The sequence below is a fragment of the Pomacea canaliculata genome, linkage group LG11 (assembly GCF_003073045.1).
Source record: "Pomacea canaliculata isolate SZHN2017 linkage group LG11, ASM307304v1, whole genome shotgun sequence".
Taxonomy (NCBI): domain Eukaryota; kingdom Metazoa; phylum Mollusca; class Gastropoda; order Architaenioglossa; family Ampullariidae; genus Pomacea; species Pomacea canaliculata.
The window spans coordinates 8235227-8377097 of NC_037600.1; the positions used below are offsets into that span (position 1 = coordinate 8235227).

At 41.1% G+C, this 141871-nt stretch overlaps 10 protein-coding genes and 2 long non-coding RNA genes across 27 annotated transcripts; 4 read left to right on the forward strand and 8 right to left on the reverse strand.

The window, feature by feature from the left end:
* Positions 1-3653: 3653 nt before the first annotated feature.
* Positions 3654-16913, forward strand: LOC112576201 (protein zer-1 homolog). 2 transcript variants are annotated; one of them, XM_025258485.1, is made up of 17 exons: positions 3654-3760; positions 4464-5460; positions 6248-6430; positions 6633-6753; positions 7103-7246; positions 8567-8625; positions 8912-8974; positions 9793-9847; positions 10131-10184; positions 10582-10743; positions 10858-10948; positions 11205-11275; positions 11580-11627; positions 11861-11928; positions 12118-12306; positions 12896-12993; positions 13474-16913. In XM_025258485.1, the coding sequence occupies exons 2-17, from the start codon at positions 4586-4588 to the stop codon at positions 13833-13835; spliced, it is 2643 nt and encodes an 880-aa protein (XP_025114270.1). In that variant the 5' UTR covers positions 3654-3760; positions 4464-4585; the 3' UTR covers positions 13836-16913. The 2 variants fall into 2 exon arrangements, with proteins under 2 accessions (XP_025114270.1, XP_025114271.1); XM_025258486.1 differs by lacking the exon at positions 3654-3760 and adding an exon at positions 3817-3964.
* Positions 16914-18017: 1104 nt separating this feature from the next.
* Positions 18018-34689, reverse strand: LOC112576206 (xenotropic and polytropic retrovirus receptor 1-like). 4 transcript variants are annotated; one of them, XM_025258498.1, is made up of 17 exons: positions 32273-32404; positions 32016-32145; positions 31207-31358; positions 30899-30950; positions 30005-30106; positions 29357-29667; positions 28995-29096; positions 28296-28376; positions 27341-27419; positions 26210-26397; positions 25087-25266; positions 24349-24496; positions 23877-24071; positions 22998-23173; positions 22012-22145; positions 21103-21285; positions 18018-20672 (listed from the first exon to the last, which is right to left on the reverse strand). In XM_025258498.1, exons 3-17 carry the CDS (start codon positions 31273-31275, stop codon positions 20585-20587), a joined length of 2088 nt encoding a protein of 695 aa, XP_025114283.1. In that variant the 5' UTR covers positions 31276-31358; positions 32016-32145; positions 32273-32404; the 3' UTR covers positions 18018-20584. The 4 variants fall into 4 exon arrangements, with proteins under 4 accessions (XP_025114283.1, XP_025114285.1, XP_025114284.1 ...); XM_025258500.1 differs by lacking the exons at positions 32016-32145; positions 32273-32404 and adding an exon at positions 34284-34689; XM_025258499.1 differs by lacking the exons at positions 32016-32145; positions 32273-32404 and adding an exon at positions 34253-34689.
* On the forward strand, positions 32429-53114 carry LOC112576200. The gene is made up of 9 exons (XM_025258484.1): positions 32429-32560; positions 32980-33751; positions 39208-39364; positions 41465-41656; positions 43348-47759; positions 48261-48495; positions 49413-49772; positions 50107-50336; positions 50758-53114. The coding sequence occupies exons 2-9, from the start codon at positions 32998-33000 to the stop codon at positions 50943-50945; spliced, it is 6528 nt and encodes a 2175-aa protein (XP_025114269.1). The 5' UTR covers positions 32429-32560; positions 32980-32997; the 3' UTR covers positions 50946-53114.
* LOC112576204 lies at positions 52811-58959 on the reverse strand. The gene is made up of 5 exons (XM_025258495.1): positions 57837-58959; positions 56971-57176; positions 55872-56333; positions 55156-55517; positions 52811-54896 (listed from the first exon to the last, which is right to left on the reverse strand). Exons 1-5 carry the CDS (start codon positions 58575-58577, stop codon positions 54538-54540), a joined length of 2130 nt encoding a protein of 709 aa, XP_025114280.1. The 5' UTR covers positions 58578-58959; the 3' UTR covers positions 52811-54537.
* Positions 58960-64342: 5383 nt separating this feature from the next.
* On the reverse strand, positions 64343-70754 carry LOC112576203. Of its 7 annotated transcripts, none has more exons than XM_025258493.1 (6): positions 70618-70754; positions 67508-68270; positions 67108-67292; positions 66432-66893; positions 65909-66270; positions 64343-65683 (listed from the first exon to the last, which is right to left on the reverse strand). In XM_025258493.1, the coding sequence occupies exons 2-6, from the start codon at positions 68246-68248 to the stop codon at positions 65310-65312; spliced, it is 2124 nt and encodes a 707-aa protein (XP_025114278.1). In that variant the 5' UTR covers positions 68249-68270; positions 70618-70754; the 3' UTR covers positions 64343-65309. The 7 variants fall into 7 exon arrangements, with proteins under 7 accessions (XP_025114278.1, XP_025114272.1, XP_025114274.1 ...); XM_025258487.1 differs by having other exon boundaries at positions 67087-67292; XM_025258489.1 differs by lacking the exon at positions 70618-70754 and adding an exon at positions 69553-69681 and having other exon boundaries at positions 67087-67292.
* On the forward strand, positions 70063-73541 carry LOC112576208. The gene is made up of 4 exons (XR_003101782.1): positions 70063-70178; positions 70641-70784; positions 71438-71486; positions 73407-73541. It is a non-coding gene; the product is annotated as an uncharacterized LOC112576208 (long non-coding RNA).
* Positions 70651-78873, reverse strand: LOC112576205. The gene is made up of 8 exons (XM_025258496.1): positions 78032-78873; positions 77145-77233; positions 75576-76337; positions 75139-75344; positions 74431-74892; positions 73906-74267; positions 71572-73648; positions 70651-70782 (listed from the first exon to the last, which is right to left on the reverse strand). Exons 3-7 carry the CDS (start codon positions 76314-76316, stop codon positions 73299-73301), a joined length of 2121 nt encoding a protein of 706 aa, XP_025114281.1. The 5' UTR covers positions 76317-76337; positions 77145-77233; positions 78032-78873; the 3' UTR covers positions 70651-70782; positions 71572-73298.
* Positions 78874-81401: 2528 nt separating this feature from the next.
* On the reverse strand, positions 81402-92186 carry LOC112575900 (fibrinogen-like protein 1). 2 transcript variants are annotated; one of them, XM_025258041.1, is made up of 4 exons: positions 92054-92186; positions 83664-87445; positions 82782-82878; positions 81402-82425 (listed from the first exon to the last, which is right to left on the reverse strand). In XM_025258041.1, exons 2-4 carry the CDS (start codon positions 84018-84020, stop codon positions 81809-81811), a joined length of 1071 nt encoding a protein of 356 aa, XP_025113826.1. In that variant the 5' UTR covers positions 84021-87445; positions 92054-92186; the 3' UTR covers positions 81402-81808. The 2 variants fall into 2 exon arrangements, with proteins under 2 accessions (XP_025113826.1, XP_025113827.1); XM_025258042.1 differs by lacking the exon at positions 92054-92186 and having other exon boundaries at positions 83664-84037; positions 84661-87550.
* Positions 92187-92367: 181 nt separating this feature from the next.
* Positions 92368-97546, forward strand: LOC112575901 (ganglioside GM2 activator-like). Of its 5 annotated transcripts, none has more exons than XM_025258044.1 (5): positions 92368-92525; positions 94070-94197; positions 95236-95403; positions 96431-96601; positions 97043-97546. In XM_025258044.1, the coding sequence occupies exons 2-5, from the start codon at positions 94072-94074 to the stop codon at positions 97178-97180; spliced, it is 603 nt and encodes a 200-aa protein (XP_025113829.1). In that variant the 5' UTR covers positions 92368-92525; positions 94070-94071; the 3' UTR covers positions 97181-97546. The 5 variants fall into 5 exon arrangements, with proteins under 5 accessions (XP_025113829.1, XP_025113831.1, XP_025113830.1 ...); XM_025258046.1 differs by having other exon boundaries at positions 92368-92518; positions 94066-94197; XM_025258045.1 differs by lacking the exon at positions 92368-92525 and adding an exon at positions 93676-93830.
* Positions 97547-98193: 647 nt separating this feature from the next.
* Positions 98194-103521, reverse strand: LOC112575715. The gene is made up of 7 exons (XM_025257708.1): positions 103309-103521; positions 103032-103121; positions 102724-102817; positions 102306-102452; positions 101647-101729; positions 101300-101402; positions 98194-101018 (listed from the first exon to the last, which is right to left on the reverse strand). The coding sequence occupies exons 1-7, from the start codon at positions 103519-103521 to the stop codon at positions 100822-100824; spliced, it is 927 nt and encodes a 308-aa protein (XP_025113493.1). The 3' UTR covers positions 98194-100821.
* Positions 103522-103557: 36 nt separating this feature from the next.
* On the reverse strand, positions 103558-105154 carry LOC112575080. The gene is made up of 3 exons (XR_003101558.1): positions 105097-105154; positions 103817-104581; positions 103558-103718 (listed from the first exon to the last, which is right to left on the reverse strand). It is a non-coding gene; the product is annotated as an uncharacterized LOC112575080 (long non-coding RNA).
* A 1928-nt stretch (positions 105155-107082) lies between these two features.
* LOC112575079 (actin, adductor muscle) lies at positions 107083-111256 on the reverse strand. The gene is made up of 2 exons (XM_025256639.1): positions 111032-111256; positions 107083-108799 (listed from the first exon to the last, which is right to left on the reverse strand). The coding sequence occupies exons 1-2, from the start codon at positions 111155-111157 to the stop codon at positions 107795-107797; spliced, it is 1131 nt and encodes a 376-aa protein (XP_025112424.1). The 5' UTR covers positions 111158-111256; the 3' UTR covers positions 107083-107794.
* Positions 111257-141871: the final 30615 nt, after the last annotated feature.

Sequence of the window (141871 nt, forward strand, 5' to 3'; positions counted from 1 at the left end):
CTTCCTTCCACACAAAAGCAATAGCAAACTTATCCACTCAGGATTTTTTACAAGTGCTCTCCCACCTACAGACCCCACCACCTGACTATGACCTGATAAAAACTATCTGACTGTAAAGGTTCTATTTGAGTAATGGACTAGTCGGCGGAAACTTGTTCTATAACTTTTAGCATCTGGACCACCTAAGTGCTGTGCCGAGCTTTCTAGTGCTACCTGTCCACCTTCCCCTCCTGCATTCCATCCTCCCTCCCACAAAGACAGCCACACGGACAACGGACGTCCTGCCTCTGTGCTGCTGAGCAGTGGAGCTCTCTTCCTCATCACATTCGTAATAATAAATTTTCTTATTATTGATTCCATGTCTGTTGGTAGACAGTCTGCAGCAGTTTGTATGGCACTGTGTACATATTATGGGCAGCACAGCCAATTCCTGATAGTTGACACTGTATACTGTATACCATACTACACAGTGTGAGAGCTCTCGACAGAAAGATGGATAGTTTTCAGGGAAATTGATTCTGAGTTCTTTCTGCAGCAAACAAAATCATATAAACATTCTCCTTGCATTTATATATATATACACACACGTGCACTTTCGTCCATTGTAAATAAACACATCAAACGCAATAAGACATTGAATAATTTCATTAATTTTTTTCGATTTTATTGTTTTCATCGAACAATTCACACGATCCACACAGCTATATGCCACTGATTATAAACTTCAGGTAACCATTCAACAAGACTGAGTTCCAGAAGACTAATTCCCATACACAGACACTAATCAAAGGTATCACCATGGTAATGAGGGTAAAGGTCTGAAATTATGCACACCTTTGTTTGTTTGTAGACACTAATGGCGGTAAACAAAACATTCAAATATTCCATAATTAAGCCACCTGAAGTGCATGTGTTCATGCTTTTCAATCTCCTTCTATATTAATGTTAAATTCGTGCAAGGCCAACAGGCTGGACAGATATAAAACTTAATTTCAGTGGCTCGTGACGTGGGTGCATGTCCTGGGCACGTGACCACCCACGTGACCCACCCACCCTGCCTTGCAGCCGTGGTGGTGCTCTTGCCCGGTGGTAAAGCTAGGCCGACCCACCCACCTTGCCTTTCAGCCGATTCGCTGCGTGTACAGGTCTAGGCTGTCAAGAGCGGGAGTCGTTAGCGGTGCGTGTTCTGCTTTTGTGTATTACAAGTGAAAACCAGTGTTTGCTGTGAAGGTCATCCCTTGCACAATCATTGCGAATGATCGATTAGATATCGAATAGAGAAAAAAAAAATGATTAAAGTCATCATTGTATCTGGTGTAAACGCTACTACGCCGACTCCCCACACCGCCTTTTGTAAATTTCGGTCTGTTAAGCAAACCTGTAAATAAGCTGCATCCATTAATTTTTTTTAAATCTCTACTTTATTCACAAATAAACCACACTGGTTTATAAGCCTCAATTGTATCCATATTTTTCAATGGCCAGGTCAGCTGTCCTCGTACGCATTTTGTCTCGTTTTCGGCATGATGAGGGTGTGTGGTTGAGCAAATTATCTGAATTATTTAAGTAATGCAGCCTTGATTTAAAAATGTAAGCAGTTAACACCGTAATAACGTGAATATGCCGGGGCTCATCGAAAAGTTAATACGATTCGGCGAAATCTTCATTGTTGTTTTAAACCGCAGGGCTCAAAGTCGGCTTACAAACCGAAATTTATGGTATTATATTTTTTATCTGTATTATCTCTCTATGTTTTAATTAGTGTATTATCTGTTTATTAATGTTTCTGGTGTATGTGCATTACGAAAAAATTAAAATAAAAGTTTTTCACTTATAAAACAAAAACATAGGGAAGTGTAGATAAACAATTAAACAAAAAAAACCTGTCAAGGCATCAGATCAAATTTGTCCACAATTGGTGCTATTAATTTAAGCCGCCTCCTCCCCCCTTCCACGTCCGTCTTCACTGAAAGTCTCTTACAATGTCACATTGTCTAGTGCACAAAACTCTGTTGAAACTATTAAACACGAGTGACTATAATTACATAAGTGTGCGCCCCTGGGCAGTGACAGAGATAAAACATTGTAACTAACAATCCATGAAGAAAATCGGTTTTGCAGGTACCGCCTGCTCCCTGGAGATGACTGAACAAAACACGCCAAGTGTCTGGGGTTCACAGTAATATCTGGCAGGAGGTGGAACCCGTCAAGACCAACGGCCAAATTCCACACCATCCGAATCTTTGGTCATAAAGTTTCGCCCCAAAAGCGCGTGCACGAGGATGAAGCTTGCCAGTAGCACGCGCGGTCGTAAACGCCTCGACAGATCAGGCTTGATATTTTATTGAAGCTGTCTGTTGGCTTATCGTCTTTAGTGATAGCCATCTCGATCCTGTCCAAGTGAGACAGCCTATACCCTTCAACTGATGGGTAGTCGTTTTTGCGAACACGATGGTCCCAAGCCGTGACCGGTATTTTCACCGTGGAAAACCTTCTCCCAGTTTAGCTGTATGTAGTTCCTAACCCTAACCTTCTTCAAAGATTACTTAAATTACAAGGCAGTAGTATTACTAATCCGTGAGCGTCTAAGTCCACTCAATCATAAGGACACGCGGATTCGAACCTCCCTCCCCACTGAGGACGTACGTTGAGTACGCTCAGTTGAAGAAGAAGCTACAGATCACCAGTCGTTGGGGCACACAATCGGTACAAACAGCGGCATGTGAAAGCAATCACCGTGCAACAAAAAGAGGCTCTTTTTATTGGTTAATGACAAATGTATGGATCAACATGTCATTCCAAATCACAAAACAGCGCATAACATCTTTAAACATCTGATAACCTTCGCACGAGGTCACGGATCGAGCGTCCGGTAGTGTTGTGGTTAAAACAATTTAATTCTTTGTTACTACCGCAGTGAGTGGTCCTGGTTCAGATCTCATCTAGAGACACTCTCTGTAGGTGACACCTGTTTTGCGGGTATTTTTTTTTTTTTCCAAAGGACTTCAGTTTCCTCCCTCCTTCCTTTCCCCCGATTAGTGCGAAATCACTTCTTGGTGTAAGTATACTTTATTTCTCATCAAACCAACCACCAACCAACCACCCAACTAACCACGCGATTTCACAAGGAGCAAGCTGTCTGGCTAGTTTTCTGCTGACAAATGTTTTTCAGCACCTGGACGAGCATTTGTGAAACAATTTAAAATGATGACATTGTTCAGAGTTCTGTACTGAAGGTGAACAAATAAGTCAACTTTTACATGTCTACGCTTATAGCCGCATGTGCTTCAAAGACTGCATGCATGCTCGACATAAAGTTTAGCCATGGAGATCACGATCCTCAAAGACGTCTTTCAGCCATTAAAGTCTATCATTCTCTCCTTTCATAGTCTGCATTTTCTCTGCGTGATAAACCGTCTCTAACGCTTTCGTTGCTGTGTCGAGAGTGCACGCTGGCTAGCCGAGACCTCGTTCGCTGTCGGCTTCATATATCGATCTCGCATTTTATGACAGATAATAAAGTAATTTTTCTGTCACTTCAGTCTGACTTTAAAAATAAAACAAAGAGCATTTTTAAATGCTGAATTTTGTTTTAAAATAGTTTTAAGTTTAAAAAATTATATCGACGTTGCTTAGTCCGTTCGCAGCTTCTCTAAGGAAAGCTTCCGGTGCGTAGATGGGGTCACAGAAAATTTTTATGCCTTGGAAGAGTGTAAGAAGAAACGAACAACATTTGCGAAGATTTTCAGTTTCATTTCTTGTAAGCATACGAAATATGCAAGAAAATATTTCTTGCATAATTAAGCTTATGGTATATAAAAGTGATTATTTTCTGTAGCAATATATATTTTTGTAGTTGTTTACATTCCCCTGGTAAACCGTTTCTACGTGCTTTACCTCAAAATACGGTAAAAACTTGCAGGATTGAATACTCATGTTTTCCACTTTAGCCCTGGAATTTCAGGTTAGTAATGCATGCACCTAGTCAATAACTGGAATTTTGTTTCCTCGATAAAAGTGAAACTTAAAACAGATTTCAGTTTTATTTCTTTGCCAAGAGCCGATATGTACTTATAAACCAAATGTAGCAATTAACCAAAGCTCTAGCACGGACGTAGGACTTTAACGTCCGTGACTTAAGGAATTAAAGATAAAAGAAATAAAAGATGCATATAATTCCTGCACTTTTCAGACTGATATGAACATCGAAACGAAATCATTTTCAAAATCCTTCTCATCTTCTCCCTGTCAACAATCGCTTTCGCTTTTTATCTCTGTCACCTCGCACCCCTGTCCAATTTTCTTGCATCAGGCATATACAAGCATTCACATATTTGTGCAGAAACTGTCCTGTATATTGCATACATCAGTTCCATATCAAGTTTATAAATATACCGGTCACTTTCTCTGTAATATAGTAGATAATATATAAAAGTCATAACAGATTTTATTTCTGTTGGCAGGTTCCAACATGTGAACAACTGATTAAAAAGTCTGTTCATTAAAGAAAATCATCTGGAAAGAAAAGAAGGAGAGAGGAAAGTGAAGAAAGAGCACTTGTCAGTGCTTTTCATTTCTGTCCGAAATGGAGAATACATGGCCACCGAATGTACCAGATACTCTCCTGGAAGTTTGTATTCGTTATTGTGTAAAAAATCTAGATCTTATTGCAACACGAGAAAAGTTATACCAATGTCCTAAATTAGGTACCATGGATGTTGAAGATACAGACTGTTTAAATGTGGATCATGATTTGTTGTATGGAAAGTATGAAATAAGACCAGGTGTTTTTTTAACTAAAAACATGTGTGATCGCATGGTGGACATCCTCACTGAGGAACATGGCCCCCTGACGGATGATATTTTGGCCATGTTCTCCAACAGTCAAGCTGCGCAGCTGAGCTGCATTGATCTTCGACACTCAGATGTCACATGTGAAGGTTTGCAGGCACTCAGGTGCCAACCACTTACAGAGCTTTCCATGCATTGTCAGTGGAGCTGTTTTCCTGTTATAAAAGCTCTCCACAGAACGCTTCGATCTCTACGCCTGGACAAAATGGCAGCTGTGGTGGATCCTATACACCTGAGACCTCTGGGTCTGTACGATCGGGGAATATCAGGAGTGATAAGTGCAGGATTGGAACAATCAAGGGAGTCTAGTCCAATATCTGTATTTGATGAGGATAGCCAGTTTTTTGCACTTACTTGCCCCAATCTCCGCAAACTTGTGCTCCAAGACCTGAAGCTTGTAGGCTCACCTTTAGCAGAGAGCTTTGTGAAGATCATGCTGAGCCCTCTGGGGCGGCTGACACATCTAAGTCTGGCAGGAACGTCGGTTCAGCTTGAACAGCTTGACTGCTTTGGAACTTTAACTGGACTAGTCTCCCTTAATATCTCCAACATTCCCATTTCTGACTTCCCAACTGTTCTACAGAACCTGTCGTGCCTGTCCAACCTGAGGTAAGGTGAACAAAACTTATATAAATAAAGTGTTATAATAACCATTTAAATGTTTGATTTATGCTATATTATACTATTAACCAACATATGCTATAATATGTACTACAAAGGACTGTTAACACTAGATTAGCAGCATGCATCATTTGATGCAAGTTGTATTGTTGAAGCTTACTGTGGAATTGAAAATGCAGGCAAAACCCAACAATTATTTTGATGTCTGTATGATACAGCTGCTGAAACCTAGAACAGTTGCAAGCATTAATTGACATAGCATGAAATGATAGTGCTCTATACACAGCTGTATACTAAAGGACCATAGTCACAGTTCACAATGCAATCTCACTCTTGAGTGTTCTTTAACATTTTATTTGCAAATTTTGGTCAAGCATATACAACGAGCAAGAGGTGTTTGCACACATCACACATAGTAGCAGTTTGGTTACAATGGCAAGCAGTTTTCTACTCCAGATATCATATTTTGGGGGATGGCTGAATGGCTGCTGAAATATTGGCTGATATAGCTACAGAACTATAAAAATTTAAATTGCTCCATCTATAATCCCAGCCATAGAGTGTCAGTTGACACATGTAGGGTATACCAAAATAACCCCCAGTTCAGTTTAATTTTAAATATTTTGTCATTTGAAGTTCGAGTGAAGTAAAAGTCATCACAGGAGTGTCATTGAGCATTGTCTCCAAAACAGGTTTACAAGTTTCATTTATGGTGAAAAAAAAATTTCCAGCTTGTAAAGTAATCACTTTCTTTTGATTTTTTTCTTTCTCTAAGGCATCTTGACCTGTCCCAGGGAGATGAGGATATTATTCCAGTCATCTACAATGACTCTGACAACTACCTTAAAGACATCATGAGCACTTTTCCAGCTCTTGTGTCTCTGGACTTGTCGGGCACCAACCTTGCAGGATTTGAATCACCAGATTATGTCAGCCATCGTATGGAAGCTACCAAAAAGTATAGATTTTAATTTAAACTTTATTTTGTTGTTGTTTTCATTACTTTATCTATAGTAACTGATCATGAATCAGACAAAATATGCTATCTTGTACAACTATCTCTGGTTTGCAATGTTTTATTTATATGATATAATCTAGGTCAAAACAGAAATGACCTGAAAACCCTATGATCACAATTATTAAAGGTGTGTTTGTTACAGAGAGAAAAAGAAAGAAGAGAGAAGCTCTATACCTGGTCTAGAAGGTCGACATCTGGAATTTCTTGGACTACTGGGCTGTGCATATGCAGCTTGCTCTCGCAGCAACATTCCGGCCTCAAGGGTATTTTTCATTAACTTATTTGTGATGTCATTTGAGAAATAAATTTCCCCATGTCTAACTTTATGGAAAATTTATTCCATTGCTGAATGCAGCAGTTCCTTTGCAATGACAATATTTTCCAAGTAGAGCATTTTCAAAATACCTGCAAGTGCAGCATTTAGTCAATAGCTAATGCTCATCTTGGCATTTCAGTACCTCATGATTGAGTGAAAATAGCATATACAAGATGGATCTGAGATTTGCAACTAGTCTTTTAATAAGAAAGCACAGTGTAGGTCAGATGAATTGTGAAATGTTATGCTTACTTCATTTGTTCCTAATTCCTCTGATTGGGTCAAACTTGTTGCAGGTGACTGGTGATGCTAATGCCAGCCAGGTATTGCTGGCTGTTCATGTGTACATAGATAACCATTGGCTGCTCATCAAGTCTCTCAATGATCTTTTTAATCTTTTCCGTTTCTCGACAGTGCCAAATCATCGCATTGCACTTGAGGTGAGTGTTGATTTAATTTTTTTTTTCACTGTCCCTCTTCTCTTTGATTCTGTCTCTGTGGACATATATCTAAATGTCTGTTTTATTTAAAGCCACTTTAAAGAGAAAGTACAATAAAAATCTCCTCCTTAAGTTTGTGCTCTATTATAACTTTTTTTGGCAGATGTCACATGATGATAAAAATTAAGTACAACTCTTTTTAAATACTGCTTCTGGTTGACCATTTACTGTATATTACTACTTTCTGGAAAAACATAAAATAAATTAGTACATTTTGAAAGATACTGCTTGTTTATTGTTGTCTCTTTGTTTAGCTGTGCACATCAATCAGAAGTCAGATGTTTATAAAAATAAGATTCTTATGACTGTCTATGCTTTGTTGTAACTCTTTGCAAAAACCACTTTTAAAAAATTCTCCCCTCCTCAATTGCCATACATGACTACACAGAGACACACTCTGTCACTCACTTACCCACAGAAGTGTTAGTCCAGTATTGATTTTACAAGAGTTTTAGTTTTATCGATGCCCAACTGCTTGTTTGCATAAAAGGCCTGCCTGCCAACAAAGTCTTTTTGTCGCAGCGCGAGCATTACGTCATTTAACCATATCATCCTTTACCCTTAGTAACACAGTGCACTTTCTTATTTTTAATTTTTTATGTGTACTTCATGAAGTATGTAATTTTATGTAAACTTATTACTACACTACTGTCACAAAAGTACATTTAGTTTTTAATTGTAATGAACAGAATGTGGCAATTTAAATTTGAAATTCACGGTAAAGAGTGATTTGAGGCCTTGGTGGTCTGCCGTATTTTTACTTTAGTAAAGTTTTCTGCAGTCCAAAATACTTTGAGAACCACTGCTATAGAATGTTTACTGCAATGCAAATATTTTTTAAAAGGCTTCTTCAAGGCTTCTTCACCTTCTCACTTTTCTGTAGCATACATCAATATATCTGTTTTGTCTAGTAATATGTCTAGGTCATGTCTTGCATTGTTGGAACATACCCTTGCGTGGATGCCTGTACTTACCTGTAGTCATAAACACTTCATCAAACTTCAGTCACAGTTGAATCAGTGGCGATAAGTTAGGCATTTGTTACTCCATCCAAACTCAATTTTGTTCTAAGAACAGTCATTTTATGTCTTACATGGCCATAACATTTCCTGTTTGACTGTGCCTGCTAACAGCTCCCTATAAATCAGATTCCAGATAAAGTCATCAGTGACATATTAACTTCTAAAAACCAGTACCCTTGGGTTTCAAGTAGTTTGATATTATCTTCACATAAACATGATGTCTTTATCACACTCTTAGGCCATCCTGGCAGCTATGAAAAACTACCCTGCAGACAGTAGTATACAGATTGCTGGCAGGTGAGCTTTCATCTCTCATGAGTGAATATTTATGAACATTTTTATCTATCATTCCTACAAAACTCTAGAGTTATCTATTTTATTTTAATTTGAGGACAACTCTTCGTGTTTGAATTTGCATTCCATTGTTCTCCTTACACGTAGAGATTGATATAGATGCTGAATAGACATTGCCAGGTATAGATATCTGGTTTACCAGTTCCTCCTGAAAACCAGGGTCACAGTCATTAAAAAATTAACTGCTGCTTTGAAGAAGTGGCTAACATATATGATCTCTGTCTTGCAGTGCCTCCTTGTTCTATATAGCCAAAGGTGACCAGAAGAAGTGCATTACTTACAAACATAAAAGGTTAGTTATTACAATAGTTTGTGAACATGTGGTGAAGGAGGCGTGATTACAGAAAAACAAAGAAAAAAAGTCGGATAAGAAATAGCTAGAAAAAGCAATAATAGCAAATATTAAAAAAAAGCACTGGATTGAATAAAGTTATCTTGTATTGCACAACACAGTGAACAGAAAAAAGGATTGGGATGATTGTTAAAGACCATAATACTAATTTTGTTGTCATTTGTCAAGGTTACTGATCATCAGTACCCTCTTCTGTTAATTTTCCCCACCCTTCCAGCATTGTTGTAGTACATACTAATAAGGAGAAAATACTTTATTATGAAGATTGGTTCAAAAGTAGGGAAGCTTTCTCACCTGTTTTTAAAATTTCAGTACAATATCATGTTTCTTTTGATGTTAATGGGGTCTAAAGTTAGCTTTATTTTGAAAACGTCCATAGTGATTTGTGGGGTAACATACAGTTCAAGAGGCAGAAATTTATACCTGCTTGATAATCCCTATAAGAGGGACGGAAAGGATATAACACTGATTGACACTGACCTATACAGTAATGTAGATGGCTAGCACACTATGTTAGAATGTAGGAAAGATTTCAGAACCAAACGTTTTGAAATGTTCATTCTCTTCAGTTATCCTTCTAATACTTTCTACTCCTACTATACATGAAAATTCTCAATATTAATATTAGTATCTTACAAAATGTGTGAAACGTCAAATTCTGCCATACTGAAGCATTGTGCTTGTTCAGTTAAGTACATTTAAGCATCTGCATTAAATCTGTATCTGTTTCTTATTTATTTCTTATTATTTATTTTTAGAGCCATGATATCTCTCCTCATAAAGGCCATGAGAGAACATCAACCAGAACAAACAGTATGCACATTTTAAATTTCTTGCTAACACAGTAGTGTGTGTATGCAATGGATGAGGTGGATGGCTGTTTGTATGTGGCTGGTTGAAGTTTTCCTGAACTCAGCACAGTTCACTTGAACAGTTGCGGTCAAAAAATCACATTTACTGAATGGTTGAGTAGCAAACACTGGGAAAAAGTTAATGGCAAATAGCTTATTTTTCTGGTTTTTTTCAGTTTTCTGTTCTTAACATAATGATTTCAGTTTTAGTTGATAGATACAAAGATAAGCACCTTTTGTTTCAGATGATGAGGAATGCCTGCTTGACACTTTGCCATCTAAATTTGCCTGATGCTGTGGTGAGTTTGGTTACCTGGAGAGGTTAGGAAGGTGGGTGGAGGGGAGGATATTTTGTAAGGACAGTCAGGAACAGAAGATTGCTCTGCAACAGTTATGCTTTGCCTTAAGAACTGGGAAGATCAGAGTTAGTTTATTCATTTTGTTTTAGTATTTTCAGTGTACAATTGCATTCCTGCTGTTTGGTCAGATTTAAGCTTTATCAAACATTTTGATGACCAGGAGTTTCTGTGCACCTGAAATGTCTTTGTATGAGAGTATTCGCATCATGATGAACTGTCTTTCTCTGAGTGTTCACATCATAATGAACTATGTGTGAAAGTGTTCACATCGTAATGAAATGTCTTTGTTGAGAAATGTGTGCTTGTTAATTATTATGACCACTTTGCTATCTTGCAGATGTTTTGCTATGAGCGGTTAGTGGATGTCTTGCTCTCCATGCTGCGTCATGACTACCGCGATGAGTTTATCCACCGCCTGGGGATCTTCCTGTTGAATTGCCTGGCATGCCAAGTTGATGGAAAAGAAAAGGAGCTGGTTGGCAACATGGGCGCTGTTGATGTGAGTCACTTTAGTAATGTTTGTTTATTTTATTTGTTTTGTAGTGTTTTGGGGTTTTTTTTTGTTTTTTGGTTTAGTTTTTTTTTTTACATTGTGTCATTTTGGTTTATGCAGACAATGCTCAGCATCATTGAACGCAAGCTGAAGGGAGGTGACTGCGATGATGTGCTGGAAGTAGCATGGAGCACATTATGGAATGTGACAGGTGAGCCTAGTGAGATCGCAGCCTTTTGGCTCAACACTATGGGATACAGTGGACTACCTTATGTATTTTATGTTCTCATGAGTTTTATATTTATGATACTCATATTTTATGAGTGTTGTGATATATTGATTTCTTTGTCATTAACAGTGTGTGAGATTGTTGTTAGAAATGTATCAAAATGTTCATGCTTTAGACATTTTCTGGTGGTTTTTGTGTGTGGCATGTGAATGCTTTAAAATATAATGTTTCTGTGCAGATGAGACACCTTCCAACTGTCATAAGTTTATGATAAAGGGAGGAATGGAGCTGTTTTTGCAGTGTCTTCAGGTATGTCACCATCAGCATCATGCAGCAAGAAATAAGCAAAATACACTAGGATGAATTTGACTATTCTCTTCAGTTTGTTGATTTCTAGTATTGATTGGTTTATTATAACCCTATCCAGGTTTCGTTTTTTTGGTCACTATGAAAGCATTTGCCTTTTATAATTGTCTTATATTGGATGGGCTTTGTCTGGCATATTTAGTTGAAAATTAGCCTAAGTTTGTATGTTTTCTTAGAGCATGCAAGATTTTTTTATTAATTTTATATTTCATATTAATTTCATGATTTTTTTTTATTGTCTCAACAGAAATTTAATGACAAGCCAGAACTATTACGAAACATGATGGGACTAATGGTAAGAAATTGTTTTTAAATAATTAGATATTTTTTCATATAATGTGTAATGTGAGCTATTTTTGACAAGCAAATGTTTGTCAACTTAAAATCTTGAAGGTAAAATCTTCAGTTTTATAGCAAATGAGCTTTGATGCCATTTTACTTCATGTGTACATATCATTGATATTTTAGCTGAGTAGGAAGAACTAAAGTTGTAGTTTTTTTTTTTTTTTCCCCTTATAATATTTTCAGGGCAATATTGCTGAAGTGGACTGGCTGAGGCCCAAACTGATGTGCGAAGAATATGTCAATGTCTTTAGGTCAGTCTGCTGGAGTATTTCCGTTTTGAGTTTCAACTTTTTAAATGGTGAAGCACTTAAACATAAACTTTTTTCCTGTGTAAACTGTAATGATGTTATTTCCCTTTAGCTCAAGTATGAGTATGTGCATCTGAATCTCACAAATATCTTCATATTCAAGTGCAGACATTTTTACTTGTTATTGTTAAGTGAGCTGTTGGAGTCGACAAGTGATGGCATTGAGGTCAGCTACAACGCATGTGGCGTACTGTCACATCTCTGTTTTGATGGACCTCAAGCCTGGATGATACCAAGGCCCTCTCGCTCTGAGGTGCTGGCTAGAATGGAGCAAGCCATCAACCGGTGGCCAATAAATTCAAAACGAAATATTAATTACAGGTAGCTAGCTGTGATCATGGCTTATTTTACTAACACTAAATGAACCACAGTATATAGGGGTGGTTGTGCATGTGGGGGTGTGGGAGGATGTATGTATGGAGGGGGGGTGCATTTTCCCCTTTTCATCATTCCTAAATAATAATAAAGTATTTATATAACACATCTCTCCCAACTTTTCAGTGATGCTACATTTTAGAAAATTATTAAAAATCTTTCTCACATGTACACAGAAGGAAGAGTAGGGGTGGTGGGCAAGAAAGTAAATTGTAGTGGAACACAAAGACAACTGTGACGTTATTATCAGTTGATGAATTAAGCAGGAGATGATTAAAGTTGTCCATTCCTACAGGATTCTTTAAACTACTCACAAATTTAGAGTTACAATTTAGCCTGAAATTAGTGAGGTATTTGGTTTAACCACCTGGGAATTATAGCTGTAGAACACTCATGACAGTCTTTGTAATTTAATGTTTATAAATATGCAGTTGCTTTTCCTTCGTTAATCTTTTATCAACATGGCTGAATACAGGTACTAAGAAAACTGAGGGGTCTTTTTATTTTGTTTGTTTTGTTTTCACCTTTTTCACAGATCTTTTGAACCAATCCTCCGGCTGGTGGCATATTTTGAGACACCACAAGTTCAGCACTGGGCAGTGTGGGCCCTATGTAATCTTACAGCAGTCTCCCGTGAGTGGTGTTAACTGTCAGCATACTACAAGATCTTTTTTCTGATTGAGATTGAGGCCTCGTTCATTTTGGGGTAATGAAAAATAATCGGTGTGAGGCCCCCACTAAAATAGTGACCATTAGGAGAGCAATCATCAAAAACAGTTTGAAGACTAAATGAGTTTCTTCCCTTTTAAATGCCTATACATGTTTTTTCTTTGCTGCTTTTTTCTGGTGAAAATATGGCCAGTCTGCTCTGTAGTAAGCAGCATATTTTCAAGAGTTCTGTGAAAAGTATTGGTGGGGGGGGTGGGGGTTGCAAGCCAAATAGATTTCACACTATATTCAACCTGACCTGTATAGTTATTGGAACATTGACTGGCATTATCTTTAAATCTGAGAGATTTATATATAGAGAGAGATTCAGATATATGTATATCTGCAAATATATGTAACGAAACTAGCAGAAGAAATTATGAAATGTGTTTCTTATGCATGTAGCGGAAAAGTACTGCCGCCTACTGGAGCGTGAAGGCGGGCGAGAGGCCCTCACCAGGGTGGTCAGCTCTCAGTCCTACCGACGCATCCGAGAACTGGCGCAGCGCACCTTGAACCAGCTGGACATTAAAGACCTCAGCTGCAGTAGCAGCAGCGGTCAGGAGGAGAGCAGCGAGCATGTGGCACATGCCAATGAGGGGATGGAAGCAGAGGAGGATGAGGAGGTAGAAGAGAGGATGTCTGAAGAGGAGGAAGAGGAGGAGGATGGGAGGGAGGAGGAGGACGACTTCTTGGAGGACGAGGACCAGAGACCAGATGGTGGTGAGCTGGATGGGGACTTGGACAATGGGTTTGTGATTCTGTGATTGTGGCTTGTAGGTTTCACTGAGTTGATTCTCTTGACATTTAATACTGTCTTCTTCTCCCCACTTCCTTACCCTTTCCTCCTTAATCCTATTCTGATTCCAGAAATTTATGTACACAAGGAAAACGTTTCTGAGTGATCATTGCTATGTTTTTTTATTGTTTTTTTTTTTTCTGAAGTAATGTTTTTGGAAGGTGTGGTACTGGATAGGCAGAGTTCACTTATTTTGTTGCACGAGTGCAGTTATGTTATTTATAAACACGCTTTACTGCTGCACTCTCAGTTGATCTTATTTGTTTAAACTGACTGGCACTAAGCTTCTTGTTCTATCACTTACTTAAAGGATGAGATTTTACTGTGCATGTGTTTGTTTCTTTTTTGTTGGGGTAGTGGAGGGAGGAGGGATGGGGTCTACTGCTAGAATAAATGAGTGACTTTAAACTGTAGTCAGAATTGTGGAAGTCAAAAATGGAAGTAGCTGTCAGAGTGAATCTCTTTTTTTTTTTTTTTCCTCACCTTTCCATCTCAGTCATGCTCTTGTCACTTATCTTGAAATAGCAGACCAAAAAAAACCTATAAAATCTTCAACAAAATATTAGTGACTGTCATATTCTTTTGTTATATTTCCTTCAGTTTTCTTTATTGTATTTTGCGTAATTTTCCTTCTCTTGACTCCTTGTGTCTCTTTGCAGATCTGACTTCCTTCAATCATTTTTTTTCCTTACTTTACTTTCCATTTGATTTCACAAGACACAAACATTTGTTTCTTTCAGTTTTTTCCCCATGTCACCAGTTATTTAAAAAAAAATATGCTTGTATATTTTTGTTGCATTTGAGGATCTGTTACATTGTTGCACAGTTCTTTTAGTCTTATTTTCATCTCGTCTCAAACATTTCTTGTCATTTAGTTTTATTTGCAATGTACAATTCTTGTTTCTGAATCTGTAAAAATCATTGCAAGAAAGGTTTTCTTCGTTTTTGTGTACACCATCTCCAAAGGTTTGTTTTTTGGTTTTTTTTATTTTGTTTCTCTTTTTAATATGTGTAATGTTTGTCCTGACAGGAATTTTTCTGTCTAGTTTGCATCTACTGGTCTTGTGGCATTTTGGGGGGTTGTGTGATAAATGAACTCAGGAAAACAAGTGTTAGACGCTGTTTATCTCTGCTGTTGGTCGGTTAAGAGAGGTCATTTAACGGTGGGGAAGGGCCTCAGTATGACCTGAACACCCTGTTGAACTGCTTTAACTCAATGGACACTGATAGTTTACAGCATAACTCTGACTGTCAATGCATTAACGTGGTGTTACCAAAGGTCACATTATGTCTATAGTTACACTCAAGATCCAGTGTGTTAGCATTTTCTGGCTTGACCTTGTACATAGCTTTTGTTTTGAGACTGGACTGTAAACAAGAGAGGTGGGAGATGATAAAAACAAAAGGTTGAGTAAATAATGAGGTGATAAGAGATTTTCAAATTGTACAATTAAAAAGCTAATTCTTTGTTAAACACTTGATGTGGAAACAGTGGTGGGCTGTTAATGGCAGACTTTTTTGCAGCATTGTAAATGAATACTGATGTTCTGTTGGAACAGTTATTGAAGGGCCAGAAATGCATGCTGTTTACTAGATTTATTGTTGGTGTTATTGTTTCTTTTGGGCCTTGATCTTGTTTAAAGATTCTCATCAGGTATGTTCTTGTGGGGACAGTTTGTTTTTGTAGGGTTCAGAATCAAGCTGAAGCACAAGATGTATTTTAAGGTAATAGTTTTCTTTGTGTGTGTTTGTGTGTGAAGTGCAGGTAGAAAATTATTTCAACATTTTAGCAGTTGATGAAAGTTCGTTTCACCTTTTCTTCCCCCCCGCCACCCTTTTCTCCATCATCTTTGTTAAAATTGACTATGGTGGAAAGTTCTTGGGAGAGTGTACTGAGTTATATGTCCTAGTGTTTTTTGGGAGGAGGGAGGGGTTGTTGAACAGTTTTTATCATGTGACTTACAAAGGAGTGACTGTTACTTTTGGAACGAGTTATAAATATTCAGTTTGAATAATTTGTGAAGGGCATTGACAGGGTATGAATGTGATTCTCTTATCACTATGGGAGATTATTGCTTTTTCTGTGCATTGTTGTGTGATAGCTGTTGTTTTAGTTAAATATTTAACTATAGAATTCATTCTTTTCAGTATTGCAGTTTTGCAAGCATTCTGAATCCAAATGGACATGCATATTTACTGCACACAGATATACAAGCACACATTCAAGTGGCAGTACCTGTTTGTGTAGTGACAGTCACAAACACACTATTAATATCACATGGAAAACAGGTTTATCCAACTTTCATCAGACTTTCTAAATGATTTGAGAAACTCATAGTATATCACATATGTTGTTGACATCACATGGGTTGTGTTTATGTATTTTGATACGTAAACAGTTTGTATGAAGATAGTTTTAGGTAGAAACTTTCACCTGTAATTCATTTTTTTTTTTTTTTTGTTTGTTTGTTGGGGATTTGAAGGAGAGATCTAGCTTAAAATGTTTGAAATGGTGGGTTTAGAACCTTAGCAATGTTTTCACTAGCCTTTATCTGATATATGTGGAAAATTTTGTTTCCTACAAGTATTTAAATCTTTTGATAAGCCTGATTTGTTGCCCAAGGCTGGCATAAAGTCTCTTTTTTTATCCTACAAACAGTTTATTTGGTCACAAGTTGTTTCTTCCAGCTGATCAATTGCTTCTATGATCTACAGAAGTTTTTATTAGCTGCGCAATAGCTTCCTTCTACCTGTGGCTCACGCTGTATATCATGGCAACCCTCCTGTGAACTGACTTTGTAGTGCAGCTTATAAGCAAATTGTGAATAGAGCCACCATTGTTCCCAATGAATAGAAATTATTTATATGACAAGGGTTTGGTTAGTGTTGTTAGTGTTGCACAAACTGTAACTGCATGTTTTCTTGACTTTGCTTAATGAAGGTTGACCTTATATATCCGGCTACATATAAAGCTTTACCATCTGTCAGATTTGTGCATGGAAGAGCTGAAACAAAATGGTTTTCTTAAATAATAAGTAATAATAGCAGAATTTGTAAAATGAAATTTTGCATGTAATTATCTGTCTTGATATCTACCAGACGACCTGACTATCAGGAGTTGTTGCCCTTAAGCTCCTAATAGTCGAGTTGTCTGGTAAAGTTAAAGAAGAAACAATTCCCCCAAGTGGATGTGAACTTGATTGCAAATTTATTTCAGCATTATATGTGTGATGTGACAACTTTGGGTTCAGTTCACAATAAAATTACAGTGATACCTCGGTTCTCGAACGCCTTGACTTTCGACCAAATCGGTATTCGACCAGGAAATTCGAGAAAATTTTGTCTTGGAATCCGAACAAATATTTGGAACTCGAACATCCGAACGTCCGAGATGAGCCGAGTTGAGCCGAATGGCGTTCATTCGGCCCAGCGCGCCTTGCTTGCGTCATCAGTGTGAGTGCAGAGAGAGAGAGAGTCACGTTTTTGTGGAGAGTCATGAAATGTGTGCAAAATGGGCAGAAATCGCAAATTTTGTTGAACAACATCACCCTGATAAAGTGGTAGCAAATAGAGCAGTTAACATTTTTAATGACAATGTTATGTCCACTTTCCGCAAAATTTTGCAAAGGAGAAAAAAAAACCAGCAAACAATTGACAAATTCTTCCGTAAAGAAATCAGACAAGCAAGTTCAGAGCAAGATTCTGATTCTCCTCAGCAAAAGATACAGAGAACAGAAACACCCGAAGAGCAGTTACCCTCTGTTTTTATTGAAGAGGACTCCCCTTCAAAACAATAACCATCCCCCTTCCCTCCTCCCTCCACATTCATTCCCTCCTGTCATAAAGTTTGGTACAGGTACAGTAAATGAAACACAATTTACTGTACTGTACTGTACGGTACATTTTATTATTTTTTTTTGTTTGTTTTAATAAATACACTTTTATTTCTTATTTCTTGTTGAGACTCATGTTTTTCTACATATTATATACAAATTAGGCAAGTAAATAGGCATTTTCTGGGGCTTGGAACGAATTAATCCAGTTTCCATTATTTCCTATGGGTTTCATTGCTTCGGTTCTCGAACAATTTGGTTCTCGACCGTCCTCCCGGAACGAATTATGTTCGAGAACCGAGGTATCACTGTATTAAACTCTGGACTTTGGGCAGAAAAGTACAAAAATGAGGACACTATTCTGTGGGCATTTCTCTGTAAAGCTGAACATGAAAATTTGTATTTCCTAGTGTTATCAAGAGTTACACAATAACAAGCATCTCCCATGTCTGAGCACATGAAATCATGTTTCAGATCTTCTTATAATATCACTAACACAATTTCCATAGTAATATCAGTAACAGTCATGAAATGCAAAATATGTTCTTTCACACATTCTGGGTAACCCAAAAATAGCTTTCCACACACAGCTATTCTAAAACGCCCTGGGCTATTGGAAATGTATCATATAAAAAACAATTTACACTTTTCGCCAATAGGTAAATGTTTTAAAAGAAACCTTTATCAATGCCCATCTGACAATTAAGTTCCCACGAGGAAACAACCCTTGTGAGAACAGCAATGCAACCCCCTCCTACAAGTGATGCCTACCAGTACCATCTTGACTAGGAAGAATCCCTAAAACTAATGAACAGCAGGCTATGAGAAACCTCTTAGGAATTGTTATATTATATCATGTTTCCTGTGGTAGTCAAGTTTTAACACTTTTGGGTGTGCTCATGCACCTAGTGTACCAAAATTTTTTTTAAATTAAGAACAAAAATATTTTAAAACTGTTTTCCAGTTAAGTAGCTTTTCAACTCATGAATATAAGCATCACACAATGAAAAATATGCACAACAATACTGTAGAATGATTATTTTTCTTTGCCATAGGGTTAGGACAATTTAGCTTAGTCCTTGCTACTCCTTGGGGGAGCATAGGGCTACAATAATACCTTGCAAGCAGACCTGGTTTTGGGCAGTCCTCCTCAGTTGGGCCCATTTGGTTCCAGCATCCTTTGCCTCACACTCTACTGTTCTTTTCCAAGTCTGCTTTTGCCTCTTCTCCTGAGGGTTCCATTCAAGTGCCTGTCGGGCAATGGTTTCCACCCCTACTTGCGCTTCTTGGTGTCTTAGTGGGATTTTGGTTGGTTTTTTCCAACAGGCTAATCTTGTAGATCTGTTCAGGCCATCTAATTCCCAGGAAAAGGCATAGGCATAGGTTGTTAAAGGTCTTGAGCTTGTTGTTGATGGTGTTTGTCACTCTCCAAGTTTCAGAACCATTCAGTAGGACAATTTATTGGCAGGGATTTTTTAATAATATTTTTATGCAACAATATGATCACATTTTGAGACCAATCACCCTGCATAAAAACATCCTTGTACCCATTACTGTTGAAATCCACAACAAAAGTTCAAGAAATTGAACATTTTGTAATATGTGGTCTACCTAGGAAATGTCAAGGACAAAGAACAGCAAAACATCTGTGTAAACAATTGAAAAAAATATACATCTCCAAATAAATAATAGCACAGATCAGAATTATTTCAAAGCATTAATGAGGTAACAAAAAGTAAAAGAATGAAGGTTTTAGGAATCTATCAACCCTTAAGTATAGGGGTGTGATGACCAACAAGTGCTAACATGGCAGAATGCACTTGCATGACATCTAAAGACAAAATGTTACAATGATGGTTTGATCATTATTTGATCACAAAAGGATGGGGGAGGGAGATGGGGGGCAATGGATGTTTGAAGAGGAACGAAATTGATGAATATGCACCTGGCACAAAAAAGTTCTTGCAGATGATAGAAACACCATTCACTCAAAATACACTTTGTTTACACAAAAATGTTTGATTCACACATCCTTGGATGTCATCTCTGACAACAATTTGCTATATCACAATATGTAACTGCTAATTATGCTAAGTTTGCACGACTGGTCGAGGGAATGATGATTTGAACACGGTCCCTTAACACTAGCGCAGTCTCATCAAATGTCTCAAGAATAATAACATATGCATTAAATAAAAATTATCATGTACAATAAGTTACCAATAACTGCTTTGTGCAACATTTGGTGTTGGTACATCTGTACCCATTTCACAATACACAACATGGATGATGGAAAATATTTCATCAAAAGTTGTAACTCTCAAATGAGATAAGCCTCTATAACTAAAGAAATAATGTATCAACAAGAGGCCCCTTGCACACACAGAATGTATGCATCCATGCACGCACCACTGGGGACATGCACAAACCATATCCAAATTTCAACTTAAAATAAGTGTTTGACTAGTCTGTGACATGAATAATATAAAACTCAGTTTTGAAAAAATAAAACTATTTTCTCTATTTGTCTTGAATTATTTACATGGATTACATCTGTGATATTAAGATCACTGTCATCATGATTAAGGTGGAGGCCATTCTATCAAGAAAATTATAAAGACAATAAATTATTAAAGACTTGATGTGAGACAAGTTATGAGGCACAGTCATTTCACCAACATTTCACCAAAACAATAGTTTTTGAGGTCTGTATATATATCAATATATATATAGAGAGAGTAATCATGTCTAATAATGGTCATCTTCATTCTAAAACTTGCACATTTATTTACCCAATGCCATAAACACCCCTTAAATATAAACATACACACGCGCAAGCACATAGCAATCATGGATCATGTGTTGACGTTGGAATAGTTTCTCATCAAGCCCTCTTTATGCGCTTGTCTCCATTTACTAATGGAATCTTTTCCTCTTCCTCATCCACCCAGAGCCGCAATTCCTTCTTGGACCTGAAGAAAATAAAGTACAAGATACAGAAGTAATTTTCTTTAATCTCTGTAAATAGTATGCTGAGGTTAATTGTGATATGTTGCATAATACAAAGCAAACAATGTTATTTATATGAAAATAAATCTGCCAGAACAAACAAATTTACTAAATTACTATTATGTGCTTTAAACTTCAATACATTTTGCCTTTGCTACCTCTGTGAATATTCTAACCACCATCAGGGACCAGAATAGGTGGTTGCTACTTGGATAGATAGTAGTATTATGTAATTGTCCCACTAATGGAAGGCATGAGAAAATATATAGAAGAAACTGATTTTTAAAGAATTATATTTTGTGAAAAAATAGTTTTAAATAAAAATCATAGTGAATTCATTTTCCTATGACTTATAACATCAATTCAAATATCAAAATGCCTTAAGGGACCTACTTCAGATTGAGATGTTTGTCCACACGTCGCGTATCAGCACCATCCTCATTGTCCATGATGTCAATCAGTTGTTGTTCATTATTGGAATCAATGGGTCCGATAGAGATATCACGCACTGCTCGAAACATACCACAGTTGTTCAGGTGCTCATTTTCCAGTCGAAAGAAGTTCCAAACAAACCGTCTGCATTTTTTTTTTAACAAAACAAAAACAAACAACGTCAAATTAAAAGATAAACAGTTTTACATACAAGGGGCAATCAAAAGAAACCTTTTATTTGACTTACCCTTGTACTTTATATCAAAGTCAATGTAAATGTCTGCAAATAATGTTACTTATTATTCTTTAGATATTCATATTCATCCTACACTATTCATCAGCAGCAAATGCAGGAACCCACCCAACCATAATGAAGATGACGGTGTATTTTATAGTATACAGGACAATTATATCAATAAAATACACATAAATTATAAGGTAAAAGATCCTTTAGCCTGAAGGGGTAGGTTTACTGTGTCTTAAGGTACACCTTGGTTAACTCTCTCATGCTTTGCTCATGTGATCTGGCATGACGCCTTGTCAAAGATTGTCCTTCAAGATACATAGGAAGGTAGTCAATGCCATGCTGGCCAAAGAAGAGCTGGCTTACAAACTGGTTGTCCTATGCAGGAAATGCTCACAATCGTCCAAGACTGGCATAGATGGCAAAACTTGTCATTTGCTGCATCTATCCATGTGCTCCCCTCAAGATCAAGAACCAGTCAAAGGACAAATAATTGACTGACTCACCACAGTACCATGACTGGATCTAGATCAGGTGTTTGGGTATCTTGCTTGTCACAGTTCCATTACACTTGCTGAAAGCAAGGGATGCTTAAAAATTATATGCTTTTCCCGAAAGTTTCTTACCTAAAAACTTCAAGCAATGCCAATATTGTGGCCAAGATTTCAGCATGGAGGAAGTGGCCATCTGCTAATGTTACAGTCAGAACCCATATGAACCTCAGAATGACATCTTCCACTATAGCAAAGTAGTAGTATGCCTGGAAACAGTCATAATCATCATCAAGTGCAAAAAAATCACTGTTATATCTGAACTAAATACATATAACAATGCTACAGTAACTAATCAGTGACAAAAGAATCAAACACAATAGCAATATAAATAATCAGATCCCTCAAAAAAAAATTGCATAGACAATGCACTAACAGACAAAACATACCCTCAAAATAATGAAAAACACTAGAATGTTATTAGAAGTAATTCTGTAGGTAAAAGGGAAACAAGATTTTTCCATCTTTCTCTTTTTCATTCATCGTACATGCCTTCTACCTGAATGTGTTAGTATTTGATTTTCAAGTTATTTTTAAATTCAAAGTCTTAAATTGATTCTTTTACATGCCCCATTCTTTGTCATGGAACTAGGCTCAAAACTAGATGAGAAAGGGTCAGACACAGTCGATTATGTTTCTGTGCCTTGAGCTCTTCAAACCGTGCTTAAAATGTGTTTAACTGTGTCTAGGTTGCTTGCTTGATAGAGCAGGAAGTCCTAGCTGTAAAAGTTAAACCTAACTTAAATTTTTAGAATGTTGAGGCAGAATAAAAGTGCACAGGCAATGGAATCTCAATAGTGGGACCTCCTCCCTTGTGGTCAGTACCAGGCCAGGGATTAACAACTACAGATTCATAACAATGGACCCCACATCTGCACTAGGATAAAATAAGAGTGCATGAAGCTCTGAGATCCACTGGGTCCATTACACCCATGATAGAAAAACCACTGCAATACAAAACAGAGTTTGTTGCCTTGGCTGGCCTGTAAGTGGGGTACAAGCTCAACATGAAAATTCGGCGCCAGTTTTAAACACAATTATGCTAATGTAATCAGACTCACCTTAAATGCATAGACAGTTTCTTCTCTGAGAAATCTGTTCTCGCCTGCATTTTTATCAAACAGTCCCCAATCCATCTTTATATCCCAGGTATATGTGTAACATGAACTTATGATGTATGCAACGATATACAAATAGAAGAATACGCTGTTTTGTCGAAACTCGTTCCCATAAACCTCTGTTGAAAAAGAAGAGACAGAAAACATAATGCATTACTTATCCAAAGAAACTAAAATCCCTGATTGTCATCCATGCTTTTATCCAGCCTCATTCCCGCTAATTTCATCTGTCTTTTGTAAAGCGCACTGAGCTTTACTCTCTACAATCTACATGTATCAAAGCAAAGTATTAGCAGACTAGCAATTACATGGATTTTACCCATAAATCTCATGGATGGTTATTAAATACCTGTAACTGACTCTGAGAATGATATTTATCATAAAGTTTTCAAATAAATGGACAAGATATGAATTCTTTCAATCTGGAAGATACAGGATTTCAAACACTGACACGCACTGAAGATGTCAAATCCATGCAATTGTGTTAGACAAGGGATCATGTATGCTGCTGTAGTGGCTACAGCCTATCAGATCTTGAAGTGTACAGTAATTTGGTGTGTCACATTAACTCTAATGTGTCACATAACCTTTTGATTATTTAACCACCGTCTGCACCCAGGTAAAAATGTCGTCGGATATCATTGTTTAAAAGTTTATGTCTCCTAAAAAGAGTGGGTGATATTTTCTGAGATATTGTGGAATTAGATTCTTTAAATAAACTGAACACAATCATTTTCTTCGAAAAATAAAAGTTTTACTCTGGTGCTCTTAAGTATGCTAAAGTATGCTGTTAATATATCAGAAGAAACAAGGGTTACAGACCTACATGCACCTTGTACAGAGCAGCAAATAGCTGAACAAAGAAGGTGGTGGAATATTTTCCTGCATTAACAACATGAGGAAAGACGAGTTTAGTATCTCGGTAACGGCGAAGGCACTGGGCAAAACGGAACCAAGCAGGCAGGCATGCCACAACGGCCCGAACTCCATATATATTTTTGGTGCATACTTGCTCTCCTAGGAGACAAAAAAAAAATATGCAACTGATTTTAAATCCTTGGTAACATTTCACAAACAAATAGTTTTTACAAGGTGCTAGGTTATGTTCATTTTTTTTCTCAAATTGTCTAGCATAAACAGAGCCGATATAAAAGTGACAAATTTGTACCATAGTTGCACTTGCAAATATTGAAATGACCTTTGAGGTTTGCAGGCACAACCCACAACAATTAAATACTTATTAAATAGATGTAAGACTTTCAAGAACTGTTTCTCAAAAGAAAGCAATACTTACGGTCTGGACCTAGCCATTTCACCTCAAAAGCATAGTAGCACACAAGGAACTCAAGGTCAAGCATGACTGTGACGAGACTGTTCAGCTGGTCAGCAAGCCAGAAGTCCGCAAAACCCACATGATGGAAAGGTGCTGTTAGTATTCGAAACTGCAGCAAAGAGATACAAAACAGACAATATTTAGCACTTCATCTTGTTTGTTTCTTAAACTCTGTTAAATTGTGGGTTTATCATTTTGAATATACAGCTAGTTGTCTGAAATATCGACATTAATGTAAAATGTCTTTACAGCAAGGTTACAGCATAAGAATAATTAATGATGGAAATAAATTTGACAATGATTATCCTGATAAAAGTGTAATGATGATCCATGAAAATAATTATTACATGTTGTTTGACATAATTTGCAACTATGCAATAACACAAGACTGGCTTTGATAAAGCAAAGCAAATCATCGCCATTTGTACCATTTTGTCACTTTTATCATTAACACAGCAGTGGAAGTCATCATCATTAACTATCATCGCCACCGACCGCCAACAACAGTGACACTTTTGTCCTCCAGCAGCCAATACACTACACAACCACCAATCACAACCAATCAATTACATTGGCATTACAACCAGTCAACAAAAAACGCAGCGGAATTCCCATCAGTCAACCAATCAAATGCACTGACATTATAGTGGCACAAGAGAAGGGTATGATGGGGAGAATGGCTTAAAAGGGACACAATACCAGCACACGGAGAAGCCACATGCGAGCTCGATAGTAGAAGATCTTGACTGGGTTGATCAGGAGCAGAATCAGCAGCACAGCTATGCCCAAGGGGATGGCCATTGGGGGTATGTTTGTGAAGCCGCTGTACAGGTAGCCCAACACACTCACTGCCCACAGCACGCCCAGAAATGAGGCCACCTGTAATATAAACGGGAAAAGTAAAAGGCTCTCATAAACTAGAGGCTGTAGAGTTTTAAAAAAAAATTAACTGGTTCATTGTGTCCAGACAAGGCACATGAAATCCAGAGCTCAAACCTTCTCCTGATATAATTACTTAAATTGATCATTCAGGCACTCATTTCTGATGGAAAACTGCTGGCTGGACTAAAGGAGCTTTCCAGCCAAAGGCTCAAAAAGACCTCAAAAGCACCTTCTGCTCCATGGTCTACTGCATTAACCAACAGGCTTGAAACCTTCATTTTAAGGTGTCACACTTATCCCCCTTTGTTAGTGACATCCTGCTTTGTTACCTATGTACTTCAATACTTCATCACTTGTATTTCAAGTCTAGTGTAGAAATTATAAGAATCTTAGCTTGTGCAATATTTATTAATAATCTTGTCTGCATCTACTAGTGCAGATATTAGTAATCCTGTCTGCATCTAGTAGTAACAACCTAGTGCAAACAGATGGATGACCAGAGCACCAGCTCTGTTGGTCCCTTGCTTCTTTTATCACTGATGCTGAGTGGAACAAAAATATGTGGATTTGACAATACTACAATTTCAATATTATACCAGTCTAGATAAACTGAGCTGATAAAGACTGCCTGGAAAAATATAAAATATATTCACAAGGGAAATGAGATCTCATACATACTCACATTTTCTTACTCATTCTTATTGGTAAGTTACTTAAAGCTGCATGCAGACTCTGTTTAAAATCAGAATGGTGATGGAAATTATACAAAATAAACTGTAAATGTTCCCCTATTAAGGAGTAGCATACATAATATTTTTGTTTGCTTTTTTGCTTGTTTACTTTCTCTGGACATGTACAACACACATGGTGAAAGATCCCAAAGCAACAGTAAAGTCAAAAGTAGTAAATGCAGACAAATAAAAAAATTAAAACAGCAAACCTCCATCAGCTGCGTGTGGGACAGGTGGTTTCTAGGGTCAATCTCAAATATAAGTACATGATTCACTCCTGAAGACCTCCACCCATAGGTGTTCATTCCCAACAGAAACAGAAAAAAAATGATGATAAACATTCCTCTATACATGCGCAGAGCTGGCTCCCAATCGTCTGAGTGATCGATGAAGTTAGCTGAAAAAGAAACATCAATAAAGTAATAGCACATTAAGCAAAATTAATCTAAACATGAACCTGTTTCTTGTTGAACAGAAGTTAAGTTGCAACAAAGTAAGTCACATAGCTTATCCACAGGAAATCACGAAGTTAAAACAAGAAAGGAAATCCATGGACCACACCAGACAGGATTTTAGCTTGAGTGAATACAACTTGTATTTCTTGGCTTTGAGTGAAAACAAAAATTTAATTTAAAAATTTAAAATAGGAAGATCAGTCCACAGAGAGGCAGAGGCAGCTGGCATGACATGGTCTCAACTAGAAAGGGATGCCCAGGACCGGGTCCGATGGCGGCGTGTGGTTGCGGCCCTATGCTCCACTGGGGGCGAATAGGAACGAAGAAGAAGAAGATGATGTAACAATAGTGAAAACATGAGCTTACAAAGAGGAGTTTATCATTGTTGTGTGTGCAGTGTTTATTGCACAAAATTGATCAGTGCCTACTGATAAGTTGGTGCTTGTGCAAGTTCATACATACAAGTGGCTTGAGTCCACCTTTGTTGGTGGGATGAGGCGCTCTGTTTAAACACATTAATATTATGTGGACTTCAAGTCCAATGCTTAAAATGAAATATGTGGTCCTACACAAGACAGGCATAAAATCAGATCTGTGGTACCACACAGGGCAAAGCCCAACAAAGGTATAAGAAGGACTATATACAGAGCTATGTTTGAAAATGACAAACTGCACTATGGAGGAAACTGGGAAAAATTTCAGGGTGACAAGATATGTATGTTCATGGTGTGAAACATAACAGAATTATTCAGGGCTGCTTCTTTGTACATGCAAAAAAAGATATTTTCCTCGCATTTATCACAACTTAAATGAGAAAAATCACATGGCCTAGTTTTTAATTTCTACAAATATGAAAAAAGCTTTCAATAAACAAATCAATTTTACCTGACAAAATGATGACCACAACCAGAACTATGAACATGCCTAGACAAACCCCAGTTTTGAAACTGGTCCATGGATGTTGCTATAACAAAAAATAAAATATATTTATACACACACATTTTATTTAGTTGCCATCAATGGACAGCATGCTGATTTTAAACAAACAATGCTAGAAAACGTCATATTTCGAATGTCCAAAAATCCTCTAAACTCTCTTTACTTGGCTCTTCAAAGGCTGCAGTGGTTAGATAGAAAGCTGAAAGTGAATGCATGAGGAAGAAGGCTAAAACTTGATTAAGATCCTTTTCCCTCAGCGCCTACTACACAATGCATGCTGCAGATCTTCATGTCAAAAACTAAAATGAGGAGAAGAGGAGGTAAAGGGGACGAAAAATAAGAAAATACATCAACATTCACTACTGCTGGCTCAGTCTGCTAGTCCAGGGAGATAAGGAGATTGTTAGGTGAGGGGGCAGGGGGAGAGGAAACAGGACAAAAAATATGTAATCTATGTAGTGAGCTAACAATATCTACAAAAGACATCAAGTGTAGGGTGAAAGGGAGTGAAACACACAGTGACTTACCAAATCCTGGATAGCAAGGACAGGTCATTATCATCATCATCATCAGAATCATAACCATCTTTCTTTCATTCGTTCATTCACTCTTATCTTGGTGTGGTGTGGAGGGCAGTAAAACAGTTCTCTCCTTTCTGCCCGTCTTTGGTCAGCTTTATTAACTTGCCCCATGTCTGGTTCCCTGCCTTCATCTTTGTCTTGATAGTTTGGCACCGCCTCCCTCCCCTCCCCTTTCTGAACTCTGGCATCCAGAAATGTGTTGTTTTTATGATGAAGCTCATCTTTTCTCTTAGCACATGACTTGTAAGGTCCCACTCTCATTGCAGACAATATATATATATTTTGTGTCCACACACACAGATATATAGAATGCTCCTTACCTGATCACCAAGAGGTGGCACTCTCAGCCTCTTCATGGCTTTTGATCTGTTACCTCCCTCTAGTTCTGTTGTTACACTTTGCTGAATACAAAGAAATTGTTACTTTTGATGTAACGCATAAAACACAATTGTTTTGCTGAACATTTTGTGGAAAGGTATTATTATCAGAATATGGACACTCCTAAAAGTGGAGATATCAACAAGTTCCTGCATTTTCTTATTCCAAGTAAAATACAATTTAAAGTGCAAGTCACTTGATCCCATCACTTACAGCATTGATACAGAACTAAAGATTAAGAAGCAATCTTGAAATTGATATCTGCTGCATGAATCAAGGTGAGAACATACTCGAGCGCGTGCACACACACACATACACACGTGCACAGAGAAACACCATGCCTGCAGAATCACAACAAATATAAGTATCACCTCAATCATTTCTAAAATTTAGCAAAGTGCAAAGTGTGAATCAATCAATGTATACATTGTTGCATGTGTGAAGTAATTATTATTGCTTGTAGGAAAGGTTGCTGCTTGCCCTATGAAAAAGCTTTGTATTGCTTACACACAGGCACCTTCTGTGATCAAAGGAACTTGCATACAATTCTTGTAGATCTAGCTCCAAGAACTGCAATTCATTCAAGTTGACATCATGTCATGTCACGATATCCCACAAATACTGTAAGATGAGAAACACACCTCAACATCTTTGATGAGGTGATCCACTTCCTTGTTGGTGTAGAAAGGAGCTGACTCCACTTGAGCTTGTCTCCATTCTGCACCATGGTTGGTCTGCATCAACTGCGAATAGGAAAAAAATTCCACCTTTCTGCTACCTTCTGCTTTCCTTAATAAATTATGTACCCATCGCTGCAGGTTAGTGGATGTTAGTTTTCCATCACCAACTTGGCAGAGTCAAGATGCCCTGTTCCAAACCCAATCTATTATCTCTTAACTAGCTATCTTTAAACACAAATCATGAAGGTCTGACATTTTCTAACAAAAATATGCTTCTTTACGAGGATTGCCCTTCGAAAGCCTATGACATACTTCTAACTGACCTTGTCATGTTTTTTGAGGATTTTGCGGAAGCCAGTAAAGTTGAGAGTCTGGTAGTTCTGCAGTAGGATGAGGCTGAGATAGAACTCACTAAAAGCCAATTTTAGATCATGCAGCTTGCGCGTGCTGGCCACAGCATTTGACTCTTTTTCCTTTTCCTTGTCTTTAAAAATGCCATAGACACTCTGTCTGCGGCGCATTCCTGGATGCGATGTCATGCTGTGACGGCGAGCATGCTGAGAGTCATGAGTCACAAAACTCTGTAACTCCGCTTTCAAACTGGCATATTTTCTATTGGCTTCAGACAGTTTTTCTGAAACGTCACAAATGTTAAATGAAAAAATGCAGTGCTGTATTCTCTTTTGCCTAATGTGTTTACATATTAAAGCATTAACAGGAAATGAGTTTTTTCTTTTTACTTACCATTTTTCATTACAAAATGCAGACTGTCTCTAAATAATTAATGTCAGTTAAGCTCAATGAATTTAAGTTAATTTTCTACTTCATGTAATATGATCATAACATCATATCCAAGAAAACACTGAGTCTGGACATCAGTAATGACAAAGAGAAAAATTAGCTCTCCCAATTTAATTGTTTTTTTTTTGAAACATAAATTAACAAAACTCTCTTGACTTTGAAAATCTTACCAAGGAAAAATGTGTTAATCTTCACAAGTTCTTTGTCACAAAACTGGAAGAACTTTTCATCAAATCTGGCAAAGTAGCGTTGAATTGTGCTAGGGTCAGTCACTTCAAAAGAAAACATTAAGGTTAGATCATTAAATGCAAATTCACACTATGCCTTTTTTTCTGCCTTTCCCCTCCAATCTCTCTCTCTCTCTTGTCCTTGTTACAATCACAAAAATACAAAATTCCACTCTTAACGCTATATCCCTTCGATGCCCCTGATGAAAAGCAGATCTCAAAGGTGAAATACACTTTCTACTTGTGTGCACATGACTGAATGAGATAAGGTTAAAATGTTTTACCTGAAAATATAGAAAATCTTGCCACAATGTACTTAATAATCATTTTTGACTGATAATCATTATTTGCAAAATGCTGCCAGACACATATACTACAGATTAAAATGACAAAAGAAATAGTGAACAGTGATGTACATATAACTGAATTTGAGTCTTGAACCATTCTTTCTCTCTTTTTCTCTCACACACACCTACACAAACACGCATTAATGTATGTCAGTGTATACATGCTTGCATTTGCATGTCCATCACAAAAACAAAAGAAACCAGTAGGAAAATGTGACTGAAAACGACCCTGGCTATTACACTTTTCCTTTATTTTGTTGGTATTCAAAACAAAGGTTAAAATGATAGCCATGTTCTAGGGATGTCTCAACTGATTTAATCCTTCTCATAGAAAAAGAATAGTTTCCTGATGCTGTCAAGAAGCATATGGTCTTTGATATTCTTCACTCACATCCCAGCACCAGAGCAATTTAGCTAATGTCACTTCTAACTGTACTGAAGTGCAGAGAATCTGTCAGATCAAATGTTAGTAATTCACCATTGCCCTCACCTTCAGGAGATGGTGCTTGCTCCTGTGCTTCATAAAGCATCTCCTTCATGATCTGTAATAGGAATAAAGTACCTTTTTAACTTTAAATTAACTTTTTTATGAAATCACATTTGATAAATTAATTTGCAACTGAATAGCAAAGAAGCACTTTATAATGATAGAGACAGGATCCACATCTCTCTTGTTCTCTTTCTCTCTCACAAACACATATGCATGCACATACACCTATTTTTTTTCCCGTTCATATATATTTCAGCCTATTCCATAATTATTAACAGAAGAGCTTTGTGTAACAATTATGTACTAACCTCATACTGAATATACTGCTTTCTCCATTCTGGTGTGATATGTGCACCAAGATGCTCTGCAAACTTCATCTTGGATGGAAATGTAACTGTACTGTCACTTTTTTCCTTCTATTCTCTTTTCCTGTTAATGTGAAGGCTTTCTTGACCAAAGTCTAAAATAACAGAAATAAAAGAATGCTGGAACAATTCATAAGACTAATGATATGCCAACTGACTCTTCACATATTAACATTCATTATACATGATCAGTCTACAAAATTTGTTCAAACCTCTCTTTCTCTCTCTGAGATATTGTATGTGCATGCATGAGAAAGAGAGAGAGAAAGATTGTGTGCATGGACACATGTTAAAAAGAGAAAATGAGAGAGAAAGATACTCCCCACTCCCTCCATAAAATTTTTTGTTCACAAATTAAAACTTAATGAAAGACAACTTTTGTTCTAACCCTAACGACAAACAAGCAGAAAATCTTTGTATTCTACTTAATCTTGATTGATGACAACTGCAAATAAGATTTATTTTAAACTTCTTATTAATGCACTTCCATATATTTTACATGCAAAATGCTCCTTGCGAATGGATATTCAAGTCTACATATTAAATTGTTTGATTACTCACTGAAACAAACTTTTTGACACACAAGCATTCAGCAAAAGGTCACACGAGACAAAGAGAGCTAAAATAAATGAATGCCCCAATTTCTGGAATTCAAAAACATTGCCAGATGTAGAATCAAAGGTCTCTGCTCAAAATAGCCATCTGAAAAAGTCGTCCTGGGACGACAAAGGCAAAACCACATTTATACTTACAGAAAAGGGTATCCAGCTACACGAGCTTTTTAAACATGAAAAATGTGTTGCTTTAAAATTTCGCGTAATGGATTGATGAGTTTCATCTAACCGTAGTGAAAGGCTGTTTCAGTGGGAGCTGTGTATCTCCCTGTAACAAGAAAACGAAAAGCGTCTGCTGTCATAAGACTAATACTGGAACTACATGGCGACCACATGAGTTTCTACAGCACTGAACGACCCCAGTAAGCCAGAAGTAATACATCAGCACAGCAAACCTTCGACTATTCTGAAGACTAAGAAATCCACCAGAACTGGATCATGCTTTACAAAATGGACTATAAACAATGGCTCATCTCGGCTCCGTTTCCTTGAAAAATGAGGACAGCTGCGTACTACGTCATCAGAAGCGTGCACTTGTGTGACGACACACGTTACTACTCAAAGCTGGATGCTTCCTGCCGAGTGTAGTGAGGACAGTAAATATTTACTATCTTTGTAGCTGGTCAGCTCGCTTTGCACTAAATAAGAAGTCTGCATCCAACCGACAGCGGGAAGTCGCAAAGGTGAGATGCATTTTTTATTCAAATATTTTTTCTTAAAGTGGAATCAGCTGGTCGTGAGCAGCATTCGGGATGCTTCAAAATATTATTGAACACGTGATCAGCGATTGCTTGAGAAATTGAATAAGTACAAAGGGATCAGGTTGACAGTTTACTTTCGATATCTAGCCCTGCTTCTACTGGTTAATCCTTCCGCTTAGCACTAATTGTTCTTTTAAATGTTTGAATGATGAAACTTTAATAAACAATAATGATGTCGAGCTATATAAAATGTACAATTTTTAGGATACAGTGTAAAACATGAAATGAATTTATCAGAAAAAACTTGAATTAAAATTCATTAATGGTATTAATAATCAAAATGTTGAAAATGTAATACTAAGATTAATACAAATATAAATATTTGTCATTTATTTTTATAGGGACAATTTAAATATATCATGAAGAGCATGGTCTACAGTGGACAGTTAGGTCCTATTTTCACCATCCAGAAAGAAGGAAGCTGTGTCTACCCACAAACTTCAATGGGACTAGAAAGTATCTATCTCAGATACCCTCAAGTTTTTAGTAGGCTGCATGCTCGTCAGTCACATACTGTCGATAAGCATACACCTTCCAAAACTTTCTTTAACTTCAATGAGATCAGATTCAAGACAGACCAACTTGACCACTTTGCTCCTTATTCTCATAAACTTGACAAAGATGTGGACAACTTTTTGCCAGGTTATCAGGATGGATATGTGAGAGACAGTTTGGGTTGTCAAGAGAATCATGGAATTCTTGGTCTAACAAATATTGCAGGTAGTACAGCTGAATGCAAATACTGCTACCAGGGATTCAGGATGTGCAGTCCATCAAATGTCTGCAGCTGCAGTCCTTACTTGACTCTTAGTATCAAAAATAATGAAGACATCTTGTGCAGTAACAGCAAACTGTACTGTCAGCCATTTGTCAGCTGTGACAAACAGTGCAGACCACAAGACACATTATCCATGCTGAGAGACCAAGGGATACAGGAGACACAGGATAATGAGAATGTGTGCACCACCGGCAAAGACCATGATACTGTGATGCTCAAAATATTGGACACTGCAGACTATTGTTGGTGCAACACTGCTGCAGCAGAATACTGTTGGAAAGATGGAGTTTTTACAAGCCACATGGAGCTTGAACCACCAGAAAAACCCCAGACAAGTAAGTGGCCTTACTAAAATGACAAATTGTTCTCCCTGTTGACATATATAATAGTTTAATTTTACTTCTGCCTTTTTCCTTAGTGTGAATTTGATAAAACCTTGTTGCTTGACTGGTTGTTTTATTTTAGTGTAGTGCAAAAATACGGAAATATGTAATATATACTGAAACTGAACATATCATATATACATAGGCCAAAATATATCAGTGAATATGCAGACACACCAATGCAGCATTAAAGTATAGAAAGTATATTCACTTCTCAAAGTGAAGGTGAGGTGGAGAATTTTACAATCAGTCAAAGAAAGGTAAAGAATCTCACAGTCAAGGTGAGATGAAGAAAGGTTCATTTGAGTATTTGATTTGAAGCTGTGTTTTGAATTACTTATAGAAAATGCATTTTATGTCCTTCTTTTGTGTATATCATATACTGTTGTGTTTCTACTGATATTTGCCAAACATCATCTCAAACAGCAAATGAAGGAAAGGAAGGGCTCTTACATTTACATACTTTACATGGCGGAAGTCATACCTGAAGTTCTTTGTCCTTCCGTAAAGCCAAGCGTCTGAAGTCGAATACTAACTGTAAGGATAAGACAACCATAAGGATAATACAGGCTTCAGTTTACCGGCACCTTGCACGACCGATCGGCAGGGTGACTTTGACCTTTGCGCAGTTCTTGCAAGATAATAGGTCCTAGCAGTCTCTAACAACTCAACTGTCTCGGACTGTACAACTTCATCAGGCATAACAGAGGCTTAAGGCGTGCTTGTAGACCTTAACTCTTTATCCATGCAAACAAGGACTAAAAGTACTTCAACCAGGAGTGGAACAAGTGACAGTCACGTAGCAAGCTAGCATGATAAACTTGTTTTCTAGAGAGAAGAAAGGCTTCTTCTTCTTCCCCTCTCCACCACCATCATGGCCTTATCTGTCACAAGCTAGATTCGCCCCGCCTCCAAAGCACGTCATGCGACCAATGTCGTCTCAGCATGCTTACGTCATTAGCTTGATTCTTCTTTGATTTGCGTCACACACGCGCGCGTGTCTTACTTCTGACATGGCGGCCAGATTTCACTTGTTTTATCGAATCAGTACTTTGTGAATTTCTTTGTGTGTGTGTGTGGAGGGGAATGTTTATATCGTTTTGTGTGTGTGGAAGGGAATGTTTATATCGTTTTATTATTTTTTTAAAGGTTTTGTTTCGTGCTTGGTTTTTCTTGCTTTCTCGTTGATTTCCGATCATGCCAAATGGATCAAAATTCAGTAAAGTTAAATTATCTTTTGGTGATGTGTGTGTTGTCTGCCTTTTACCCCAAAAAGTAGTTTTGATCAAGGCAGAATGCTTGATGATGACCTGTTCCCATCACCGCTACAGTCGTTGTTGCATGCATCTTCGGCCACAGTAGCGACAACTTAATAATTTACGGCAGGAACGCGTGCGTGCCTAAGCACGTGCTTGGCTTCGCCTCCAGCATCCCATCAGGCTGCGGACGTAGTCTCTGCAATAAACACTAGAGTGGAAGGTGTGGCGCTCTGCACGAGCTGCTCGATGACGTCATCCACCCACAGCTGTTGAAGTCTCGGAGACGAGCAAGACGGCCGTTTGTATGTTTACATATGTTTGTTTTGCAAAAGTGGCAGGTCACGAAGCCCTGTTTTGTTTACTCTCCTACTTTCCCAGCCCTTGATCGATGAAGGGATTATTTTCCTTGCATTCTAAAATTTTTGTTTATTCCATTGACCAGATTGGTTTTTCCCTTTAAATACGGTACAAGACCAGCGGCTACTTTTCCAATACGTTTTCATTCCACGCTAGCATTTCTAAATCCGTCGATGGACTGGGTTTGGTTTCCGAATGCAGCGCTACCTGCAGGACAGTGAGAACACGGGGAGAATGGAAAAGTGGAACCACTGAGTTGGTGGAACAACACGACGGAATGGCTTTCAGAAGCTTCGAGAAGCTTTGTGCCAAACAATGCCGGTGTGATAGGATTCAGCGAAGTTTGTCGTCAGGTGAACAACCGATTTGTGCGCACCTTGCCGTGGTAAGCTTTCAAATCGCATCACATCCCAGGTAAGCATCTATAACTAACTTGTGCAATACCACAGACAAATTCATTAAACTATATTATGATCGACACAAACACTTTATTTAGAAACCAGTAATAAGTTTGCAAATAAATTATAATCAACTGCAACACCATTATGTCCGTGATGAACAACTGAATTTGCGCAATGTCCGAGATAATGAATGACAGCCGCCGAATTCTTCAGATATGTGAGGGTGTTGTTGCCATGCTGGGTGCTGTTACATCTCATGTCATCCCATGGACCTCCTCTTCCCCATTAACGGTTAGCATAAGTGCATAAATTATTTTCTGGTGACTGGACCTACAAGATTTAAAGTCAAGGTGAAAAACTCTATTCCTTTTCAAGAGGCACAAGACCGAACATTTCAGTTCTCATCTGCGTTTAAGAAAGCTGACAAGACCTCATTTCACGCCTCGTTTGAAAAGTAGACTCGCTGTCATGGCAACGCTTCGGTATAAAGCTTAAGTTTCTAACGCTTTCGAAGCTCTTGCGCTAACTACAGTCGGACCTCGACAAGTCGAACTCAAAGTGACCCGAAAAAAAATTTGACTAATGGAGTTTTGGAGTTAGGGAAAATGGCGTAATAGGCGCAGGTTAATCAAGGACAATGTTTTTCCGGCTTAATTACTGTATTATAACCGTTTATTATAATTATTATCGTTTTACACGGATGCATGTAGTACAGTACTGTACTATACAACAGTACAATCAAACGGCTTATCTTCAGAGAAAAAAGTCAGTTAACTTCGGTTGGCGTCGATGTGACGACGCATCTTGCAAACATAGTTGGAACAGTTTGAGACATAGTTGCGTCTGGTTGGTGAGGACTCAAAATTCAAAACGGAGGTTGGAAGCCACAAAATTTTTGAATTAAGGAGATCTAAAATACATTGGTCTTATGGAATTTAGCCGAGAACTAACGATTAATTCGATATAGGGAGGTTTTCTGCTTAGGGAAGGTCGACTTATCGAGGTCCGACTGTAGCTTATCGTGCTTGTTAACCGGACAAATATGGGCAAATGTTGGAGTAAGTTTGGCAAGGTTTTGTGATTTATTTGCCGTTCAGAAACGTTTCCAAACTTGGTCAAATATACGTCTATATTTGTCTCATTGAACAGGGAATATAGACCGTTAAACGATAGAAAGAAATGCATCCCCTCACGTGTGCTGCCATCCTTCCGTTGTGTGTATGTGAGACTGACAGACAGACAGACAGACAGACAGACAGACAGACAGACAGACAGACGGACGGACGGACAGACGGACGTACAGACAGACGCAGTGTTGTTTAAGTCTATCTTGAACTTTGAGCTTAATTTCATGTTTCTGCCTTTAAAGCTGATAATGATGAATGGCAAGTTTTGTGTACTGTGATTAAGAAGATACATTTACCTACTTTCGTAAGAAGATTCACTAAGTTTATTCAGCTCTGTACTTACACCGCGTGATATCTCGTAATCTTTACTATCCACTCATAGGACATAGGTGTGTACTACCAGTGAGAGGATTCAGCTCTGTAATTCCATAGAGGGGATGTATCTCTGTACTTCCACTGAGAGGAGACAGCTGTATACTTTCACTGAGAGAATCCTGTCCAGCTGACGATAGACTGTCCGATAAAATCAAAAGACTCACTTTTGTTTGAAAACAAATGTTGTTGACATTCATCGCTAATTATTCGATTAGTGGTTCGTCGCCTTCAGCGTAAAAACAAAGTTATCTGTGTGTGTGAGAGAGAGATAGATAGAGAGAGAGGAAGAAAGAGAGAATCTCCCATCACCTTCATTTCTCCCACCTCACCCACCCTTCATCTCTCTCACCCCTCACCACCTTGGTTGTTTACTGTTGATATCTGACAAGAAAGTGGCCTGTTGGGGAAGCGCGTGTTAATCATATCTACTCTTTAACCAGCGTGCCTTGGCGCGTGACTGATAGTACACCGCTGCCTGACGTCACAGACCTTTTTACTGTTTGTCGAACAGTGTTGTTAAAATTTTATCACGGCCACGTGACCGCGTCTCACGCCACTTCAACCCACCATAAATAATTCGTTCGCAACAGTACGGTTTTGTGGAGGTGGGGTGCGGAATAGATGTCGTAAACAATGCCAGAAACTAAGGCTATAGCACGGCAAAGCAACTGACCCTTCAATAGGTCATAGACCGAGAAAAAAAATGTGCCCGAAACGAGATGTGAACCCAGGACAGCCAATGCTCACTGTGTTTGCGACAATTTCGCAGCATCACTGCTACGAGTGTCTTAATAAAGCACCTTCATTTCTAGGTCTACTGCAGTCTAACACTTTCTTTCTAATGACTGGAGACAGCTCAGTCCAAGATACTAATTCACTAAATGTGGGTAACTAAATACCTTTTCGAGACACACGACTACAACTGCCTCCATGCAGAGGTTGAGCTCAGCAACACTGACGTCAGGGTTGTACATGGATACAGCTATGTTGTCAAGGCAATGGGAAAGCTGGAACCATATGTTAATTGGGTGTTTCTGTGTACAAAAGTGACTTCTTTCTATGCATGACGATATATAAAAATTATTTATTATTGTTGTTTGAAATTGCTCGAATTTAGTATTATTTACATTATGTTTTTATTATTTTAAAATAAGGTTCATGAAAATGATGGAAGCTTTCTGTTCATATGAGTGAAATCGAAGCTTCGTTATGTTTTCATGCTCAGAGTTAAGAGGTTAGAAAAACTTAGAATTAATGTTGTCTGGAGGACGAATCGATATATTATATGCTTGCGTAGCATGATTGAAAAGACCTTATGATAATTAGTGAAGATTTAATTGATTGAAGAGGATGCAGCTCTGGACAGAACATGTTCAATCAATTAAGGGGAAGGGGAGGATCGTTTGATAATTCTGCCCATGCTGTACCGACATAGTTACTATCTTTCTCGGGTTTTAAACACACACAAACACAAAAACACACCCACATACGTATATCAAATCTCACTTTCTCAGTTTTCCTTTGCTTAATTTCATGTGGCTTATTTTCCTTTATTTTTCGACTGTGATTGATGCTAATAAGGATTATTTTGGTATATGCTGTGATGTGTAAAGCGCATATAGACCGCGCTGTGTAAGTTATTATTATTATTATTATCATTATTGTTATTATTATCTCACTTTTCACTCTTTCTCTCTCCCTCTCTCTCCCATCTCGAAGATGATGGCGCATGAGTATTCGTCTGTTCTATTTCCCACGAGTGTCGCTTGTCAATAATAATCCTCTGTACGCACGCAAACACTCATCAAAACACCTTAAGATGACCACTTAACTCTAAAAATCTTGTTCCGTTTCACATATGTGTCATGTTGTCTTCCTCTTGCAATCAGCTTTGCACCCGGAGTGTGACGGCACACGAGGAGGGGACGTGCAGGTAACCACGACCGTCACCATGCTGGACGGCGACCACCGGTGCCTCCCTCCCGGCTTCGCTGATCGAAGAGCAGGATGGCTGTCACAGGTGGACGCTACTGTCAGTCCCTTCAGGTGATTAATCACGTGACACTTGCCTGTCGGTGCCGTCATCAATCAGTTCGTCGCTCGTGATGGATCCTCGCCGACCTGCGCTCGTACGCCGACAGGGGTACCTGTCTAGCACACCCTCCTCTCGTAGCGATCGAGAGAATCTGTTGGACCTCTTGGCCTCTGTAGCCTGACATTATTTTATAGTCAACCCATTCCTATTCGCAAACACCAAAGAAAAATGTTAACTAATAAAAAACTGCAGCATATTTGATCATATCGTGTTATATACTGATAACATCATACATCATGCAATACTGCATTTTCTTCTCGGCAATTAACTCTCTATCGGGAGATTTTGACTTTCAGAAAAGTTCCACGGTAGTTTATCGTTTTAAAGTAATGAGAGAAGGTGTTCCATCTAGTCAGTGAAACTAAGTAATGAATGAGTCAGGATTTCTAATAACATTAATCTCGGTTTTTGAGTTGAAACTGCAAACCCTGAAGACTTGTGTCAGTCAAGTGAAGTTTCTCAGTATCTGGACACTAACGCCGCCTCTGTGCGATCTGTCGATGATACCTATTTTCGCTAATACTCTCATTTCAAATGGTTGAATTTTTCACAGACTTGCCTGGGTGATCTATTTTAAGCATTCGCAGTAAAATCACTGATTTTTTTAAACTTTGTATATATAGTCCTGAATTTACCGAAAATATTTAACTGCTAATACTTTTTTCGTTGCCTTTTATTTTGTCTTATTCATCATCATCATCATCATCATCATCATCATCATCATCATCATCATCATCACTGATCAGAATTTAGTAGAATATTATAGCGAATTTCTCCACTGTAGAATACGGGAAACACAACTGAGAACAGAATACACGATTGCCAATTCCTGTCACCAAGGTAACATAAACATCGTCCTGTAAACTACTGAATTTAAGGCTTCTTTAGGTGAAGATGTGTTTACTCGGGCGCTCGTGCGTGTTAGTGTATATATATATATGTATAAGGCCTTCCCTGCGTCCTTGTTTAGCAGAAACCCACCCAAGAATGTGTCCTTGAATCAATAAGTCTGTTTTTGCTGGGTGGCTGTTCCCCTCCCTGTCTACATTCTCTTGTGTCGGTATAACGGAAGCCATAAATGCTGCCAGTTCCATTTATCAGAAGCCGCTCATTCTCCCAGATTGGTTGACTACAAACCGTAACGGAACGCAGCTTTCATCTGCTGTGAGCGTTTTCATTAACACACACACGCGCGCGCGTGCGCTAGGGAAATAATTAGCGGAGTGCTGTGTGTCGTCACTTGAAAATGCACAAAGGATGCGAAGGTCGGGTGGCATTACGCTCCGACCTACAAATCCAGGCTGAAGAGAGGTTTGATGACGACCATTAGGTTGCCTCCAGGGAGGAGTAACAAAAACATCGCCATTTCATGGCGCAGGCTAGTTCTTGGGGGCAGCAACAGTTCGACCTGTCGAGCCACGAACTCACGCGCATTGATTTAAAATATACATAGAGTTTATTTGTTGAAGCCTTAATATAATCAGGCTCATTATATTTTTGCATTGGTATACATATATAATTAATAAACCTCTGAAATTTTACTTTACAGCGACTGCCAACCCCTTATCCTCCCGTAAACCAGATTTGACTCGAGCTTTGCCCTGTCAGTCAATCATTCTAGCTGCACTAGAACCTGTGTGTGTGTTTTTGTTTACGCGCGTGTGGCCGCACCATGACAAAACACACCAGCCAGCACGTGTCAGCTGCCTTGTCGCCGCCATCCACTTCATCATCTTTCACCACAAGCGCTTCCTCTTAGGTCCCCGCACACCCACCTCCATCCTCAACCCCTGCTACCACTTCCCCAACCCTCCTCTCAGTCATGTTCGCTTCCACCCAGCAATTGACCTTTGCCCCCGACTCGTTCAAGCTCAGTTCTTCGTTCCTTTACGCACCTCCCTAGTCGTTTGTCGTCAGTTACTCATACACATGGAAAGCAACTCTTGTTTTTGTTTTTTTTTTAATATATATTATTGTTATTTTAGACATGCTCGTGGTCTATTATTGTGGTAATGTTTCGCTTGTTGTGACGTCATCTTCATCGTGTGCAGTGGCGCCATCAGGTGGATGTACGCCCCCCTTGGGTCATCATCAGGGTCAGCGAGCCAGCGTGCACATGAAGAGAGTCAGCGCGCGTGTCCGTGCGTGGAGTGCCAGCGCCGACCTCTTTACCCCTTGGACGGTCACGTGAGGTCACTTCCTCCCGACCGCACAGTCCAGCAGGTGCCCAGAACCACAGACAGGTGAGAATATTGTGACTATGCCCTCACCTGATTAGGACATTGAGGTGTAGCATTGGGCGATTTTCCACGATGGAAAAGAAAAAAAGAGCAAAGTATGGATTTTATTTGTTTTGCGCTTTTTATTCCTCTTTCCTAATTACCCCATCCTTGAATGGGTTGGTTTTAAAAGCTGGATTCAATGGCGGAGAACGGAGAGTTGATGGCTATGTGCTCCTGCGGCAACTCAGATTGAGGGGGCTGACGATGTTCACGACGATGATGATGAAATACAAGACTTTCGTTGTGATTGCAAATTTAAGGAAGAAGTTGAAGTAAATCGGCAAGGCTTATCTAGATAAGTATTGTCTGTTTCAAAATTCAAAATTTCGTATCATTAGTCATCATGCAAGGGTACAGCAGTCGGGTCAGTCCAGCAGAAACCAGTTCAGAATATATGCGTGGCATTCGGCGAAATATCATCTTGTAGTCGCGCGAGCGCGTGCGTACGTGTGTGTGTACAGGTGGGTGTGACGTGTGTATGTGGGGAAAATAACTACTTATACATTTGTTTGTATATTGTGCATGCATTTATGCAACAAAAATGAGTTTCTTAAAATGAAGTAAAAGCTACGTGCTTGGTGAAAACTCCGCGATGTACACATTACAAGACTAACCAGTCAGTCGTTGAATTTTATTGTCATGACCTGTAAATCACACATAAAGTAAAATAATGGCAGACTTTTCAATAATTTTAGACAATATAATTACCATCTATAATTATTATAATACTGACGTTCGGAATGGCCCAAAAAGTTTGGTTTCAAACGAACTGTGGACTTAACAATCGTGTCTAAAACAGAGAGGCGTTTATCTTGTTGGAAGCCGCCATATTTCGTCTATGTGTCACGAGGGAAAACAAACTTGTTTGTGACGAGAGGAATCACTTGACAACCCCTTACCAAAAAAAAAAAACAGCAACGAAAAGCCAACAAAAGACTAAGAAACGAACAATATGAAGAAAGAAAGCAGTCTCCGACACCCTCGTTTTATCCGCTTTGGGTTCGAAATTGTGAAGCATGGTCTTTGTAAAGCAAAGATCTCCGAGGGCAGCGTTTCGATGACCGCAGGTTGAGAATGGACATCAACGCAGGCAACAGATGATTTCGATGACGCAACTCGACAACAAAACATGGCGACCTTCTTGCACCATCAGAAAAACCACCGACGTGTATAAGTGGACTGCTGTCTGTCTGCCGAGACCAACGCTTAGTTTCTTGCGAAGTTCTCCGCTGTTAGTCTCGGTGAGCCTAAACAATGAATGTGACTAAACCGGAAGCTTTGTACACACCAGCCTCGTTTTAGTAGTTAACTGAAAAAATCTCTGCAAGCAGTCCAGTAATACAAGTTCGTGGAAAAACTGTGTCAGATGCGATTAAGCCTTTGCAGTCTGAAAATTTGAATGTTGGTAAGCCGCTGCTATTTCACTTGACTTTTCCTTTAAGATCAATATCATTATGAACTGCCTTGCGCTAATGATGGTACATCCTTTCCAAATGATCCCACTTGGATGCACTTACCTTGTTAAAATTTCAGGCAGTCATATTTATTGGGGTAAAGACGATGCATTTGTTTTTAAAATAGCCAGGTAGTATTAATAGTTTTGTTTACTTCTCAGACAGCAGTTAACTTTGCGTTAAAAATAATTTATGCAGAGTGACCAGGGAGGTGATTACGAAGCGGTCAAGACCTCGGACACAAACAGCCGGACGACACGTGGCTGCTGTCAACCATCCACATCTGTGTGACCTCGAGGACGACACTGACCCATCACGCGGCTACGCTTCAGAGGTCATAAGGAGGGGTCAGGAGTCTGGGCCCCGCAAGAAGCGTGTTTACCTCATTAAGCGGCCCCGGTGCTCTCCCCGTTTCGGCTCCGTCACTCTTCTGGTGCGCAAGCCCTCTCAAACAGCTGCAGGAGGCAAGGGGGACTGTCCTCAGACAAAAGCTGCCCTCACTGGTTCAGCAGAGGGAAGAAAGTCAAGCAGTCTTATACACTTTGCTGAAAACGAAGACGGTGTGGTAGGTGCTGTGCAGGGAGGAGAATGCCCAGAGAACGATATTCTTCTGTCGTGCGTCAGTACTCGGGACAGATTGCAGAATGAGCAGGACGATGGATCAGGTGACTCAGAGAAATTCCCAGCTACAGCAACAGTAGCAGCAGCAGAGGAGGGGGCGGCGGTAGCGGTAGAGGCAGAAAAAGATTTGCTGCACAAACAGCCAGCTGCTTGTGAAGGTTGCGGTGTCCAGGTGTCCGGTGACGTAGCTCTTCGCGAGGTCTGTGAGGCAGGAAACGTCACCAGACATCAGCTAGAAACCAAACAACAGCAGCTGGAAACTTCTCAGCTCCTCGACAGGGACGTGAATGATGTAAGAGCTGCGTCTTCAGAGCCGGAAGGTGACGTGCAAATTTCCGGGAGATACGTACCAGTTTTAGGAAGTAGCGAACTAGTTCCCGGAAGTGACGAACTATTTCAAGGTAATGAATCAGTTCAAGAAAGGGACAACTCAATTCCTAGAAGTAACTCCCTTCACAAAAGTGACAAACTAGTCCATGAAAGTGACGAAATAGTTCCTGGGAGTGAATTAGTTCACGGTAGTGACATATCTGTTCCAGGAAACGAGCAGCAAACACCAGGAGCAGAAGGGGAGCTGGACAGGACATTCTGCGAGTTCGCGAACACTGCACTTTGCTTTTCCACACCTCTGTCACGTTGGGACCTGGAAGCAAACTACTCGCCTTCTCTTTGCGAACAAACGTCCGTCTGGTCGATTCCAGTGTCGCCTGACGCAGTTGCCTGCAACGGTGAGAGAGACCGGACTGGTGACTTGCGACAGGAGAAGCAGGATCGTTGCCACGGGTGGAATTTTGTTGAATCCCAGCGCATTCTTTCCACGGAAGACACGCCTACACATGAGCACCACTTTGGTGAACTTAAACTTTCACCTACTTCGGGAAGTACTTTCTCGGACTCTGTGAATTCTGAAGGTGAAGAAGCAAACTCTATTCTGTCATGCGATTCTTTGGCTACTTTTAGTGTAAAGAACAAAGGTAAATCAACTCAGTTTTGTTCAGGGGAGGAATCAAAGCATTCGTCGGATGAAAACCATGACAAGCAGTCTCCTTTATTAGGCGATTTTTCTGGTCCTACCTCTGACCTTACTCCTGAGGAAGGTGCGAAAAAGACATTGGCAACAATGTTCGGGTCGAAAAAAGGCAAATACATCTTCGGGTTAATAAAGTCGCCCTTGACAGAAGACTCAGATCCAGCAAAGGAAGACACGAGCTCTTCGCCCTGCACTCTGATACCACGGAATCCCAACAGCGGATCATCCACTTGTGCTCGACAGAAAAGTTCACTCAATGGGCGGCCAGCGAGCGTTGATAAAGGGCGAGGTAAAGTGCAGAACAAAGAAATGTACAGCAGGTTTTTCTTGGATTCAGAAGCCGGCAACCATACGAATCCGCCTAGAACGCCACGTGGTGGAAGTTTACAGGTGGATGAAAGCGCACAAAAAAACAGATCCAAAACTGTTCAGAGAATACGGTCGGTTGATGGCTCGTGTGTTTCCAGAACACCGACGCCACTCTTCGCCGCTTCTTGCGTGACTAGTGACAGCGTCTCCGGTGCCTGCACAGGACCAACCTCGTCCGGGTCTCGACAAAACGTCTCTAACAGCTCTTTTTCCGAAAGGGAGACTACCGAACAAGAGATGTGTTTACTTTCACAAGATCTGGAAAAGAGTCCAAAGATTGGTAAGCGGAGGGACAAATATGGCGGCATGAAGGCAGTCAAAGGAAGGCTCGCAAAAAAGACTAAGAAAATTATTCACGCTATGAAAAGTTACGACTTATGTTCGGAGGGAGGAACTGGTGCACGTCACTTCCAAAGTTCGGGCCTCCCGTACGAGCCGGACTCCGAGTCGGACAGCACCGACAGCACAACCAGCGACGACGAATATCCGGCAGGCTTTAAGTGCAAAGGAGACAATTCCAAGAGCACTGACGGAAAACGTCGCTCACCAATAAGTCAACGAGACCCGAGGTCGAAAGGCCATCAGGTGTCAAGCGTCGAAGAAGTGCTACGCTCCGACCACAGCGCCAAAACGACGACAGCTGTTTCCACAACATCCCCACCAACAGCACAGCCAATCGTGGACAAAAAGATGTTGGAGTTGCAAAGTTTGCAAAGAAAAAAGGAACTCTCTTACTCGGTCGATTTCATTTGTGGGGATTCACAAGAAAGTGTCTCAAAGGGACAAAGGGTAGAAACAACAGATGCAGCTGCACACGCAATAAAACCGAATAGAGGGTGGCAGCAGATCCTTTCTGACAGGTACGCAGCGCTAGATCACATGACTGCAGAAAAGGAGTGGAGACGAGAACTCGTGACAGCCACATCTGAGACTACTAAAGACATCACGGCACCTGACAAAGGTTTGACTGCACAAAGTGGGAAAAAGGATCGTCAAGAAACGTCCCAAATTTTACTGGCGGACGCAGCGGTCGTAAAGAAGGAAGAAGAGGATGACCTTACACCCATCTCCGCCAAAAGAGCCTCAGTGTCCGTCATATCGTACAACTTCGTAGAACCGGTCAAACGCCCTGATGCTGGCGCGAGCGTGGACGAGAGCAGTGCTACTGGAGAGAGCTTGCTTCCAAGAAGCAGAGAAGCAGGCAGTTCGCCTTCATCAGCCGGAATCTTTAGCGGTTCTAGTGGTCCTAATGATGCTCCTGTGGTAGCAGCTAGGAGTCCTTACGAGACGGCGCTTGCTCAGGTTCATAGGGAAGGTGAGGACAGCCAGCTGACAGTGGTGACCCCCCTAGCCGAGCCGCTTCAGGTGTCAACCTCTACGCCCTCATCGGACGAGGTCACGGTCACGGAGTCCGAGTCAGAAGCTTCCCTTTCGCCGCTCGCCTCCGCCGTCGGTGACTTTAAGGAGTCGGCGATTTACGTCTTCCCCCGCAACGTGCTGTCTAAGCCAGACTACGAGTTTATCTTTTCAGACAGACCCCAGCTGGCCCGGTTTGGGCGAGCCCAGTCCGCCCCCGGTAAGCCTCCTTGCACCATAATGGAGAGCCGCACACTTTCCGCTCCCAGTAGGAGCATGTCGCTGCATGCTGCCAGCAGCGCGACTCTGAAAATGCCCAGTTCCAGGATTTACGACGTGCCGCCGCGCCGCCTGCCGTTGAAGTTCCCGGTGGAGTCCAACAGGCCCGGCTCCGTCCTGTTCCACGACCTCGCTAGGGCAACGGCTACCGATCGCCCCATCTCCTTCTCCTTCTCCTCCGTCTGTAAGCAGCAGCAGCCACAGCATCTTCACCAGTCGATCCCTGACAACGAGAACCCATACGTCAACGACGCGGACGACGTCTCGCAGCCGACAGTAGGACGCAGCAGCGTGTGGGACGAGTCGCAGAAGAATGCAGAGACCCGAAGATCACGGTTACAGAGGACATACAACACCTGTAGCCTAGCCGAGGGCCAGAAGACGGACTCGCAGTCCAGCAGCAGGGAGTTATCGCGTCATCCTTTTGATGTTGAGGCTGTCGTCACGAAGGACCATAGAGTCATGGAAGGAATGGTTGAAGAAGCCGTATACGCTAACTCCGTCGCTGTCTATTTTCCCCAGAAGGCAACGCAGAATTCAAGGACAACACTGTCAACAGCCTCCCAGAAAGACATTTTTAACGAGACCTCAGCCAATGTGTCTGGCAATTCGGATCACCGAGCACAGACGAGAGGCCAAACAGCTAAAAAAGGGATAACGCAAGAGAGTTCTCGTGAGTCTGATCAGAGAAAAAAAGAAAAAGGAAAAAGAGAGTCAAAAAAACCTTGCTTAGGAAGAGAGGCTTCGAAGGAGCCCTCCGTGGAAGATGGCTGGGTCAACAGAGGTGAGGAAGCTGGACATGGAGAAAGGATGATGCGCAAACCTGTTCGGGCCGGTCAGATGTTGGACCAGGACACCTCAGAAGCGGCAACAGTGATGGATGTGGCGTCGCCTGACGTCAGGAATAGAAGAGTAGAGAGGAGAGACAGCAAAGACGGTTGGAGTGAACAGGATGGTAAATCTTTCTCTTTCTTTTCTTTATTACTGCTGTCTCTTTGTGCTGTTTTTTGCCTTTCTGTCTCTCTCATGTGTTTCCATTTCATTCTTCCTCCCATACACTTCTGCTGTCTGAGCTCTGTTTCTAATTGACATTTCTCTGTTGCCGCTTCTGTTTTTCTTTTTGATAACCATCTAGTGTCTCTTCTACTTTGTCCTTTTAATGATTATCATCTCCACTCTTTCTGATTACCATCTGTCTGTTGCACCTTCTATTTTGTCTATCTCTGTCAGGTGTGTGTGGGGGTGCACAGAGGTATGTGATGATGTAAGAATGCCCTGGCCTAGGGTAAAGTTAGATTAACCAATGTTTTTGGGGTGTGGGGGTCCTGCACACAACTTCACGACATTGAAGACAAGACACTCCCCTTTGGAGCAACCTTTCACCTCACTTTGTACTCCAGCGCCAGGCATACACTTACATTTACTCCATAATCCGTATTTTTTAAAACTTTGGTAGAGACGTTGAAGCTGAACCCAGAACCCAGCCTGCCAGTGGAGGTGACTGTGAGGAGCAAGACATCCACCCACACCCACCAGTATCACTCAGTTTCAGGAAAAGACACAGATTATGAAGATGTTCATGTTGGTGGTCAGTGGACTACAAACAACCCAGTAGCACCAGCTCCGATAGTGCATGCGAGGCTTGCAGATGCTGAGAGTTCCCCAGTTCCAGAAACAAGTTATGTCACAAAGTAGGTGATTTGAGTGTCTTGTGCTTGTAGGTATGTCTATGTAGGGGTGGGTGGGTTGGTCAGTGTGTGTGCATGCACTTGTGGAAGAGAATGAGTAGTTAATGAGACTGAAAAGAGAGTTTGTGTGTGTGTGTGTGTGTTCTTGCATCTACTTTACATACAAAACTGCACTTTATCATGTTTCATGATTGTTTAGTCTTGTATGTTCATACTTTGATGCCATTATACATGTTCACAAAGGAAGATGCACATGTCATACCTGCTTCTTGTCAGCGAAATGGATTGTTTTCTTGTGTTTTGAACAAAACTGCATTAAAGCAAAGGCTAAATCCCAAATATAGCTTTCTCTTCAGTAGAAATATAAAAAATAGAGTTAGTTCAGTGGCCTTAAGGTCATAAGGGAGTGAGGTGGAAAGTGAGGGGTTAAGAGCCCTCCCTTCTCAGGGCTAAGTCTTTTGAGATTGGTGCCTACCCCACATACCTCACCTTTACCCAGATATTTACTCCAAAGTTGTGTCCACTGGGAGAAGTATTTTGATACTATCTGTATCAAGCCAGCTTATGTGCCAGTCACCTGCTTATTAAGCTACCTGCTCTCCATGAAAGAAATATGGTTTTAAGTTTGCCTGTTATGGACAAATATTTGTGCTGTCAGGAGCAGTAGAAGTATTGTATGCAGATCAAGTCCTTTATGCACCATTTTCTGGTATGCAAAGGATGACAACATTTTGCAGTAACCACTATTAGTTGTTTCAGTTTAAACATTGTTACAAATGATTTTGATTCTTCTTTTCTTTCCATATTTTTCTACAGTGCCTAAAGTTTTTGCTCTCAAAGCACTACGACTTTTTATGCTATGGGTTTATTTCTTCCCATTAAACATTCTTGGAATTAAAAAAGTGTTTTTTGCTTTTCAGGCAAACGAAATATAATGAGTACAGCAATATCATCAGGATTGACAGCAATAGACTGAAGGCAGCTCATGCCAAGAGTTTATCCACAGCTGCCTTATTCACTGCGACCAATCGCAGTAGTACACTAAGTGCTGGCAGAAGCCCATTGCGCAATGCTATCAGCCTAGAAGATGGACTTATTTCTGTGGAAAGGAAAAAGAAAAAGAAAAAGACTCGCAGGAAGCCAGACAAAGATGGAAGTCCAAGAAAATATAGAAGGCATTTTTCATTTCAAAAACTGCTCAATATGTTCAGGAAAAAGAAAAAGAAAAAAAGGACCGAAAAGATACCAGAGGCACAGGAGGAGACAACAGAAGTGGCAGAGTAGTTATTTTTTTTTAATTACCTAAATAAAATTTACTGTGTATGTTACACAAGAACTTATTCTTGATTTTCTAAAAAAAACTGAAGATAACAAAAAGTGTGTCATAGTGTCATCCTCTTGTTAACTGTAGATCACTGTGTATTTGTGTGCAGATTTGTGTGGAGAGGTATGTGTCTGAGTGCCTGCATGTTAGTGTGTGTGAGAAAGAGAGACAGGAGAGGGGAGAGAGACAGAATGACTGTTAAATTTCTCAGGTGATAAAAGAAAGTTTCCACTCGTCCATTTAATAATAATTAACTTTTTTTTTCTTTGACACATATCTTTGACATTCAGAGTACGGACTTCCAACAAATTCTTTAACATGAGGAAAATTCTGAAAATGATGAAAAAACCCAAAGCTGAACAGACAGTTGTTGTGAGCTCAAGTCAGGACATAAACTGTATCCGACCCATTGGACGGCTCCTGCAGCTGAATGCCGACGGCACACAGCTTGTGGAATTGATACGACCACAAGATGAAAACCTTGGAATTGTACTCACCACAGGCTCTGATGAGGAAAACGGTGAGAAAAGCTTCCTTGGGTAGTTGACTTCAAACGTCTGTTTGTGGAAATTAAAAATTTAAATGAAGAGGCAGGAGTAGGGGAACCTTTTTTCTGGCAAAGGCCATTACATATTTATAACATCATTCTCGGGCCATACATAATTATCAACTCAAAAATTAGCCTGCTATATTTGATCAAACAACAATTTTGCCAGTGTTAAAACTTTTGTAACATATATACTCCCAGCCTGCCTGATAGAAACTGTCTTCTGAATGCAACCACAATCCTAATCTCTCTCTCTCTCTCAATCTCAAATATACACACACGAGTATGTGGAAGCGCATAACCATTTCTTTATGTAGATATTGTATGATATTCGCACACACACATAAGAATTGTGTACAAACATTTACATTTCCTTTTACTGGTATATTTCCAGGTATTTTTGTGTCAGGCTTCACAGACAACAGCCTAGAAAAGCATCTTGCTGGAGTCCTAAGTGTTGGGGATCAGATTATCAAGGTCAATGAGCGCTTCATAAGGGCTACTTCCCTTGACTGCATTCACAACATGATCATGGGTCAGCAGAGAATCAAACTTCTGACATTTCCAATGCAGGGAAAATAGTGTCTGGCCACCTGCTTGGCTTTCCAATTTTGCTGGACAGATACACTTAATGTCTCATTTTTTGTTGTGCCTCCAAGTCAGATGACCTCACTGAACTTGTACCTTCTTGGTATTAATTGCAGGTCTGTGGTCAGTTTCTGATATCTCAAAGTTCTTATTTCCGTTAAATTAGTTGGCACCGCTGTGACGTATCAGCATGATGCAAGGGCACTTACCACATTAAGATAAAGGGGCACAAATATTTCTATTTTTTGTAATTATTGGTTCTTTGTATTTTCTAGTTAGCAATGACAGCTAATATTGTCATTGCACAGACTTGCATCTTGTGTTCAGCTGTCAAGAGTATATTATATGTTGCTTTTTTGAAAGAATAGTACTAAGTACAGTATTGAGTGAAAGAGGGTCGGCGCTAGCTAGGATAAACTCAGTGAACATTACTTGCACTAATAACACAATATTTTTTTGTAAGAAAGAAATAGCTCATTTCTGATGCATAGTGTCAGTTCAATCATTCGAAATCCTCTACCTCGGTGCATCCAGAATATGTCCAGTGATAGTCACAAGCTGTTTAATGAGATCTTAGAAGGCTTTAGTGAGAAACAAATTTTTGGAACGGACACGGTGTTTGGTACTACAGAGTTTACCTACTGAAGCTAGAACTTTATTTATTTACATGATATTTCCAATATTGAAAGTTTAAGAGTAGTATTTGGAAATAAGGATACATGACCAATTTTAGTCATGAATGTCTTTGTGGGGACTTAAAATATACCTTGTTCTGTTCACAAATATGAAATGTTTAAGTCCTATAAATCATATTCTAATGGTTAACTGTGGAGTTATGTATTTTCACATGTGGTGTACATGTCTGGTTTCAACATAAGAGTGCTAAGTAACTGCCATTCATTTAGTGTTATCTTGCCATTATGATAATTTATCTTCATCGTTTTGCATGGATGTGCATGTGTATGGGAATGTGAATGTGAATGTGTGTGTGTCAACATATCAGGCATGCATGTGTGTCATGCATGCATGCACATAAGTATAAGACATATGCACAATAAGCAAGAGGTAGAGAGAAATAGACAAATATATCCTGGCTTGAGGTATTTACATTGTTATTTACTTTTGTATGCAGTTTCGCAAGGAAGTAGAAGGGTATGTCACCACCATTGTGTCCTCCATGACTCTGTCATACACGCGTTGGTTAGGTCTACTGTCTGTCACTACAACTGAATACTGTAAGGTTGTGTTGCTACAGCTGTAAACAATAAGATATTTCACTGTAGCTGAGTCCTGTGGCTGTAAGACTGGCATATTGTGTCTCTTCATCTATACACTATAATATTGTGTCACTAAAGCTGTGTGCTTTGTAATTGTCAATCACATTCTCCATATTTTAGACTTATTTGTAATGCATTTAGGTTTGCATAGCTTGTGTTTTCATGCACACAGTTCACTTCCGAATACATAAAACATGCATCATGTTTGTTCAGTTATTATAATTCTCTCTGATATGTTTGCATTTCTTTGTATCATTTTGTTTAGTCTCCCTGTTATTCATGCTTGTAATACATGTACTTTACCTAATGTTATTCTTGATTCACTTCAGCTTTCTCTTCTTTTCCATGGCATCTTCATTGTTCTTCCTTAACAATTATTTTTGTTAATCATAATTCACTACTGACATATGACAGATAACTTTACCAAGAAAATTTAAGAGATAAACACTGTCATTGAATTCAGTTGTTATTGCTGTAAGCTTTATAATATATCGTCATTATACTGAAACATTCATGTTCAGTCATCTTTCATTTTGTTGGTCTCTGCCTCTCTCTCTCTCTAGGTAGAAACATAACTGTTTGTACAGTTTCATATTTACTAGCATAAGCTGGCATAATATCATAATTTGTATTCTTTTGTCCACCTAAAACAAATATATAAGGTCATCTAGAAAAATACAATGAGTAGAGTTGCTCACTAACAAAAGCTGTCTTTATCATGCTTACTAAATAAATCTCAGTTTACATCCACTTCGAAAGGATCCTTCTTCACATCCGGAAGGAAAATGAGCCAATCAAAATGTAATGAAAATTTATATGCTGATGCTGTTCTCAACCATTTAATCCGGTGGATTCATAGTGCTAATAAAAATATTTATTAATAAAATCATGTACATCGAAAGTACCTGGTGATATCTTTTACCCTACCTCAAACCCTCTCAGTCAATCTCATACAGCGTCGTGTTTGTTCATTTATAATCTTCCGATATATATTTGTATTTCTTTGTACCATTTATCAGCCATTTATCAGCCATTTGCGGCAATAAGGAGCATTTCCTGTTCAGGACGACCAGTCCTTTCCATTATGTTTGTTATTCAGTTCTTCCACAAGCCAATTTGAAGTCGACCTCCCTACAAGGCGCTTTGCAAAACAATCCAACAGAATGTCATGCCGGGTCACGATCATAAGACGACCAGCTTACACTGATTGATTATTTAATAGAAGTTCCTGGTGTCCTACTAGCGTGGTGACCATGATTCGTACAAATCCAAAGTACATACATACATACAAAGTCATTGGTTTTATGTTCCGTGTGTGACATCTGGAATTCTCCTCTTAGTATCGGTACGAAGTGTCCACCTTTAACATTTGTAAATCAGCATCGGCACTATGTACAAAGGGCTCGTACAGCTTGTACTTAGTAGCAAACCTGATGTTATGGCTGATGGTTGTGGTGGGCTTCGCGCGTGATATTCACCAAAAATATGTTGTACGACACTAGTGGTTGGGCCCACCCTTGATGGACGCCTACTGTCGAGTGAAAGAAAGCTCCCATTCGGATAGCCAGCAATGCTAAATTATTATACAACGCTTGGGGGACTTGGACAAGACCCTCTTTGCTGATGGATTTTCGCGTCACATGTCACAGCCTTTCGTGACAGACTCTGTCAAAAACCTTTTTGAAGTCTTTGACGTTGTAATACAAATCCCTGTCATGTCACATCTGGAATGAAACGAAGATAAGTGTCCACGACTTCTTCTAGGGTGTTCATGTTACATGAGTACTCGTGCAACTCACAGAATTATCTCTTTGACCGCCACCACAACTATACTGAAAGATCAACGTGTACAAAGTATGGACTTTTTCAGGGTATCATTGTTCACATCACATCTGCACTCTGTCTGTCATGCTATCGTGTGCACAATATTCTTACACGCAGTCGGATTGGGATTTACGACATTCACTGCAGCACGGGCGTCTGGTGGATGTCACAAGTTCAACAACCACAATCACACGTCCTCCATACTTTCTGCTCACTAATCCCTGAGAGTTATCCTCCCTGCTATAGACGCTCAGCGCTCAGATATATCGACAATGCTATTCCTTGATTGAAGCCCGCTCTTGACCCATGCTGTTCTGTGGCCCACTGCAAGTCTGGTTCCTAAGCATTCAAACGACCGGACATTCTAAAACTAAGTGCACGGTTTACGGGTAATAAGATGGCGCCTATACGGGCTCAAACAGAGCCAGACAGATGTTGTAAGAAAGCAAGAAACAAATTAAGACAAGCAGAGGGACTATAGTGTGTTAGTTCAGGCTTAAGTTAGAGGAGACTATCACAAGCTGTGAAGTACACCGGGACATATTGAGAAGTCGGACAGACCCACCATCACTCTCTAGACATACAACGACTTTTCTCTCCAGACCACGAACACGACCTCCACCCGCCGCCCACACTACGTCACTGCGGGCCATGGCCACGTCTTCCGTGTCATTATCCGTCATCACCTGAACTGGAATACCCGCCGCTATCAGCCCCATCACCATACCCGAGTCGTCAAGAAGGTCTTCACGAGTCAACACCAGCACATCTCTCCACTGCACGACGGGTGGGGATGCATCGCCGCTGCTTGGAATGACGGTCGCGGATGATGTCTGGGCCTTCACTGACAACATTCGTTTCAATGTTCTTTTGTTACTTATCAAAAACAAAACAACATTAATAAGCAAAATTCATAAAACAATTGACGTTATTCATTTTGACATATTCATTAAATATGCTGAAACATTATTAACGTCTTTTATTTGTCGTTTTTTGTGTCAATGGTAATGGCTTTCCTGTATTTTTATATTTACTTTCTTATTATTTTGCAAGTGACACTCATTTTAAAATTGTATCCAACAGGCGACAGGACCTTCACCTACCCGGAGCACCAATACACAGACTGTGTAGAAAGCTGCCCACCTCACGACCACAAGCGACACATTCGTTTGGCGATTCACCTGAGTGACCATCACCTTTGTGATACAGTCGCTTGACTGGCGGGCCGTCTGTGTGGTCGGGCACACCCCGCTCACTGTACTCGTGGACAGTGCGGTCCCCGGTGATTTCGTTGTCCTGCTCCACCTCCCTGACGACAGCCGGCGGAAAGCGGAGAGGTCTGGTCAAGTATTCCACTTGCCAGCCGGAGGGAATATTTGAATGGTAACAATTTGCTGCCCAAAGATGAAGACCAGGGAGCTTTCCAAAATTCTGCTCGAAGACCGGAGGGAAGACTATCATTGTGCTGTCACAGACAGGAGTGTTCAGAAAGAGACACAAAGTCAACAAAGTAATGTCTTTACTGAGCTGTCTTTATCTGGTCGCAATAGATGGCTTTACCTTTCTTTCTTACTTTCGCGTTTCCCGGATCATTAGCAGGCATGACTTCAAGGTTTTGTATAGTTACGAAAAGGGCAATGGCATCTTCGAAGTATGACCTAAACGTATTGTTCGATTGGTATCACGCGCTGAAAAGTGTTTGTAAGACATAATAACAGATCCATCGGATGTCACACTGAATTCCTTTGACACACATATCAGAGATCATAAAATAAAATTTGCCATCTACCTGTTTACCAAAACAGTCTGTAAGACTTACCTTCCCTTATAGCCAGCTTCATCAGCGAGGATGTACAATGATCCTTCTTTAACTGCCTGTAACATGTCACTCACAGCCTGCAACACATCGTCCTCACGTGTAAAATCATACTGCAAGAGCCAAAGCTGACCAGGTGTCACCTCCTCTGTCTTCAGCAGATGATACAGCATGCAGCATGCTGCACGACTCCACCAGCCTGTACTCACAATCAAGACCACGTGGCCACATCTCAGCCATTGTCTCCCCTTCAGCAGCAGCAGCACACTTTTGCCGGTGCCCGGTGGTCCGGACAGAAACAGTCTGGGAGGACCCGTGTTCAGCAGGTCAACTTGTTCCGGGAAGAGTGTTATTAGTGTACTGTAGCACTCACCCGTCAACGACACGGCCTGGTGTAGAGTCTTGAGACTGAGACGGGGTGGACTTGTGCATGGAACAGTCACTGATGTCGCCGGACCACAGAACCTACAACAATCGGTTTCATCACCAAATAATACTCCGGTAATAAAGGATGCTGTGATCAACGATCGTGTGTGTTTACTTACTGCTGGCAAGCAAATATTTGTTTAAGAAATTAAAATGTTTTAACGCTGTGCGTTTTGTATACATCTTTCATCTACAAATACAAATAACAGCCTACGCCCCATCTGGAACTCCCGAGCACTATCACTCCTTGTTGTGATCGTACGCTCCACCGTCCTTGTTGACGAAGCTCATCCTTATATGAAGCGGTCTGTTTCCAGGATGTCTCTACTTGAAGATGTATTGGGAGTTCCTGCTTGTTCATTCTCATCACTACAGTCTTTCTGTTGACTTTTAGCCCAGTCTTCTCAGCTTTCTCGATAAGCCTACTCAGTTCAATTTGTAGTTTTTGTTCAAAACAGATAAAAGATAACACGTTGTAGCAGAAAATAGGCATAATAATATCAGAATAATGGATTTTCTTCTTTTCCACTTTCTCTCCATCTACAATTTAAATGTTGTTTTCAATAAAACATTTCAGAAGCGAGAATAATAAGTATAACAATACACTCAATTTTCACTTCACGAATATTTCTGATTTTCAAAGTATAATAACTAAACACTTCCTTTTATCACTTGCCTGGCTACTAATGTCTTGTACAAGGCACTAGTCATGTGACTGTCAGCCCCAACCCCAGCCACACGGCGCTGCCACCAGCTCCCGAGTTCCTTCAGCACGTGACTACTAACGTCCCAAGGTGTCTTGGGGTCAGAGAGGGGATCAGAGCAGAGACACAGACCAGTGACATCGGCGAGATTTTTTGTTCCCAGACACTGACACAGGGCCTATAGAAAATCACATGATATAACGATACGAATCCAACACGCTGATCCGAACAAGCACCTGACAGTTCTAGAAACAAGTAAATTTGAAGAAATAATATGCAATCTCCTTTGTAGAGTCACATTTCGATCCTTTATAGTGATTTTCTAGCAATATTATAATAACAAGAACGATAACTACAATAGACTTTTATCTATAGCACAAGAAATTCATCCTACACACTACATGAAATACTAAATTGGATAAATTATTATAATTTTTATTTTAAACTAACATGCAATCATAAGTGAGTAAATTTAAACCATTTACAAATTTTATTTGGACTTTCAAATTTAACAGTAAACACTTTTAACTTTTGGCTTTTCTGACTTTGATGATGATGTCGTTTTTGTACATTTATGTCAATCTATCATGTATGATAGCACTGGTTGTCAAAGACATCATGAAATTTACGATAGCAAACCGTGGTTGGATAGTCTGAAGAGTGCTCATCTTGGGTAATATTCAGAGACAATCTCAGCTTAAATATTCTTCTAGTTATCGTGAGTCCACAATCTGTTTAGTTCGAAATGAGAAAATACTGATCTCTTCATTATATTTTGTTCGTCGTTAGTTTTCGTAAATACATTTGTTTCATCTGAAAACACTATTTAGAGCTTTACCTGAGTCAGGTGGGTGTCGCCACTGACAGCTTGTTGCAGCTGATGAGCTGTGAGGTTTGGAAATGCAAAGGTTCTGGTGATTCGCAAACCGGGAGCTATGTCGGACACAAGGTGTGACAACATGGCCTTTGCCTTGTTTAGTTGTTCTACGGCCTGTTTTAGCTTCTTTCTTATTATTTTGTCTACATCGTGCTTTGACATGTTGAGGGCCTTAACATTGTCACCACAAGCCTTCACCTCACAGATGACAAGGCCATATTGTCGGTGAATCAGAAGCACATCAAAGTCTCCACGTTTCCAGTTCCGTGGTAGAGCAGGTGGTAAGTTGGCGGGTAGGGGGAGCTGTGCAGCCGCAGCAGCGTAACAAGGTTCCCCCAGGTACTGTCCGAACTGAAGCTGGGTCATTCCGACTAAAACTTCTCCGTTCTGTTCCGCCATTTTCTGTACACAGACGAGCACCCGCTGCATGGCTGCATCGTCTCTGGTGTCACTGTTATAAACGGGAGGAGGTTGAGGAATGGATGGACGACTTACAGCGGTTGGAACCACACGGTAGAGGATAGGTTGACCAGCTTGTCCACTTGCTGACTGTAAAATGAAAACGTGCTGACCAGCAATCGGTTGACTGATCATGGGCACGCGGTTGAAGTAGACAGGAGGCAGGAAGTAGGCGCGAGTGTCGAGATCAGGGAAGGCGTCCTCAACCCATTGTATCCAGAATGCCTGAGCTTGGGCCGTCATGGTTGCATGTTTTTCGAGACACCTTCACAGATGAGATAGTGCTAGATTGCGATTAATTTTAGTATTCTGCTGCTACTGATTTTGACATTGGTGATGTGGAACTCGAGCGAATTAGTGCAAGAAATGTCAGCAAATGTCTTTTCTACACGAAAATGCTGAAAAGCCAGTTATAGCCATCCCATACCTACTTGATAGCATTCGGTGAAGTGAGTTGATAATAACTGAGATAGTCTATTGATAGAACAAAAATCACAAGTGGACTGAGGTTCGAAGAACGACGGCCTTTCATAGCACATTGAGGACACCGTGACGTCACGATCCAGGGCTTCTCGGCGGCGGGAAGGAAACAGGGGGGTAGGGGCTACATGTAAGGCTAGCATAACGTCCTTCCCCCAATACGTATCATAGTACTTTAATAACAGAGTTAAGTCTAGCATCACACTTAACAATGCTTATTAGAATTTAATAACAGAGGAAGCCTAATATCATGTGCTACGACACAATACTTAACTGGTACTTATATCACTGAATTAATAACATCAGTAGCAGAAAAATACTAAACATTAATAGCAGTCTGGTATATAAACTGTAAAAGTAATGCAAAATCTCTATAGTAAAAAAATGTATACTTGCTAGTGAGAGATCCAGTATATATTTGGACTAGATTGTGAAAAAAATGTGTTTTCTACTGTATTGCATCGTCTTGTATAATTATCTTGGCGTGATGGTGTACATGGGTACAACATTCACAAGATTGATTTTGTCACAGCTAAGTCGTATATAAAGCGTGAGAAAATTCCGTAAAACCAACAACATTCAGTAACTACACTATGTGTCGAGAAGACAATGTATCAATGTGGCAAGCAAATAAAATCTTTAGTTCTCTTTCTCTCTCCCTCCCTCTCTGATATTCATGACAAGACATTAATACACATACTGAAGACTAGTGGGGCATATCATACCCACCGCAAGAAGTGAGAGCGAGAGATGAAAGCATTTAAAGCCGCCCCTGAGCTCAACTAATATGTGCGATCCCACTTCTGCTTCTACTCGTCTTTGAGAGTTGTCCTTCCTGCTCTTTGAGAGTTGTCCTTCCCGCTCTTTGAGAGTTGTCCTTCCTGCTGTTCGCCCAGAATACTCTCAGGTATGTCAATATGAGTGACACTGATAACGGCCTGTTTTAGTCTGGACCCTGAGGTCTCCAAAGAATCTCGACTCTTTAGACAGTGTCACCACTGTGTTGCAATCGACTACATGTGCAGCAATTTCCTGTTCTCTTCAGAGCACTCTTCCGGTTTCTAAGCCTTCGTGATATATCTCTCCCTGTGTTTGCATGTGATTGTGGGTGTGGATGTAGGTGTGGGTGTGGGTGTGGGTGTGTGAGTTGATATGCTAGTGAGTGAGTGGGAAGTTTCAGTCTCTAATACTCTGCTGTGCTTACGTCCTACTGTTCAGTAAAGTGCTGAGCTGAAACTATTACTACTGAGCAGCTATGATCACACAGTTTAATTGCCACTATACAGGGTTTTACAGAGCACTATCTTTAATTTATTATTAGAACATTACTCTAAGATTGCGCCATCTTCTTTCTAGGAATTTAAGAGTAGGCGGTCTTACATATAGTTTAGCAAATTAAAATAAATCATATAAGGAAGTCTTCTCAAGATTTAACATGCATAAAACATTGATGTTTCTTATTAAGGTATGGATTGTCTTATCATAATGTTAGTCATCTGGCTGACCTTTATGTATTTCTTATTATTTTGCGTATTTGTAGTTTTTTTTTTTTCTATGCACAACTCATCAAATTTGAAAGACATGCTACTGACAGCAGCAGAGTCTGATATAAGACTTGCTGACATGTCACTGCAATATAGGTAGAGGCTAGGTTTTGGTGTGTGGACTTGAAAACCTCAGGACACAGATTCACGCCAAACAAAGGAATAATTGTGTGCAACATCTTGACAGCAGCAGCTGCAGCACATGCATCGGCAAAACGATGGCCGTGTCACGGAGAACTTGAGCTCTGACTGAGCTCTTGGTAACCGCCAACATTTCTTTAAACACTGCTTTCCTATCATTGTCAGATACTGTCACCTAAATCTCAATAAACTCTCTAGACACAAACACAGAGTCTGGAATTGATGAAGTGTTTGCTGTGGTTGGGTAGAAAGAAGCTGGCAACTCCCAGATACTCTGTAACTGCATTACACTTTGTCTTGCAGTCCTGTTTCTATTCCTTCACAGCTGACCGAGCCAAAAAATGAGAGATGACATAAGACTGTTGCACATCTCTGTCCATCCCTTTCTGTGTAGCCAAGAACTGTAACTCTTTTATTTCCTGTTTTCCTCCTAGACCTGCAACATTTTCCTTTTCTGCTAAAACCAAAAATTAATAATTAAGACCTTCATATCTCATACTAAACTGTTTTGCTCTGCGTGCGATTGTCGTATTTTAAAAACTGTCTTGAAGCTGAAAGCGTTCGGTAGACGCATTTTTTCTGTGTGGATAGGGCTACGATCTATTCCCCCCCCACACACACACACACTTTTTTTTTTCTGAACCGTGCGACATATTCCACGTCTTGATGCGATTAGTGTGTGTTGCCTTTTTAAATCTTTGGTTGTTATTCACGTTTTTATTTGCATATTATATATTGTTCTGCTCAGCTTGTCTTTTCCTATTTTGTTTTTGTTTTGTTTTTTTCACATTGATTTGTTCTTGTTTAGGTTTCAAGTTCTAGATTGACTTATTCTTGTTTTCTGATCAGATATTTTTAGATATTCAGCCAGCTTATTTGCATACTAATCATCATCATCTGCAACAGAAGCATCTTAAGAACACTGAGCTTTGAATATTTCTATTGTTGTATGATACTTTTAATGGTTTGTTTTGTGACTATTTTTTATTACACAGATGTATAGAATGCACACATGTAGTACATTATATACGTACATACGCACAACATATATTGGATTAAATTGGTACGGTCATTTAACAGTATATGCCTCAGCAAAACAGGACAGTCATGGTAATGTACGCAAGGTCCTTTTCTTTCCTAGATCCCCTCCCATGCACATACACACATGTATATATGTTTAAGCTCCCCCCCCCAAAAAAAAACAACCATGTACATACATGTAATAAAGCTTAACAAAATTCTTGCTTCCAGTGTTTGCTTTAGCATGTGTTAGCCTTGCAGGCCATCTTTTGCCCTTGTAACACACTATACAATAGGTTATATTAGATATGATTTGCTTAGTAGCAGCCAGCTGAACAAATTTTCTGCTAATGAGTATACAAATAAATCACAACAACATCAAGTCTTAAAGTATGTAACCATTCTAATTTTGCAAGTAGCTAACACAAAAATTAAAATGATATCGAAGGCAAAGAATCATTTTGCTCAAGTAAACAGTAATGTTCAGCAATGAAAATCTTTTAATTTGATATTTCTTGTTTTTTTGACAAGTACAATACCTTTTCAATTGCAAGTATATGTATAAGTGTCTATATATAAGAATTTGAAAAAAATTCTGACTTTGATTAGTGGGTCAAAGGTTCACAAGCTGGAATGTAATGTTGCTGTTTACTTGCAACATTTTCTTGTTGACTAGGACAAGCCATAACTGAGAAAGATTAGATATCTAAGATCATGTCTCAAGATTTTCATATAAAAGCTGTAGATGATATATGTGAACTGAATTATTAGTGAGCTGGGAGAAAAAAAATTATCAGTATTTGGAAAGATTACTGTGATTAAATCAGAGAAAGAATTGTTTTTTCTTTCTGTGGGGAGGAAAACATAACAGAATCAAGAAATCAGTAGTCTGTAAACCTTTCAAGGATGAAGAGCTTATAATGTGTGACATTTAATCCTTTCTATCAACAATGATGCTCAGCTGCTTAAAAAAAAATTGACCAAGACAACACCACAGCAAATATTCTCTCAACTATTTATCATATACTTTAAAACATCAGAAAGTTTTAGGACAAGTATGCCAATTTTATTATGCAAAGAGTTCAGAATCTTTATGGGGAAGATGTGTCTAAGCACTATAAAAATTTATCTAATAAGTGTCTTTCAAAAACTTCTAAAGAGTTTGTGCGAATTATATACACTACAATAGGAATATAACCAGAGATCGGAGAGTTGCTTATGTCAAAGAATGTGTTAATGAGAATATTATGCAAGTAAAAGACCTTATGAGTGAAACAGGAGATCTTATATTCTTTCAAGAGTTTCAAAGAAAACATCCGCATGTGAAGGGAATAAACTTTCGACTATATGAGGGCATAAATACATGCCTTCAGACAATATAAAAAAAATTAGGATGTTTACTGACTAGAAAGGAACAAACTCCTAATGGTATTATAAGGCCATTCATTGTCAAAGGCAACCAAGCTGTAACATTATTACTCTTACAAAACTCATCCCAGCCCACAGCAGCTTCTATGTAGAATCTTAAATTTTATTATCTAGATTGGAAAACAGTTTTTATGTTGTGCTATAAAACTACCTTAACCCACAGTTAAGATGGTTCCAAATGAGATAATTGCACTTCGGGCAATAGCCGAGTTGTTAGTGTACTGGCGTTTGAGCCCAGGGTGGTTCAATACCCGTGTGGCGCAGCAAGCTATTCTCCCCAACCCCCCAAGTTGACCCGGCTGTCGGGCTTAGATACCTGACTCTACAGAGGATTGGGGAAGCAAGTGAGGGACGTACAACTGGCCCCGAGAAAAGTAACCAACACTCTTGTCTGTGCATTTGTTTTATCCAGATTTGATTACTACAGCTCCTTGCTTGCTGACTGCCCTGTATACCTTCTTCACAAACTCCAGAAAGTACAGACCTCTGCTGTACGTCTGGTGCTTAGAGCTAGGAAACGGGACCACGCCACCCTTCTCTTTCGTTTTCTACCCTGGCTTCCCATCCGTTCTGACATCCAGTACAAACTGTCCGTGCTGTGTTTTAATTTCTTTGCTGGCTCCTGCCCTGATTATTTCTCTGAACTTCTTTCCTTACATCCCAGCTAGACAACTCCGCTCGTCATATGATCGTCTCCTTACTCTTCCTGTCACCAACACAACAATATATGGCCACAGGATGTTTAGTTATTGTGCAGCCAAACAATGAAACTCTCTCCCTTTCCATTTCCGCCACCTACCCGCTATTGAATCATTTGAACATGCACTGAAAACACATCTTCCGTAAACATTACTCCTAACAAGCTTTCCCATAATGCTAGTCCATTTTCACACCCTTCTTTTTGCAATATCTTGTTATTGTCAGCTCTTGTTCTTGCTATTTGGTTCCTCTTTGTGTTTTCTGTATTTGATTTTATTCTTCGTTACTACTGATGTTTATTCTTTTATAGTTCATATGTTATTTGTTTTCCTGTCCCTCGTATGCTGTTCATCTTTCGTTCTTGTTCTTAAGCGCTAAGAGCATGCTCCTTAGGAGTGTGAGTATGCGCTTTACAAATTTTGCACATATTATTATTAACTGTTTCTTCGTGTATACAAAGTTTATAAACGTTTATGTGTTGCGTATTTGTCTGGTATGAACAAAGGAGTATCAGGTATCTGCTATCTATTTAGCGCTATTTTGACAATATTATCCTTTATCTACATCTATTTACATCTATGTGTTTCTGTGTGTTTGTTTGTGCACAGGTGTGTGTGAGCGAAAATGCATGCATGTGCAGAAGTCTATAAGATATATCAGCAGTGAGTGAAAGAAAGAGAGAAACAGACACACATATTTTGGCTTTGAGGTATTTACATTGTTATTTATTTTTACACGCAGTTTTACAAGGCAGCAGAAGAGTACAGTGTACAACTGTCGATAATGAGCAGATCCTGCACAGGACGACCAGTCCCTTCCTTTATGTTCTTTATTCAGTTTTTCCTCTAGCTAACTCAGTCGACCACCCTCCAAGGCACTTTGCAGGACAGTCCGACAGAATGTCATTCCAGGTCACGACCAGAAGCAGACCAGCTTACACTGATAGACTGTTTCAAATAGAAGTTCCTGGTGTCCTGCGAGGGTAGTGACCATAATTCGTACACAGTCAAAGCTCATGAAAAGTCATTGGTTTTATGTTCCTTGTGTGAGACCTCGAGCAGCCTCCTCCGACGCTTGCTTCTGAATGCCGGAATTCTCCTCTTAGTATAAGTAAGAACATCCGGTTATTTCAATACAAAGGGCTCGTACAGCTTGTACTAAGTAGTAACCCTGATGTTATGGCTGATGGCTGTGGAGGGTTTCACACGTGATATACTCCATAAAAGATGTACGACACTATTAGTAGGGAACATCCGTGATGGACGCCTACTGTCGAGTGACAGAAAGCTCCATTTGCTTAGCCAGCAATTCTGCTATCTTTCATCTATTATACGGCGCTTCCATAACTTGTTCAATAACTTCGATAACTTTTTTGATAGTCTAGCACGAGAGGCTATATCATGTGATGCGGAACCAACATTGAAGAGGGATTTGTTCATGTTGAAGTTTTGCATCACGTGATCTGCCCCTCTTGCCAGACTCTGTCAAAAACCTTTTTAAAGTCTTTGACGCTGTAATATATGAATCCTGCATCATATCTACGCTGTGATATTACAGAGGTAATGAAGCAAAGCTGAGTACGATGTCATTATCTTCCTAGGATGTTCATGTTACATGAGTACAATTTTGTCTCTTTCACCGTCATCACTACTGTCCTGAAAAATCAACGTGTGCAGACAGCAGAACTAGTGCCGTTAGGGAAGACAATCACAAGCTGTGACGTACACCGGGACATATTGAGAAGTCGGACAGACCCACCACCAGTCTGTAAACACACAACGACTTTTCTCTCAAGACCACGAACACGATCTCCACCCGCCGCCCACACTACGTCACTGCGGGCCATGGCCACGTCTTCCGTGTCATCATCCGTCATCACCTGAACTGGAATACCCGCTGATATCAGCCCCGTCACCATACCCGAGTAGGCAGAAGGGTCGTCAAGCGACAACACCAGCACATCTCTCCACTGCAAGCCGGGTGGGGTTGCATCGCCGCCGTTTGGAATGACGGTCGTGGATGATGTCTGGGCCTTCACTGTCAACATTCGTTTGAGTGTTCTTTTGTTATATATCAAAGACAAACTAGCAGTTAAATAAATGTGCTAAAACATTATTAACGTCTTTAATCTGTTATTTTGTGTGTGTGTGTGTCTGTCAATAGTAATGGCTTGCTTGGTATTTTCATTTTTACTTAGTTGTTATTTTGCAAGTGACACTCGTTTTAAAATTGTATCTCACAGGTGACAAGACCTTCACCTACCAGGAACACCAATACACAGACTGTGTAGAAAGCTGCCCACCTCACGACCACAAGCGACACATTCGTTTGGCGATTCACCTGAGTGACCATCACCTTCGTGATACAGTCGCTTGACTGGCGGGCCGTCTGTGTGGTCGGGCACACCCCGCTCACTGTACTCGTGGACAGTGCGGTCCCCGGTGATTTCGTTGTCCTGCTCCACCTCCCTGACGACAGCCGGCGGAAAGCGGAGAGGTCTGGTCAAGTATTCCACTTGCCAGCCGGGGGGAATATTTTTATGATAACAATTTGCTGCCCAAAGATGGAGACGAGGGACCTGTCCCAGCTTCGCTTCGAAGACGGCAGGGAAGACTTTCTCTGAGCTGTCACACACAGAAGTGTTAAAGAATATAGACACGAGTTGAACAGAGTACTGTCTTTATCTGATGGCAAAAGAAGGCGCCACCTTTCTTGACAAACATGTCAGGGATTATTAAGAAAAACTGCCATCTACATGTTTATCAAAACAGTCTGTAATACTTACCTTCCCTTATAGCCAGCTTCATCAGCGATGATGTACAATGATCCTTCTTTAACTGCCTGTAACAAGTCACTCACAGCCTGCAACACATCGTCCTCACGTGTAAAATCATACTGCAAGAGCCAAAGCTGACCAGGTGTCACCTCCTCTGTCTTCAGCAGATGATACAGCATGCAGCATACTGCACGACTCCACCTGCCTGTACTCACAATCATGACCACGTGGCCACATCTCAGCCATTGTCTCCCCTTCAGCAGCAGCAGCACACTTTTGCCGGTGCCCGGTGGTCCGGACAGAAACAGTCTGGGAGGACCCGTGTTGAGCAGGTCAACTTGTTCCGGGAAGAGTGTTATTAGTGTACTGTAGCACTCACCCGTCAACGACACGGCCTGGTGTAGAGTCTTGAGACTGAGACGGGGTGGACTTGTGCATGGAACAGTCACTGATGTCGCCGGACCACAGAACCTGCAACAATCGGTTTCATCATTAAGTAATTATTAAAGGATGCTGTGAATAAGTACCAGAAGTGTTTACTTACTGCTGACACCACGCCACAGCTGGCGTTGCCTTATCTCCAGAAATTATTCAAAAACTGTATAAAACATTAACATTTTAAAATAAAACAACTAAAGGACGCCATAGCCTTCATATTGCTCGCCTGGCTACTAATGTTCTGTACAAGGCACTGGTCATTAGAATGTCAGCCCCATCCCCAGCCACACGGCGCTGCCACCAGTTCCCGAGTTCCATCAGCACGTGACTGCTAACGTCCCAAGGTGTCTTGGAGTCAGACAGGTGATCAGAGAAGAGACACAGATCAGTGATGTCGGCAGGATCTGCTGTTCCCAGACACCGACACAGGGCCTGTATGATATAAGGTGATATAAGGAAACGATCCGAACAGGTACCTGACAGTTTTAGAAACATGTGAATGAGAAGAAATAATATCTTTTGTCTCAGTTTACTTAAGAGTGTTCCGAAATAGAAGACAAATAATCGCTTCACTATGTTTTGTTCGTCGCTGCAACGTTGAATACATTAAAAAAAAATTTATCAGAAAATATTGTTTACGGCCTTACCTGAGTCAGGTGGGTGTCGCCACTGACAGCTTGCTGCAGCTGATGAGCTGTGAGGTTCGGAAATGCAAAGGTTCTGGTGATTCGCAGACCGGAAGCGATGTCGGACACAAGGTGTGACAACATGGCCTCTGCCTTGTCCAGCTGTGTAACGGCCTGTTTTACTTTCTTTCTGATAGTTTCATTCGTAACTTCCTGTGACATGTTGAGGGCCTTAACATTGTCACCACAAGCCTTGACCTCACACACTACCAGTCCGTACTGTCGGTGAATCAGAAGCACATCAAAGTCTCCACGTTTCCAGTTCCGTGGTAGAGCAGGTGGTAAGTTGGCGGGTAGGGGTAGCTGTGCAGCCGCAGCAGCGTAACAAGGTTCCCCCAGGTACTGTCCGAACTGAAGCTGGGTCATTCCGACTAAAACTTCTCCGTTCTGTTCCGCCATTTTCTGTACACAAACCAGCACCCGCTGCATGGCTGCATCGTCTCTGATGTCACTGTCATGAATTAGAGGAAGCTGAGGAATTGATGGACGACCGGAAGCGGATGGATTCACCTTATGGCGGTTGATTTGACCAGCTTGTCCAATTGCTGACTGAAAAACAAAAATGTTCTGACCAGCAGTCGGGTGTCTAGTCATTGGCACGCGGTTGAAGTAGACAGGAGGCAGGAAGTAGGCGCGAGAGTCGAGTTCAGGGAAGGCGTCCTCAACCCACTGCAACCAGAATGCCTGGGCTTCTGCGGTCATGGTTGTCTGTTCTTTGAGACACCTTCACAGATGAGATAGAGCTAGATTTTGATCGATGTTATCATTCTATTGCTACTGATTTTGTTGCTAATTGTGTTACTTTTTCCTCACTAGATGATATTTATCACTTAACTCTATCAGTGGAACTAAATCGAATCCATTTAAGAAATGCCAGCAAAATGTCTTCCACACGGAATTTGCGAAAAGCATATCAGTCTATGTCAGCTCATTCCTACCTAAGAGTATTCAGTGAAGTGAGTTAAAATCCGTGAGATGGTATTTTGAGGAAACGAAAATCACAAGTGGACTGAGGTTTGAAGTGGATCATATCACCATGACACCATCCAGAGCTTCTCGGCGGCGGGAAGGAAACAGGGTGACTAAGTGTAAGGCCAGCATCACACGCTTAGACGCACTACGTGTCATAGAACTTATTTCTCAGAAATAATAATATCATTATCAGAAGAGTATTAACATTAAATAGTCGGGTATATAAACTTCGAAAATCGCTATGGTACAAAAAATGGATATTAGCAAGACATTTAGTATATTTGTGCTAGAGTCTGAAAAAAAAATTGTTTTCCACAGCGTTACATTGTATTGCATAATTATCTTGAAAGTGTAATTAGTGCCATACATAGTTTTACATAAATGCAACATTCCCGTAAAACCAAAAGCATTCAGAAACTACACCAGGGGTCGAAAAGTAATTCGGTAATTACAAAAGTAACACCTATATATATATATCTCAGTAAACTGGCATATACGTGTTTAGAAATGAAACAGACATCGTGTAGTCGTCAATGTCACATCATGATGCTATGTCATGACAGCCAACAAGAAAGAATGGAACTTAAGTTGGGTGCTGGTGTACAGGAGACAGTCGCAAGACTACAGTGGGTGTCCGGGGTGCGGAGGAGCCACTTGTCCGGGCAGATAGTCGTCACGGGAGACAATCACGTTAGGTCGGAGACAGGGACGTGAGATGGAGCCGAAGGGAGGTAGCGGTGTTGTTACTACATTTAGAATTATACAGGTTCACACACCCGACGACGTACGTTACATTTCTCTCCATGCCACTCACACGAGGACCACCCGCCACTCACACCACATCGCTATTATTAGCACGATACGTGTTGATATTATCGAATGGACGATGCCAGCTGACACAAAGGCATTGAAATTACTGATTACCGCTAGATGTTGTGATGATAACCTGCGAGTTGTGACCTGTTGTTCAGATGATCATTGGATCCAGACGATATCAATTCACTTGGGTGCCAAAAGAAGCTGTCAAAACTAACCTCTACTGTTTGCCAACTTCATCCACGGTGGCGTGTACTGCTCCTGATTTTATCGCCTGCAACATGTCACTCCGGCCTGTGTGCAAAATCGTAGAGCTAGCTGGTCAGCTGTCATCCCATCTGTCTGCAGCCAGCGATACATCTGTCGCATGCTGCATGACTAGCAGCCCTAACTCACAATGGTGGCCGCATCTCAGCCATTCTCTTCCCTACAGCACCAGTTTCTACATGTGTCTACCTGTTTTAGAGTTTCTACCTGTGTCTGGTGGTTAGGATAAAAATAGAGTCTAGGAGGCACCGGCTGAGCAGGTCGACTTGTTCTGGGAACAGTGCTAATAGTGTTGTAGAACCACGGATGTGTACAGGTGGACTGCTGTCTGTTTGCCGAGACCAACGCTTAGCCGCTTGCCTCTTCTCTGCTGTTAGTCTCGGCGAGCCTAAGCAATAAATGTGACTAAACCTGAAGCTTTGTTCACACCTGCCTCGTTTTAGTAGTTAACTTGGGGGGGGGGGAGAGAAAAATCATCTGCCAGCAGTCCAGTAATATAAGTTCGTGGTAGAACAGGAGTGGGCAAAGTACAGCCAGCGGACCTCTTTGGACCGGCCCGTCTGCCAAAATGTGAACTGTACTTGTTTTCATTTTGTTCAGCCTATGTTAATTTGATTAAAATTTTATTTACCAAATACAACAGCGTTAGAAATCGGCAGTCCATAACATTCTAACACAGGCAAGGTTCAAAACTAACAAATAACACGGCATGTCATGACTGATATGGAGTCGTTTGTGTCATTCTTTTTTTAAGTCCGGTATGAAATGCATCTCATTAACATGTCCACACGGAAACAGTGAGACACAAGAGCAGTCGAGAGTTCCTTTTGTTAAAGTGTATGAATTTGATCTAGGACAGTCATTATTAAGACAAAGTTTTTTCCAAAGTATTTTTTAAATGTTATAATGAATTCAAGTCTTCGTTATAAAATAACAAGACACTATATCCGAGTGTAATGATGCAAAATACATCACATAGTAGCTGAGGTAAAACTGACAAACAAAAACTAGCTAACCTGCTACTAATGTCTTGTACAAGGCACTGGTCATGTGACTGTCAGCCCCAGCCACACGGCGCTGCCACCAGTTCCAGAGTTCTTGGGGTCAGACAGGGGATCAGAGAAGAGACACAGACCAGTGATGTCGGCAGGATCTGTTGTTCCCAGACACCGACACAGGGCCTGTAAGATAACCACGTAAGCTGTTAAATTAGCAGTGAAATTAATTACTAAATTTCTATTTTGACATATAATAATTTTTTTTTGCATTTTGGCTTGTTTATATAGAAAGATGAAGAGAGTGAATTTTAACATAAAGTTTACTGAAGAAATGTTTTAGCACACACTCTGTTTATTCCTTCCTTTTTTTCTTTTTTTTTTAAGCTCTTTGCTTGGAAGGACACATTTGTTTTTAGTAGGTCAGAAAGCTTATTATTTGAACATAACTTTTGAACTTCAAGATCGTTTTTTTTTTTTTAGTTATCAGACACTGATTATTTGTTGTTGTTGTTGTTGTTGTTGTTGTTGTTGTTGTTGTTGATCTAGTTATCCACTATCACTGACTCATTGCTTATATTGTTTTCCGATTAGATATTTTTAGATGTTCAGTGAACATACTTGCATAGTATTATTAATATTGTATGATACAAGCAGGAGAATCCTCCTCCTCCTCCTCCTCCTCCTCATCATCATCATCATCATCATCATCATCATCATCAAACAGCAGCTAAATCTTATTATTAAGAGCACTTAACGCTGAATATTTCTTCTGTCATACACTGCTTCTAATGGCTTTAATTAGTTTTGTGACTATTTATTATTATTGTTTATTCGACAGTATCCTGAAATAAATCAAGACGTGGATTCATCAGAAATCAAAAGAGCAAGTAGGTAAATCTCTTGACAGCGTCTCCTCCAACTAACAACAAAATCAAAAGCGATCACAAATATCACTACTGACAAACAACTTACCTTTCAGCACCTATAAGAGTCAAGCATCACCTGGCATTAGCTGACACAGAGCAACAGCGGCTTCCCTGTGGCAGCAGGAAAATCCGTCGTGGCGAGGACGAACCACGGGTCTGTCGTAACAGCCGGCTGACGAAGACAGTTTCATCTTTCGAACTTTTTCCGCATCACGTGGCCTCAGTGTACTGTGTCTCCCTCTCTGAAACTGGGAATGACGGGTAGATAGGTTGGCGTGACATATTCCGGTGGTATTTTACGGCAAAGAGGCAAGAGAGATTTTATAGATCCAAACCCGGACGCCATTTTTTCTTTGAACGGACTTTTGCGACGCATGCGCACAACGACTTTTAATTTGGCTTTCATGATGTCAACAAAAACACAATGCCTCAGATAGTTTAACTGGTAAATGTGATCGTCGAAGTTGATATAGCGAGTTGGTTTTCAGTGCAAGCGTTCATTATTTGACCTGTATTCTAGTTTTTCTAAATTTTTCTTTCATTTACACTGCATTCTGGGGTATTTGTGCGTGTATACTTTAATGTGCTAGGTTAATATAACAGCTGACCGACTTGCTTGTATGTGCGCTCGCATACCTGTATGCACACACATCTTATAGACTGGCACACGCAAACACACACCCTGAACGAATTAACAAGGCTTCAGGTCTACAGAAAGCCGTTGGATTTTCTAAGAAAAGTGAATTTTTTTATGTTTTCTTTCCAACAGCTTCCTCTTCTGAAAAGTCTGTCAGGAAAACTTCGTGCTAGCATTTCATGACTGAGAGAACACCTGTTGTCTCCCCTTTATAACCACGATGTACATGATGTTAGATGTACAGGTTTTTAGCACACACACACACACACACACACACATGCGTGTATACAAGCCTGTTTTGCTACACATTTATTAATAAAATCGTGTACATCGAAAGTACTTGGTGACATCTGCTCTCTGATATCGGTACAAAGAATCCACCTCTAACATTCTTAAAGCACAATCGGTACTATATACAAAAGGCTTTATTAAACTTGTATTTAGAAGCAGACCTGATATTGTAACTGATGGCTGTGGAGGGTTTCGCGCGTGATATTCTCCAAAAGGATGTTGTACGACACTAGTGGTAGGGCCCACCCTTGATGGATACTTACTGTCAAAGAAAAGTCCTATTTAGTCAGCCAGCAATGCTGAACTATTATACAACGCTTCGGTGACTTGGACAAGACCCTCTTTGATTACGAATTTCCGCATCACATGCCACAGCCTTTCGTGATAGACTTTATCAAAAACCTTTTTGAAGTCTTTGATGTTGTAAATTATGTGCACAATTATATTACACGCAGTCGGGTTGTGATTCACAGCATTCTCAGCAGCCAGTGCGTTTGGTGGATGTCCCAGGTTCAACAACCACACACACACACGTTCTCGGCACTTCCTGCTCATTATTCTCTGACAGTCATCTACCCTGCTATAGATGCTCAACGCTCAGATATGTCGACGATGCCATTCCTTGATTGAATCCCGCTGCTGAACATCTTGATTCTCGCTGTTCTGTGGCCAATTACATATCAGGTTCATACGCATTTTAATTACAGAGCATTCTAAAACTGTGTCGCTTTACGAGTGGTAAGATGGCGCCTAGACGGGTTCAAACAGAGCCAGACAGATGTTGGTTTAAGAAAGCAAGAAACAAATTAGAACAAGCAACATGACTAGTGTGTTAGTTCAGGCTTCTAGTTGTTAGGGAAGACAATCACAAGCTGTGACGTACACCGGGACATATTGAGAAGTCGGACAGACCCACCACCAGTCTGTAAACACACAACGACTTTTCTCTCCAGACCACGAACACGATCTCCACCCGCCGCCCACACCACGTCACTGCGGGCCATGGCCACGTTTTCCATGTCATCATCCGTCATCACCTGAACTGGAATACCCGCTGCTATCAGCCCCGTCACCATACCCGAGTCGGCAGTTGGGTCGTCAAGAGACAACACCAGCACATCTCTCCACTGCAAGCCGGGTGGGGTTGCATTGTCACCGCTTGGAATGACGGTAGTGGATGATGTCGTGGACTTCACTGTCAACATTCGTTTGAGTGTTCTTTTGTCATATATCAAAGACAAAACAGCACGAAGAAAGCAAAATTTATAAAACAAATTAAGTCCATCATTTTGACAGATTAAATATGCTGAGACAGTCTTAACGTCTTTTATTTATGTTGTTTGTATGTGTGTCAATGGTAATGGCTTGCCTGGTATTTTCATTTTTACTTAGTTGTTATTTTGCAAATAACTCTAGTTTAAACATTTTACAGGCGACTGGACCTTCACCTACCAGGAACACCAATACACAGACTGTGTAGGAAGCTGCCCACCTCACGACCACAAGCGACACATTCGTTTGGCGAGGCACCTGAGTGACCATCACCCTTGTGATACAGTCGCTTGACTGGCGGGCCGTCTGTGTGGTCGGGCACACCCCGCTCACTGTACTCGTGGACAGTGCGGTCACCGGTGATTTCGTTGTCCTGCTCCACCTCCCTGACGACAGCCGGCGGAAAGCGGAGAGGTCTGGTCAAGTATTCCACTTGCCAGCCGGGAGGAATATTTTTATGATAACAATTTGCTGCCCAAAGATGGAGACGAGGGACCTGTCCCAGCTTCGCTTCGAAGACGGCAGGGAAGACTTTTTCTGGGCTGCCACAGACAGGAGTGTTAAAGAATATAGACACGAGTTCAACACAATACTGTCTTTATCTAATAGCAATAGAAGGCGCCACCTTTCTTGGCAAACATGTCAGGGATTATTAAAAAAAAAACTGCCATCTACATGTTTATCAAAACAGTCGTTAAGACTTACCTTCCCTTATAGCCAGCTTCATCAGCGAGGATGTACAATGATCCTTCTTTAACTGCCTGTAACATGTCATTCATGGCCTGCAACACATCGTCCTCACGTGTAAAATCATACTGCAAGAGCCAAAGCTGACCAGGTGTCACCTCGTCTGTCTTCAGCAGATGATACAGCATGCAGCATGCTGCACGACTCCACCTGCCTGTACTCACAATCATGACCACGTGGCCACATCTCAGCCATTGTCTCCCCTTCAGCAGCAGCAGCACACTTTTGCCGGTGCCCGGTGGTCCGGACAGGAACAGTCTGGGAGGACCCGTGTTCAGCAGGTCAACTTGTTCCGGGAAGAGTGTTATTAGTGTACTGTAGCACTCCCCCGTCAACGACACGGCCTGGTGTAGAGTCTTGAGACTGAGACGGGGTGGACTGGTGCATGGAACTGTCACAGATGTCGCCGGACCACAGAACCTACAACAATCAGTTTCATCATTAAGTAATTATTAAAGGATGCTGTGAATAAGTACCAGAAGTGTTCACCTACTGCTGACATGTGACATTTCGTTTGGGAATTCAAATGCTTTGACCCACACGTCATTCACAAATATTAATGATGTTCTCTTCTCTCTCTGGTTCGTGACAAATTCACTAAAATTTCTCTTCACAAATATTTCTGACCTTCCAAAGTATAAACACTGCACCCTTCATTTCACTCGCCTAGCTACTAATGTCTTGTACAAGGAACTGGTCAGGAGACTATCAGCCCCAGCCCCAGCCACACGGCGCTGCCACCAGTTCCCGAGTTCCCTCAGCACGTGACTGCTAACGTCCCAAGGTGTCTTGGGGTCAGAGAGGTTATCAGAGCACAGACACAGACCAGTAACATCGGCGAGATCGGTTGTTCCCAGACATTGACAGAGATCCTGTAGAAAATCACATGATATCAAGATACGAATCGAACCCACCGATCCGAACAAGCACCTGAAGTAAATAAAAGAAAATAACATGCAATGTCTTTTGTAAAGTCGCTGCTGATCAATCTCAATTCACTTAAGAGTGTTCAAAATGAGAAAACAATATAATTTGTGTCTCGTTGCGTTACATTAGGTACATCAAAATTTGTTTGTATCAGAAATTAGTGTTTATGGCCTTACCTGAGTCAGGTGGGTGTCGCCACTGACAGCTTGCTGCAGCTGATGAGCTGTGATGTTCGGAAATGCAAAGGTTCTGGTGATTCGCAGACCGGGAGCGATGTCGGACACAAGGTGTGACAACATGGCCTTTGCCTTGTTTAGTTGTTCTACGGCCTGTTTTAGCTTCTTTCTTATTATTTTGTCTACATCATGCTGTGACATGTTGAGTGCCTTCACGTTGTCACCAAAAGCCTTCACCTCACAGGTGACAAGGCCATACTGTCGGTGAATCAGAAGCACATCAAAGTCTCCACGTTTCCATTTCCGCGGTAGAGCAGGTGGTAAGTTGGCGGGTAGGGGGAGCTGTGCAGCTGCAGCAGCGTAACAAGGTTCCCCCAGGTACTGTCCAAACTGAAGCTGGGTCATCCCGACTAAAACTTCTCCGTTCTGTTCCGCCATTTTCTGTACACAAACCAGCACCCGCTGCATGGCAGCATCGTCTCTGATGTCACTGTCATAAACGAGACGAGGTTGAGGAATGGATGGGCCAACGGAAGCGGGTGGATTCACTACATGGCAGTTATATTGTCCAGCCTGTTCAAGTGCTGACTGAAAAACAAAAATGTTCTGACCAGCAGTCGGGTGTCTGGTCATCGGCACGCGGTTGAAGTAGACAGGAGGCAGGAAGTAGGCGCGAGAGTCGAGTTCAGGGAAGGCGGCCTCAACCCACTGCAACCAGAATGTCTGGGCTTGTGCGGTCATGTTACCTGTACCTCTAGAAACCTTCACAGGTGAGATAAAGACTAGATTGTTATCGATGTTATCATTCTGTTGCTACTTATTTTGAGAGATGAGACAGAAACTAAATAGTAATTAATGTTACTACTGAGTATGTTGCTAATTGCGTTAAATTGTGACTAAATGATATTTATCACTTAACTACATCTGGGGAACTAAATCGAATCAGTACAAGAAATGCCAGCAAAATGTCTGTTCCACACGAAATACCCGAAAAGCACGTCAGTATATGCCACTCCATATACCTACCTAAGAGCATTCATAAACTGAGTTTATCATCATTCAGTTGCGTATTATTATTACGCAAAATGCACCTTCACAATCCTATTATTATTATTAAAGACACGTGTGCTGAGGTCACCATGATGTGAATGTACTTGCTTAGTTGATAGTGAGGCAAAGATTTAAACCTTAGTGTCAATGAGACCTGATCTCGCTCTGTTCTCGCTGGCATCTCGTGCAAGGTCGATACACTAGTGACTCAGAACATGCGTACCCATGTCAGTGCTTCTACACAACTGTCAAGATTCACGATGATACCACACGTTTAAAAAAACAGAGAATTTTTAGTCCTAAATAAAAATCATGGGGATGAAATCAAGTGGTAACAGGACAGTTCCAGGATGTTAATAAACTGTTGTTCATACAATGACGGTACAAATATCCATAATTCTACATTTTTATTTTCTGTTTCGTTCGTGGCTTGCAATATTTTCATTTCCTCCTAAATTTCTAAACAATTAAGACCTAAAAATTAATTGCAAATGTGGCACAAAAGTTTGGGGAGCTCACCTGCTTTGGAACCTACGATCGTCTGGCCAGCGCAGATTGTAGCCAGGAACTGTATCTCCGCCAATGTTATTTCCTTTTTCCTCCAAAACCTGTAATATTTTTATTTCTTCCCAAAATTAAAAAAAAAATCATTAAGACCTACATACTCCTTACTCAATTGTTTCGCTGTTCGTGCGACTGTCATATTTCGACAATGTTTTAAAGCTGAAATCACTTGGTCCACGCATTTTACCTGAATGTATCCAAGTGCTACATGTTTATTTTCTTTTTACATACAACATATTCCTTGTCTTGATGACCTTATCATGCTTTTCCTTCATACATCTCTTGTTATTTTTTGCATATTATAGTATATTGTTCTGCTCAACTGGTCTTTTCTTTCAACCTGTCTTTTCTTATTTTGTTTAGCTATAGGACATAGATTTTTGTGTTTAGATATTAAGTTTTCCATTTATTTATTATTGTTGTTTTCTGAATAGATCTTTTTAGATGTTCAGTGAGCATATTTGCATCCTAAGTGTGATATTGTGTGATAAGGCAGCCACATCTTCCTAATCATCTTCGACCTAATATATACATCGTCATCGTCGCCATCATCATTAACCGTAGACAGTAACTCAATCTTTATTTCTGTTTAAGATCACTAAACATTGAATATTTCTTTTGCTGCATAAAAGTAGTAATGATATATTTTCTGACTATTATAATTATTATTAGTTCCTTGGTACTTTGGTATGAATAATGAAAGGGATTTACCAAAAGGCAAATAGATATAATTATTTGACAGCTCTAACCTCATCAAAACCAACAACAATATAAACAACTATCCCTGATATTAACACTTACGAATAATTTACTTTTCAGTATGTATAACAGTCAAGCATCACCTGACATTAGGTGACAGCTCAACGGCTTGAGAGAGCAAGCTCCTGGCAGCAGGAAAATCCGTCCTGGCGAAGACGAACCTCAGGTCTGTCGTTACAGCCGGGTAACAAAAACAGTTTAATCTCTCGAAATTTTTCCGCATCACGTGGTTTCAGTAAATTGTGCCTCCTACCCTGAGACTGGGAATGATGGGGTTGGTAGGGTGGCGTTGGAGATGGACACCACCCTCACATAAAGATGGCCACACGAAAAGGGAGATTTCACACACCCCACAATCATTAAAACAAAAGTTTAAGGGAGAACCTTTACCTATTGTGTTCAACATCTTTAGTCATCACACCGACTGCTGACCAACGCTACTGGTAGAGGGGACATCGCGCCGTCAGCCAATCAGGTAGACATCTCAGCAAACACATATAATCGAGCGACAACAAGATCAGTTGATCAGCCTGTATTTTTGCTCGGTGACTTCAACCGCTGTGATGTCAGTAAGCTGCTCCCCTGTCTCCATCAATACGTCACGTGTCCCACCCGCCTCGACAGAACGCTAGACAGGTGTTTCGGTAATGTGCCGGGTGCTTATGTTTCAAAGTGCCGGCCGCCGCTGGGCAGATCGGACCACAACATTGTTCATCTGCTACCCACATACAGACAGCTCATTAAACGTGAAAAGCCAACAACAATATGTATTAGGACCTGGACAACTGAAGCAACTGAGCTGCTGATCAGAGACTGCCTAGAGGCCACTGACTGGGATTTGTTCTTCACTAGCTGTTGAGCCAACCTGGACTGTCTGGCAGACACAATCACCTCTAACATCACCTTCTGTGAAGAGTATGTCATCCCTACCCTAGCAGATCTGCAGCTATCCGAATAACAAACCATGGCTGGGTAAAGAACTAAAACACTGTCTCAATGAAAAGAAGATAGCTTTTATGGAGGGAGACAAAGAGAAAGTGACAGAAAAGGAGGAGTTCAGAGCAAAGGCTAAAACATCGAGAGTGGAATACAAAAAGAAGGTAGAAAAGTGAGGGAACGCAAGGGAAGCATGGAGGGGCCTGAGCACCATCTCCTCTCTCCCCACTTATACAAATCAAGGGACAGCAGGTGCAGAGGGCTGCTGTGTTCAGGTACCTTGGTACAGTGATCGACGGGTAGCTCTCCTTTAGTGATCACGTGAACCAAGTGTACAAAAAGGCCCAGCAACGGCTGTACCTTCTGAGGAGACTCTGCAGCTTCAGTGTCAGCTCTGGGGTGCTGGAGACTGTGTACAGGTCTCTTGTTGAGAGCATCCTCTCATTCAACATCGCTGCCTGGTATGGTCACCTCCACAGCTGCCACTTTCTGACTTGCACCTTCATGCAGTCAGAAAGATGGCACATAACATCATTTCGGACCTAACGCACCCTCTCCATCCCAACCTCCAGCTGTTGACCTCAGGCAGGCGCTATAAAGTGCCACGTGTACGAAAAGCTGCCTACCAGAGGTCCTTTTGTGCCAGCAGCCATCACCATACGAAACAAAGGCACAAGGACTCATGAGGAATCCAACACAGTCTGAAGAGAAGAGGGTGCTGCATCCATTATCAGCCATCACCTTGTTGAATGAGCGCTCCCTTTCGGACAAACAATAATGTATCTTTACTCCTAACTGTGTGTGTTAAATGTCTGTATGAGTATGTATTCCTGCCCTTGTGAGCAAAAGAAAAATTTCATATGGGCCAGATGGCCTCCTAGAAACTGAATAAAATTTATTTATTAATCAAAAAATTATTTATTTATTATTAATCAAGCACTCATGCCCTCAGACGTGCGTATGTATACAAGCCTGTTCTTCTATTTTCCTCTCTCCCTGTTTTGATGTTTTTTTCCCCTCTTTTGTTGTCCGTCTCGTTCTCTTTCTTGCCTGTCTGTCACTCTCGCACTTTCTTTGAGTGTAATTTTTTTCGTGGCTAATGTGAGTGTTGCCAACTAATGTGATCTTGTAAGTACTGTAAGGTTACTCAACTTGACAACAATATTCAAAACAATAACAAGTTGAGCAGAAAAGATGTATTAACATTTGTTGATGCTCAGCAATATCGTGCTGTATTCCATTAAACATGAAAGTACGCTACACATCACAATGACAACAAAAAACAAAAAGTCCATTTCTTGTGAGTTGCTCCTAAAGATACGAGACAGTCACTGTTTAAGAGGGTCGACAAAATCCTGACATTAACTATTTCTATTTAGCACGTGCACAAAGAAAAAAGTAAAGTATATGCAGAATCACATGATACTGTGCCAGTGTTAAAAGCTGCCTTTAGACACTCAAATTAACCTATTTGACAGTTGTATAAAACCTATCTTGTTGTATGGAAGTGAAATTTGGGCTTTTGAATCTCTTGATATTTGTGATAGGATGCAACTGAGATATTTGAAAATGTTATTAAATGTGACAACTAGCACGCCAACATGTATGGTGTTGGGTGAACTGGACACTTTTCCTGTGTCAATTTTTGCAAAATGTAGGTTACTGTGTTTTTGGTATAGATTATACATGGAACATAACTCTGGAACCCCTAAACTATCTGTTCTCTTGTTTCATCTGTGCAATTCTCTAGCTGATAGCCCACTATGTAAACCTTCCTGGGTTAGCTATGTACGTTCACTATTAGATTCCTTAGGTTTTTCCACTTTTTGGAAATTTGGCTGTAGTTTTTCTCCCTGTAATTTTAAAAACATTGTAATGCAACGTCTAAAGGATCAATTTATTCAAAAATGGAAACAAGTAATATATACAAATGAGATTTGTACCGCCTACAGCATGTTTAAAGAATATTTCAGTTTTGAGAACTATTTAATAGACCTGCCACCAGCTCTTACATCAAACTTAATAAAATTTAGTTTAAGCTATCATAAACTCCCTATTCAGCAATTAAGATATAGCGGTATACCGAGATATTTAAGAACATGTCCATTGTGTAATCTAGATGAGGTAGGCGATGAATTTCATTATTTGTTTGTGTACCCACCCTTTTTTAACTGCTTCACGGAAAGCGCTACTTCCGGTATATTTTGTAAATCATCTAAATGAATTTAAATTTCAGCAGCTAATGAATGTTAAATCCAAGCGTATACTTATTAACTTAAGCATATTTATTCAAACGGTATTTTCATTGTTTAAATAATCTATATATATTTATATACATTCATAGTGCCATGTATCTATTTACATATATTTGCTATATTGTCACCACCTGTTGTGAGCTTGTTACCGAGGTAAAATTGTGATTATGTTTTTTATAACTGTGAGGTTATGGCTAAAAATGCCCCTGGGCTTATAGCCATTAAATAAAATGTAAAAAAAAAAAAAAAATGAAGGCGATATGCGTGCATTTTTTAAAGGGGGGAGAGGAGGAGTCGAAGCTTAGTGCAAGGCAATATTTCTTAGAATATTTACATACATAATCATACACAGAAAAATGTCGACAACACACACGCACGAACATCATGATTGTACGTGTATAAGTTTATGTCGTCAACTCGAACTCAGTGCGAGAGCTGGAACCAGATACTAATTAGAAACATTTGTTACAAACGTGAGGTCACAGATTTGACCTCTGTCTGTGCATGGTAAGTAATATTTCAGAGTGTTTTCTCCGGAACGAAAATAAAGGACCTGCATATTGTTCAGTCAGATCTGGGGCAATATTATCTTGTCCAGAATTTTACCCAGCCGTTATTAAAAAAAAAATTGCAAACCATTATATCTTTAAAACAATTCCTGGTATTCGGCTATAGGCGCATCATGTAATATTTAATCTTGTTTATGGTGACGTCACCAGCGGGCACGGTCCAGGTGGGGCTGCTAGCAAAGGGGCTGTAACCTTTGCACTCTGCCCCGTACCAGCCAGGCTGCCCTCTCGCACTTGCGCAACTGTCCGGGGCCTCGTGGTCCGACGTGTAGAAGCGCACGGTTCCCGTTCCGAACCCGTTGTTGGCGTCGACCCCTGACCTGCTGGTGAAGCTGTCGTAGGTCAGAGCGTAGCTGCCGGCCTCTCCGCTGATCCGGAAGCCGTTGTAGTAGGCGCTGGCGGTGCTGTTGTACTGGTTGTACTCGTGCAGCGCGTGCAGCTGATACGACCTTTGTGACGTCATGTAAGCCAGGAGGTCAAGGCCGCTGAAGAACTCGATCTGACCGTTACACTTCTTGTCGTCCAGCCCGAAGCCTGTCTTGTACTCGCCCCACCCTCGGCTAAAATCAACACAGGGAGGGTCGCGAGCAAGGACGATCGTGAGGTTGTACCAGAACTCGCACATCACGTGGTAGGCTCGAGGAGCGCCCACCGGCTGAACGAGAAATACGCCATCTTGAGGGCGACTAGCCGCGTACTCTACCGCCTCCTGACAGTCTGCAATAGATAAATGTGTATGCGTATACGTGCTACATAAAATACTTCCTTAAAATAAAAATAACAAAGGCTTACAGCTACAAAAGAAAAAAAGCGAGAGCAAAAAATTCTCACAATCAAAAAGTTAAAACTGAAAAACAATCTTAATTACAATGGACAGAAAAGAAAAAAAACTGAGTAGGCCTACTTTCTCGCAAATTATCAAATTCTTGAAAAAAATACTATTAATTTTTTCTTCTTCATTTTTAATTTTTTTTTTTTCGAAAAAGTCTTCGCGTTCCGAAACCAAGTAGTTTCACCAGTTATGACAAGAAAACACGAGAAATGTATGTCAGCAAGGAAGTAAGGCTGTATACCTATGATGTATCGGTCACAACGGTCCCCAGCGTACCCAGCCACACAAAGACATCTGCTGCCACACCGAGTACCTCCATTCTGGCACCGACGGTCATTCTGCCGAATAAAGTAAAGAAAATGTTCAGCTCCTGGACCTGGAAACAAACGCTTAGTCTTTTTTTTTTTTTTTTTTTTTTTTCGGTTAGTTCTTTTAAATGTATCGACGTTTGAAGAAATAATATCGAAGTTCAAAGTCCGGGGTTTACACATTTTGGAGTGATGAAGATAAAGAAAAAGGAAAGCGGAGAAGAAAAAGAAGTAAAACGAATATAAGGTAGTAAATAAGAGAAGGAAAAAAAAAAAAAAGAAAAGGAAGAAAAAGACAAGGGATAAAGAAAGGGAAAAAAGAAGAAAAGGATGGAAAGGCGTCAGAAGGAAGAAAGAATGGAGGAAAGAAAGAAGAAGAAATGGATTGGGAGCAAGAATAAAAAATAAGAAGAAAGGAGACTATACAAGAAGAGTAATAGCGAAGATAGGGAAGATAAAAATAAAAAAGGAATAGGAAGAAATTAAAAGAAAAAAGTAGTAAAATACAAAGAGAAATGAAAAGAAAAATTAAGAAAAAAGTAAGAAAGTATAAAAAATAAAATAAATAAAACAAAAGAAGGAAAAAGAAAAAAAGGAAAATATAGAAAAGGAAAGAAAGAAGGATGGAAAAGTAACAATAAAATAAAAACGGAATGTATGTGAAATGATGAAAAATTATTATTATTTACGCATTCTTAAATCTCACAATTCCCATTCCCAGGCGGAAAAACTACTTATTATTATTTACGCTCTCTGAGTTTACAAGAAAAATATATCTAAACCGACTACTCTATTCATAACGACGGACAGCTTACCCTCTCCAAGTAAAAGCAATGTTCTTCTGAAGATCGAGTGTCCGGCCTGAGCCCTTGGCAGTCTTCACCGGCGATGTCCACGAGCATGGTACACTGAACACTCGTCACCACCCCATCCGTCGCCGTAGGACAGACGTTGAGTGAGTTGCACTCGGGGTGCAGGCTGCAAGACGATGCACACTTGAGGAAGGACACTTCCCAGGCTGTAAACAGAGTGGTGCCGTTGTGCACCTGGCCATCCGGGCACCTGGAGAACATGGCGAACTGAACATTGGCGGCGGCTGCTGCAGACAGCCAGGTGTGTCCCCAGCAGATGCACGTCAACAGCGGCAGTAAAACGGAAGTAGCTGCTCTCATGATGCAGTCAGATAAGTCTGAAAAAATTCCGGAACTATTCTCAGACTTTAAAATTGATCATCTTAATAGTTTATGTTGGGAACAACTACTCTTAACGATCATTTCCCATTGCACGCATAAAAAGACACTTTCTTCCATTTCAAATGTCTCAAGCTCTATTTTAGCTGTTCTTTAAGTTTATCTTTCATGTCTGAGTCACATTCCACGGCGCTTTATAGGGGTGACACGGATGAACTTAATGGTTAGTTACGAAACTGTGTGCCTCTAAACAAATTGTTTACAAATATGACAGTTGTTACGACAGGTGTATATTTTGTTACGAGGCGTAACGGACCTACAGCCTAATTCAAGTTTAACATTGTCGACATCGAAAGTGACCGACCAGGGGGCTACATTTGTTACTATTAAACCAACAATTAACTACTGTCGGGACCCAACACCATCAAAAGCCAAGCGTTGGCCAATCTTCACATTTTAGGTTCAGGTGGTTTCTGCTGCTTAAAGCCGTCACAACAAAAACCAGATCAGGTACATTGTACTATATTATATTAATTTTTTTTAAATCATCTTGCACTTTGCAGTGCTGAGTTGTACTAAAATATGTTAAACTGCCTTGCACTTCGGTATTTGCATGACTTACGTGCAGCAAGTTCAGTGAGGCGCCTTCAAGATGTTGTCGGGTGCAGGTTCAAGACCCGTGGGCCCGTGTTTGCCCGTCTGCCGCAGCAGCTGGAAAAAAATGTCGGGAGCCAGCAGCAAGTCGTGTCTTTAAAACAAACTCGCTTCCTGGGAATCGATGCAAATCAAATTTCCTTCCTTCACCCACTGACACTTGGCGGTTCCCACGTGAGGCTTGTCTTTAGTTCGAGTACACAAGTGTGTGTGTGTTATAAATAAATGGTCATACCACTGGTACTAACTTCTTGGTTTGATTGATCGATCGATTGATTGATTGATTGATTGATTGATTGATTGATTGATAGAATGTTTTAAAGTTTGCTCATAAGTCATGGAGGAAGAAGGTAAAAAAATAATAAAAGAAGAATTCATTGACTCTTGTAGTCCACCTGTATGGCACATGCCAATAATAGGATGCATTACAAACCATTACTATGATGTCAAGCATTACAAAGCATCTGCATTTGTAATTTATGTCTACTGATCTCTCATCTTGAAAATCTGGTAAATTTTATTTTGTATAAGTGACCGTCTTCTGACAATTCATTAGAATTGTAATATCAGACCAGAAAACCATTGATGCTTTGTGCATCTTGTGTTCTGTGTAAACAATGGAGCTAATCTGACCACACCACATCTTTCCACCAAGGCCAAGATCATATCATCATGCCAAACAGCAACTAAAAAATGGAGCAAGTTTGTAAAATTAATTAAAAAAATAAAGCTCATCATACATTACTGAAGAAGGCGAAGCTGGTTTTACAATTCGTATTTAAATATAAGAAACAGGACAGACGAGTTTTTAATATTTGCCTGAAGCAAAGCAGCTGAGCTGAAGGTAAAAACACTTATAAAAACTGTTTTACACGATCATAATATATTACAACTGTCCAGAGATTATACTCACAATCTTAACATCTCTAAGCAATTGTCATACAGCTTCTAAAAATGAAGCTGTCAATTTAATTTCATTGTTTCACTTAGCTAAATCATAAAAACTTTGTGTCATCAAGGGGTGTGTTTCAACATGTAAACAGAAATAGATAAAGATAAAAAAATGAAAAGAGCTGAGAAGCAAGAAAATATATATAAAAAAAAAAAAAAAAAAGCTTGAGACATTATATATAAGGGTACATGAAACTGAAGGAAAGACAATCAATTAAATGCAATGTAAATTGTGGAGTCCAGTAAAAGGACAAAGTGACAGCAAACACAGAAACTGACAGTCAGGATGTCTGCTTATCTTCTTCTTGCAATTTATGGTTCGGGTTGCGTGACATCAGTTTAAATTTTCAAAATCTTCATAAGTACATCGCACTGAACCTTGAGTACATTGGTCCTCCTGTAAGCCCTCACACATAACGGCTGATAATGATGTTTATTCAAGGGTCTCTCTCACACACTCTCTTTTTCTCTTCTAAATTTTTAATTCGGAATTTAAAAAAAATGGTTTGATTTCTTTCAGTTGGTGTTTTCCTATGAACGTCTGATCTTTATTGTCTTTATAGATTCTTGCCTCCGTACCTGTGGTTGCTAAGGTAACTGCGTAAATATGCCACAGTTTATAGTTACTTTCCGCTCCTGCAGCTTCCCAGCTGATCTTTGACCTGATCATTTTATTTCCCAGTTGATTTTCTTTTTTAATTCTCTTTCATTGGACAGACTGTAGCCACGACCTCGAGTTCATCGCGAATGGACAGGTGGCTTGTACCCAAAGTCGAGCTAGAATATAGCATATATACGCGATATTGGAAAATACTAGACTTTGGAGGGATAGGAGATATCTGGAGAGAAAACCCGCTTCTGCAGATGGCGAATGGGAACTGATGCCCACTCGCCTTCGTTCAAAAGGTACCCAAACACAGGTACCCGTATGTCTGTCACCAGTGGGAATGAAAAATAAAATAAAATAAAAATAAGCGAGAGGAATAAAAACCAAGTTTAAAAATTCCATTGCCATTGTTTCTGTCATTTGGGTTGTTTAACTTTGTCTCCTTTCTTGTTCTCTCTCTCTCTCTTCTCACAAGGGAGAACACACAAACAAAACCACGGATGCTGAGCTGGTCCTAACCCTTTTGATTGTACAAGTCTTCTCCCCGTCCAGTTCTCAGTTTTGTCGACTCAGAAGACGCAAGCACCGATGGCCTCCACCCGGCATCATTGTCGGGTTAGATAAGAGAAGAAAAGACCGTGGGGGCACTATGTTGCAGCCGTGTACTTTAGGTCAGTCATCAGGAGGGAATGAACTGAAAATGTTAAATATTATTATCCCCTCCAATGAGTAGAGAAAGATAAAGAGATGAAAGCAATAAACATCAACTGTTTTTAAATTCAGTTATCTGTCTGGTTGTGTCATTTCTGCTGTTCATCCTTCTCATTTTTCTTTTTCTTTATTTATTTCATGGAAAATACATTCATTCATCAGTCCTAACCACGACAGTTTGTTCACATAGAAACCGTTTCGCCTCACCTTTCGCAGACCTCACAGCAAGTACTTGTCGGGTGAGAAAGATGTTTTATTGTTAGCCCTAACAGTCGGCAGTGTTTGTGTACTTCTGTCGATGTAACAACTGGGGGCATAAGTGACCCCTAGCTGTCTGACCCCGTGTACTTCTTCCTACCCCCGGATGAAACCATTTTAAAACGCCCACAAGAAGGTCAGACCATATCTGAAGTAACGGTTTCTTGTGCCGTTCGTCGCATGATGTTGTCGACTGCCACTGCCATATTTTCTCCACTTCCATCACCTGCAGATTCGACAATTTCTCATCTTGGACACTGGCCTCATGGCGACTTCTAATACCACCTACAAACACTTGTCTCTAGAGTTATGTGTGTGGGGAAAGCATGTGTGCATTTAAATGTGTGTATGTGTGTGTGTGTGAGAGAGAGAGACAGCGCGTTTGTGTGTGTGTTTTGCATGCTTGTCGGATTGCTATCACTCTTGTAAAGCGCGTTGAGCCTACATGGGAATAGTGCTATATAAACACAATAATATTATTACAATGAAGCATGCAGTTAAAATGTAACTACATACATGTATTGTCCTACAGGTCAATTTTTTTTAAGGCCAGAGGAAGTTTCTTGCATGACGTCAGCTCACTCATTTAAAAAAAAACATGCAAAAAACAAAACAAAAAACATGCAAAAAACAACAAAAAAACAACAAAAAACAAGCCTGTGTGTTTGTGTGTGTTGGCTTCTGCGTGTATCTGATCTCATCCTTAGGTAGCTTTCTTTGAAGTCCTGTAACATGAGAGGCGCTCTGTGCAAGTCTTATGCATGTTCCCAGCAGTTTTAGACACTGTTTCCCATCGTAGTCGCAGCGGTCCGGTGGCGCAACGCTTAACGCCTGTCGCCAATACAGTGAAGGTTGGCTGCCCAGAGTTCATTTCTCGTCTCGGGCACCCTGTTCTTTCTCTGCACGTGGCATCTGTTTGCAGGGCTGGCTGCTTGCCGTAATATAGCCTTAGTTGCTGACACGGCGTAAAACACCAATTCCTCCCTCCCATCGTAGTCCGTGCCCTAGCTCAGGGGTCGACTTGAAGTCGTGCACGTGCCCCTCGGTTAGCGCTAAGTGGTGCATCTACCCTCGGAACTAAAATTATGCTTCACGTGGCCTCCGGTACGAGAACTGAGTATTAAAATTATGCAAGTTCTTGGTGACCTTTGGAAGCATGTAAAAACTGTGTGTATGTGCCTAATTAACTTTTTATTTGCTTACCAACGAGCCTTTCAGGACAGATGTCCATAGGATAAAAAAAATATTGGAATATAATTAACCAGTCCTGAACTAATGACAAGAATAAAAGTATAATATAAACGCAAAGTTCACGCTGACATGCCATCAGGCCTCGAAGAATGTCGGCCACCCAAAATGAGAAAAATCAGTCACGAGGTGGGTCATAAATAAATCTGTTTACTTTTGTTTCTCCTTCTGATCTTAACTTTCGTCACCTATATATCTCCTTGTCGCTGCATTCTTATATTGGCGATATGGCAATAAAAGAAATCTGTGAGTGTGTGTGTGTGCTGGTAATGATTTGCTACACTATTCTTTATTGTTAGAATAATAATTGTTATAACTAATAATTGTAATTATAACAACAAGAAGAATCAATGAATTTTTAAAAACTCCGCTCAGTCAGGCTCCTACGAAATGTTACAAAATCTCCCGACACTCTAACAAATTGAAAGAATATCAGGTGCATCTCCATCTCCTCCCTCCACTACAGACTCATGCCTAATGTCGAAGAAAATAATCTTCAAAGACTATCCCCACAGAGGCACAGTAAGTACATAAATTAATCCTCATTGACACGCCCTACACACACAGTATAAATGAGTGACCGAATCACAACCTGATGAGAGGGACGGAGAGAGAAAAACAAGGCAAGGTCTACATACAAACTTTGTATATATGCAAACACTAGTTATTTACTTTTTAAAGATTATGCTAGTATCGTATTACCACCAGAGGAGGGGTTAGGAATACGCGGGGCCTGGGGCCGACCATCCGCGCGGGGTCGGGGTAATGGAGTATGTGTATCAATATCCCTATTGATATGATGCCGGAAGCACTGATTTATATACACTTAGATAGGCTGGATCAATTGCCCGAAATAACTCACCCCCAGACGCCGCCGCTGATTACAACAGACATATGACTCAATAAGTGTTTAAACTGACCATGCGTATCACTCACATAATCTATACATATTAGCAGTGTTGTCCATAGGAATGGGAATCCCATGGGAAACGTCCCATGGGATGGGATGGGACGGGACAGCACACACTTGTATTTCCCATGGTAGTCGATACTTGATATTGCAAAATAAATTTACTGTTATTTCATTCATCAAGGATTTAAATCTTTCCTCTGAATCATCTATTGTATGTGAAGTAGCAGGAATTATAGAACAAAAGCCGAAAAGTGGTTTTCAGTGTTGTCCATAGGATTGTTAATACCATGGGAATCCCATGGGAAACATCCCGTGGGATGGGACGGGATGGGACAGGCATAAATTGCCATGGGACGGGATAGAAAAATATGTCCCATGGACAACCCTGCATATTAGTAAAAACTCAATAACACAATCGATGAGCTGCTCGATACACATATTCCAGGATTGAAGCAGCGTTTGTCATCAACCTTTTAGTAGCACAACCGACAGCTGCCTGCTACACCACCTTCTGTCAATCCCTTCCCGCTACCTCCTTGTACTGAGCTTTCCAGCTTTGTTCTATACCTCCATACCTCCATCCCAGTGACGCAGGCAGATGCTCGGTTTGGAGGGAACTTAATTCAAGCTGACAGCGAACGATCTTCACAATCTTGCCTCAGAATCTTTTTTTGATGGGGCGACTGTATGTAGCTGAGCTTTATCAAGGGCTCTTATACTTGTGTTTTATGTCTCCGTTCGCGTTCCGTGTTCTCTCTTTTCTTTCCTATTTATTCGTTTATCTTTCTAAAAAAAAATTAAAAAAATTCTATGTATACATCTCCCTTTTCTCCGTCTCTCGTTCCCTCCTCTCTCTCACACACACAGGTGCACAATTTACGCAATATTAAGTGTATAAATCATACTGAATTAAGGTGCATCGCACTCCCTGCCCTATAACCGTAGGGAATGTTGCCTAGTTTTCGACACCTGTTAAAAGGATATGTAGGGCACTTATCGATCTAGGCTGTTGAGGTTATTATTATTATTATTGTCACAGCTGTGTTATAAACAGAGGTGTGATTCATTTTTCTCTCACCTTCTCTCATATACACACTGAGTCGGCTGTTGTTGGCGATAAACTTGACAAGATATTGCCCTACTCCTCCTCCTCCTGGAAACAATGCACAACGATGTTGAGACCACGTGACAGTCTGTGTGAGGAGGTAGGGTGGTATAGGGGTGAGAGAGGAATGGGGTATCTGCAACACAATGACCGTCTACCCACTGACTCTGACACAGAGGCAACAGAGATGCCGAGAGCAACGCGCCATCCGACTGATATCTCGCTCAGATAACAACGGGATTATGATTATCTAAAGAGGACGATAGTCATCATTTACATAATTATTGTTCAGTTAATTACCTGTGCGGGGTTGTTGACCTATGCTGAGCGCAGATAACCTTTTAATACGTTTATTTTTATTTCTGTTTATGGCATCTCAGGCGTTAGAGGATATGGGGTGGGGGGTAGGGTGTTATGGTTGCTGGCCGATATAACCGTTTGTTGATCCGACCACAGACTGTGAGGTGATTTCGAAATATGGGTAAAGGAAGAGGGGAGGAGGAAACCAGAACAGAAACCGGAGAAACCCGGCCCCGACGTCCAGCCCTGCGAACAGGTGTCGCATACAGAGGCCGTCCCGAGACAAGATCTGAACCCCAAACCTCTCACTGCAGACAAGTGAGTGTTTTAACAATAGTCAATACACTACCGTGGGCCCCACTAACAAGACAAGATAACGACTTCTACTTTTTAACCTGTCTCCCTGGGTGTTTGTGCTGGTCACAGACCGCCATCGGGTGCTACCTGTGTCACATTCAACTGAGTAGTTGTTCGTGCACGAGTGCAGTTTGGTCGAGACTGAATTCCTTTGAGGAGGAACGAACAGGCGACTTGCCAAACACCTTTGCGATATACACACTGACCAAAACACTCGCTGGCCAGCCTGCAAGAACTCATGGGAAGAGAGTAGAGCCCCTTGCGGGTTTTGGAAGAGGAGCCCCAATGGATCCTGCTGGGAATTCCCTGAGTACCCATCATTTCCCACGAAAGCCCCAATAACAAACCCACCAATCACTTATGTGCAATTGTCGTTTCCAGCGAAACCACCATCAACTTCCTCCAGCTTGCTGCATCCCTCACCCTATCTCACACTTTTACTCACACTGGCACACCATAAAGAAAACATTCAACAGCTTTTTCAAAATCTCTTCGCTTCCTCACTACGCACAACTAGTAGGCAAGAGATATGATTAAACAATTTTATTATTGACAACTAAAACTATTTTAACAGTTTACATTACTTAAAGCATTAAAGTTGTTTATGAACATACAAGCATTCATCCAATTATTTACATAAAAATTACAGTCAAAAATTTTTTTACCGCATGAAAGTTATTTTTGAAATAATTATTTATAACATAAAGTCAAACAATTTATTTATATAAAAGATAATCAGAAAAATATGACCATCAGACCTGCCGGTTACAACATTAAGTTAACATTTCACAAATAGCTCTACAATAGCTATACATGATCATAAATTATTCATGACTATCCACTGTTATAAAGTACAGTTGTTTTAATGGCATCTTTCACTCAACACGAAAGACTTATTTATTAAGACTTACTTCACTTGGAGATGGACGTACAGTACGCTGGTCAAAGGCGAAGACTGAACCCTGACCCTGAACCTTGACTTTTCGCACCTACACGCTGGGAGGAAAACAGAGGGGGAGGGTGCGATCACGTGTCCCTGCGAAGTCGAGCGTGGCTGTGGAGAAGAAGCTCGACGTATCATCACCGCCCAGAGGTCATGACCTGTATCAACTTTGGTCAGTGTAGGGTGGAAGTACACGCCTCACTTCCCTAAGGGGGCCTTGAACTGCCCACCTCTCTGGCAGGCTGGGTGGCTGCTTGACTGACACCCCGTACTCGCTCTCAACCCTTGTCAAAAGATAGCAGTGATCACGTGACTCAGTCACGCTACTACACTCACATAGGTCTCGTCTCCTACCAGACCCCGCTGTCCTACACTCAGGAGACACAAACCACCGAAGCTCGCCGACCTGACACACACACCACGCTGCAGTGCTACACCAGGTAGGCAGGCTCTCATGTGTTGATTATAGTTTGTGTCCCTGGCTTGTCTGTTTGAACGAAGGAAGGAATAAATACAAGCCGTTTTCATTTCCCCCAACTCGTCTGCCCTTGTCAACTTTTTTTCATTCAAAAGTTTACTTCGAAAGTCAGGTTGTAGCAAGGGCGTAAACAAGGCAGGCATGTACACTCGGTTCGTTTAGCTGTTACACAATGGCTTTTGTGGGGATCGAGCAGCGCGGGTGACACCTTACAGGTGTTGCCCCAACGACTGAGGTTGTCGCAAAGGTGTTTGTTCCTCCTCAAAGGAATTCAGTCTCGACCTAACCGTACTCATGCACGAACAACCACTCAGTTGAATGTGGTGAATCTCAGCCTGCTGACACAGGTAGCACCCGATGGCGGTCTGTGACCAACACAAACACCCAGGGAGACAGGTTAGAAAGTAGAAGTCGTTACCTTATCTTGTTAGTGGGGCCCACGGTAGTGTACTGTTAAAACACTCACTTGTCACCACTGCAGTGAGAGGTTTGGGGTTCAGATCTCGTCTCGGGACGGTCTCTGTATGTTACACCTGTTCGCAGGGCTGGACGTCGGGGGTTTTTCCGGTTTCTGTTCTGGTTTCCTCCTCCCCTCTTCCTTTACCCATATTTCGAAATCACCTCATAGTCTGTGGTCGAATCAACAAACGGTTATATCGGCCAGCAACCTCCCCTACCCCATATCCTCTAACGCCTGAGATGCCATAAGCAGGAATAGAAATAAACGTACTAAAAGGTTATCTGCGCTCAGCATAGGTCAACAACCCCGCACATGTAATTAACTGAACAATAATTATGTAAATGATGACTATCGTCCTCTTTAGATAATCATAATCCCGTTGTTATCTGAGCGAGATATCAGTCGGATGGCGCGTTGCTCTCAGCATCTCTGTTGCCTCTGTGTCAGAGTCAGTGGGTAGACGGTCATTGTGTTGCAGATACCCCACTCCTCTCTCACCCCTATACTACCCTACCTCCTCACACAGATTGTCACGTGGTCTCAACATCGTTGTGCATTGTTTCCAGGAGGAGGAGGAGTAGGGCAATATCTTGTCAAGTTTATCGCCAACAACAGACCGTTTGTGATTAATTTTGAATTGTTTCCCGTTTTATCCCCGTGATAGGTGGAGATTGCATATATACACACACATATATATATGTGAGCACAGTGGTCATTTGTCATTGTGCCATAAACAGGAGTTGTCGTTGTGAGGGACGGGTGTCTTTAACGGAATCGTTATTGTTGGCTTCTGTGTCGTAGGTCTTGGTGCGCTTTGCTATCAACAGTTACAAATTATACGAGTTCCACATTGTTCAGTGTTTGTTCATAATCTTTGATTTTTTTTTATTGGTACTTAACGTGTATACTGACATTGTTGATGATTACAGAGTAAGACGACGACGGAGATGATGATGATGATGATAGTGGTGGTGATGGTGATGGTGATGATTGATGGTGATGATGATTTATTGATTTATTGATGATGATGATGATTTATTCAACAGCCATGAAGCTTATCCTGTTTCTGCTCTTCACCACGGTTGTGGCCAGAGAATTCGTGGCCAGAATGGAGATGCCCTCACCGAGTGTTGAGCGCTCGTTGTTCGACCTCTTAATGAAAGAACGAGCAAAGGTAAGCAATAGAGTATTGTATCTGCTGAGCTACACGGAATACATACATGTGTGTGTGTGTGTGTGAGTACGCAAAAATTTACTTTTGCGAAAAAAAAAAAAAAAACAAAGTCGGCTCGGATGATAATATGACTGACTGGCTGACATCATCCAGAGCGCTGTAACGCAGAATTCAAAAAGCACGGTTACCCAGTAGGTTAGTGTGCCCAGGTTTGGGTAAGACGGACCGGGTGGCGGCGAAGTAAGTGTATTTCCTGCTCATCACATTTAAGTAAAGGGTATATTCTACATTCTGGGTTGTTATAAGTGTTCTCCATATCACCATGAGTCAGCTCATACCACGTGCTGTAACTGTAACAAAAAAGAAAATAAGTTTCTCAAATATTGACTCAGATTCCTGATTATTGACTCCTGGCCTCCGCTAATGATTCTCACCGAGACTCTTGTGTCAACTCGGAGGGCTTCTTGCAGAACAAGTCTGCTTGGTAGTTGCTATAGTAACGGCATGGTGATTCTCTCTCTCTCTCTCACACACACACATACACAGAGTGAGTCGTTTATTCTTTCTTTCTCTCTCATACACACAGTGAGTCGTTTATTCTCTCTCTCTCACACACAGAACCAGTCATTTATTCTCTCTCTCTCTCTCTCTCACACACACACACACACAGAACCAGTCATTTATTTTCTCTCTCTCACACACACAGAACCAGTCGTTTATTAGTTGTAATGATAATAAAGTTTGGAGTTGTGGGAAGAGGTGATGGTTTTGTAGGTGGCGCAAGAGATTCACGAACTTGCAAATATTGGACGACTGCTAGACAGAGTGTTCCTCTACAGTTTTACAAAAATGTCTCCACACCAATTTTCTGTAATTATTGTTAAATTTCAGGCTTAAAATAAGAAGGTCTAAAGTTAGTAATCGAAGTAGGACCTGGTACTGACATTGCCCTTCACTACTAACATCATTCTCTTCTTGCTGTGTTTAACTGTTTGATCTTCTCTGTCTGTAAATGGTATTTATCCTCATTTGTAACAGAAGCCAACTCGTGTGGAAGAGTTTGTTTTCACGAACTGCGGCAATCCAGCCACGGAACTGTTCTTGGTGAATCAGCTCAACATTTCTCCAGACCCGATCCCCAGTGCAGGGGCCATAACCGTCAATTTTGAAGGCAGTGCCAGACAGCAAATCGTCTCCCCTGTTAAGGTCAGGAAAATGATTTATTCGACCTTACAACAAATATTTAAAAGTGGAAAAAAATGGAAGTTGATGATGGGTTGAAATATGGCCAAAAAAACTCTAGAAAAGCAAGACTAAAGCATAATTTTTCTCACCTTGAAAGTATAAAATGTTTCCACCTTTTTTCTCGGGATCAATCGTGTCACGTGTTCGAATCCCTTCTCGGGCACTTTTATTTTCTCTGCCCCTGTTTACAAGGGTTTATCTCCTATCTTTAGCTGGTGACTCGGTATAAAATACCATCCACGTGCCTAATCACAACCTGCTAATTACTCTTTTACTGTTATCTATAGTTTCCGATCTCGATGTCATACTTTTATGTGTTAATACCGAGAGGTCCATACACATTTAGCAGTTAAACAGTTACAAAATTTGTTCTCCATTACAGACGGCAAAACTATGAAAGCATCAGACTTACGGCAGTATTTTTATTTGTTTTATTTCCAACATTACATCATGACAGAAGACTCGTCCTTTTACACGAATTTACATGACTGCAGCAGTGTCGGATCGATTCCCCGCGATGCTTTCCCTCAGATAAAAGATAAGGCAGGAATACAAAAATGAGACCCACCTGCTCCCGTTGCATGCGTGCGTATGTGCGTTTCTGCTGTGTTTCGTGTTTGCTGTTGTTGTATGTCTGGTGTGTTGTGTGTTTTTTATGTGTTGTGTGTATGCACGCGCGCGCGTGTGTGTGTGCTCTGCCTACATGCTAACCCTAATCACATTTCCCTATTTCCAATGTTTGAAATGCTCGACAAACTTCAAACATTCAGGAGCAGGCAGCTTCATGTTGGGGCCGGCAGAACTTCACCTGATGTCAAACATTTCTGAGTAAACATCGAGCGCGTCAGTGCAAGCTCCCTTTCATCAACAGATAAAATCGATGAAAACATTGTACTGTAATTTCCTCTTGATCCCTTACAATACATCATGGTGGTGATGATGATGATGATGATGATGATGATGATGATGATGATCTGGAACATTGCAGGCAGAGCTGACAATAAAAAAGAATGTCTTTAATATCTGGATCACCATCCCCTGCATCGACAACTTCGGATCCTGCACCTACGACGACTTCTGCCAAATGTTGGCCCGGATCGGGACCTGCCCTCAGCCCTTTATTGAGCACAATGTGCCCTGTCACTGCCCCATACCTGTGGTAAGTGCAGCACCCAGCCCTCTGATTGGCTGTAGCACTGACAATACAAATTACAATTAGATATATAGATATTGAAGTCTGATGTTTGAGTTAGAGAGTCTGTCACTTATTCACTTGATGTCTCAATCAAGACTGTGTTCTGTTCGTTTTTCGGTCTGTCGCAAAATAAATAAAAAATTTCACTCCTTTAGTAAACTAATTGCCTCGTTTGCATACTTACCTGTCTACAATGCACTCATAATCACAGCAATTGAAAATACCCGTAGCTATTCATAACAACCTACTTACCTACCTCTTGCACTCACCTGCTGATATGCATAGCTGCCCACCTGAACAGAATATAAACTCGCACTAAAATAACTAAAATGGCCTGAACATTTCAATTGATGTTTGCCAGGACAGAATTATTGTAAAGGATTCTGTCTTCTATTGTTTCTTCAGGGAAACTACTCGCTACCCGGGGTATCCATGGACATCAGCCTGGGCGCCCTGCCCTCTGGAGACTACGAGGCTACGGTTGACTTGACCTCAGCGGCAGGAAGTGTCGGCTGCTACGGCCTCAAGTTTACTCTTGCTTGATTAAAAAAAAAAAAATTATTTCATCAGCAGTATGATGTGAGATTGTGCGTGAATCGTTCTTTTCGATTTTTTTTTAAAAATTTACTGACATTCCTGGAAGTTGGTGCGTTAGGGCAACCACTAGATGTTCTTTCAATCTAACAACGAATATTATAATATAAAATACAGACAATCCTCGCCATAAGACATTGTAAAGATTTCATTTTCGTCGAATTCTCCGTCTGCTCTGCAACACCACCCAGCACGACCCTATGGCGCTCCTGGTGCATGGCGGACGAGGCTGACAATGACTCATGTCTCGATAAAAAATTGAGGGGTAATCACAGTTTTTGTTACCTGGTAAATAAAGTGATATCCAAATGTAAAGGAACTTGTTTGTTTGTGTGTGCGAGAGAGAGATAGAGAGTGCGTTGTGGGGAGGAGTATAGCCTTGCAAACAATAATAAATAAGAGTATTCTATTGTCACCTTTCTAAACACATCCAGCATGAAACAAGAACGACTACCGTGCCAAGTCCCACAACTCGTGCCAATAACACAAAGTTCACACCGCTTGTCAGCACACGTTTATCTCCTCCTCCCCTTGTACAGTGATGATTAATGTCAACTAATCTGTTTTTCTTTAGTCTGGATTATTTGTTTGTGTGCATGTTTATTTTTTGTGCAGTTTGTTTGTGAAGAAACCAACAGAGACGAATCTATTGACTTGGACAGTAACTCGTCTAGTCGGGAAGATCAAGTTCTTTGATCCTAGTTCTTGCTCCTGAACACTTTCCTGTGTTTCGCTCTTCTAACACTAAATTCCTACCGACAAACAACACATGCCACTAGCTACAGTCTAGTACAAAATGGTCCGAAAAAATATATATATGATAGGTTTCAGAATTTGTGGCCATTATATTTTTCAGAAATAATACTCCACAAAAAAACTGGATGGGAAGAGAAATTATCCATCAGATACAAAGATGCACATGCATACACACACATTGGATGATAACACTTCATATACTTAGTGTTTTCTTTTTTTATTTGCTGGTTCAATATTCAACAAAAAATGAATTTTTATCATATTGTGCCCTGTAAACTAGTGATCAGACTACAGTGAAGAAATAAGAAAAATTAAATACTTCAGATAACGAAGATTGTCAAAAATAAACTTAAAGAATTGTGCTCTTGGATAATTAAGAGAGGAAGACCATAAAATTAACAACAGTATGAAGGAAAGGAGAGAGCCATAATTAATCGAGAAAAGTTGTTTGATGACTGATGATTAAGACTAAAAATGATGTGGGACAACTGATGCATGTTGATGACTGCTGACAATGTTGATCTACAGTATCTTGGTGTGAACAAAGTGGATAAACGACATCAGGCTCTGCCAAAATCCATTGCTTTTCAGCATGAAAGTCTTTACATGTAATTTGTAACAACTTGTCTTCACTTCATCACAATGAAAAATAGTGGAGTATAAAAATAAAAATTAAATTCAAGTATGTATGCCAATCCTTGTATTATAAGCATCAGTGAGGTAGCATAATTATTGCAATCTTTTCATAAAAACAAAACTCTACTTAGCTCTTAACAGTCATTTTTGTCATAGTCTGTTGCAGACAGGGCAACTTTGTTATTCATCAGTCCTTATGTACAGGAAGCCCCAATTGGACTATCATCACAATAGTGCATGTAAATTTTGATACAGGGGCCCTTTTTGCAGCACCATGTCATACAATAGCTAGCTTTTGGGGGTCCTTGCATCCTAATTTTCATCTGCTATCGTGAAAATAGTCCAGTTGGGGTTTCATGCATACAAAAGTTCTGGTGTATAGAAAATGCACACTATATTCATGAACTTCAAGGTAGTAAATACATATGCATAAAGGAATTGTTCACACACTGATTTAACTTCATTTTGTATGTATATTTTGTATGTGAGTCTGCATGCCAAGGTGTAGTTACACTCTTTTATTCAAGAGACTGGTGAAAAATATTGTACGATGCAGAGGGTGTAAGGAATACATTATATATTCAACTAAAAATAAAATGGTGAGACATGGGTGCCTGCCACTACAGGCTGGCAAGGAGTGGAGTTAGTATAAACATAGCACATACAACAAGAAATCCAATTATTGCAATCTTAAGGATAGCAATATAAATAAACAGCAGAAATTAAACTATAAATCTCTGATAGAAACTGAACAGTACAAGAAGTGGAAAAGACGCAGACTGCAAAAGGAGAAAAGCTGTGAAGCTGCAGACTTCATTTTCTTAAAGTATGCAAATTGTGCAATTCAGAAAAAAATAAGTAAAGAGCCAGAACACAGAATAAAAATATGATTTGGGGAAAGACAGTAAATCATACCATAAAAAAACCACTTTCCAGTTGTCAATATTTCCTGATGGTGCAGATGCTAACTTCTCCCCACCAGGATGTCAATGCTACTTTGACTAGAATTTTAAAAGACACCGTATCTCTACTTTAACATTTTCAAGGATTCTTTAAAAGAAATTTTATACAGCATAAAAATTATCATAAACACTGCTCCTAAATCAAAACTTTTCCTTTTGAAACAGTTTATCTCAAGTTGTAATCTGGAAAATACAAAAAACTTCATGTAACATCATCTGAGGTGAAAGAAGATCCAAAAGCATGTCCAGGTAGTGAAACGTTCTACTGGAATTGCTCTTTTTGAAGCACATGACTGAACGTATGCTACAGCAGCATCCAACTGTGTGTTGCCTCACTGCAGATCACACAGGTGCATGTAAAGATTATAAGCACGGGACTTTTTCCAGGGTACCAGGAAAAATGAAATTTCATTAAAACATATCATTCCTTGTGACTTGGCACTTTTTAGTTGCCTAATCACCTAGCAGGTGATCCACAATCTGCAGAAAGATACTTTGTGATAATTTGCACCTTATATCAGAAGTACACTATCTTTATGTTGCAACACTTGCTAGATCTCACTTTTCTAGCACCTCTAAGATTCCTGGTGGTGTCAAACCACCTAGTGATATCCAGAAGCTTGCACAGTGAATGTACACAAGATGCTAGGTTACACTCCATGCACCACAGCTGTGGATGTTTGAAATTTTTAAATGGGAGCTTTAACTCGTTGCAATAAACTTTTCTTTGCAGATGTCAATTCTTAACAGCAGCCACCATGCAGTTCTGTAACACTTCTCTTTTCCTTTCCAATCAGAAGGTTCTTATGCATTTGCAGAAGCTGGAATAGACATTAAAAGTCTTACGAGGTCTTTGACTAGTCATGCTAGTTGTCCATCTCAACATCCATGCCTCATAAAAAATGTTGAAATTAACATGAAATAAATTACACACAGCCCTCAGAAGTTTTTGCCAAGAAGCTCTTGAAATGAAGTAGCCTCAGTGCTAATTCTTCCAATATGATTCACAGCAGGTGAATTCTGTCACAGGCACAGAATCCAAAATGAACATTGTTGTCTATCAGGATGTGCACACATGACCTATCCTTGAAAGCAATTCAGTAGTGACTTCACCAGTCATGTTCCAATACATTTCACTTCCTGTCACCTCTGGCACACATCGCAGAATCCACATGCACAAACCATTTTTGGCAGCTTGGGAGAATAAAATACACCATGAGGTCAAGAGGATGATGGTCAGATAATGCCAGATCTGAATGTCTCGCTGGTTCCCACGTTCTCGATGTGACCCCCTCTTGCTCTCAATACTTTCTGTTCCAGAAGACTTTTCCATGTTGCCTTATCTTCTAGTGTTGCAGCTCGAAAGATTATTTTCTGTGAAGCTGGAATGGTGTTGCTTGGACTTGTGTAATGATACAACAGAATCTCTGTAGCTGTTAAATAATCCAAATCAGTTTTATTATTTTTTGATCACTTTAACATCAGCACATAGTAGGTCTCAAATCTTAGTGTAACTACATATATATTTGTAAACATTTAGTTGCTGAGTGTTAATGCTTATTTCTTCCATGGGAAGATGAAAACATAGCAAAATATAAAAAAATATAATGTAATTCTTGTGAAGAAAATCATCTCTTCTACAAAAATAAAAATGGAAAATGTCTGATCTTTATTTAAACTATTAATCATGATAAAAATTGTACAAAGTACTCACAATGTTTTCTGCTTGTTTCTATGCTACATATGTTTCGCAGCAGAATGGGTTCAGATACAACATGCAGCTGTCCGCCCTTTTCTGGCTTCAGCAACATCATCACCTGCAAGAAAAGATGATATGCACCTGAAGCAGATATCCAGCCAGACATATGTCACACAATAAAGACTAAACACAAAAGAAAATACCTAACTGATAACCACAATTTTTTTCATTTTTGTACAGCATAATTTAAATATTGGGTACTAGTAAAAAAAGACAACATGAAGAAATATGTTAACTAGTGTGGATCTAATATAAGCTGTAGCCTGATTGGCTATACCAGAAAATACACTGATGAAACGCACCTTAGCCCACTGGCCACTGCTCCAGTGAAAAACATATCTCCCTGGAAGATGATGTGTCGATCTTCTTGGCTTAGCTGAAACACCTGCAACGAAATGTCACTATAAAATTGAAAATCAACTTAATTGTTTGTCTCAAGAGCATATTGTAAACAGTTCATTCCTGCTAAATAATTTTTAGTTCAAAAAATGATTCTGAATAAACAGAAATAAAATTTCTTATTAGACACTTTTGAGGAAATACAAGTCTATCTTCAAGTTCTTTCACTTCGCGATCAAAGGATCGTAATGTCTGCAGTGATGATGATGGCACCAATGGCACATTTTCTTGACTGTGTCTGCTGCCACAACTAATGCTGCCTGCAAGAAAGCAATGAACAGATCCTGGTTAACAATGCTTCTGTAAAGCATCTTTAACAGCTACGTCAAAGTAGAATATGACTACAGTTATGCAAGAGTGCTTATTTTCAAAAGAAAAGATTTGCAGGTCTATTGTATACATTTACTACCCGTATTTTAAAAAGAAATGTTTAATTTTCAACGAAAGATAGTCTCTGAGGGAAAAAACTGTAGCAGAAGGGAGACAACCCATCCACACTTACCTTGCATGTTGTGATACCTCAAACAATATGCATTATATGACTTAAAAACTGCCTTTATACCTTTAGATGAGCTGTCAGAAGATGATGCCAAGCCGCCTCTTCCAGAACATCCACTGCTGCTGGAACTCTTGGTGTGGGAAGACAGTGATGTCAGGCTCTGGACCCTAGCATTGCTCATGCTGGTGTTGGTGACACAGTTGTTCATAACTGAATGCAAACAGGAAAAAAACTTCAGATCAAAATAATGAGTGAAATCTAAAAATTTGTCCAAGTGGTTCAACATAAATGAATAAAGTGGGTGGAGGGTATAAAGTTAAACACCTGATTGATCAAGTTTATAAAAATTTACATGCATGCAGTCTTAGTGACTGAAAGACACTCGGTTTTGACATCTCAGAAAGCATTATGTTTGACAGAACCCCTTGCACTTGTTTAGAATGTGAGGTGTTGCCTGGTAAGATGCATTATTTGTTCTCACCTTGAATCACCTGCTTCAGAGTAGCGTGATCAGGACTCTGTGGCGGGGTGTGAAGGAAGATGTCCTGGAGGACCACAAACAGCTCCCTGATGTGCTGCAACATAAAAACACAAATTCAAGACAGGGTAAACTGATAACTGTTCCAAGCATGTGCTTTGTTTTCGACTGGCTACTTCTACACTACAGCCAACAATTTAAAAAAATTTGAATTTACAGAAACAGCAATGAAAATACATGTTTCTACAATGCTTCCCAGCTTTAAGAATATAATTCTACATTAAAATCATTGTAAGAAAAAGCTAATATACTTGTAGAGGCCTGAAGATAAATGCACTGATGCTAGGTTGCCCAGGCTCCAGTGCTGGTTCCTTCACAAATCGCACAAAGTCATGGTTGTGCTGTAATTCTGACAGGACTCAATTGGCTTCACGTAAACCCAAAGCATACGTTTCATGTGCTTGACAAAGTATCTGCACCTATAATTTACAAAAAAAAAAAAAATGGAAATATTATATCATTACACTTACAGGAAGCAATCCACATATGATCTTGCTGCACTCACAGATAGCACATGCGCACGCATACATATCGAGCAAAATGTTCAGTTTTTTCTCGACACTGTAAGCAGATGTAGTCGGCCATGACTCCATCGTACAGGTAACATTCGGGTTCTCGAGAAAGGACATAAACACTCAAGGCCAGTGCTTCCATGGCAACGTTTGTAGGCAATGAGTCGGCGATGGTCTCTGCGCATTCGATTGCTTCCTTGTTTTGATCATTGACAGTATATTTGCACATAGAGCAACGAAATTCATTTTCGGAACTTACTTCAGATATAATGCAGTGTCTACAGACAAGACGACCACAGGGTAAACTCTTGGGCATGATAAAGTGATTGTTGCACACCGGACATTCCAGCTCTTTGGCTCTATCATCAGGTGATGTTGTCGCCATCTTGGACTTTTCACCCAGTGTTTTCATGATCGAATACAAATCTAGAAAATACGACAAGAGAGTAAGTAGTTTTGATGATGATGATGATGATGGTTTGATTGTTGATAGTATAGTAATAAGTTGACATAAAACTACCTACCCCGTTCTTTGTACTTAAAATGTTAATGCGAGGAATGCATCACTTTAAACATCACTTTGCTGACATATGACGACTGTCAGCCGCGGACCACCTGACTTATGCCCACGGACCACACTTTGAGAACCACTGCTCTAACACACCACACATGTTACTACTGCTGATGAATACCGTGTTTATTATAATTATATAAATACTTCCCCTATTTATTGCTAATAAATACACATTGTAAAAATAAACATTGTGGAAATATACACACCTGGCAGGAGGTTAAAACAGCATACCCTCGTGCATGATGATGATGGTGATGATGATTATGATTGATTTATGATGATGATGATGATGATTAATGATGATTGATGATTATGATTATGATTGATTTATGATGATGATTAATGATGATTGATGATTATGACTGATAATGATTGATAGATGATGTAGATGATGACGACGGCGATGACGATGATGGAAATGATTAATGATTGATGGTTGACTGGTGGTCGATTGATGACATATAGATTGTTGAAGTTGATGCTGATGGAGATTTGTTGATTCATTGTATGATTTAATGCGAGAGGGGGATTGTTTCTTCTCTCTGCCGGCTGCGGGGGAGGTAGCGGGTGGAATTGCTGCCCCAAATTGGCGGCCTGTCCAATTAGCGGGGGACGTGGCGGGGGGGCTTGCTGCCCCAAATTGGCGGCCTGAGCTTCAGCTTGTGGCGGCCGAGCACGAACTCGTCCTCTCCTGTCGTTTATGAAATCTTTCCTCCTGAAATAATGCCAGTTAGTCATTCAGTCATTCTCTCTTTTTTTATTTTTAAGAGATGACTATTTTAATCATTGATCACCTCGCTGAAACTCCATAACTTTAGTTTTTTTAGTTTAAACAAATAAAAAACAAACAAACAAACAAAATTATTACTTATGCTTAGAATATCATTTTGGGGATCATTTTCATGCTTATTCTGTAACAAATTTTCTTGCATTTGAAGCTGAGGTTTTTTCCAAGTTTGGCATTTCCAATTTATCCTTTTATTTTATTAAATAACGCGACGTAAGCTGTTTATACACGTGTTTGCTGTCGAAGTTAAAATTCTTTTGAAACGGAATAAATCGTTTTCCCCACTGAAGTGAAGCATTCCGGTCCGCTCCACAAGAGTAGCACCTGTGACATATGTTGTATCCAGGTTTCTCTTCCCACCTATGTTCCGAATTCTAGTTAAAAACGGCCTTAAAAACGATTATTATTAATTCAAACTCTAAAAACTGAGGTTTTTTACTCACCGATCATTGTTTGCCATCTCTGAAACCTTCAGATATGTCCTTGCTGTACCGCTTTTTTTACGTCATTCATTCACGCAATCTGAAAACTTTCGTCACTCACATTCTTTCGTCATCCACGCTCTCTCATCCTTGCACGCGCGTTCAGTCTAGAGGGCATTTTATTCGTAATTTGATTGCATTGACATATATCATATCAAGCTGCAGATGTATTTGACAATATTCTCGAACATTTTTCCCATACAACTAGTCCATATCTCTCTGACCTCAGACATACAGGTTATAGAGATACCTTAGCCAGATTTAGACGAGTCTTAAGTGTCATAAATTTAGGTACTTTAAACTGCAGTTCTCTATGCAATTTGTTATATTACTGTGATGAGATCGAACTTAACTTTGTACTTGTTTGTCGTAGGTATACCGAGTTGAGAGAAGAGTGTATTCCACCCAAGTTCTGTAAATTTCCATCTCACTTTACATTTTCTGTACTTACGGCTGATAATAATCTAGGCATAACACTTTGCTTTGTCATTTACCTCTACAAAGCATCGGAACGGAGGAATAAGGATGTGATACACACTGAAGAAATTTTTGGTTTCTTTTCAATATTTCTGACAAGTTGAAGCTGCAAGAAATGTGCGGCAACGGAGTCAAGAAAGCTGGTTTTGCTGGTTATCAGTTGAAAGTACTTGTGCACGTAATGAAGTGTCATTAGGCGATTTCCTATTACGTGCTTGTAACGTAATAATAGACACACCTAGTAATGGAATGACACTGAAAGGCCTGCAGTCAGTTTTGCTGCACTAAGCAAGGATTAGAAGAAAATTGTAGTAGTGAGGGGCTTAGGCAGAGTTCATGGAAGCAAACAACCAGTTACGAAAATTCCCAAACATCGTCATGTAGACAAAGAGATTAGCAGCACAGTCGACAGGATGACACATAGGTTTACTTTGTGAAGGCCTTAGATAATAGAACAAATCATATGCAATTAGGCGCTGGTCATCAGTTTTCAATCACAGCACACAATAATTGAGGAAGATTTTATCTGGCAGTGGATTGATGCCGCAGAAAGGCACAATAAGACCCTGGTCGTGATGGGATTACTGGCAGATGACACAGGCTTTACTCTATTCTGACATAAACAACTGGTATTATAAGGCTAGATTCAGATGCAGTCCTGAAAGAGTAACATTAACTCAGCATCAGCTACAAACAAGTACTATGAACTCTGGAAGATCAGCTCCATTCGTCATACTCTCCTTTTGCAATAATTATTGTCTGCCATGTAAACTATTGTGTAACTACTCCATTGGTGTGTGTACGTGTGCATGCGTGTGTGTGTGACGGGAGAAGCGTAGGTTTTCCTAAAAAGGGGAGAGCACTCGATTGTCAGACCATGGCGAGTCACACTTGCATGTAAGAATGTATATTTGGTATTTATATTTGCTTATTTGCATCTTCTGCTGCTTATTTTTATTTACATTTATTTGTGATCGTATGTTTTGCAGCTGAAATCCTCTTTTGGTCGTTCGCATTCTTCCCAAGTAATTTTAGACATCTTGTTCATTGTGCTATAAATAACTTTATTCAGTCTTTCAGTCGTGTAACTGGTTAACTGAACTTTGCGTGTGTGGAAAGCAATGAGAGAGTCGGGTGGGGTCGGGGTAGAGACAGCCATGAGGGAAGCAGGGAAGGACATGGACACTATTTTGTTGTGATTCTTCTTCCAAGGTTGTTAGAGTTCAATGGGTTCACAGCAAAGATGGATGGAGACATAAAGATGACTAAGATAAACTGGAAGCAAGAACAGAAGACAGTAAGATCAGAGTAAACAAGCAGAAACAGGATTGTTTTCACTTGTAATTTTGTTTTCTGCATTCTTGCTACTTTGTAGTGATGTAAACTTAGTTGCTGGCTCTGTGTAAAACACCATCCCACCCACGACCTCTCTCTCTCTCACACACACACACACCTCAAAGAGGAAGACAATTTAAAAAGTTCATTTCAACTTTAATGTCGCCGGATGAAGAACTACAATTCATTTATTTGTACAGTAAAAATGGTAGATTTGAAAGGCGGTGATATACCAAAAATATATATCACATTTGTATTTTAGACATGTTGCAACAAATGGCAGTTTGGTGTTGTTGCCTTGATGCCTCGCGGGTGAGAAGAATTTTTTTCTGCGACATGTTCAACCTGAGATGTACATCGCCCCACAATCTTATGCTTACAAAGAGAACCTCGTCCTGAAAGACTGTTACAACGACCTCGATTGGCTGTCAACCAGCATGACCCCGCCCCTTTCTTCGAAACCTCGCTCAATCGTTAACTACAGTGTTCGTTGGAGATTGAGACTTTTTGTTCTTTCTTCCTTTTTTACTCTCTCTGCTCGTCCGTTTTTTAAGACTTCGTTCAAACCAGACAGACTTTAAAAAAAAAAATCAAAGAAAACAAAAGATAAAAGTCTCTCAAATGCACGTTGGAAGAGGGTTCGTGGTTTGGTTGGAAAAAAATTTTCTTTGAGCCACGCCGATTTTATTCTTTGTTGTTCGCTGTCAGCGTCGCCCAGTCTTCCGAGTTCCGCGAGAGCATGAGCAACAAAAGAAGAACTAATAGGCAGGGCCTGTGTGAAGATCGAAAAAGAGAGAGAGACCTAAGCAGATTGTAAAAAGTCGAGCTAGGAAGAGTGTCCCGAAATTTAGAAGCACTTGCGGTGAACGATGGAGGGGCCAGATTCGTCGTATTCCTGCTTGGAGATCCACATCTGCTGGAAGGTGGACAGGGAGGCCAGGATGGAGCCACCGATCCAGACGGAGTATTTGCGCTCGGGGGGAGCAATGATCTTGATCTTCATGGTGCTGGGGGCCAGGGAGGTGATCTCCTTCTGCATCCTGTCGGCAATACCAGGGAACATGGTGGTGCCGCCAGACAGCACGGTGTTGGCGTACAGGTCCTTACGGATGTCGACGTCGCACTTCATGATGGAGTTGTAGGTGGTCTCGTGGATACCGGCCGACTCCATACCCAGGAAGGAAGGCTGGAAAAGGGACTCAGGGCACCTGAAGCGCTCGTTGCCGATGGTGATGACCTGACCGTCGGGCAGCTCGTAGCTCTTCTCCAGGGAGGATGAGGAGGCAGCGGTGGCCATCTCCTGCTCGAAGTCGAGGGCGACGTAGCAGAGCTTCTCCTTGATGTCGCGCACGATCTCACGCTCAGCCGTGGTGGTGAAGCTGTAGCCTCGCTCGGTCAGGATCTTCATCAGGTAGTCAGTGAGGTCACGGCCGGCCAAGTCAAGACGCAGGATAGCGTGGGGCAGGGCGTAACCTTCGTAGATGGGCACGGTGTGGGTGACACCATCTCCGGAGTCGAGCACGATACCTGTGGTACGACCGGAAGCGTACAGGGACAGCACGGCCTGGATGGCGACGTACATGGCGGGGGCGTTGAAGGTCTCGAACATGATCTGGGTCATCTTCTCACGGTTAGCCTTGGGGTTGAGGGGGGCCTCGGTCAGGAGGACGGGGTGCTCCTCGGGGGCAACACGCAGCTCGTTGTAGAAGGTGTGGTGCCAGATCTTCTCCATGTCGTCCCAGTTGGTGACAATACCGTGTTCAATGGGGTACTTCAGGGTCAGGATACCACGTTTGCTTTGGGCCTCATCTCCGACGTAGCTGTCTTTCTGACCCATACCAACCATGACACCCTGGAGAAGACACAGACATACGTGTATGTATACTTAACTGCAACTGCTGCGTAGCACCGTGGAGACACACATACCAACACGTGTCTATACAGGTGTATATTGACCGTGCTTTCCAACTCTGCATTTTCTTCCTCTCTCACACACACACATACACATATTTTTTCCAAATTTCTCTGTCTCTACGATTTAAACGGCAACATAATGCTTTCTCAATTGCTTATAATTATTTTACGTTTAAACAGTGGTCTGATGGCGAACAAGGAGAAGAAGCGGTTACCCTTAGGACAGACGGTATAGCCACAAAAATAATTGCTCTTTATTTTGACAGAGTGTGTTGGGGGAGATTTGACTAACCCGGGCTCTAATAGACAATATTTTTATATTTCTGTTTTTAAAGTATAATGTCAAAGTGTATCCCACCCCATGAAAGTTCAAACAGTATTTTCTTCATTCGCTTAAGGATAACTTTTCGTACAAAAACCATACCAAACGATGTGTTTGATAAAAGGACAATGATCTGTCGGTAATTTTACTTTGAAGTCGATAATATTTCGTATCGAGCTGTGAAAGGTTCTTTATATTACATTTTACAATCACCGCTCTAAGTCTGACAATCGCCAAATGTTCTGATATACTTTTACTTTAGTTTATCCCTTATTCACCCAGGCAGACGGCAAAAAAAAAATTAATCTCGAAATCTAAGAAATTTTCCAACTAAAGGGAATGTTCGAGAAAGTCAGGACACAAAGTGTAACTTTTTTTCCAGGCGGTGACGCATTGTCTTTGTGCAGCAGTCAGGCGTGGGAGCGGAGGAATCTGTCGACGATAAAGTTCCAGATTCCTGCACAAAAATTTCAATCTCCCGTCCCACCGACAGGAAACCGACAAGGAGGGGCCGGAGGCAGGGAGCTGGGGATGAGGGGAAGGGTTGTGGAAGAAGACGAGGGGTTGGCGCCAAGTCTTCTCCTCCCCCACTCCTCCCATCCCCCGACCGACGCTTAGATGGCACGATGTGTGACGTCAGCCGCGTGCCGGCGTCTAGCGTAAGATGCCCATATATGGCGACGGGGCACAGAGAGCGGCCAGGGGCGGGAATGTTTGCCAAAAATACAAATCTCTTCCCAGCCGCCCGAAATCTCGTGCGAACAGATTTACACGAGGTTTGAAAAACCGCACGTTTGTCTGTTCCTCAACCGAGAACTTCGTGAAGCATTTACTGCCCCTGTTAATGGTTTTACCACCGAAGTTCGTTAATTTATTCAAAAACAAATTTGAAAAAAATCCTCCCAGAAGTTTCTGTAATATTCTTAAAAATTTATCTCTTCAAATTTTATTGCTTCCTTCCACACACCGTTTGATTGTAGCTATCTCTCATTTCCAAGTTTTCTTGGCAGTTAACATCTTTACCTCCCCTTGGCTGGGGTGGGTGCCAGGAATGCTGTTGGCACACGTTTCTGCTGTCTCAGCGCTGACTTATCAAAAGAGGAGAGATGTTTAGTGGGAGGATTCTAGAGCTACCCGACTTGTAACACGCCGCAGCTTGAAATAACGATGAATTAACTGTTGTCTCCTTCTCTTCATCGTTCTACGGCAAAACTTTGGCGATAACAAATAAAGAAACGAGGGTCTTCGTAAGAAGCAGACATTTTGACGAATAAAATAATCTTTTGTACTTTCTACGAGCCGGTTTGAGGGAAAGGCTTAACTGACATCCTGTTTCGACTAGGAGCCACGTCGTTGACTACTTTTCATCTTCTAGTTACAGAAAAATACTAATAAAATAGAAAAAAAATCTTTCTTTCATTAGCTTGTTTTAGCAATGGATGAATATCTTATTTGCTCAAGCAAAGGTACATGTTCAGCTTATGTTTTTGGCATTTGCAACAGGGGAAAAATTATTAAGATCATTTCGGATACGATTCTGCAAAGCTCTTTACCGGAGGAAAAGGCAACGCATGTGCTTCTATCATTGCTTTCTCTCAAGACATATTTTAGTCACAAATATTTTTCAATTCCTTCCTTAAAAACAAGCTCATACTACCAAAAATATCCAAACCTAAATAAATTATAATTTAGTAGTAATATTATTTAGTTACCTATTTATAAAGAGCTTACTCAACTATCTCATTCACTAATTGAAAAAAAAATTCATACTTTTTTTTTTAAATCCAAAATTAGAGAGAAAGAGTATAAAAAAGGAAAAAAATTGATTTTAAATAAATTAAAACGAACCTGGTGACGGGGTCGTCCCACAATAGAGGGGAAGACAGCCCTGGGGGCATCGTCTCCGGCAAAGCCGGCCTTGCACATGCCGGAGCCATTGTCCACGACCAGAGCGGCAACCTCGTCGTCACACATGTTTGTTGAGGGCTGGAGTTAGTCCGAGAGTACTGCACGAGGGCTGGTATGGGCTTTCGAAGCTGCTTGCTACGACAGAGTGACGGCAGAAGCAGAATGGCCGGCTGCTTTTATTTCCCGTTCTTGCTAAAGTTTCTCGGAATCTTTCCCGAAACCTTGGTACCGGTTTTCCAAATATGGAGAGCGCCTGTCGGCGTATATGGGCAAAGCTGCGGTGGGGGCAGAGTGAGCGAGAGACAAGGGAAGCTGTGAAGAAGCAGAAGATAGAGAGAGGGAGGGGTGGGGTGGGAGCGGGAAGAGGGAGAGAAAGAGAGAGAGACGGTGAGAAAAGCGCAAAACCCCGTCTGGAGGTTTGTTCCAGGGAGCTGATTCTTGGCGAGGACGGTCGCGAGCTATTTTCTCTCCCCCAGAAGTCCCAGCAGAAGAGGTCTCCCGATCCCATGATTCTCTTCGGGGGATGAAGGCAAGAAGCGATGGCCAAAAATAACGATATGGAAGGAGTGTGTAGGAGCCTGCAAGCTTGGCTATTGGCTTGTGTCGGTGCGTGTGTGCGTGTGTACGTGTGCGCGTGTGTATGTGCAGTGCACGAGAGTGTGTGTGAGTGATTGAATGAGCGAGCAAACGAGAGAGAGAGAGTTTCGTGCTCAAAGATTGACTGGAGGTGAAAGGAGGAGTGGGGGTGCTGCCTGGGGCCAGATATGGTTCTGCTGTAATTCTTCGGAGTTCCAATCTCTGTGTGTCACGGAGTCCGACTACGCTGGCGAGGCCGAGTCTCATTTTAGCATTGTTGAAGCTGTTTATCTGCCCTCCTACTCTCCCTTCCTTATTCTTTCTGTCCTTCTTTCTTTCCTTCCATTTTACCTTTCTTTCTTTCTTTCACATACACAAACCCACACTCTCACAGCACACACGCACACATCTCTAATATCCATTCTGCCGTCCTCTTTTCTAATATATTTTTCATCCTCTTCTCTCTCTCCCCTCCCCTCCGCTCTTCAGTCTTCTACTTCAGTCATTTTCTCCACCTCTGCCCTGCTCAAAATGGCTGATGTTTGGACAAAAGTCTTTAAAAGGAGATTTTCAAGACAGTAGCTAGTCACAGCAACATCAGGAATAGCTAATGGCTACCTCCTCACCTGCCTCGTGGGTGTCGAGAGTACAGGCGTCCTAACAAGTTGTCGCAACATACTTCCTACTCTACACCCTTCTACAACATGTTCTGCTGTTTGTGCGGATAGTAGAGATGGACTATGTCACTATGCACTAATTCTCGTGGCCTCAGCGCATAATATTTTCTTTACTACGCAAAAGCAACAACACCAACAACAAAATAATAATTAAAAAAATTAATAAAAAATAAAATAAATAAAAAATAAATATTAAAAGTAGTTTTTCTTTAAAAAGAAAACAAGGGAGCGTGGAATATAAAGGTTAGTAAAAAAATATATATATCTTGCTGCGAATTTTGACACCATGGCTTTGAATATGTCACGAAAAGTCACGTGATCAAGCTAGGCTACCCCAAATCACTATGGTACGTATTCATGAAGCAGAGGTAAGTTGTTATTTATGGACTAAATGCAGAAATCAAGGATAAACAGTTTGTTACAATTATTGCTCATGCGTCATTTCCGATTTCTAAATACCTATGGATGCCTAAATATTCCTAAACAAAACCACGATAATTTGCGAAGAAATTCGCCTAAACAAATAATAATAATAAAAAGCTGAACGCATTGAACTGACAGATATGATCGCAGTTGGGCGAGTTGACTTGTTTACTTGCCCAGCGCCGTTACACAGTTGTGGGAGGAGAAGAGACATGCCCCCTTAGCTATAAAGGTTTCGAGCAGCACAGAAAATAAAATTATTCTACGGTTATTTATAGCAATAAGTTCTAAAAATAACCACTTACAAGTCGCACATTTAGCGATGTTTTGATTGAGTCACCCTTTGGTTCAGGCTAGTTAAACACTGGGTATTGTCTGTGTTTAGTTTACCGTTAATTTTAAACAGTTTCTCGATACCCATTCTTGTTTGTTGGATTGTTCTTATTGTTGTGATTGTGATTAAGGTGTTGACTGGGATTGTGAGTGTAAGATTATAGGATTATGATCGCCTTTGCTAATGATGACTGTAACTGGCAACTGGTCCCGGACTTTGATTTCCACCTTTCTTCGGGAGCTGTGTATATCGATGCACCCGACTATATACACACAAAAGTGCATGAATATACATAATTCGTGTACATGCATATATATGAACAAATAAAACAGACACACAAACACACCTGTTTGCGAGTGCACGCACACACACAAAGCCTACTCTCAACTCAATGTTCTGGCTGATAGTTACCGGCCCTTACAAGGCAGACAGGAAGAAGGCATGCCGGTACCTCACGGAATGCCGGGAAACCAGATAATGGGCAGTGGCGGCCACAACCTTCGTCAGCGATGGCGTGATCGGATTCGTTGCCGTACCCGACCTTACCGCCCATCCCACCCCACCAAACCCCATCCATCAAAACTACAAACGTCGGTAGATGAGATATTTACCTGGTGCCTGGTCGAATGAACAGTATGGGAAGACATGATCACGAAAAGATGTTTACAAATACGAATCGAAACTACAGTTGTAGACAGACACTTCATCGATAAAGAGGTCACGTGCAAGAAATGCTCGGGTGCACTGGAGCATGCGTGTTTGTGTTTGTGTGTGCGTAAGTGTCTGAAAATACAGGTGGGGGAAGAAATCATTTGGTGTTTTGTGTGTTTTTTTTTTATTTGTTTGTTTGTTTGTTTTGTTTCTCGCGCTATTCTCCGAGATTATTTAGCGTGTGTTCAGAACAAAAACAGAAGTGCACCGTGACAAGCCTCGGGGCGCTGTCACCACTGCAGTGAGAGGCTCTGAGTTCAAATCTCGTCTCAGGACAATCTCTGTATGTGACACCTGTTCGCAGGGTTGGCTGTCACGTGTTTCCTCCAAGTACTCCAGTTTCCTCCCCTTTTCTCTCAAAGTGCGAAATCGCCTCTAGGTGGAAGCACTAGGAAAGCAAGCAACCAACCGACAGGACTTAACACTGCTGTAAAGAATGATAATGATGCTGACATGTGTTTCTTTTAGTATGAGACCATCTAGTCAGCAGCTGTGTGGTGAATGCAGCTCATTCGGTGCGTAAACATTGTAGCTGTTGTTGTTGTTGTTGTTGCATGTTAGATCATTTATCCCTAAGTTCCAGTCTTCCCAGTCAACAAAATTCCAGCAGATGCCGAAGGTAAAGATGTTCTCATTCTTGTTCGTTCCATTGTTCATGTCGTTGTTGAGGATCAAGGTGATTGCGGTTATGGTTTTGACTGGTATTGTGATTGTGAGATTATATAATTACGATTACTTCTTCCCCACTGATCACCCTTGATTTTAATTGTAATAATTGCTGCCAGTTAGGCCACCGCCTTCAGACTGACTCCCTCCTTACATCGATGCACCCAAGTTCGAATACATATCATGTATGTAACATGTATATCCGCACATATGATGCAAGCCACATACTGGTGTTCAGTAGTGTCCCTTGAAACAAAGGGAAGACCAGCAGATGGCGCTGCGAAGGCAGCCCCGCCTGTTCAGCATCAAGATGCTGTTTACGATCCCCCCACGGTCAGGGAGGCACCTGCAAGTACCTGTGAACGAAGCCTTTTATCGAGCGTGGCGCACTTAGGTGGCAGACACCTCGACAAGGTTTCACCCAATTATCGCCCCCCGAAGCGCATGCCACCAGGGGTCGTTGCCATGGAAAGTGGCAGCCGAGAGGTAAGGGAGGGGCCGGGGAGGAGATAGCCGACTCATTTCTTTTCTAGCCAACCAACTCTGCCAGTCAGTTCCGACATTTGCTTTCAACAATGATATGTTAAAAAGTATGAAAAAGAAATAGAATTAATGAAAAACGTTTACATTTGTTTTTCGAAAAATAAAACGATGGAATACAACTTCAATCTTCTTAAAGAAAGCAAAAAAAAAAAAAAAATAATAAAAAATAAAATAAAATAAAATAAATAAATTAAATAAAAAAATAAAAATAAATAAATAAATAAAGAGGACAATGTGCTTGGAGATATGTATATCGAAAACTTTCAAAAATGTTGATCATTTCAGTGACTCAGTCTTTAAAAAGTAAATACATCTTTTAAACTGATAGTAGTTTTGCTGCCTTCATTATTTTTTTCAAAACTCAGATCGCCAAATTGGCGTTTTATCTTTAACTTTAAAAGAATTAATTTTTCCTCTTTTTTTCAATATTTTTGGTATGTCGATTATGAAAGTCTTGAAGGTAAAGGTCGTCCCCTAACCTTTTGGTCGTGAGATGATAAGAGACCCGTACTATTCTCGTATATACCAGTATTTTTTGTGGTTTTGTGTCGGGTACGTCTTCCTTCCCTAGCTTCCTTCCCTACTCCACCCTTCTTCTACAAAGTCAGGTACTCATTCTCCATCAGGTGTGTGTAGAATGGTTAGAGTATGTCACACAGGTGTCCATATTCTTATTATTTTCTTACACGGTTCCGGCTCCTGCGATGTCTTTATTCTCTATGGTTTCCGCTAGTGGGAGGTGTGAATAAAAGACAGAAAGAGAGAACGAATAAAACTAGGCCAGGCAACCCTGGGTAGTAACCTCATCGCTCCTGTAGTCGACGGAAGAAACAAGCTATCATCTACTTTCATTGGCTTTGGTAAAACTAGTCTCGGGATGGAGGAACAGAAGTAGCTGCAGTCACACGAACACACTGCTCTTGTCGATAACGAGAACAGAGGAAGTGTGTGTGTGGAAGAGGAAGAAGGACGGGCATGTGTGCGCGCGCACCCCCGTGTCGGAAATGGCGGACTTCCGTGACCTGCTCAGCTTTCGGTTAGTCCGCCAGTCATGACGAGGTTGCGACAGACACGAGCATCGTGTCGGCGGTTGTGAGAGTTGTTGAAGAGCTCAGCAGCAAGGCAGACAGGAGGCTGGTGATGGAGGCAGACAAACGTCTGATGACAAAAACAGACATAGCCCTACAGCAGATTTGCTCGTTCTCACCCCACCTCACCCCCAAAAAACGAAAAAAGCCAAAGACAAACAGGTGTGATCGGTAGGCAAAGACTTAACCAGTTGTTAAAAGACAAAGATAGACTTCCCTAAGACAGTCTTAAATATAGCTAGACAGCAAACAGTCATCTCAGGTTTTGAAAATTTGGAAAGTTGCTCTGGTCTCAAGCGCATGCTGAGTTCGCTATTTGGTCTGACCAGTCGACATGCTCACCTGCTTCCCATTCATTTTCATAACTTCACTTGCTTTGAAGTTTATCTTTTAAGCAAAGCTAAAAGAACGGGGGCCTAATGCCAAGTCCGACTGAAGACTTCACATAAAACCAACCTCTGAAACTAGTTAGACTGCTGAACCCTGCAAATAAATAAATCCATTCCATTTCAGAAACAATACACATTAGTAATAGATGAAATTTGGATACATTCCTTTCAACACTAATTTGAGCTTAAGTCAATAACACAACTAGTGAAACCACCACCACCAACACCACCACCACCACCACTACCAGCCACCCACCCACCCGGCTAGAAGCTCGCTTGGGCCATCTCCCCACCTAGCTAGTGGGTACACAGTCGGTCGGCAAGAAGGAAGAACGGGTAGGGGGTGTTGATAAGGGTTGGACTGCGTTTGCCACCTGCCAGCCCCAAGAGATGACGTCACGTGTACTGCTACTGCGGTCACTGGGTCATCTAACCTTGACCTATCGTCTGCAGGTTATGCTGCACAACGCCTCGCAATGCCGTGGGAGGGATGAACCGAATTTGACCGTTGATAACGAATGCCTCGCGGGGGGAAGAACATAGGTCAAGGTTCAAATCTAGGGTCGGGAACTATACATCACAGTCCAACCGTTATAGATATCAATCACTTACTATCACACAGATATATAAATATATATGAGATGACGACATGATGGTTCTTCCAGAGACTCGATCCCAGCACAAAATTAAGAGCACTAGCTTCTGTTGGAATAAACAGTTGCAAAAATGAATGTATAAATATAAAAAGAAAAAGAAAGAAAGAAGGAAAATCAACAACCGTCCTTGTACTGACAAAGGACAAAGACTCGCAAATTCTGTAACATTTCTCCACCCACAATACTTCGCTGGTGTCGGAGGGGGCAGGGGAAGCAATGCAGCATCTGGCTTGTTTCCCTTGACTGAGACGAGCAGTGAAGAAGTGCGTGCGTGCGTGCTAGCGTGCCTGCCTGCGTGTGCGGCTGGGTGAGTGAATATGGTCTGTGGCCTTCCGGCGCCGAGCGTTCTTCCTGGAAGAACCCTGGCTTGGTTCTCCACTTCTTGGCTTAGTTTGGTGCTGGCGCGTGTAACCATGGCAACGACTTTAGAAGGGTCTTGCCGCTTACCTTGTTTTTCGACGAGATGTTGAACCGAGTAATGGGTGGGGTTGAAGGGGGCAAGATAGCGTACGGTACCGGGTGGGAGGGAGTTGCCAGTGTTGGCCGAGGGTTAGTTGCCTATTGAACATCTATCACAATCTCTATTAGCTGCTTGTGTTTATGTGTTTATGTCTGGATTATCAAATGAACGGAATGGACAATTTTGCTCTGCTTTTGTATCCGCATATTTTATTTCTGCTGTCAGCCAATCTTGATGCTGACTACTGCGTAGTCTTGTAAACTAGTTTACAGGTTCGTTACGTCCAGGTAACAGTTTTATTAGCTGCTATGCATGTCAGTAAACTGGTCTATAAACAAGTTTACAGATATGTTTACTACATTATTTGCTCTTCTGAAGTCAAATCAGTATTCTACATTATTTTAAATGCATTGTAAATGGTAACACAGATCTGTGTCGTCTAATAAACAACTGTCACTATCATACAGGTCTGGGATGTTCAGTAAAGAAAGATTCAAACTACCACAGTCTCTTCACTAAACATTTGTTTCCAAATTAATTTGATGAAACCGACTGGTTTAAATGTGATGCATTTCCTAACAGCTGGATTTATATTTGATTATTTTTATTATTAGATTGTTTTTTATGTAGCAGTGTCTAGAAATTTTTCCATTTTTTTTTAAACCAGAGGATTCAACGGAGAAGTGTAGCAGCGAATGTAACAGCAAAGAGGAGGCCACCTTGCAGGAAGAGCACCACCTGTGGAGAATTATCTCCCCCATCTCACCTTACAGTTTCTTTGCACACTATTCATTTTCCAAATAATTTCACCTTAAAACTGTTCCTACAATTTTTTAATCTCGCGGACACACACACACACGCACTAGCGCGCGCAGGCGTTCGAAGAAACAAAGGGAGGACAGTATTCAATCATCTGTCGCAAGGCCCTAAACATGACGATGTCTATGTTATACACACATACACATACTTACATAGAGAGAAGCACTCACATTCACACGCAGACACAGAGAAGCACACACACACATACACATACTTACATAGAGAGAGGCACTCACGTTCACACGTAGACACAGAGAAGCACACACACACATACACATACTTACATAGAGAGAAGCACTCACATTCACACGCAGACACAGAGAAGCACACACACACATACACATACTTACATAGAGAGAAGCACTCACATTCACACGCAGACACAGAGAAGCACACACACACATACACATACTTACATAGAGAGAGGCACTCACGTTCACACGTAGACACAGAGAAGCACACACACACATACACATACTTACATAGAGAGAAGCACTCACATTCACACGCAGACACAGAGAAGCACACACACACATACACATACTTACATAGAGAGAGGCACTCACGTTCACACGTAGACACAGAGAAGCACACACACACATACACATACTTACATAGAGAGAGGCACTCACATTCACACGCAGACACAGAGAAGCACACACACACATACACATACTTACATAGAGAGAGGCACTCACGTTCACACGTAGACACAGAGAAGCACACACACACATACACATACTTACATAGAGAGAAGCACTCACATTCACACGCAGACACAGAGAAGCACACACACACATACACATACTTACATAGAGAGAGGCACTCACGTTCACACGTAGACACAGAGAAGCACACACACACATACACATACTTACATAGAGAGAGGCACTCACGTTCACACGCAAACACAGAGAAGCACACACACATACACTCCTACATACATAGAGGCACACATTTATGCATACACATATAGACACAGTAACTCAGAGAGGCACACATACACACATACATAGAAAGAGACACACACATGTGACACACAGACTCCCATGAACAGAGAGACACACACACACTGACTCAAAGAGGCACACACACACATACACAGAAAGGGAGAGAGACACACACACAAAGGAAGAGGCACACCCATGAATACATACGCAGAGAATGCACACACACAGAGGGGCGCGCACACACTCACACAGAGACACACCCATGCACACACACACAAACACAGAAGATCAGAGACACACATACATATACAGAGAGAGAAAGGTGCGACCGCACACACATACAGACATGATATATGCTTTGAGAGCACATACACAAACACGCACACATTCACAGAGGCGCATACATACACGCACACTCAAACTTGAGCACGTGGCTAACCAGGGTACATCGTGTCCTTCCCCATCCTTGATAGTACTGCCTGGCTTCCTCCTGTCCTCCTTCCTGCTGCTACACCCACCCACCCGTTACAACCTCTCCCACGTTTGTGGCTGACCTTGAACGACGCGAACTCACAAGAGGTGGGTTGACATAAATTACTTTTTCGACTTCTCTCCACTTGTCCCAGACCAGACACAGCCATGTGCAGTGTTCTTTGCCTCTCACACCCCACCTCACCTCCTTCTCACCAAGCTCCTCCTCTTCCTGCCATCCGCGCGCGCATCTTAGCATCACGTGACGCGCCCTTGTTTGCGGCTCCGGCTTTCGAAAACCGACCAGAAAGTCAGAACACAGCAGTCTCCTTCTTGCTGGGGAGCCAGCTTGTGTTTCCAGTGTTGGAAGGCTTGCAGAAAATGTGCAGCTTACCAAACCTGTGGCTGATATACAATTTATTTTGGGTCATTAACCAAACTTGTCAGCTGAGTTGCAGTTCAGTGGCTGCTCGGGGTCTTCCAAGTTAAAGGCTTGCAATATATATATACGTATCTGTTAAAGCATTTGAGTTTGTGTCCTTTTGAGAATGATAAAGATAGGAACTACGAAAGCTCCGTAGTTGAAAACATGAGTTAATTTTGACAGCAACTGCTTAGGTCACGTGACCCTCCCGCTTGATGACGCTCGCCTTTCGCTCCGACAAAGGTCCTGATCGGAACCTGCCATCCCTTTCGCGCATCCTGCCAGACAGGCAGTTGCAGACCGACCTAAACTTCGTCAGCCAGCCGCATACTCCACTGCGTGAGTCAGCACAGGGCAAGCTCTAGCAGTCAGACCCAAGGCCATCAATGCCACTAAACTTTTCTCTTTATTTGGAGAGCGAAACTCAAGGGGGAGGCATCCGAGGCACACCTTTAACTGTCTGTTTAAAAAAAAAAGTGGTAAGGGGGTGAGGTCAGAACTAAAGGTGTGATATTTATATCATTTTATTTTTAACTCTTTTAAAAGTTGTTTTTTTTTCATCTGTCACGTTAGATGTTTATTGTGATGGACGTGTGAAGTCTGCTGGTCTATCTGCCTCAACCCCCTGTTTCTCTCTCTTTACTTATCTAATTTTCTTGTCTGTCATTTATCTATCTTTCTGAGTCCATAGTCTGCAAGTCAGCTTAATGCTCGTGTGGTCACAATGTGCGTGGTAAGGACGGCAAGTGGGTTAGGATTTGAACTTTTAAAAAAATGGACAAAATTGACAAAGAAAAACATATTGTCTCCGAAAGTTTCGACGCAGTGTCCAGACCACGAAAATGTTGCTTTTATATTACTTAACCCCTAGGAAATTTTGCCACTCATCTATAACTACTGCTCCAAGGATAAAGCAACATCCGCAAAGTCTAGACGAAACTTTAAATAAAAGTACGGAGACGCTTGTCTTTGATTGTCCATGGACAACGAATTTCTTTCGCTGGGTGAACACGGTCTCTGATCAGCAACTAACTCCAGGTGATGGCGTGTTGGTCTAACCACTTTTAAGTATGTTCCTTGTCCAAACTGCATGTGCCTGAAAGGAGATTTGATCCCAGACCATACAATACTTACTTGTCATGATGACCTCGCGCACGCACGCACGCTCATGCTGTTAAACTCGAGGCTGTCCCTGACTTTTGTTGCAGTCATAGATGTTGCTAACAATTGACAGCACCTCTTTTATAATTTTATATTTTTCTTTGTTTAGAAGGAATCGGGTCTTATTGTTTCTGACCGCTGGTTGTGGGTTTTCTTCTCCTTCTTTGCGTCTCTACTTTCCCATCGTCTATCTTTCTCTTTACTTCTCTAGAAACTTTTTGTCTACATGCAATGTCCACTTTCCATTCACTTTTTCTTTTCCTCACACCTTTCTACTGTACTTCAAAGACGCCGAATGGCCTGTCGGGATCGGACACTGAGTAGATGAAGTCAGCAGAAAACATCAACAGCACGCATACCTCCCACTTCTCCAAATTCTTTATTGTTTATGAAAAGAGCTCAGCACTCCATGTGTGAGCCATAATCGGTACAGACACCTCCCCAAGACACGGTCCTCTATAGTGGCTATACCTCTGTTCATTCCCTGTTTCCACCAACCTCACCCTCCCCAATCCCCCGCGGTGTCGTCTAGACACATTTCTGTAAAAGGCCACATGACCCCCACACCCTCACGCGCGGCCTACCCGAGGAGAAGTGCGCGAGCGAGCGGTACCTCTGAAAATAGTCACACTCCCACGGCGCCCAGCCACTACACACCGCTTCATTCACAAGCCAGTCTGCTGCGCATGCGCAGTGCCAGCAGTACACCCCGAGTGGAGGGTGTGCGCACGGTAGCACTAGAGGAGGAGAGGAGGGGGTTTGCCAAAGAGCGTATACCTGGCGGAATAAAAGGGTTGCAGGTGTGGAAAGATCAAATCTTTTGCTTGATCATCATCCTCTTGTTGCCTTGTTGAAATCTACAAGAAGCAGAGATGAAGGATGGGGATTTTTTTTTTTTCGCAGGGAGTTGTGGGAAATGTCGCTGCGAGTAAGACGTTATTTATAGTCTGGCGAAATCATTACTTTGAAGATGGATTCAAATTATCGAGACGCCTTTATGGAAGTTAAAATATTAATTATTCATTTTGTTTGTGTTGCTTTTCTTCTTTTTGTATATATCAAAAAATTGTTGGTATTTTAATCCATGTTCTCACTCATTTGATTTTTATTTATACGATATAAAATTGTTCATGTTGTTGTCGTTCTTGCTTATGTTATTGTTGTTCCTTGTATTGTTATTGCTTATCTTGTTTTTGTTCTTATCTATATTGTTCTTTTTAGTGTTTTTTTTTTTGTTCTTGATATAATTGTTGTTTTGTTTGATTTTTTGGTGTTGTTCTCTATGTTCTTTGTATTTTTTTAATTCTTATTTTTGTTCCTGTATTTCTTGATTTATTATTATTATTTTATTATTAAATATCATTATTACATTCGTTCATGCTTCAGTGCGCGATTTTTCTAAACTTTAAGTTCTTCATCTCCTTTTCCTGGTTGTTGCTGGTTTTGTTTTTTGTCATCGTCATATTCTTCACCTTTTTTGCCTTGATTTCTATACTGAAGTTTTACGAATCTTTAATGAAGCCCCAGCAGCAATAGATTTTACGAAGACGCTGCTAAGCGACTAAGGGAAGTAAGTCTAATTTTTATGTACTAGTTAGTTGTAGAACGACTACCTCCCTTGAAATGTCACGTAACGCTCATTTGCAGGCGAATGACTGTTGGAGGAAAGAAAGGGTAGTGAGCTGTAGGCATAGTCAACGTTCCAGTCGTTAAAAAAAATAAAGAAAAACGTTCCAGTGTTAATAAGGTGCTTATTTAAAAACCTTTCTGTTTCTTGATATTTGACGATGTTCAAGTTTTTTGTTTGAGATGAAAGTTCTATGAAATGTCAAGGATAATGATGACCCGGGGAGGTATTTTACTCTTCCATTACGATTTTTAAAGGAAAACCCAGCGATTAACATGACACTTGTTTACCAGGCATGCTGTTTATTTTAATCAACTTTCAAGTGTAAGCGGCTGTATTCATTACATCAGAAATAGTTTTTATTTTTCCATCTTTATTTTAAGCTTTTCCACGTCAGAGCAGGTCTGCACTCGCTAAATGACGTCATTAGAAGCTACACTGACATGCGCATTCATGACGACTCTTTACTGACGTCAGCAACTTTTGACGTGTTTGTAAACAATTGAAAGCGCAATCGTTGCCTTCGAGACCAATCAATCCAATCGGATTCGATATAGGGTGGAGGCGAGATAACTGCAGCGAGGCGATCGCAACATCGAAACCTTCTTACCTCCCTTACATTGCTTCACGATTTCTGTCTCGGCATCGTTTTAACGGCTGGCTGGTAAAATCAGGAGAACGCAAAATATCTCTAACACGCACTTCCACCTGGAAAAAAACCTCCAGCAATAACGATTCTTCGCATATTATTATTGGTAACCGGTCTATAAAATAAGGGTCTTGATAATTGTTGCTGTCGTTACATCATGTCCACATTAATAAAAGTTAAGTTTTTCGTGTTCCTCGTCTAGCGATCTAAATCTCTGCCTAAACTGTACCCCAGAAGCGTTTTTCAGTCGTTTTCTCTGAGTGTCAAATTAAATTATTTTGCTTTACGTCACTACACAAATCACACACACACACACAAAACTACAGACAACGTGTTAAATTTGATCATCGCCGTATTATCAAAAATTGCTGCCACCAATTTAGTTGTAAAGCTGCCCCTTTACATTAAAAGACAAAAAAAAAAAAAAAAAAAAAAGGAAAGCAGAAGCTTATGATAATGAAGTAACATACAGAAACGTCACGTCCCTGACCTGCCTGGCATTTCCAACCGTCACGAACTAGTTGCGGACGCAAGAGGGTTAATCCTGAGAATGATTAGCTGACAATCGCCGGAAGGCATCTTTGGAAGATTACAACTGACTGTGGAGTGAGGAGCTGAGAAACCGTTCCCATACTTACAGTAGTGAGTCGAAACAACGACCAAACGAACCTCCATGGCTAGAGACGAGTTTTCCATATTTAAAAAAAAAAATGTTGCAGGAAACGAAAACACAGAAAGCTAATGTAGAAATCGACTGTGTTTGCTTTGTTCTCCTAGTGCCAGTGACCAGTGAGGGGTTTGCTATGTCTATCATTGCAGCAGCTGTTTGACGGCAACAGATTTCATAATGAAGTGTCTGAAACAGTGATGTGCTCTTCTTTTCATCCTGTTGGTTAAAGTACACGGGAATAAATCAAAGAACCTGTAAACTTAAAAAAATGACAATAATTTTTTTACCCAGAGGCAGACCTCAAAACTCATTTTCTTTAGCACTTTTTTCTTACGAGACACCGGTCCGTTGTTGCAATGCAATAAAACAAAATGTCTGCTTTACAGTAATTTCTCTTCTTTGCTCTTGACGTTTATGTTGTTGTTGTTGTTTAAATACAACTACATCAATATTTACTTTATAACAATTTTTTTCTTGTTCTTGACGATTTTGTTGATTTTCTTTCCTTCTTACCACACGAACGTGCGCTTGGTAACCTCGTTAGTCGTTTAGCAACTGTCGGCGTCTGTGATCTGTAACCAACGGCAAGTCCTCGTCATCATAGTACCACAGGCGGCGACACTTTCACCTATCTTGGAATTTCATAGCGTCCAAGTATGGCGTCGTATGGGCAACATCGTTAACGAAGTGGAGGAAAGGCCGACAAGAAATGACCCGTTGTGCTGTCTCAGAGATTAGATTACAAAGAGAAGGCAGCAGTTTGTGGCGCTTGGCCCTTGATGAGTCCCCCCGACTAACGACTGGCATCAGCCATCGAGCGCCACCTAGCGGGCTGCTGGTGACGTGCCCAGGGCCTGATGGGAGGCGCGAGGCGCTAGAAGTGCGGGGACGTGGGCGTCATTACGTCTTGTCACAACGTGCGCGCGCACCAACCCTAAGGACAGGACGTAATGAGCTCATCTGTCGCCGCGTGTCATTACACTCCCGGTCTCGCCATTACACTCCCAGCGACTCCACTTCACTCCCGCTGTCGTTATTGCACTCCTGGTGTCTCCGTTACAATTCCGGTGTCTTCACTTCACTCCTGGTGTCACCATCCAGACCTTGTCATTACACTTTTAATGTATCACACTTCTTATATCGCATTAATCGCCTGCAGTCCAAAATTTCGAGAAAAACTGAAGTGAAATCCACTTGTGTCTGTGTGTGAGAAAGAGAAAGATCCGTATAGGTGTGAGTATATGTTTATATGTTTGTGGCTCGAGGTCCATGTCTCCAGTTTGTAATCATATTGTCATGATCTTTCTTAAGCTATGTTTTGTCTACAGGGTAGTTTTAGGTCTGTCAGGACCCCCCAATTTTCTTCTGATCCACAGTTATTTCCCCTTACCACAGCCCCTTATGCTTGATCCACGTCTGTGAGCATGGATGATGGAGGCACCTGGTGTAGGAGAGCTGTTATCACAGCGATTTAGCCCAAGAAGCATTAATATTATTATTCAAACTACATCTGTTATTTCGTTCGTAAGAAAAATAGTTATGTCCAAAGTCTTTGTTCTCAAACCTAAAGCAGTCGTCAGAAGTACATATTCTGGAAGCTCCGTAGCAAGTAATGAAAAAGCAGCAGTGCTGCTGACAGCCCCTACTTGCAGCCGCCAACTGTCGCGAAAGACGCTGCCAGTCAGCGAGACATCCCATAAGTCCGCGGGGTTTACTGCAAAGAAATTGGCTACTCCAAGGCCTACTAATGATGCCCTGTGTGTTCCTGACTTAGCCATCGACTTCTTGAAGACAGAACCGTTACCAGAGGGACCATTACTGGGGGCCAGTATGCTTGAACATTAAGTTCAAAGGAAGCTTTGTCTAGCAGAACATCGCAACCTGTCAACAAGTCCTTGCTGACTTCATGCTGCTCCATGACAATTTTTTTGCCCCTTCCGGGAATCACCAGACAGGTTGTCTTGTCTGTTGCCCCACATCCGGCCAAAAGGGCATTTGAGTGCTGTTGACGTCATCAAAATGATACAAGATGCGTAATGACGTCATAACTCCCTGTAAATGACGGTTGATATGCTAACCGAAAGCATGACCTATTTTATGTCCGCCTTTCAGCTCTTTTTAAAGGCTTACCTGTTGGGAGAATTATTTTGAAATGAATAATGTTAGTCTTTAGAATGCTAATTTCTCAAATTTTAGGACAAAGACTTTTTCCATGAAGTGCAAGTTTTTGAAAAATGCAATTCTAACAGATGATTTAGAAACTAGATGTGCATTTTTTTATGGTGTGTGTGTGGGGGGGGGGTGTGTGGTGGGGGTGGGGACGGGAAGGTTTCAGCACAGGTTTGCTGTTCTGGCAACGATTCATTAGAACATGCCCGATGTCCTCGAGCTGGCCATCAGTGATACCAGAAGCTACATCTGTCTTTGCTACGGAACAGTTAATTGCAGTCTTCACTTCACTTTTTTTTTAAACAAATTTATATCACAGGTTAAGTTGCCAGCTGTCCTACGATTTATTTCTCATTTGTTTCCAGCTGGCCTTTAACAGCATCAGGGAGGCAGTTGGACGTTTCACTTTGGCAACGGCGGCAGGCAACCTGCCCAGGGTAAGAATTGTGAAGTACAAGCACTTACTGCTGTCTGTCGTCTTCATCTAAGCAGAAAATATTTGTCGAATGTTTAATATCGTACTGTCTAATGACTTTGCGGCCTCCGATGTCTAGTAATAATATTATTATTATCTAAAATTGTATTGTCTAATGACTTACATTGTCTACTAGTATTGTCTAACATGTTCTAACATTAAGACAGTGAGATTTCATTTCCCACCTTACGCTCCTACCTTGTCCACATCCTCATCTCCTACTACCCACCACCTACCCGGCTGGCCGACACTTTCAGCCCGATTAGACGCAAATCAGTGAACTGTAGCTGATGCATCAACGAACACACGCGTCTGATTTGCACGAGTTTTCCTTTTTCTTTTTAATCTTATCCTATTCTCCCTGGTTTATCTTTTTTCTGTCTCTTTTTTTCATCTCTTTATCGTTCTCACTCTCTCTCTCCTATCTCTCCCTTTCTATGTGTGTGCGTGTGAGGAACGTACTTTCCACTCGTGCCATTTCACATAACCACCAAATTCTTCACAAAACCATTTCCGGTGTCTCAGTGAAAAGAGGAGGGGTGGGGTTGTCATCGGCCATTTCCTCTCTTATCACCCGACAACGACAAAAATGCGAGAAGGAAGTGTCTTTTGAAAAAAAAATCGGACTCTCTACCGGCAGACATTTTCCACTATAGTCACAAGGTGCCAAGGGGAATAACACGATTCTCTAGTCTTTCTTAAGGTTACTGTCGATTTCAATGAGGGCACGAGTTTGAAAAAATTTAATAAATAAAAATAAGCGTCGTTAAAGGACTATTATGGTTTAATTTTGACTTTGTGTAGTTATGTGTGATATTTGAGTACATAATGAAACATCCAAAAGAAATCATAATCATCATCATCATCATCATCCGATGGTGCAACTGTTAGCGCCTGTCACCAAGACCGTGAGGGTTGGCTGTCCTGGGTTCAGCTCTCGTCTCCGGCACGCTGATCTTTCTTTGCATATGACGCCTATTTACAGGCTGATTGCCTTGCCGTGATGTAGCCTTAGTTGCTGGCTTAGAGCGAAAAAAAAAAACCCACAAAAAACAAAAAAAAAACAAAAAAAAAACAAAACAAAAAAAAAAACCACCACCCACACCCGCTTTCAGGGGTTTAGTTGCGAGTGTGCGCACGTGTTGATTAGTTTTTCTCCTTTGTGCTGTGTCTGTTTTTGTAGGCCTTAACTGAAAACTGATAATTAATATCTCCTCAGCTTTTGCTCAATGTATGCTGCTGTCCGAGTTTTTTTAAAAAAATAATTTCTACCAGTATGTGATTTATTCAACGCCCAAGTAACCGGCATTGTTAACACCGCCCGACATTGAGAGAGACGTACGGGGGGATCCATGTCTCGACACAAGAAGATCGCTTGCTAAACGACTTTCATTTCCGTCGCAGCTCGGAGCGACATCTGCCTCCTTATGTGCGGAGGATGTCCTCACAGCGGCCCCCCCAGCAAGACTTTCCCACGTGCATCTGCCCGATGCTCACCTTCAGAGCACGCGACCACGAGGGGTGAGGACTCTCACCCACCCTCCCCTCCTCCCCCCGGAATCATCTGCTTGAGGATCGAAAAAATCGGTCCTGTCGGTCTGAACACAAAGAGTCGTTACCGCCCGTGGGGGGCTAATTGGTCACATTGTGCAGGTACCCGATCCTCAGAACCCGATTCCGGGAAGGTAGAGTTGAAGTGAACAGACTGAGACAGATAATGGCGGCTGTGTTCTTCAACTATGTACATCTGAGGGATCACACACATAGGAAGCGATGCTCTGACTGAAGATTAAGAAGTTGTTGTTGGTGATGGTGGTCGTTGTTAATGTGGTGGAATAATGATTAACCATCGACGACGACGATACACGTGAGATATCAAAATGAAGCTTAAGTTTTCTTCCTACTTATTTCTTTTTTTTTCTTTTCCCGTTTGTCTTATTCTCTCGCCCCATCTCCTTCCCCTTCTATCCATGACATACCGTCTTACCCTCTCCCACTCATCACTCCTTTTTTTCTTTTTAAACCGGCCATCGTCTCGCCATATCCACCCTTTTAACCTTCCCACCCGAACAAACAAATAAAATCGCATCGTCGTCCCGACAAACGCTCAGCTCAGACCGCATTGTGGCCGGCCATTGTCACCGTGCTGGCTGGCCGCCATCTTCCCGACAAACACTCCATCCACACTTTTAATTTCACCGACTGACCATTGTCCATCTGTTGGCTGCAACTTGGGCCGGCAGTCGTGCCGATCATCACGTGACCACGTCATCGCCAGCACTCGCCATATTGATCTCTCGCCGGTGCCCGCGGACATGCGCAGTAGTCGTCACTGGTCTCCATGGGCGACGTTCCTACTCTTGATCAGTTTGTTTACCTTTGGCCACTTGCCACTTGGTCAGCTACCTGGACATTGACCCTTCTTGTCAGTTAATGCAAAACATATTGTTTATTTCTAAAATGTACAATTTTGTTTCGTCTTTTGTTTTAAATTTGTTTCAGTAATCGAATCTTCAGTGACGAGTGTCTGTTTGTGGATGAACATCTTTGTTTATGCAAGTGTGTGCGCATGCGCCAGTGTGAATTTGAACGAGAGACTTCAACTTAATAACTAGCGACACCAGGGGAGCTTATTTACCAACGACACCAGTGCAACATTCATTAACACCGTTAGTACATCTCATTATCCACCGACACCAGTGCCACTAATTAACCAACGACAAAATGCTATTAACTAGAGACACCATTGCCTCGCGAATATTTTGTCGGAATTGCCATGTCTGAAGGGCAGAGAACTCCCACCACCCTCTTCGATGAGAAATGTTCTCAGACGCCGGGGATGAACCGCTGGGGTTTGGAGGGAATCCGGAGGGCTGAGGCTTACGTTGGAAGGGGCATCGGGGCTGGCTTTTGTTGCCCCTGATCTTTCTTGTCGAGGGCATCAAGCACTGCACGCGCTCTCTCGTTCTCCTCCCTTACTCATCTCATCCCCCCTTCTTTCTCTCCCGTCTGAGTTTTATTTCGACAGACATTGACCATGCAGGAAGCTGGGGTCAGGTTCTAGCCGTCCGTCCGGCCGCCGAAATGAATTTCCGCCCCTCCCCTCTAGGGATCACGTGGGTGTCAAGACACGGACGTCGGCTGCTTGCATGTAATTAAGTTTTTGTTCCTAATTAGAGGAGGTTGCTAACCTGCAAGTATTCTGTGCAATGCGATACGCTCCAATGCAGTCTGACTTGACTGCTGAGCCATCGGGGACACTATGGTTGACCCCAGGATGACCTCTTGAGCGCTTGGCTGACGAGTGGAGAGGGCGAGCGGCTGACGCATGACTAAAACTGACAAATTGGTCGATTTACTCACAAAGGTGAACACTTGATGGCGGAAACCTTTTCGACTACTGACTTTAAACGCCACACGAAAACACCCGAAGCTTCACACATGAGAAGTTCCCCAAATTCCCACTTCAATGACAAACGTATTGGTAAACAAGCTGGTGTTGGTTGTTGACCAAAGCTGGTGCGTACCCGAGTGTTTCCCCCCTAGAACCACTTGTTTCCTGTAAGGTCGACAAAAACTTTACAGATCTTGGTAAAAACATTGAGCGATATTTGTCCGTTGAAAAGTGGCCTTCCGTGTTGTGAACGAGGTCAAATGAAGAAGCGGTACCCTGGGTATGAACAACGCCGAGTGATGACAGGGTGGATGGTACTCTACACTATGCATGAAGGTGTTGGATTACTGGATTACGATGACATGAATGGTGACTTAATAATGATGGCACGAGACCACTGCATTGCCAAACCTGCCTCCGGGTCTCTGACGGCCGATTTCTGGACTTGAGCTTAAATCACAAACATTGCATTTATTATTTTAACACCTGCTCCACCCACACTTTAACCGACATTCCCGAGTCACCTGCCATCGTTGTATTAGGTGCATATTTCCTAAACCTTGTGTCAATATTGTTTTATATTTATTTAATTTTTTTTTCTTGATGATGGCGTGGTGGTCATAGTTCACAGAGAGATGGAGAAAGTCATCGTCGAGTCCTTGCGAGGGCGTTTGGGTAATCTCCATAGCAACGTGATGCGGCCTCGTTTTGGTGGCAAACACGTCGCCGAGTCTAACGTGGCCCGGAACTTAACCCTCGCGGCTGTAACTTGCAAAGAGGAACAAAACGAAGGGCCAGATAATGCAGCAAAGTTATCCAGGGGCACGTTTTCTAAACACGCCGGGGATGGGTGTTTGAAGAGCATTTCCAAAACAAAATGGAGCAGCCATGACTGCAGGCCTGGCTGGACGTTGTGTAACCAAGGGAGCGTTGTCTGGACCCCAGCATCCCTCCACTGTCATGGCGGTAGAAGAGAAAGAAAGGTGGGAAATGGCAACAGTGATCGGGTCTGCATTTTCTTTCTTCAACTGCTCATTAAAGGGAAAAGCAAGTCTTGGCTTAAATGACATTCTTAATCATTTCTGATCAAAATGTCGGGTTGCAGAACGATCGTTTACTAATAATCGCGTCTAAACTCAGTTCCGGGCCGACACATGAAGCCTGCTATGTTTACGGACCTTTTAGCGAAAGAAAACAGACTCTAATCCAGGATAAACGAGGACCCATTGAACAAACAAACAAATAAAAAAAAGTAGAACTAGAGATAAAAAAACGACACTCAACGACACAACATGGCGGCCTTAACTACCTCTCTCCTGTTTTTTTAGACAGGACTGAAAATTAACGAACGTTTGGAACCAGAAAATTCGTTTGGACAAGATTCAGAACAACCAGTGTCTGTGTTTAATTCCAACATTTGACTTGCTTTTCCCTTTAAGAATCAGTCATCACTCATTATGACATTATGAAGACCCGACTTCACACTTTGACTCACTCATCCCTCACTTATCATTCACTCATCACTCACCTATCACTCGCTGACTCACCAGAATAACAAACAAGTACAACTACTCTAGCATATGTGTTAGTCTGTACGAAAGATCTTTCGTGAAAAAAAAAGGTTGGAAAAAAATAGATGACCTTTTTTTTTTATTTTCTCTCCCGATAAATATAACCAGGTTGAATGTGAGACAGCTTTCAAGATTGCTCAAACAGTCTCTGCTTTGAGGAAAACATGACTGTATTTGCTTTCCTTCAGAACTTGGAACATTGGAAAATGGCGCAGAGAAGGGAGACTAGCCGCTGACACCCTGTCATCTTTAGCCCGCCAACAGCGGCCCCCACTTTGCGCCGGGGTCAGCTCAGTGGCCGGAGAAATAAAATATAAAAGGACCTACACCCCACTTCAGCGCCCTCTTGCGGCCTGCCCACAGTCTGCTTAACCCTCTCGCTGGCGAAAACAAGCAAAAGATGCGCGGGGGCCCCGGCAGACGGCGCTGCGGTTGCAGTTTCGGCCAGAAGCGCCCCCTGACGGCCCGAGCAAGTGTTTGGTTTCGCCGAGACCTGCCGCGGGATGGCGAGTGGAGCATGGACGCAGAAAGAGCGGAGTGGTAGTGTGATTGGACATTGATGCCGAGCGAGTGAGGAGAGGGAGGGTTGGTGGATGTGTCTGGTTCTCACAAACACACGCACGCACACACATAAAGCACACACACACACACAGAGCTGGGAAGAGTGGGGTGGGGCTGGGTGAAGGGGCGAGAGGGCCAAACTGTGTGGTGGTCGTTGTTGGTTTTGTGTCCAGGATGGTCGACTAATGTTCAAACACGGGCCGGTGGCCAAAGGACCCTGTCGCTGTGAGTCCGGCACGGTGATTTTTCGATCCCCTTCTTTTCACTAGTCGGTGGCCATGAACTCACGTTGGAACGAGAAAACACGAGAAAGAAAACGGCAAAGTGCCAAGACAGTGATGTGGATGGTGAAAGCTGCTAAAATAAATAAAACATAGGGGGGGGGGGGATTGTTAAAGACGGGGGAGTATCAACGCACGTGAAGACAAAAGAGTTGAGAAAAGGGAGACTACGAGCACGAGAGAACATCGGGTAAAAAAACAAAAAACTAAAATAAAGTCGAACTTCGATGATAACTGACGCTAATCGCCTGAAGCACGCGCACTCCTGTAGTCGCTAAGGCAACGTATTATTCATGGCGGGTAACTGAGTTTCGGGATGGTGGGTGGTTCATGATTCGGGTACATTTTGAATATCACAGATATTCCGCCATAGCATTGTGACCTGGCTAAATATAAATACTTTGTGTTGATTTAAAGTATAGCTTTTATTGCGCAGGAACGAACAGACAGAGAGAGAGGGAGGGAGAAATACTGGTATAAATTACTCTGTGGACATATAATTTTTTATATATATCCAATTCGGCGAAATTCCTTCTCCAATACCAAAGTTTGAGATTTTCTTCCCTTTCTTTTTGAACCGTGTCTGTGTTCGACGCTTTCTTGTCTGACTTCAAAATCCGCCTCTTAATAATAAATATCAATCATAATCCAGTGAACTTTTCCGCTCACTCATCAATTCTTCATTTTCATCTTTGTACTTTATTCATGTGCGACGGTGCTTCCCCTGTGCTGAAGCTTGTGTTTCTTTGTTTCATGTTTAACTGTCAGTTGGTTTGTCCTTTCGCTCACAACTCATTGAGTTCGCCTCATCCATGGAAAAATTATAATATGTGGTGCGAGGGTAGGGGTCGGGTATGTAAATGAAAGCATATGGCATCAAATTTTTGAAGGGTTAGGGTTAGGGAGAAATATTCAAATATAAAATATAGAATCCCAATGTCCCTAAATGGTGAAAAGAATCATGCATCTAAAATAAATAATAAAATAAACAAAGGAAACATGAATGAACCTGAAAAAAAAGAGTTTGTCTTTCCTGGTGGGAATAATACGGGGTAGGGGGGAGGAGGAGAGGGAAGATAAAAAGTTCGCGAGAGCTAGAGACGTGCGTAATAATAATAATAAAATCGCAAATGTATTTAAAGGTGACAAAGGGGTATGTGGGTAGGGTAGAGGGTAAAGGCTATGGTAGAGGACGGGATAGGGCGACGCCTGTCTGGAGGTGTCTGGAGCGGCCGCCATTTTGTACTTTGCCCACTTCCGGATCAGGCGACAGTAAGTGCCCTTGATCGTTGACCTTTCGGCACAATTCGTCACACTTTCTGTCACGACCTCACTGTGCGTGCGATGGGGTGGGGTATGTTGTAGAAAAGAGTATCAGGATGGGAGTAGGTTGCCACTAGAATCTACGACTGCTACCCACCGGCCTTGCCGTGTCCTTTGTCCAACGTCCAATGATCAGACCATCTTTTTTTTTTCTTTATTTTTAGGGAAATTTCGGTCTTGGGAGAAGGAGTGTCGGTGGAGTACAATATGTGTATGTGTTGATTCCCCTTTCCACCCCCCACCATCACATACCTTTGCCCCGCAGGAGGTCGACTGCTCGGTGGGGAGCGGAAAGGGCAGAAGGCGGGGTTCAAGGGGTAAGGGTTAACACACGTAGTGAACAAGAACTCACGTTTGACCAATTTTAGGTCCAGACCCCAGGAAGCGACCCCTGCCCACTACAGTTTATCTGTGTGACACGAGAGCAGAACCATTTACAATCGCGCAATGACAGCGTGAGAAAAGAATGAAAAACCACAAAAAAAAAAAAAAAAAAAAATTGGAAGAATAAGAAAGAGAGAAACAAATAAAGAAAAGACGATAGAAAAAAAAAAGGTGGCAGGGGAATTTCTGGGTATGAGGTCTACACACTGGACGTAAGCGTATTTCAGCAAGCTAGTTAAGCATCTTATGATGAAGAAAGGGAGATTACTAGACAGACAGGAGCCAGCACCAACAGCTGCTTGGATTGAACTCGTTGGCGCTGACGTCATTCAGGGTGCTGCCATCTTCAGTGTATCTCCCTCCTCATCTTTTTCTTTTCTGTTTATTGTCTCCGCGGATACAAGGATAACGATGATGGAGAAAGAACAGGAAACCGCATTAAGATGCAACAGTGAACGGTTGTCTCAGTCAAGTCTCCCAAACTCATAAAATTAATTCTCAAAATATACAAAACTTTTTATTTATTTATTTTATTTATTTATTTTTTTTGTGTCGTGATACATGCAAGAAAATTGTGGTTAAAACATATTCCTCCAAAATGTGATGCTCCTTTCACTTGGTAAGGATGGGCGCCAAGAGAATAATTTTCTCTCTATAGCTAAGCAATGCATTTTATACTTAGAGAATTCATTTTATAGCTTTCCATTTCATTCCATACGTATATAATGCATTATATATTTATACAATACAGTTCCACGAGTCGTTCAAAGTCGGTCCACCGCATCCGCATCATTACTCAACAAACGGAGAATCAAAAATATTTAAAAAGAAATCGGAGAAAGCTTCAAACGGCAAAACTTGAATTTGCTCACAGAGCACTGCGATGTTACTCACTATTCCCCAAACAACACAGGTCAACAAGTATTTACATAACTTTCATATTGTAGCAAATATTAGATAATTTACAATATGCGGAGAGAATGTATGCAAATGATGTATGTAAATACTGAGACACTTTATAGTAGGGACGAGTATACGTGGATTCAGGTCCTGAAACCAATCCCAGGCGGGTACCTAGGGACTGTGTTATGCAGAATCGTGAGTAGAAATCAGTTTAAACTGACAACGACAGAAATGATTCGAGACAGAAAGAGAAAGAGAGAGAAAATAAAAGCAAAGCAAGTAGGAAAAAAAAAAAAGAAGACAGATAGACTTCTGTGTTTCACTCCACGACTCCTCCTGTTGTCGGAGACAGAAGCATCGGCATCTTCGCTCTTGCTGGTCCGTGTACCCCACCCGGCCGTTTATTTTCGTTTCTCCGCCAGTCAATTGCGGGCAAAGGTTCTGCCGCTGTCCCTTGTTTTTTCTCATCCTCGATCCTGTCGTCTGCTCACGTCTGCACAGCGCGAACGTCACGCACGATGTCACAGCCCAATTTCCTGTCACAAACAGCTGCCCTGCCCCCACCCCAGCCCTCCACTCGTGTACAGACACACGGAGCACCCAGCAACCCCACCCCACATCCCACACCCCGCTCCCCACCCGTTACACGCTGGAGGCGTTAACAAGAGTCATAGATCAACTGAAGCCAGACTGTGGATGAGACTAGATGGATGTTGTGTGTAGTTAATATTTCACTCGGGTAGATACATGGACAGCAAGCAAAGTTATGGATGTCGTACTGAACGAATAAGACCAACGTGTCTTGTGTTTTTAAGTCAAACCTTTGTTCCATTCTTTCCCTCTAAAATCTTTACATCCTTTCCTCAGTCAGAAGGTTGGTGGCTAAAGCGGATCCCGGCCCCAACATTCCTCTCTGGATGTAAAACCCGTTTGAAGGGCTGACCGTCGATGGCTTACATCCGGGTACCCCCGGCTTTCTCCACCCTGTGTGTGCATTTGTCGTCTGTTTAGAAATGGACATGTATAGGTGGACTGCTGTCTGCCGAGACAAACGCTTAGCCTCTTGCGAAGTTCTCCGCTGTTAGTCTCGGCGAGCCTAATAAACCGGAAGCTTTGTACACAACTGCCTCGTTTTAGTAGCTAACTGGAAAAAAATAGCCTGCCAGCAGTCAAGTCATACAAGTTAGTGGTTTAGGTGTGTGCTGGTGTTCATGTAAGGCATTATGAGCCCGCCCCAGATCAGAAATGGGGCTATACAATAAAAAAGATTTTTATTTAATCATTAATCAATCAGTGAACCAATCAATCAAATGCTTTTCATCTTTAAACGAATAATTTAGACGACAAATCATCCACGCCTTACCATCCGAGTCGGTCTCTTCGGTCTGCTTGTGCTGCCCTCCTCTCTGAGCCACGCATCAGACGAGGAGAAATTTTGTAGGCGGTCCTTCATCTTCATCATCTTTCTGTTTTGGAATTATCTACCTCTTTCTCTTCGAACAGTGTTTACTTTTAAAGCCTCTAAATCCAGCATATAAACCACTCAATAATAATAATAATAATAATAATAATAATAATAATAATAATAATAATAATAATAATAATAATAATAATAATAATAATGCCTACTCTCACCCCTACTCCTCAGGTCGTTATCTTCATCCACACAATTAATTCATATTTGTCGTGGTTTCCTCTGTTTGCTTATGTTTCCATTAAGCTCGCATCCACACGGGGAAATTTGCTCTACATTTTTTTTATTATTGCTATGATTATTATTATTATTATTCCACGAGAGTCAAATGCCTCTTTGGTCAGCCCTGTTGGAGTGTAGGTCACCATTAGGGAGGCAATCGGTGATTGTTCCACGCATATTCCAACTGAAATATCACCTCAAAGCTTCACTAGCATCCCGTCGCCTCCAGGAACCTCGCAAGTGACCGTTAGACGTTGGCTGCCGATATTAACAGACAACAATAATGCTTCCTGCAAACCACAACAACTAACTTCAATACTAAAACATTTGAGTCGCGAAATGTTACATTCACATAATTAAAAAAAAATAAATAAAAACGAGGGGAGACCACAGAAATCGTTATTAAATTTTTACCGCTGTTGATTAATTGTTTGTACTTAGCAAACCACCCACCCACTCGACCTCACCCTTGAGAGACACTTTATCAACCGCAAATTTTCAACAAAAAAAAAAATTCTTCTTTTTGGTACACAGAAGCAGGCTCTTCAGTATCACGTGGCATGACATCGACTCTTCGCGCACAAGAGCCGGCGGGAGTTGAAAAGAACAGCACGCGACCGCCGTTCCAGCGATCATTGAGCGCGCACGCGCCTTTTGTCCACGCGTGAGAGCCTCTCTCTCGTCTGCTTGTCACTTTCAGTGGCGGCCGACGGGCAGGCCTTCACGGGAGGGTAGACGAGGGGGGAGAGGAGGGGTAGGGAGGGAGATCGATGGACAAATTCAACAAGCGGCGAAACAGAGTGGGGGGGACAGTAGAGTTGTATTCACAATCCCACACTCATCCACCCCCCTTAAACCCCCCGCCGTTCGACCTGACGGGGGAAGGGGTGGGGAGGGGAGGGAGGGTAGAGAGGGGGCAAGTGTTGTCGTGTTCGCGTGTTTGCCATCCTGTTATCAAGGGGAGGGCTACAACTGTTATCACAGGTGACAACTGTTTTCACGGGCGACAACTGTTGTTCGTCACAGCGCCGCGCGACATGTCCCCAACACTTCCGGTCATGCTGTTCCAGACGTGTAACGCATTTCCGAAACGTTTCAGGCCATTCACCCAAGAAAATTCACCCCTCCTTACCCACGCCTTCCCCCACCCTCAAAATACCTTTCTGTTATAACCGACTAAAATCACTGGAGCACCAAACCTGTGAGACACGAAACCCTCCCTACCCCCACTAACATGCTTTTGTTTTTGTTTTTTACCCCCTGGGTGATTCAACTAAAGTTGGTTGCCGTTTACTGTCTGAAGATCGAAGTAGTTTATATTTAGTCTGCAATGTTATTTACACTTTTGTTTGGCAGACGATAAATTAAATAAAATTATTGAAAGTTTTCCTCTCGGCATTTAACAAAAATGAGAAATGCAAACATGGTTGTTGCTATTATGTATTTCTCTCTTATATGATGCCAGGGTAAACTTTTATGGAATTAGCGATGGATGGCATCCAGTAAATCAAAAAGCAGGACCATTGTGGGACTTTTTTTTTATCCCAAAAGTATTCTAGGCAGCTTTCCCTCATCCATTCATCCATTCGATGGTGTAGTGTCTGTTTATATGATTTTTATGCTTGCTTTCTTTTTATTAAAAAACTTAAATATGTATTGCATGCATTGCTAGAATTGAACACATTTGTTGACACTGTCTACTGGATGCATTTAGTAATTCTGCAGGAATTTTATGGTTATCATGCCGCAAATAAACTCATTAGAAGGCACATTAACTTTGAGTAAAATAAAATGAAAGGAAGGCTGCACAAACATTTAGTTCATCTGTATTGACAGCCCATAGGTTTGCTTGTAAACAAGGTTGTGCTGGTTTTGATGGCTGTGATGACACCGCCAACTGCATCTCAATGGTCGTCCATCTGTCTGACATTGTCAATAGCAGGACACCAGACTCAGAGGGTGATAATGATTCACAGTCCCTAAAGGCCAGAGAACTTGGCTAATACTGAAAAGTTTCTTTTGAAAACCAGAGATGTTTTATTAACCACGACAGATATGAGAGGCAAAAAAAAAAAAAATAAATAAATAAAAAAAATAAATAAAAAAAATGTGAGGGATAAAGAAAGGCATGTGTGATTGGATTTGCTGTAAATATTGACAGCCTCTTGGCACTAGCTTAAAGATTTTTTTTAAATTTTATTTAATGTTTTTGTCGGCCAAGTCCAATTTTATTCTTGAAATTATAAAACGTGTGTAACAACTATGTTTGCATTTAACTCCAATGTTAAAGGAAAAGGAAAAGGTTCAGACTCCAAGGAAAAGTTCAAACTATCGCTCTATCTGTTCTTGGAAGAAAAGGCCTGATGGTAATTTTGTGATATAAAGTCGATACAGTTGGTTGTTTTTCATCAGATTATTCCCTGATTATGATTCATTCTATGTTAATGGATTGAAATTTTATTTACCAAGTACAACACAAAGTACAAAGACAACAAATAACATGGCTGACATGTCTGATGGAGTCGTTAGAGACCATCGGAGGAGACTGCATTCGAAGAAAAGATAGTTCTTAAGGGAGTGAATTCAAACAGTTTCACTTTACAAAATAAATTCAATAAGTGAGACTATTATGAGCTCATTTGTTGTCCATTCCATTAGCACTGGGTTTGCTGTGCATAGTCACCTGGCCTGGGTTTTAGCATTTTACCTGCCCACCTCATGGCTTAGAATTTTGAGACCGACCCGCAAAAAGAAAACTTTGCCCATCCCTGGCTTCGAGTCACTCTCCCTTTACTGAGATTCTTTAAACTTTGCTGTACGGAGAACTTACATTTAAACATGGAATGCTTGTTTGTAGACCTCAAAACAACTTCAAAAGCCATGTTCGGCGATTGTTTTTTTCAACAGTGTCTTTGAGACTTACTTCCAGCATCGTTCTGCTTAGGTTTCAACCTCGACAAAGTTTCCTGATCGTCTGTACAAGATGACACCAAAGAGAAACTCTTCAAGGATATGGTGTTCCTTTATTTCAAGATGAGAGCACACAACAAGGGCAAGACTTTCATGGACAACTGTAATCAGAGTTACTATGAAGGAAAGTGGAGATAAAGGTTTTAGCAAGCATTGGAAACAAGAGGACAACAACACCAAGTAAACAAATAGCAGCTATATGGTAAAGTATTGTCTATTGTCTATTGTCAAGCGTGGAGTGCGTGGCTATATTTCATCCCATTAAATAACATTCAACTGTTCTAAAAATATTGAAATGTTATGCAAAGAATTAACCGTTTGTTTTGTTTTTTTTTTGTAAATTTAACCTCATTTGTCCACTCGATCGAACATGACAGGCGCACTGACTATGGAAGAGAGGGGAGTGATATTTGAGGACAATTTTACACATGGCATAAAACACAAACTGTCAGTCAACAGTCAACAAGCTATTATGTGCAATATTTGCTTCAGGAACTATTATGGGAATATGTTACCTATAAAAAAAAAATTAGATAAAACACATGTATGTACCTGATGTTAGGAAGCATTCTAGGATAAAGTATTCGAGATTATATCGCAGCACTTTCAATGTTAAAGTTGTCATCGCATCTATTCACTGAATGAACAAGGGGTATCTCTCATTTGAGATTCAGCTTCTGTTGCCGAATAGAAAGAAATGAGAGGCTCCACTTCCTCCTTTACACCCACATTATCCAATTATAATACAAACAGGATCAGGCAGGACTAGTTTCTGTCAGTAGACATTCTTATTGTGACAGACAAGCAAAACAAGAAACAAGTCAGAGCTGCCATACTTGAAATCACCACAACCGGAAGTTCTTATTGCACGGAGTCGGTCTGACATGCGCAGTGCCGCTTCGGTTCGAGGAACGCGAAGATACTGAGGGGACCAGATCATCAGGTGGAGCCACTAGTCACTGAACAGCAAACTTCTGAAGTGATGACTAAATTTAATTTGTAACAGTTCAAAGTGGATCAAATGTATATACGGGTGGTTTTATTTTTATTTTTATTTAATTTTTATTTTTATTTCATTGACTTTGTACATTTTACTATTCTCGTCCCGGACTCGGCCAATATTCTGCTGCAGGACCTACCATACTTACCATCCTTACAACGGCTGACCATTCTCTAATCCACAGACATGTTACTTCTGATGTAGAGGGCAGCACACGCCACTTAAGAGTAAATAGACTGCCTTTCACAGCATTTCAATGGAGAAGCCTACTCACACCGATTGTCATTGTAGACAGCTTGCTAGAAGCACAGAGCGCAGCACGGCGAGAGAGGAGGGGAGAAGGAGGTCAGAGGTCGGCGGTGATGTAGTCCGACAGTTGGACAGGAGAAGGACAGGGGAGGCGATAGAAACAAGCGGCCGTAGATACGAAGAGTTGTCCTGCACTCGGGTCAGAAACGGAGGCTGGCGGCCGAGGGGGCTTTGTGCACTCACAGACAGGGTTGTGCTCACCTTTCATATTCCGCTTCCGGTCTCGCCATCGCTGGGATCATCCCAGACATTTCTCAGGCGCAGAAGCAGAAATCAAAGGCACGCGCGCGCGCGGGTGAACGGACAAACAGGCAGGCTGAGAGACAAACAGGCAAGCGAGTAGGAAAGCAGATATGGGGAGAGAGAGAGGGAGATATAAATAGAGATAAATATATAGAAAGAAACGGGGAGATAGAAAGATAAAAAAGATAAAAATAGAGAGATCGACAG

Excerpts from the sequence above, each read along its gene's own strand:
- LOC112576203 (XM_025258487.1), bottom strand. The coding sequence starts at position 68,248 with ATGACCGCAGAAGCCCAGGCATTCTGGTTGCAGTGGGTTGAGGACGCC. Across the intron at positions 66,271-66,431 it reads GAAGCTGGCTATAAGGGAAG|CTCAGAGAAAGTCTTCCCTG; the intron begins GTAAGTATTACA and ends TGTGTGTGACAG. Across the intron at positions 65,684-65,908 it reads TCTGTGTATTGGTGTTCCTG|TGAAGGCCCAGACATCATCC; the intron begins GTAGGTGAAGGT and ends GAATGTTGACAG.
- LOC112576200 (XM_025258484.1), top strand. The coding sequence starts at position 32,998 with ATGAAGAGCATGGTCTACAGTGGACAGTTAGGTCCTATTTTCACCATC. Across the intron at positions 41,657-43,347 it reads GTGCCCAGAACCACAGACAG|AGTGACCAGGGAGGTGATTA; the intron begins GTGAGAATATTG and ends TAATTTATGCAG. Across the intron at positions 48,496-49,412 it reads GAAACAAGTTATGTCACAAA|GCAAACGAAATATAATGAGT; the intron begins GTAGGTGATTTG and ends TTTGCTTTTCAG.
- LOC112575715 (XM_025257708.1), bottom strand. The coding sequence starts at position 103,521 with ATGTGCAAATATACTGTCAATGATCAAAACAAGGAAGCAATCGAATGC. Across the intron at positions 103,122-103,308 it reads CTGAACATTTTGCTCGATAT|CACAACCATGACTTTGTGCG; the intron begins GTATGCGTGCGC and ends TCAGAATTACAG. Across the intron at positions 101,730-102,305 it reads TTCTGACAGCTCATCTAAAG|GTGTTTCAGCTAAGCCAAGA; the intron begins GTATAAAGGCAG and ends ATTTCGTTGCAG.
- LOC112575900 (XM_025258041.1), bottom strand. The coding sequence starts at position 84,020 with ATGAGAGCAGCTACTTCCGTTTTACTGCCGCTGTTGACGTGCATCTGC. Across the intron at positions 82,879-83,663 it reads ATTGCTTTTACTTGGAGAGG|AATGACCGTCGGTGCCAGAA; the intron begins GTAAGCTGTCCG and ends TTTATTCGGCAG. Across the intron at positions 82,426-82,781 it reads TTGTGACCGATACATCATAG|ACTGTCAGGAGGCGGTAGAG; the intron begins GTATACAGCCTT and ends TATCTATTGCAG.
- LOC112576204 (XM_025258495.1), bottom strand. The coding sequence starts at position 58,577 with ATGACGGCCCAAGCTCAGGCATTCTGGATACAATGGGTTGAGGACGCC. Across the intron at positions 56,334-56,970 it reads TACAAGACATTAGTAGCCAG|GTTCTGTGGTCCGGCGACAT; the intron begins GCAAGTGATAAA and ends CGATTGTTGTAG. Across the intron at positions 54,897-55,155 it reads TCTGTGTATTGGTGCTCCGG|TGAAGGCCCAGACATCATCC; the intron begins GTAGGTGAAGGT and ends GAATGTTGTCAG.
- LOC112575079 (XM_025256639.1), bottom strand. The coding sequence starts at position 111,157 with ATGTGTGACGACGAGGTTGCCGCTCTGGTCGTGGACAATGGCTCCGGC. Across the intron at positions 108,800-111,031 it reads TGGGACGACCCCGTCACCAG|GGTGTCATGGTTGGTATGGG; the intron begins GTTCGTTTTAAT and ends TGTCTTCTCCAG.
- LOC112576201 (XM_025258485.1), top strand. The coding sequence starts at position 4,586 with ATGGAGAATACATGGCCACCGAATGTACCAGATACTCTCCTGGAAGTT. Across the intron at positions 8,626-8,911 it reads AGTATACAGATTGCTGGCAG|TGCCTCCTTGTTCTATATAG; the intron begins GTGAGCTTTCAT and ends TCTGTCTTGCAG. Across the intron at positions 11,929-12,117 it reads GAATATGTCAATGTCTTTAG|TGAGCTGTTGGAGTCGACAA; the intron begins GTCAGTCTGCTG and ends GTTATTGTTAAG.
- LOC112576206 (XM_025258500.1), bottom strand. The coding sequence starts at position 31,275 with ATGAAGTTTGCAGAGCATCTTGGTGCACATATCACACCAGAATGGAGA. Across the intron at positions 24,072-24,348 it reads GAAATGGCTAGGTCCAGACC|GAGAGCAAGTATGCACCAAA; the intron begins GTAAGTATTGCT and ends TTTGTCTCCTAG. Across the intron at positions 20,673-21,102 it reads GACAAACATCTCAATCTGAA|GTCCAAGAAGGAATTGCGGC; the intron begins GTAGGTCCCTTA and ends TATTTTCTTCAG.
- LOC112576205 (XM_025258496.1), bottom strand. The coding sequence starts at position 76,316 with ATGACCGCACAAGCCCAGACATTCTGGTTGCAGTGGGTTGAGGCCGCC. Across the intron at positions 74,893-75,138 it reads TACAAGACATTAGTAGCTAG|GTTCTGTGGTCCGGCGACAT; the intron begins GCGAGTGAAATG and ends TGATTGTTGTAG. Across the intron at positions 73,649-73,905 it reads TCTGTGTATTGGTGTTCCTG|TGAAGTCCACGACATCATCC; the intron begins GTAGGTGAAGGT and ends GAATGTTGACAG.
- LOC112575901 (XM_025258044.1), top strand. The coding sequence starts at position 94,072 with ATGAAGCTTATCCTGTTTCTGCTCTTCACCACGGTTGTGGCCAGAGAA. Across the intron at positions 95,404-96,430 it reads AAATCGTCTCCCCTGTTAAG|GCAGAGCTGACAATAAAAAA; the intron begins GTCAGGAAAATG and ends GGAACATTGCAG. Across the intron at positions 96,602-97,042 it reads GTCACTGCCCCATACCTGTG|GGAAACTACTCGCTACCCGG; the intron begins GTAAGTGCAGCA and ends TTGTTTCTTCAG.